The sequence below is a fragment of the Pseudorasbora parva genome, chromosome 17 (genome assembly GCF_024679245.1).
Source record: "Pseudorasbora parva isolate DD20220531a chromosome 17, ASM2467924v1, whole genome shotgun sequence".
NCBI classification, from domain to species: domain Eukaryota; kingdom Metazoa; phylum Chordata; class Actinopteri; order Cypriniformes; family Gobionidae; genus Pseudorasbora; species Pseudorasbora parva.
Genome location: NC_090188.1, coordinates 17,055,061 through 17,174,041, shown reverse-complemented (window position 1 = coordinate 17,174,041; position 118,981 = coordinate 17,055,061). Strand labels below are relative to the sequence as shown.

Here is a 118,981-nt window from a genome sequence, read left to right as displayed (position 1 = left end):
TGGTCAAAAACAGCTCTGCCATTTCAGTGCATACGGCTTTAAATGATAAATGACCTCAGCCCTCTGTTCTGTGGGCCGGCACGAGGTGTTGCCATTGACAACAATGGCAAAAGAATGGCGACGAGAGTCTCTGAGGACAGATCTGTGCAACTTTATCAATTTGAACCGGAGTCGGACCCGGGACAAGATGACAGCACCAACGAAATTTGAGAATTAAGGCTAAACAGGACGTTTCTGAATGGTTGGTTAACGTAATGTCACTTTGATCTGTCTTTATATACTGGCAGGGTAACGTTAGCGTAGTGAAATACAAATGCTAACATAAGTTAACTGATGTGTTTAACGTTACTGATGTAGTTCATTGACAGATTGATGTTATACCTAATGCCAATAAAAACTTTTTTTTCTGTTAATGTCGGTTTGTCAGTGATGCGTAACGTTTTCTATGCATTGTAATAACTGTCACAACACAATTTCTGTTTGACAGTAACAGACACCATTATAAACCATCTAACTTACATAATTAAGCTTAGTGTAACCATGTCCACGTTAACTTTAAAACCAGCGTACAGTTTGTAATAACACAATAACCATAACGTGTTGTTCATTATAAATGTGGGATTATGAATCATATTGAGAATGTCATACACAGGGTTGCCAACTTTTAAGTTCAGGTTGGAGTGAGATTTTTTGAGGGCCGGGGGGGGGGGGGGGGGGGTAAATGCTTTTGATCTTGATTCAGTGTCAGTTTATATCTAGTATATATACTGTACATAATAATATGTTTGTTTTGGCACTAGTTTAAACATTTCTTGGGTCAAATTATATGTGCCATTCCTTAATATTCACTTGTGACTGCTTATATAAGTATCATTATTCATTAAAAAGATTAGGATGCAAGTTATTTAAGTTTTGAAATTTCACATTTAAAGAAATCTAGTGTTTGATCATCATATCTAAATATTTATTAGAATGCAAAGACTGCAATATATTTTTGAGCAACTAGATTAGATACATGTATATTTATTAAAGAGCCATAAGGCACCTAATGGCATTACAAATAAACATTAATATTTTTAGCCACAAAATGACTCTAATTTGCCTCTTTGAATTGGAATTCTCTATTTTAATATTAATTACTACACTAATTGTAATATAAATTTTAGAAGAAATACAAATATTAGAAGAAAAATATTTTAAGTGGTCATTTATTGACAATAATTGTTGCACAAATAGTATTTAGTACCAAAAGATCTCCTCAAAATATTCTATAAATATAATTTAATGAGTATGAGTGTGACCTATTAGTAAGGAATACCTGAGGGCTAAATACAAGAATAGCATTAATGTTAACAATGTTGAATCTCTATCACTCTCCATAATAAAACGATCCTGTAAATATGGCTGACTTAATAATCAATAAACACTAACACTATGCTGTACTGTTTACCAAAACTTGCAGCAAACATCTATATGGTGAAACTGTTGTGTATCCACTTAAGCCATTTAAATTCATTGGCACAGCGCTAGAAGTATTGAGCGCTCATGGGCCACGTGACCAGCGCGCGCCGCAGGGAGACGAGAGCATGCAACTCCGCTTTTCAACGCCTCTGGCTTTAACATTATGCCACATTAGCGCCAAAACGCTATTTATTGTTTGAATTGCATTAAAACACTTTTTAAAAAATTAAAGCTTATAGTTTTGTTTAATATCAAAAGCAGGTTTGGCAATTTGGCGTGAGATTGAGTTGGGCGGAGTGAGAGCGTGAGACAGAGCCTGAAAGCGTGAGTATCACGCCAGATGCGTGAGAGTTGGCAACCCTGCATACATAGAAAGCATGTCGTAATTTAACTTACCCACTTTAGCCGCATTCATCGTGAAGCGTTTCAAACTACACTCACTTCTTCTGGCAGGGCAGCAGGAACATAAAGAGCTGGTACAGATCTTTATTCAGGAGCAGCTTCTTAGCAAAACCTGCTATATAAGTTACTGACCCTCGGTTATAAAGTGGTCTGGTGAGAAATGCTTCGCGGTTCGCGCAAACATAAAAGCATTGATGAAAACAAAACTCAGCCGGATTTAGGAACATCAAAATGACTGTTGTGTTCATTATTACACCCAAGAACAGAATCCCACAATCGCTTAGACGCCATCCTGCTCCAGCAGATCAACAATGGCGGATATGACAACGACAGCTTGAGCTCGCTCAGGGCGGGTCTGTGTTGAAACGCTGCTTGTCAATCAACAGTCGTGGGAGGGGCATCCGACTGTGTGACGTCACACGGTCGAACAGCTCGATTTGAGGCAGCGGAAAACATATAAGGAGATAAAAAAAAAACACTTGGTGGATTTTTATCATTATAGGATGGTTGTGCATAGGCACTGCCAACACACATTTCAATACAATCAGCTTGTAAAAGTGCATGTAACATTATATGACCCCTTTAAACCTGCCAGCAGGGATATCTCACTGATTTAATGGATTATTGTATATTGTAACATCTCATGCTTCCAATTTTTCCAATGTCGTAGTGATGCAAACTGATCACGCTTGTCGCAAAACCCACACAAAATTGTACCAGATAAGTGCCAAAGCTCGGTGCCCTTGACGCACACTATCTCTAATACTGCTTCCACAGATGAGTATGTGTATTTTGTAAAATGTTTGCAACTGATTTTTTTTATTCATTTAAGCACCACAATTAAATTGTGCCGTCTGTTACATGGGGACTACTAATCGGATAATTAGAATATTATTTTTAAGCGCAAAGTATTTTTTTTTAAAGTGTAAATAAAGCTCTGTAAAAACATTACTTGCAATGTGTTCCATTGGTTAATCAAAAGTTTGACACACACCTGATGCCTAGTTTGTGGCAACTTAAACATTTACAATACAGGAAATGCACCATATAAATATGCAAGTGGTCAAGTGCAAAGACCACAAGTATGGGTATTGTGACAGGCCCTGTGCATAAATAATTCAGAATAATTAACCTGTCATATCCGCCAACTCACAGGAAGTAGAAGAAGCCTGCTAGTCTGTGTGTGACATACACTGACCTGTAGGTAGCGCCAGAGTATCTGTAAGAGAGAGAGCAACAGTGGCTGAGGATGAGTTAATGATAAAAATAAAAGAGCTGTGCAGACTGCAGTGATGACATATTTTCTGTAAAATATATTAGTAATACCTATGATTTGGTGTGGTGGTTGTGGTGTTTTTCATATGCTTTAAGACAAACCCTGTGCAAATTCATAAGTCAACGCCTTTGTTGAGTATTTTCCTTTTAAAACTGCAGTGAACCAAAGACAATCTTAAAGGGATAGTTCACCCAAAAATGAAAATTTGATGTGCTTACCCCGAGGGCATCCAAGATGTAGGTGTGTTTGTTTCTAGAACACAAATAAAGATTTTAAACTTTGCACTATGCCAGTAATATAATGCATGTGAATGGGGTGTTTTTTCTATGAGAGGTAAAAAGCACATACACATCCATATTAAACCCTGCGGCTCGTGAAGATACGTTGATGTCTTAAAACACGAAATGAACGGTATTTGTTGACATTCGTTAATGCACTTTGAACTAACATGAGCAAAAATAAACAGCTGAATACTTTTATGAATACTGTCACAAATGTATTGCTCATTATTAGTTCATGTTAGTTAATACATTAACTAATGTTAACAAATGAAACAATTATTTTAAAGTATTACCATGTTATATATCTATATTTAAATTTCTAACATGAACTAATACTTAGTAAGTCACCATGAAATCAAAATGAACTTCTTATTTTTTTTTATGGAATATTGCAGTATGTATCCATGCATGCACAATGCACATACTTTTTTTTTTTTTTTTTTTGCCCTTGTAGCCTAATCTTTAATCAAATGTACTTCCCGTTGCAAAACATACCTTCTCTTCTCTGATGATGCATTTACTGATGCAAGGGCAAGACAAACTGTCACTCACATAAAATAATTTTTAATAAATACTGCAATTGTCCTTTAAAAATAGAATTAATAGAATAGATAGTGAATAGAATTCACTGTGGCTGTGGCTGTGTCTGAAATCACCTCCTACCCTTAAATATGACTATTTGAGGGTATAGCCATTTGTGTATAGTGGTGACAAAAACCATAGTGGACCTTATTGAGTGCACTTATTCTATTCCACAATGCACCGCAATAACGAGTGTAAAACGGATGCTCAACCAGATATACATAATATTATGTATATCTATGCGCTCAACGGCTAGAGAATAAAGCACTGTAAGAGTCACGCTAAATGAATAGACCCACAGACTGTGATGATGTATTTTACTGGTCATTATTATCATAAACCATTTTTAAAATATTTTTTTGTATTATTATGTAGGCTACATTTATAAAAATAATACTTTGTATTATATAACTTTTGCATCAAATTACAAAAAGCAAGTTATCGCTGCTGCAGGGTTGTTACTAATACTATGGGAGTGACGGTAAAATTACCATATTTCTCTCTTTTCACTGCCGTTATTAATCTCACTCTAATTTTTCCTTCTTTTTAAAAGTTGTGAAATCACTATCGTCGAGATTGTCTTTTGCTATTTGAGCAAATGGGTAAACAAAACATATATTTAATATATACTCTCATTCACCGCTATAAAAGTTAACTCAAGTATGACGAATTCTGCTCTGAGAAACCCGGAAATGTGAAAAGGGTCTATTCCCGTGCCTTATTGCCAGAAGATGGCGCCCACAGCTGACTCAATCATCCATCCATTTTCCAAACCACGCTGGTCCAACGTAATATCATACAGGTACACTATAAAAATCTTTGTCGGTTTAACTTAAAAAAGTAAGTAACCTGGTTGCCTTAAAATTTTGAGTTTATTGAAATTAATAATGGTTATAAAGGTTTTCGATTCTCAAAAATGTTAATTGTATTAACTCAAGTTTTAATTTTTAATTTCAATGAACTTACGGTTACAAATTAATTACGGTTCATACATGCTAGTTCCCACCATGGCAGAGTTCAAGTGGACTATATTAGTGGAGTAATGTGGGAATAGTGTATTTTTTATTTTTATTTACTTTATATTATTATTTATTTATTTATTTGATTGGGACAGTGCATGCTAATGAACAAACATGGAATACATGTATGTAAACATGCCGAAACGTAGCCAAGGGCTAATTTCCATCCTTAGTTCCCACCCCACGGGCTAAGGTCACACAGGTCACAAAACATTACAGAAATAAAAACTGACATCTATATAAAGTACATTGTTCATCATTAAGTTATCAAAAGTCCTATAAACATTATTCACATAAGACTCAAAAATTCATTCAGCTTCACAAACACTCATCCATATACACATGACGAAATACAAAAATTAAAGGTAGGATAGGTAGGAAACATTTTTTCCAAATTTGTTTAAACTTTCTTTATATATCAATACAAAATTAAAATGTAAGTACTCTGAAAAAGAAAGTATAAAAAATGAGTGTCTGTAGACCTCTCACGACTGTTTTAAAGACAGCTCATTATTTCCATTCACTCCACCTTCTCCCTTCTGGGCTCTTTCCAAAGCCAAGCCCCCAAAATACATGAACACGCCTCACCGGCTGCTCAGCTGGAAGACTCATTATTGACCTGAGACGAGCAGTGCATGTAGTGGCATCATGTCATAAACGGTTGTCTTTCAAACTCCCTCTGCACGCGATAGGATACGGTACACAACCAACCAGAGCAATGAAGGTGAAGCAGAGCTTGTTGATAGATTAAACATTCGCCATATCCGGTCGGCAAAACTCCGAAAACATCTTCCCTTTTTAAGAATGACTTCAGTGCCGTTCTTTGTTCTTTTCTCAGAGAAAAGCTTAACTGTGCGTTCACACCGCCGGCGGCGAGAGCAGCAAGCTGGCCGGAAGTCATTCATTTCAATGGGAGCTGGGCGGCGAGCTCCGGCGAGAGCGGCGCGGCGCGTCTTGGACAATTTGGGCGTCGAGGAGAGTTGAAATCAGCTCAACTTTATGGTAATGAGCTATGACGCGGTTCGGCGGCAACAGGCGGCAACCAGTCAGAATGTAGAAGTGCTCCGCTTGAAAGAAATCCAGAGAACGCAGGCCTGTAAACTTTGGTTCCGACCACATTAGTTCCCAAGCAAATTGTAGGAGAGGTTGATCATTGCTGTGCAGGTTTCCCTATCATTTATTACGAGATCATTCATAATGATGTGTAATTTGTTAAGAAGTCGCGCAACACTATTTTACAGGCGCTAGAACGCTCGTTGTTCAGCGGGTATGCAATTAATTCTTACTTTCACATTTAAACGATTTCATGAAGTTAATTTATACCCTACTTGTGGTTTGTATATCCATCAACATGCTTGTTTGATTTGCGGCCTCTTTAAATACAGTTTAAAAAAAGAAAAAACATTCAATCTACGTCAGAGCGGCAGCACGTCCACGGAGCTTTCTACAGCGTTGTTGTCAGGGCAGCAAGAGCGAATTTTGACGCTTTCGCCGGCGGCGGTGTGAACGCACGGTACCTCCCAAGTCTTCCAGAGTCGCGGTCAAAGCTGATTCAAAAGACCGCCGTTCGCCAGTTTCTGTGTTTACTAGAAGCACGCAAACGCAACTCGGCCGTCGTCATTATGGCCCCACCCACCAACTCTATACATCATGTGATTGGCCCGGCAAGAGTTAGGGGAATACAGCTCAGAAGGTTATTGAGAGTTGCTAGACGACACTCGCGGGCAGATTAGATTTGCTGCCGCTAGCGTGCGTCTAGATTTCTAGGCTAACATGCTTCATGAAAACATAAACCAAAAAAAGTATAATCAAAATGAAAGATTACCTGTCCAGCAGAAATACAGCCAGCAATGAGGCATTTTTCAGGTCCCTCAGTTCTCACCTTCGTTGAAAAGCGTTTATCCAAAGACTTTCTGTGCATTGCCTTTTCTGGTCCTGTCTTCCTTTTTTGCCTTCGCTGACTGTAAAACCCTGTATTGTGAATTTTGAATGCTCTTTCTCTGCCATTATTTTGCCTAGGTTTCTTGCCTCTTGAACTGCTCAAATCAAACGAGTGCGCGCATGTGGGCAGATCCTGTAGCGAAAGCGGTGGTTGCCATGGTAGCGAGAGAGTGACAGTCGCCCAAGCCAATCATTTGTTTCGTCCCGAACAAAAATAATGAGCGGTGTTTATTGCAGATTAAAAAATCTAGAGTCACTCGATTTTTATACTCTCTTTTTCAGAGTACTACATTTTAATTATGTATTTGGACAAAAGTGTTTTAGATCAGTCCTACCTATCCCACCTTTAAAGGGGGGGTGAAATGCTGTTTCATGCATACTGAGCTTTTTACACCTTTAAAGACTTGGATTCCCATCCTAAACATAGACAAAGTTTCAAAAACTAATGTTGGGCGTTTGATGGAGTATTTCTGTGTTAAAAATACTCCTTCCGGTTTCTCACAAGTTTCGGCGAGTTTTTTTCGAGTATGGCTCGACTTGACGTTAAATAGAGCGGAAGGTCCTTGTATGGGCCGTACGGGCTCTTCTCCCGGTAGGGTGCGCGCGCGCGTAACTAGAGGGAGAGAGAGGAAATGCACGCTGTAAACAGTCTCTCAGGTGCAGATCCAGTCGTCCGTGAACACTTATGATGCGCCGCGCTCCACTTTATTCCTATGGGTGACGTCGAGCGACTTCAACGCTTCAGCACAGCATTCCGGGAAGGCAGCGCTGCATTTGAACCGATTTGAACGCAGAAATGACGGGAAGCTTCAAGGCATCGCTTCAGTCGCGTCGCAAAGTGGATTTCCACGGTCACTGCTGTCACAGGACTTCACCAAATCATACCAAAGAAGTGTGTTTTTGACAGAGCGGTCCTGCTTTGGAAGATGCCGGTGAGTAAATCAACTTTAAATGTCTCTGCTATTGGCTACCGTCGCATGAGTAAACATCAGTAAACGATACGATCGCGTGCTTCGTCATTCAAATGCGCTAACGGTTACTCCATTGTTGTTCTGTATAACGTTACACTATTCTGACTCTGACGTGCAAAACCGTTTTGCTTGCTACCTCTAAGGTCTAGTCACATACAATAGTCCATAAACCGAATCATGTCCTCATAAACTGCACACAAAGGCCCCTAAATACAGTACATACCACAGAGACGGACATCCTGATGTTGCCGTTTCTCCTGTTCAATTTATTTCAGCCTCAGATTTGATTGTGGATAATTATCTGTATTAGCTGAGATAGATGGGTTTCTCCACGCTTGAGGAGGTCACTGCTTTGCACATTCGTCATTCTTTAGCTCCGCCCACACGATACGCCTCCAGGCGCTCGGTTTTTTCCGGAAAGACTCGGTACAGCCCATATTTCTTTTATAAATATGATAAAACTAAAGACTTTTCGGAGATATGAAGGATGCAATACTACTCTATAGGTACTCAAGATTGACATGAGATTGACTGAAACTGAGTGTTTCACCCCCCCTTTAAGATAGCATACAACATACACACTAATGTGTGGACTGTCTGACCGAAGGTGGTATACCTGTGGGGTATTATCAAGTCTCCTCTGGTGGAGGCTTGCGTGGTCTTCTGAGAAATTTCTTTAGTTTTGATAAAATCCCTCAGTGGTGAGGGAGCGAGGGAATGTAAAACCTTCCATAAAGGGAATGTAAATGAATCAAGGTCTATTGTGGATTGTATCTCAGCTGCCAATGCGACCTTCTCCTCCTTCCGCAATCCCAACTCCATCACATCCCGGCAATGAGACGATGTAGAACACAGCAGCATAAGATTTCATGGTGACTTTAATCTGAAAACAACTGCATTTGCGTCGTCACTGACCTCTGCTGGTAAACACTTGTCATAGCTCGGTGAAAACATGGCTGCCAACCAAAGCGCTGAGTGGAGTGCGGTGTGCGAGAAATTTCGCCTGGCCCAAGAACTCTCCGAAATAGAGTCGAAAAAAGACCCTGAGAATAACCCTTTCCGATCGAAATACAAAGCTAGAGATCTGTTGAACGAAATCCACTGTTCTTTGAAAAAAATTCAAAATGAGGAGGAGGGCGAGGCTGACAATGAAGCGGATAGTGAGTCCGGGCAGATGGTGGATGGAGAACCGGAGAATGATTTTGGGAAAGCGTGTGCTGGAGACTCTCCAGCAGGTCTGCAAGCAGCGAGGCTCGCGGTGGTGCAGTACTATCTCGGCGTAAACCACATAGAGACCGAGGAGCTCTCAGCTGGAGAGCAGCATCTGATGAACTGCATGAAACTCATTGACAAGTGCACAACAACACGGGAAAACGTCTCGCTATTTATACAGGCCCGGGTAAATATACACTACATATCTGAGCATGTTCTTCTAAAAGTTCAATTAATTGTGCATGTTAGCTCACTTTCTGACTTCTGCGCCATGGCGTATGCTGTATTGTGTTTTTTGACAGAATCAGCTCGGAATTTTGTGGGCAGGAAGAGATGAAATTGAAAAGGCGCAAGGATTTCTGGAGATTGCTGAATCAATGTATTTGCTCTACATGAGAGAGGTGTGTGTGTATGTACGATTTGGCCCAAGCCGTGTGGGCACTGGGCATCTTGCTAGTTCCGCGTGACGTCACTGTGACGTCGTCCTTTTAGAATAGACAGTTTGCTACATATTAAAGGTGCTTACAATATCCCACATTTTTGGAATTTTTTAGTATGAGCACTACTTGCACTATACTACAAAAGGCATAAAATGATGCAAATTGGGATTTACCTGAGTTGTGTCCCAAATGACACAGTAGACACTATATCAGGGCTGGGTAACTCTGGCCCTTGAGATCTACTTTCCTGCTGAGTTTAGCTGCAACCTTGATCAATCTCGCATGCTTTATCTTTCTTGGAAACCTGAAGACCTTTGCTACATCTGAAAGCAGGCAGCATTAGTGTAAAAAAGGTACCTCACAAAACTAATTTCAGACATGCTTCTGAAGCAGTGTAACGGTTTAATGATATGCAACAAAATAGATAGAGCTTTGGGGATAATTAAGCAAATATTTAATTACTACAATACTAATTTCTCGCTAGAAATCACATCAAAAGTGGAAAAGATTAGTCAGAAAATTTAAGAAAAAAGGAAATCCCGCACAAACTCACTCAGTCTGCTTTACACGGAATGATGCATCACGTCACCTTTCCTCGTATTCTTAATTTTTTTGTTTTTGCAAAAAATGTTTTTACATTTTTTACTTGCAAAAAAATATCAGATTTCTTTTCGGTCCCATGATCTTCATCAGGCATACACACTGAAGGTCAGGGGACTAAAACTTTTTTATTTTTTTATTTTGCTTTGTATCTTTTTATATACAGTCTCTGGGAATAAGGCATTCTGGACACCAATATTTTTTTTTAATTTTTACATTCATAAGCAATCACATTCTAGCCATCTGGGATTTTGGTATGGAGATAACGGTTAGGATTTATCTTCTTTAATAAAAATGTATTAAAGCTGTCCGTCATTTTTTTGTTTAAAGCTACACTGTGTGATATTTTCCCCATCTAGCGGTGTAAAGGTAATTGACAATCCAGTGAATATTAGTTTCTGTTCCTCTCAATTCCGATTTCGTTTTAACTCCTACGGTGGCCGATTTGGTCCAAGATTAACATGGCTTCCAATTAGACCTCATTCATGACTGCCATCGAATGTTAAAATGCGAAAAGCGAAGCTTGAATTTACGGGTATGTCCCCTCTTTGGCTAATGTACTTTCAAGATGGAGAGGCAACATGGCGAATGGCATTCGAACCCCTCACCCGTATGTATTTTCAATGGCATATTATAAACTTACGAGAATACTTTATTACTTGAAAGAAGTAAATATACATTAATGAGCACATATATTTTTGAAAGAACTAAGTGTTTTTAGCTAAGAATAAACTAAAAAAGTTACACAGTGTAGCTTTAAAAATCATCCAAAATCATTTTTTGAGAAGTACATAACCAGCCAGTGTTCAAAACTATCTCCTTAAAGGGTTACTTCAGCGATTAGCATATGGCTTTGTAGAAACCCTGAAGTATATTCAAATGATTGTACTTCCCTCCTCATATCCCCCTGAGACAAGAGATTTATGCATTTTATTTCTGGAAAAATTCCTCCAATGACGCAAATTAACAATATTTGCGTAGTCGGAGGAATTTTTGGCCAAAGACTACAGCCAGCAGAGGGAGCCATGTCTGCATGTTTTTAACCCATGCATGGGGGATGGGAGATCACACTCACAGCTGCAGCCTCCATAGACAGTAAAAGAAATGGACACAGCGACCCCATTGACGTCTACGGCGAAATAATGAAGTCAACCTAGGGGCACTCACTTCCTGATGGCTGAGCGAACTGCGCAGGCTCAGACTGAGCTTGACGACGTAGATGTGACGTGAGCCTCCTGTCTGACAGCTGTAGGTCTTCTAGTAGATGTGGAAAGCGAAAGCTGAATCACGTTGTTTAAATATTTTCTCCCGTTGCTTTTGGCTCACTATGGGCTTCTACCCATTCTTCCCCCTTGACTTTATCAGACTAGTCTCCAGGACATGTCTCCACGTCCCCCCGACTGTCTCATAGACAGTAAAAGATTGCCTGCGAGCGTCTCCTCAGGTCTATACGGTAATTTCTCAACTGTGCGACAGGGTCGCGTTGGTTATGACGCAATCGTTAGCCTATTTTTACAAAAACAGCTTCTGCGGGGCGATAGTGTAAGATACAAGGTAATGGAGCCTTTTATACATTGTCGTGTTTCTTTAGAAATATACAATGGACAAATGGAGTCTTTAAACGCCTCTGATGTAAAGTTATTCACTGTCAAAGTGACTCAAAAATGAATGGGAGTCAATGGGATGCTAACAGCAGGTGATGGCTTGGTTAGCAATGGCAGCCCCTAGGGGTGGAACGCTTTCCGAGCGCTAGATTACCCCCTTGGCAGCCTCAGGCATTCATGTAAACGCAGCTATGATGAGCAATGTAAGTGTTTTAACTTCTCAAATTAATTTCTATGAAAGTTAAGCTTCCAAAGGCATGAACTGAACACGCGCTGTGAATGTATATGTCGCGTGCATGGTTATCGCAGTAATCCAGTAGCGGTGGCTTTGGGAGTGGCCTCACAGGGCAGTGAAGCATTCTGGGAATTGTTGTCCTTCATCCCTATTAGACAAAAATAAATTTCCGTCTTTTCTCAGTCTAAAAGGCACCAAATTCAAAAATGATTTCACATTTCTACTACAATAATGACCCAGTTTAAATACAGATTCATCTTCCCAGTGCTGAAGTACCCCTTTAACTTAGCCTGATTCACAAAGGCAAGCTTGTAATATGTTCCAATTTGAGTGGTACTGGTAGGTTTCTGCTGGAAATACTTTGCGAACGACAACCATCAGTGACAACTGGAAATTCACCCGTAGCCAAAAGCAAAAGATTAGATTGTACAGAAATGTTAGTCTACCGGTAACGATAAAACACACTAAATACACAATCACGCAATGCTGATGCTGTTAACATTAAAAATTGTAGAACAAACTATAATAATAATTAGCTTGGTTGAATGTGATATGAGCTAGCGATTGTTAGATTCAATCACTGATGGTAGTGCAATTTATTGTAATGCCTTTTTTTCTCAGTTGGTCAGAACAAAGTGGCAGACATGTTACTTTTTCAGAAGACCTTTTCTGGTGAAAAATTCTTATTTTGGTCATACTTCCAAGACATAGAATCTGTGATTTCGAAGTACAGTATCCACACCGGTGCTGTGAATGAATGACAGCCACACATATTCCTCAACATTAGATTCATCCGTTCTGAGGAGCCGTGCCAATGCACAACCCACGTAAAGATGATAGTTGATAGTAAGATAATAACATTAGAGTCTGCATGACATGGAAGTTTCAATCTTTTTTTTCTCCTTTATATTTATATCCATATATCCAAATGAAATGGTTTCTCTAACAAGAAAAAGTGTAGGTTTGGACTTGTCAATTAGGGATTGAGTGGATCATCTCATGTAAGTGACCTGGTGTTCTGCTCTTACAACGGAAAAAAAAAACATGTCAAGTGGGAGGGGAAGTTATTTTGATTAAAGGTTATGAGGGCACGTGAATTACAATAAAATTATGTGCACGCCAGATAAATAATGCATAATAAATAAATATATTCCATGAAAGTCAGTTACTAATTTCATGGTGACTTTAATATTCATATTTCGTATTCATATTAATATATTTAATATTTCAGAGGTTTCCATAAATTGAATTTTTGGAAGATTTAGGTCGGTTTACTCATAAATGGCAGTGGTGTAACCGTAACTTTGTGGCTAGCTAAATTTTGTTCAAGTAGACACCTGATCTCTTTTTGCATAATTGTATGATTGATCAATTGCTGCATTCAACAGTTAAATATTGATTAATAATGACTGTTGTCTATGACAACACTGCATAACTGACAATTCGTATGGGAAAATCATTTACTACATAGTTGTACTTGTCTCTCTGCAGTCTCTACAAACTAATACTAATAAATGTGATGATGTTTTGGGCTGACGTTTGTTTCTGTTATGCATTTTAGGATGGTCAGCCTCCACTGGATCTTCAAGACTTTTTTGTGCTAGAGGGGGAAGAATTATCCCAACAAGAGAAGATAAGAAGGTAATACCCCCCACTCCTCACACACACACACCCCAATTCTGAAACCCTAATAATGTTTTAACTCAACTTTATCCCATTGTGCCAACAGATTTGAAATGGCTTATACACACACACTGTATTACTTGGCTCAAGTGTACAAGAATCTGCAGCAGTATGAGAGAGCTGGACAATACTGTCACAGTACACTACAGAGGCAGCTGGAGTACAAGCAGTTTGTGCCACTTGAGTGGGCCATTAATGCAGCTACACTGTCTCAGTACTACGTCACCAAGGTAAAGTAGCTTTTGCAGTAATTAACAAGGTACCAGCACAACACAAGATACACTGTGGTCCATAAAGTTTATGATCAAGCTCAGAGGATTTGTTTTTATTGTATGTTAATCTTTCAACCACAATATATTTTTTTTAAATGTATGTATTATCTTGTCTGTAGTCAAGGCCCAACTATGTCTCTGTTGTCCCTTTATCACAGACAAGGTATATGGAGGCTCGTCACTGTTTGGCTGCAGCTAGTGTCATTGCCACCCTTGCTGGAGAAATCCCCTCAGAGGCAGCTGCCAAAGAAAGTGGGTTTCTGTTCTGTTCAGTTCAATATGGTATACTGTGTATTTCCCTACATTTTTATTTGGGGATACACCGTAGTTTCAGTCCACCGAAAATTATCGGCTTAAAACGGCATTTGTATGTTTTGGACGAATTAAAAAAACGGCCCACTGCCCACACCTGAGTTTTCACTCTCCTTCTAGCAGTTATCACTGCGGTGTGTGCGAGACGTTCTGCTAAATATTCCGCTCTATACACATGCAGATCTCAGTTGCTCACTTGTTTCTATTTGCAATAGCCCTACTGTGCTGCAACATGATGGGGAAAGCTGGTAAAACGGCTCTACCCTCTCATTCACTGATCCGCTCCCTCTACACTCTGCTCAAATGCTCTGATGAATAGCTTTGTAGGGCTATATATTATTTGGATAATTGGTCAAAAATAACTCCTATTTTAGGCCTAGAATTTTCATTTCAGTGCATCTCTATTTCCATTTGTTTTACTGAATGCCATTTTCTGGTTGATTAATGAAAACAAAACTCCCTAATTTTAAGCAGTACACGGGTGGCCCTAGTTTCACTCAAAATACAGCTGAAGCAATGGTATTTAACACAATATGTCTCTTATTGTAACACTCATGCTTTTCGGTTGTTTACATTGCATCAGATCCTGAGGTTGTACAAACCTACACACTGCGACATTTAGCAAGAGAGTCTTAGACCAACTACTCAGAAATTCTAGAGATACCACTTCATTTTGGCTTCACTTCACAAGGTTACTGAACTAAACGCAACTATCTTTGAACGTTGCATAAAAGTGTTAAAAATCCTACATTTCAAGCATGAGGCTAATCGTGTTTACAAACACTGCCAATTCATTATGTCATCTTGGGGACTTTTTTATTTTTTAAGAATTAAATGTTTTTTAGTAAAGATGAAATTGATCAATGTGACAATGAATATATTTATAATGTTACTAAATATTTAAATTTAATCAACTCTGTTCTTTTGAACTTTCTATCCATTAGCTTCATGGTTTCCTCAAAAATTATTAAGAAACACAAGTGTTTTCAACATTTATAATAAGAAATGTATCTTGAGCAGCAAATCAGCATCTTAGAATGATTCCTGGAGGATCATGTGACACTGAAGACTGGAGTAATGATGTTGAACATGCAGCTTTGCATCACAGGATTAAATAACATTTTAAAATATATTAAAAAGTTATTTTAAATTGTAATAATATTTCACTGTACTGCTGCTGCAGAGCAAGTACAGGACTTGCTACTGCCAATACATACATGACAAACTGCTGTGAGCAAGCAAGACATGCTGCTGCTGTACAATATACTGTACTAGTATTACCCGTAGTAGATCTATACAGGTGGAGGTGGGGAAGGTGGAGGGTTTCTAATGCTGACTGAGTATTTGAAGGTTGAGCAGTGAGCTAGTTGGCTACTGATACAGCAGGAACCAGCTGTGCCTTATAGAGAATTAAGTGATTGAATTAGGGACCTATCAGCCTGTGTCATAGAATTGCATGACAGAACTTTGTATTTTATTTCAAATGTATACATGTAGGTCTGAATTAAAGTATATGATAAATTACGATAAATTATCATTAATCTTCCCAAAGGTGAGGCTGAAAGTGAAAAACGTGAAGAGCTGCTGCAGAAGCGAGCTGAAATTGCCAGATGCTGGATCAAATATTGCCTTAATCTGCTGCAAGATGCGAAAAAACTTCTTGAGGTAGCCGTCTTTTTTCTTTTACATTTCAAGAGATGTACACAAATTGACAGTTATTGTTTGACTTATCGGAGCAATTTCCATTGCTGTACAGGATAATGTCGGTGAACTAGACTTAGATCGGCAGGACGAACTAAAAAGAGCACGTCGGAATGAAGAGGAAGAAAAAGAGAAGGGAAGAAAGAGCGCCATCCTTTTTGGTGCAAGCGATACTTTTGACTCAATTTGCAGCCTGGAAGAGAAAGTTAGCAGCATACTTCCACTGGACTTTGAAGAAGCACGCGGCATCTTCCTGGTGGGTCAAGGCTATGTAGCTCAGGCCAAAGAGTATTTTGCTATGGATGGTCACGTGACAGACCACATTGAGATCTTGCAGGACCATAGCGCTCTCTTCAAGGTCCTGGCCTTCTTTGAACAGGATCTGGAACGGCGCTGTAAGATGCACAAACGTCGCGTCGACATGCTGGAGCCAATCTGCAAGGATTTGAATGCTCAGTACTATTTGTTAATCTGCCGGCAGTTGCAGTTTGAACTTGCAGAAACCTATTACGAGATGATGGACCTGAAGTTAGCTGCGGCCGACAAGCAGGATCAGCCAGACGTGCACACCATAAAGAAGTTTAACCACTTGTGTTCCTCGTCCACAATGTATTATCAGATGTTCCTCGACTCTATCCGATCACCAGAGGGCAAGTTTCCTGAAAAGCTCGAGGATGACCTGCTGAGGCCTGCGTTGGTGGCCAAATTCCGTGTCGCCAGATTACAGTCCAAGCTTATTTCCAGTAACCCGGCTTCTCAACTTGAGAATCTCGGCCTATCGCTGGAGTCGTACAAGTTCGTAGTGCAATACTGCGAGGAGAATCCAGAAGCCAAGGCGGCAGTTGAAACCGAGCTAGAGCTGAGTGCGGAGATGGTCTCCCTGCTTCCTCTGAAGATCAACAGAATTAAATCCAAAATGGCCACCTCCAACTAAAACACTGTTGAAAACATTGTATTGTAACGCCTCGCATAAATATGAACAACTGACTACTACACACTACCCCTTGTTTGATGCCACACCTAAATGTATCTAATGAGCCTTCACAGGACCACCATGTAAGAAACTCGTTCAGCCTTTGCAAATGTTGATGTGAACTGATGTAACCGCATGATTTACAGACATTAATTTATTTTTTAAAGTGCAATGTACAATTTTCTTTAATGCAGTGTGACGCTTTTAACATATTATGATGGGTATGTTTAGCAAGCCCAATATAGAAGATATAACTGTACTAATATTTAAGCATTTTATGCCAATAAACAAGCCCAAAAATAGATTTTCGTTTGTCTAATTCAGTCAAAATTGTATTCACAGTATATTGATTTTCAATTTACATCATTTTACACACACACATACACACAAGCTGGTTTGGTTTAGTAGCAGCCAACATTGTCCACTTGTAGCTGGCAAATTATCCGGCTGAATGCGAAGTGGAAAGTACCATAAAGTACAGTGCCGTATTAATAACATTTAATTGAGTTTGTGCAGCAAAACTGGGACAGTGAGACTTTTCTTGCAGTCATGCTTGATGTACATCTAACTTCTTTTCTTTTTTTAACAGTGTGTTCTTAATACATAGTTATAATGGTGATAATCATACTATAGAAGAGTTAATTGTGCAGTTGACAGTTAATTTCAACACAGTTGAACTATATGTAACAAACGGTTGCCCCGCAAAGTATAACCCAAACTTATTGCATTTCCTTCTCTAAATATTTCAGTAATGCCATCCTAGTGCTTCTCTTTTTTTGTATCCTGTATATGGTATATTCCTAACAAATACCAAATAAATACCCAGGAAGTTGCTGGATATGTGCCAAGTTTTACTCTGAGATGCTCTTTTGATATCAACAATTAAAGATGACTGATTCCTGCTGTAAATTATTGAATTCATTTTCCATATTATAAATGGCATATCCAATGTTTTGTGTCTATAATAATCATTTCAGTTGGTGTGATCAACTGAAAGAAAGGTTTGAGTTAAGTTAAATCAAAGAAACTTCCTGTCTGCTTGCTATATGACAATCAAAATGAAGAAATACATGAAATGTTGTCATTGTTTCACCTTGAGTAACCATAAAGAAAAGCAAATGCAGAGAGTGCAGGTTTTTCCCAGAGGCAATAGGATGAAACCATCATCACGTCAAGTCTCTGCAAGGATCAAATATTACACGTTCCGAGAAGGCTCTACCAAGCCAAAATTACACATTCCTTTGTTCTTGAGATACAGAATCTTTTCATTATATTTGAAATATGAAATGTCCTGTGACTGTGTTTGGGAGACACTCTCTCGGTCATCTTCAGTCAGAGACAAACAAACTTCAGATCATGAACTTAGCCAAGTTTAAGTATATAGTTTGACTGACACCAAACTTAATGTGCGTTCCATCTCGAAGCCATTTAAAGTCTGAAACACTTTGCTGTTGTAGAACACTTTTATCTACAACTACGTCTTTGATGTTTTACGTGGGACTGAATTCAATGTCAGGTTATTTCCATATATTAGATTCTATATACACCAACCAGGCATAACATTATGACCACCTTCCTGCATTGTGTTGGTCCCCCTTTTGCTGTTCACTGTTCCTTCCTTGGACCAATTTTGAATACCCCACAAGAGCTGCAGTTTTGGAGATAATCTGACCCTGTCATCTAGCCATCACAATTTGGCCCTTGTCAAACACGCTCAAATCCTTGCCTATTTTTCCAGCTTCTAACACATCAACTTTGAGGACAAAATGTTCCTTTGCTGCCTAATATTTCTCACACTCTAACAAGTGCCTTGATGAAGAGATAATTAGTGTTATTCACAGTGTAATAATGTTATGCCTGACTGCTACGGTATGGCCAAATTAGCCATGTAAACAGAAATTGAACAAACTCCCCAGCAGACAGTACTTTAAATATAGCTACTTTGTAATACAAGACAGAATTTCCCACACTTTCCTTTTGTGTATGCAATGGAAAACTCCTCTCTGTCTTGCCATATTGTGTGCTAATAAAAGGAGAAACCCTTGTCATTTCCTGCGCGAGCAAAACCGCTTCCTGCAAGCTATGACAGGTTTGTATGAACTGTCTTAACACACTCACATGCTGTGCACAACACTGCGCCAACTGTACAGTCTTTTCGCTGTTTCACATAGCTTACGTATTGTATTCAGATGCTTATATTTATAATAACATGTCCATTCCACTCACCTTGTGGATAGCAATACACATCACAAATAAAAACACATTACAATAGAATTCTATCATCCAAAACGTATATGTCTGCATGCAATCGCTCTTAATTTTTTATGTTATTATTGTCTGTTATTAGTATTGTATAATTTAACATTCGTGTCACTTTAATTAATCTATTTGGAATAGCTTCCCCAGCTCACTCCCAGATGAGTTAGGTCTTGGTTGGAAATAAGCTGTCAATTTATGGGTGATTCTGCAGAATTTTACCTTAAACTTGATCATCATAGTATGTGGGTTAATATTGCTCAACATCCCAAACATGTTGCAACAAGAACAAAAAAATAAAATAAAAATTTTTACTATAGAACCTGTCCATGATATGAGGCAGTGACTTACAGGATGTTACAACAGATGATTTTCAGTGATTTATAATGGAGCACAGTTATGTAAAGCCTATTAATTGTATTTTCATTCCTATTTTAGCTCATGTCCCACTTTTGCTGAACACAAATATGGGACCTCAAATTCTTGGCAATTGTCAAAGGAACATGCCCTGACAAATAAAACTTTAAAAACAAATGTTTAAAAAATACATAACATTATAATAATTATCTCTAGTTATCCCTATACCAGACTAGTTTTAGTTCAGTTTTATCCACTTCTATAGCCTATATGTTTTATGGATAATAACAGTTAATAGCACAAAAGTTCAGCTGTAAAACACAAAAACATCTGTAAATCAAAAACAGAGTTTTGTTCTGTCATTGGAACTTTTTCATATTTTTGTTTAGTTTTAATTTGACTTCTTTTGCCATCCCTGTTGTGTACATTTGAAACGACGGTTGAATTCGGTTTGTATATTAGTAATAGCTATTTAAGATTAAGAAACCTTACCAAACTGTTGTGGGCTGAATTCAGGAAACAGTGACGCACGCAGGGGCAGGGTCTTTTACATACTATTGAACTGAGAGAAGTTTTTGTCTGAAGTTCATTTGAAGACATTTTCTTTCACATCATCTGCTTTGCATGAACAATAAGATGGGATTTTACCACAGAATAACTTTGGCACTTGCGATAATATGCCTTTTCGGGCAAAGTGGACAAGGTAAGTTTGTTTTTTTAAGCATTCTGAGATCAGGTTTTGAAGTAGATTATGGTAAATTCGTTTAAAAAACTGCGTTTTAAAAACTGCGTATCTTCAGGAAAACTTCACAAGATATTGTTATAAATAATAATTAATAACTTAACTTGTCTTCCTCGTTTGTTGACTGTCAAATCATACATCGTTATACTGAAAAATATTAATTCATCCTGTTCTTATTTAAGCTGCTAATGTTATTTTAACGCTATTTTTGCGTAACGTTAGGATTTTTTAAAAAATATTTAATTAATTCACTATAAGTAAAGTTTTTTACACTAATGGTGACTTTGCCCATGCTTTAATTAAATAGTAGCCTAAATGTAAAATATTTTAAGCTCGAGGCTAGAAATAATAATTAATCATTTAGCCTACGTATTCTTTGATTCCGGTTTCCGTTAACGATTCTGGCTACTTAACTGTAGCCTAATATAAATGCATCTTTTAGTTTTTAGTAAGAAGTAGGCTATTTGGGGAAAAAACAATCTTGTTGCAAATACAGTCCTCAGCAGTCTGTTGCCGATGAGATCATGTCAGATTTCAACAGGGAAGCCACTAGTTGCCGTATATGGTTTTGATTCACTTAAAAGAACCGGTTCATTCGAATCATTCGTTCGGATAAGTTACCTGGCTAATTGTAAACGCGCAGCTTGGTTTTGATTCAATAAAAATAATAGGAAATAGTTAAATATAGTTAAATATAAATTCCATGGTGTGCGATATTCTTCGGCGGGATTTAATTATTATACACAATCAAAAAATAATAAAGCCATAAAAATAAACATAGGCTACGACAATAGGACATAAAAGATCAAATACCTAAAACACTTTTTAAATTTGTTAATTTTTTTCACAATTTGTTAAATCAAATCAATACAATTTGTGCTCACAAATTAATGACAAAATAAACAATAAAACAAAGAATATATTAGTAATCTGGTCAGTACATTATTAAAATGTCATGCCTGAGGAGTTTGAGATAATCTGTCATGCTGTATTTTTCCTTAACACAGGAGCCCCACCAAAAGGCAGGTATATGTGGGTGAAATGCCACCCGGATGATAAGAACGCAAACTGTCTCACACAGAAGGGCCCCTGGATAGACTTGGCAGGGCAAAGAGCTCGTCTCCATCCTTCTGCTGCAAAACACATGTAAGTTGTCTGTTAATTCCTTCAGTTACTTCTTAATGCCTAGATTAATGAAAAATAGTTCAGTTAAGGAAATGTGTTGTATCGTAACATGATGCATGTCACTACTGCAATCTTATCGCTACATATCACCACTATCCCTGCTGTCATACCTGAATCCCAGGTTATTTTCTTGAAAAAATATGTAAAATAGCATTTCCACAACCAATAATCATTATTAACAATGGGAACACTGGAGTTGTGTTGCAGTGTACTCATCCATCAATAAATTCAATACTATCTGCAAGAGGAAGCTATTACAGTTAGCTCTAAAGCTTTCACAGAAATCCTTCACGGACCATATATAAGGTTGCTGAATACATACAAGCAAGCAAGGTTTTAATATAAAGCATTTAAACAAAGGGTTCTGTAAAACAGAAAGTATTATAAGAGGCCTTTTTTACTACCTACAGGAAGTACTGATGGCTTCCTGAGATAGTATGTATCATATATACGTTATATAAGGGATAAGAAATGAAAGAAATGCAAATAGTTTTACTGAAAAAAATCATTTTCACGAATATATGCTGAAGTTGTTCAACGTCAGGGGCATTTCCAGAGTCATATTGAAAGTGAAGTTTCACCACATGATTCAAATCTGTTATCTTTTTCCTGGCAGTGTAGATTATTTCTGCTGAAAGTAGATTATACGGTCTTTTCACAGAAATATATATATATATATATATATATATATATACATTTTAGTGCTCATTATGCTTGAACGTAATTGTTGTGTGTTTTATAAGTGGAAAAGGCACTAGATAAAGTGTCAAATGTTTTTGTATGTTCTGATTCTGCCAATTAAACAGTATGAGAATATAGTCTTATTGATATCAATGTCTATATATTTAATTACTTAGATCAAACTATCCTTAGATTGTATTTTTTTCTACTCAGCATTTCTCATGCTGAATCACTTCCTTCCACGCATATCAACCATATTGACGTCACGGCATCTCCTTCCAATTTTTCACAATCTTCATAGCCTGAAAACATAGCTTAACAACGAGATAAATAAATGTTGAATAAGTATAGCATATTGTTCAGTAATGCTCCTATTATTCATTCACTGTTAGGTTTAATTGTTATAGTTCACAATATCCTCCTTACACATACTTTAGAAACACAATATCTGTCTTACACACACTAGAAAAAGAAGACAAAAAAGAACATTTTGAGACCCAGTCACCATGGAATAAAAATGGGCATGTGGGCAAAAATGTGTGTGTGTGTGTGTGTGTGTGTGTGTGTGTGTGTGTGTGTGTGTGTGTGTGTGTGTGTGTATTTAAATGATTTATCTGAACACATCATGGTTTTTAAAACATTTATCTACCCCCATAAACTTTAATCAAAAAAATGTCCCCTCCCTCTTGCAACACCATGTCTTCTCTGCTTTGACGGCGTGTACTAGTGCGAGGACGTAACAACCTTTCATTCACATGAGATCACAGCAATAGCAAACCACAGTCTTCCATCCAAAATATTCTCGATGGATAAAATAAAGTCAAAGCGTACATTTTTTCTTGTTTGAGAAGACATTTCACTTGAATATACGTCACAATTGGGAAGACAACTCTATTGCAACTTCTGTTTTATGTTGACTTAAAGGTGCAATGTGTAGTATTTATGAGGATCTATTGACAGAAATCCAATATAATATAATGCATAACTATGTTTTCAGTGGAGTATAAAAACCTTAGATAATGAACCTTTTTGTTTTTATTAACTTAAAATTAAGTTATTTCTATGTAAATACACCATGGGTCTGCTTAAAGTGAAGTCACCATGTTTCTACAGTAGCCCTAAGCGGACAAATGGCCCTACAGAGAGCTCGTTACTCTCTGCTGTCTCAGACGCCAAAATCAATCTTTGTCCTATGTCGGCCACCGTAGCTTCTCTATGTGCTTCGAAAAGGGAGGGGTGAGCGGTGGGTGGTTCGCAACCTTACCGCTTGATGCAGCTAAAATTTACAGTGCAGTACCTCTAGTGGGTAGGTCAGTGGGATGGTTAAAGAGGCTACGTTATGCCCTTTTACAAAGTCTTGATTGTGTTTTTGGGTCTAGAAGAGTTTTATATGCTAGAATGTTGAAAAACCACATCACCTCTTTTCCCAGTCTGTCTGTAATACTCTGTTTAGTTCTGGTCACTATGAAGCCCCTCCTCCTGACAAGCTCAGTGTGCTCTGGGTGTGTTTTTATTGGTTAACCGCTTCATGTGTTATAGAAATGCCACACTTTACCATACCCGCAAGTTTCAACATACTCCTAATGCAACTCAACCAGCCCTCTTCCCCTTTTTTGCATATTTCTTGGGAATCATTAAGATGAGAAAACTGTGATGAAAACTCAAGGCTACAATTGGTCAGAAACCGTGTATACTGATATAGAGAATAACTCCCTTTGGAGTGGACTTTGTACTTTGAACTTTGCTTGGAACCCTTTTTTTTAATGCTCAAACAGCACTAAAGAAAGCTGAAAAGGAAAAAAAGTGTTCATTAAGAAACCAGCCCCTTATGTTCTCAATAAAATTACAGGAAGGGCTTAGAGGATGTTGGAGCGCTCCTGAATTACTTTTGTGTTTTTGTTTTCAACAGAGTTAGCACAGAGGAAGTCACTCCTAATGTTGAGGAGCAGTCAGGAGAGGGTTCAGGTAACTCAGGCTCCCTGGACCCTTGGATGGCGGACGGTCCAGTGCAGGAAGTCTACAATAATGAAGAGGAAGCTTCGACTTGGATGGAGTCAAGTGGAGACGTTGATTACAGTGAATATGTCACACCTCGGAAAACAGCTCAGCTTTCTACACAGGATTTGAAAGACGACTACATTATTGCATAAAGCCCTGCATTATATCTCGTGCTTTTTCTGTTTTCTTTTGTACAATGTGAAACATACAGGATACTGCTTTTTTTTGGTCACAGATGTAATTAATATATATATTCATAAACTGCACCATGCTCTGCAAATAGTAATTGTATTTCAGTTTTCATTGTAAGGATCTATTTTATTTGCTTTTCATCCTTGAAAATTGTATATTATTTTATTTACTCAAAGTGTGACCTATGATCTGGAATTTGGAATGGAAATAGTATTAGATTCAACAGGGGCAATTTAAATAAAGGTTTTGGAGAGCAAGGAGTACATTTTTTAAACATTTATTTTCTTCTTCTTTTTTTGCCATTATTGTATTTGTAAAATATTCTAAACATCTGTTAAAAAAACATATATAAAACTTATATAAAAGACTATTTTAGTGTCTTATTTTGAACACTTCAAACCAGCAAAGGGGATAATGAACTGTATTCAACAAATACTCTAGATATGAGATGAAGTCAGCCATTCAGGCTTCCTGTTTTACCAGAAGTGTATTATCACACTTTGGCTGACTATATCTTGTTGTGTTTCCGGACTAACATCTCATGACCTGTTTCTCAGTGTCAAGTGAAAAAGACATACAATTTATAATAGTTCTGTATTTACAGCAACATTAAAATGATGGAGACAAAGAGGAAAATGGGTCAATGCAAAAGGTGCAAATGTGGTCAAGATGACACACTACCTTCAGAAACTATTTACACCCATTTGTTCCAGTTACAGTTCAACACATTGACACATTTTTTCCAGGTTAAACACTAAATAGTTTTTCAAAAACATCAATGATGCCAAAATGAATTTTTAAAAAATAATTTACTGTAATAATACTGTAATGTGCCTTTTTTAGCAGCAAACTCATTGAATATATGTATGTGAGAATTTTCAGTTTGTTTCGAGGCTTGAATTTTTAAGCTGCACATGGTTTCTATCAAACTCCAGATGTCACAATGTGAAACCTTATCAAAAAGTGGTGGCCACTCTCTCAAGAAGAGATCGATATCTCCACAGTTTCTCCAGTTTCAGCCAAAGAGCTCTTTTAATGTTAGTGCTGGCCTTTTGTTCACCCCTGACCATCACTGAATTTGAATAGACGGCCTATTTGTGTTGTGCCACTTTCATCCGTTGTGTAACAATGGTCTTCAGCTTCCCAGGAAAGTTCAAAACTCACTCAGTTAGGGTAAATCTCTTCAGAATTACTTTCAAATGTTTAGATTTTAGCTAATACAATTCAGAATATATATATATATATATATATATATATATATATATATATATATATATATATATATATATATATATATATATATAACATTTCATTTAAGTTTAAGTATAACTTATAGAAGAAAGAAACTCATGTTTTTAAATATTTCTTTGCAACATAGTCTGAGAAAATAGGTTGCTTAGTGTAGGATTATTTCTGTAAAAAAAAATGACAAACACCTTAAAATTGTGTGACAGGGCATTTCCACAAGGCTATCTCCCACTCGAGTCTATTCGGTAACACTTTACTTGAAGGGGTGTGCATAAGACTGACATGACACCTTTATAATCATGACATGACACGTGTCATGAACATGAAGGAGTTTTTATGCATGTTTATAACAACTGTCATTAAGTGTCATTCGCTTAATTATGTCATTTTTAATGCAATGATGACATTTCGGAGTTGTCTTTGTTATGACAACTTGACATAAACCAATACATCATAACCTGTCAGTGTCTTTGTCATGACAACTTGACATTACCAAGACAACATAAACTGTCATAAACAGACATGAAATGACATAGCAGATTAATTATCAAATTTAAGAAACTACTTAGCTTTTTGGGTTTACATTACATTAGTTGCTAGGCAACGTGGGGGAGAGGACGCTGGCGTTGTCTGTTCGCCGCTTCTCCACCCACAAATCATGTTAACTTTACTATTAAATTTAGATTTGATTTTCTTATGTTTGTGACTAGTCTAACAGTCAGAGCTACAATTGGGACTGTTGCTGATTGCTGGCAGCCACTGAGAGGACGTTGTTTGCCGTTTTTTCACCGCTTCTCTTCTGTTTTTGTTTGAATTTGTGGATGGTTTTGGTTTGAAGGACATTTGATGTTGCTCGCTGCGGCTGCTCTGTCTTCTGGGTGTTGGCTGCTCACTGGTGGTCTCCCTCGGGCTTAAACTGCATGGTGGCTGAAGTTTGCACCAGGCTAGCGTCATCAGCGTCCGGCATGATGTTGAGATGTAATTTTTACTTGTTATTCATGTATTGTTATTTTTTTCCCTTTGTTGCACTTTGAGATTCTTCGGAATGAAAAGTGCGGTATAAATAAAATATATTATTATTAAACTGTCATGTGGTTGGTTTTGACGTTGGCTGTCATTAGGCTATTATAATGTCATGATTTTTTTATAAATTTAATTTGTCATTTACATGTCATTAAGTGTCAATACTCTGTCAAATTATTTTATATCATTGTCATGAATATATTTCTTGACCTAAACTACAGTGGTACAAGTTGAATTTGTCATTAACATGTCATTAAGTGTCAATACTGTGTCAAATTATTTCATAACATTGTCATGAATATATTTCTTGACCTAAACTACAGTGGTACAAGTTGAATTTGTCATTAACATGTCATTAAGTGTCAATACTGTGTCAAATTATTTCATAACATTGTCATGAATATATTTCTTGACCTAAACTACAGTGGTACAAGTTGAATTTGTCATTAACATGTCATTAAGTGTCAATACTCTGTCAAATTATTTTATAACAGTGTCATGAATATTTAGCTTGACCTGAAATATGGCATCATAGAGGAAATCGTACAGTCATTAAAAACTATTAATATAACTCAAAATGATATGGCATAGACATATACACCCATATGATGATGTCTATGGTGGCACCACTGGTAATGTGTAACTTACGCTGTAACAGTTGTTGGCAGAGCCTCAGTCAGGTTAGTTTGTTTAGGTGTTTAATGTCAATTTAGTTTAGTTTTTACTTTAGTAAGTAAAAACAATTCACAACAACGTTATTTTGGGTTTAATATACTTTATTTAAACTTTCGCTCACTCTTTAACGAATAGTTTGAGTTTATTCTTACCATTTCTTTGTTTGTCTGTTTGTTACTATGGTTTGTTATGGCGGAGTCCCGTGTACTGGTGCACCGTCAAAAGGGGTTCGGGCGGAAACGTTGGCCCTATATATAATGTTCCGGCCTAGGCTCTAGTCGCAAAAATTCCTTGTTCAGCCCGGGGTGGGGCTCTAAAGACTATTCCTCTTATTTTTATACATCGGAAGATAATTTATAAAGTGAAGTCATTTGACAAAGTGTTATTTTTTTGTGTTTGTTTATGTGTGTATATGACCAATTAACGCAAAAAGGGGAAAACACGTACACAAATAATGGCCATTACACAAAATAAACACACACACACACAAACACACACACACACACACACACACGTATATATATATATATATATATATATATATATATATATATATATATATATATATATATATATATGTTTATTTTGTGTAATGGCCATTATTTGTGTACGTGTTTTCCCCTTTTTGCGTTAATTGGTGCTGGTCACCTGTGTATAAATTCATGCCTTGTGTTTTTAAGAGTCAGTTCTGTGAGAGGGCAGGTCTTAAAAATTAAATGATTGATTTTATTTCTCAAACTCCTTTTCATATTTTTAAGATATTTGAAATTGTCTAGGCTATTATCTAACCTTCTGTTGAAGCTGGTGGAGGAAACTTAAAAAATAAAATAAAACATTATGAACTGAAAAATATTAATGATGCTGTTATTAAAAATCTTGGTAATGTCACGATATGTCAAGATGTCATAACAAAGACAACTCCGAAATTTCATCATTGCATTAAAAATGACATAATTAAGCGAATGACACTTAATGACAGTTGTCATTAACTCCTTCATATTCATGACACGTGTCATGTCATGATTATGAAGGTGTCATGTAAGTCTTATGCACACCCCTTCAAGTAAAGTGTTACCATATAGGGTAAATATATATATATATATAGAATTGTAGAATTGTATTGATATATATATATATATATAATTGTTAAATATATATATATATATATATATATATATATATATATATATATATATATATATATATATATATATATATATATATATTCATGAATTGTTAATATATATTTTAACAATTCATGAAAAAGGCACAACTGCAAAATATGGCAATCCAAATTGTCACATAATTGTTTTAGCCAGGAGAAAATGTTATTAATTGTTATAAAAAAAATACTTTACACAAATAGGGTACAAAAAAAACCTGAAACCCTTAAAAAAAAAATAAACCAATTTTTATTTTTGTTTGCTTTTAGGCTCAATTTTATAGAATGTTTGCCATTTGTGCAACCTATTACCAAAATTTGAGATTTCAAAAGATATAAACACGATTAATTTTAATATTCTAACAATAAATATCTAAACTAAATTTACAAAGTATGTTAAATTTAATAATGATAATAATCAACTTTGTATTTAAAATCTACCTACCAAAAGCTATTAAACAAATGTGATGACACTTTATATGATCAAAATAAAGTAATCATAAACGTAAATGAATGCATGCATGAATGCATGACAAGAGAAAAATATATATATTATCAACACTGGTTAAAAAAGTAGTTTATAAATTTTAAGGTAAAACTTTTATTTTGAAATTCAGTAGTCGCCTTTCTCTTAAAGTTTCACCGCTCATTCGCTTTGTGTTCCTGTCGGTCCCAGTCCCTTCAGCTCAGAGGAACAGGGATCCAGCGGAAGTTGTACTGAGGAGGACTGTGTTCAAGCTAAAGCTACGGAGCTGAAATGGTGAGCGTTAAATCAGACTGCATTTAATGGGTGAAATTCTTCAACTCACTACACACTTGCATTATTCACTCTGGAATAAAAGCCCCCAATCCTGGCAAACATGTTTGCAGTTTATCCAGCCTTAAGTAGGCCATGGAAGTCGTGAAGGATTGGGCGGGGAGGCTGGTCATTATCAGTCAGCGATTAAACACTTATAAAACACAACAAATGGACTCTTGTATCCTTGCAAATTGGTTCTCGTGGAGAATCGGTACGTGTTGGGCTTGTTTAAGAAACTTAAAACGGCGTATATCCTACAGGACCTTTAAAAACAGCTATACAGCTGAAGGTTGAATTCAATCTAGATACCGAGTTTGTTTTGTTTTCCAGCAAAAGTAAACTGTTTTTATTTTATTTTACACACGCTGTTAAAAGCTTCTTTCTACAGTCCTTTCTTTCTGGATCCGTATGGATATTGAACAACGCACATGATGGTTAAATGTTTCGCACTGCGTCAGCATTTCCTTGCATTGGGAGTGTTGTTTGTCTATCTATAGATGTTTATCTATATCTATAGATGTTATCATATTTGTATTAAACCATTTTTTGTATGATACATTTTTTTTACTTTAATTTTGAACTTTTTTTACTTTGTGTCTTATCTTAATTGACAAACTAGTAGGACTACTTGTCATGTCAAATTGTTCATTCGAGAGATCATAATTTTACTTTTTCTAATCATACTATTACCGATGAACAGTTTCTTCCTGACACAACTCAAATTGGGTAAAAATGTCTGAAATTCCTTATTTTTTGCAACCTGCAAAAATTGGGGCATTTCAAACGGGTTTAAACTTAAAAATAAATAAAATAATAATAATTATGACATTAAACAAAGACTGTGAAAAGTATTAAAGGTGACATGAAATGAAAATTAAATATTCCATAAAATAAAAAAAACCTACAAGATTTGGAAATTGAGTCCCTATCCTACTTTTTGTTCTTCTTCCCTTGGCTCTGATAATTAGTTTTACTCGGATGTTCATCACAATAAAGAATAGATCTGTCACTACCTGGATAACAGTCAATTGAAACAAAATAATGAGATCATATATTTCTTCCAGAGTTTCCTTGGAGGTCTTTTTGGTCCTGTGTGTGAAATCGATGTCATTCTGAACGATGCTGAAAGCAGAAAAACAGCAGAGCTGAAGACTGAGGAGGGGAAATTGGAGAAGCATTATATGTTTTATGATGGGGAATCAGTTTCAGGAAAGGTGAGTGAGTAAATTCTCATTTCTTCAAGTCTCTTTATTTTGCAAGACAAGTGATGCATGTTGTCTTCTGTCACCCCAAGGTAAATATCAATGTGAAACAAACAAGCAAAAGGCTTGAACATCAGGGAATCCGCATTGAGTTTGTTGGACAAATCGGTACGTTTCACACACGCACTGCATTCGGTTATTCTCTTTCTCAAGGCATTCATGCAGTAAACAGTCTTCAGTATGGCTGTTTTAGTATGCTGAGAGCTTAGGAGAGCATGTGGTTGTCACATGGAAAGGGAGCTAGACTGCTCTACACATTTTCTGTGAAGGGGGCAATCTGTTATGGTGCCCTAGTTATTTTATTTGTAGGTATTATTAGTGATACTGATGGTAGCAACGATCAAAAGATTGCTGATGCACTGTACAAAAAAAAGCACACCAGCCACTACATAAGAGCTTGTCATTTTTTCCCCTCATGCAGAGCTCTTCAGTGATAAAAGCAATACTCATGAATTTGTAAACCTTGTGAAGGAGCTTGCTCTGCCTGGGGAGTTGACACAGAACCGCAGCTATGACTTTGAGTTTATGCAGGTGGAAAAGCCATACGAGTCCTATGTTGGAGCGAATGTGCGACTGAGGTTAGTGAACACTGTTGAAGTTTTTTGTGTTTGGGAGCATCGTGACTAGTTTTGGACAAAAACGGGAACAAACACTGAGATGTTAAAAATGACAATACTTGTCTTATGCTGGTTTACCACTAGAAACTACCAAGGCAGTAATTTTGACTGTTTTTAAAATTTTGTGTAATAACTGTTCAAATGAAACCCGTATGGTACCATGCCTTTTCCCAAATGTGTATATTTTCTTCTAATATTGTTGTCTTATTAAAATTACAAAAGAGATTCTACCTAGAATGGCCATAATGGTCAAATTGACCGTACACATTACAGACGGTGTATGCTAGCCTGACAAGCCAGACCCACATCAAGATGTTTGGTCTGGAAACTCCCCATAGACAGGGCTCAATCTGAGGGATGGGATAAACGGTTGTCTTTCAAACTCCCTCTGCAAGGCATGCACGTAATTGGATATCGCTACAACCAACCAGAGCAACGAAGGTGAAGCAGAGCTCGTTGACAGATTAAACTTTTGACGTATCCGGTCGGCAAAACTAGAACACATCTTCCCTTCTTAAGAATGACTTCAGTGCCGTTATTTTCTCAGACAAAAGCTTAACTCCAAGTCGCGGTCAAAGCTGATTCGAAAGACCACCTTTCGCCAGTTTCTGTGTTTACTAGAAGCACGCGCAACTCGGCCGTCATTATATTAAGCCCCGCCCACCGACTCTATACACGATGTAATTGGCGCGACCAGAGTTTGGCGTTTACAGCTCAGAAGTTAATTGAGAATTTCTAGATGACACTCACGGGCAGATTAGATTTGCTGCCGCTAGGGTGCGTCTAGATTTCTAGGCTATGCGTATGCCACATATTTCAGAGTTTTCAAGTTTTCCCCGCCAGTGAAGATGTGGGTCACTGATGCCTAGCAACTTTCTAGTTGTTTTTATATGTTATTGCAAAGATAAAATGTAGCTTTACTGTGGAAATGTCAGCAAGAAAGAGATTGTCTGACGCAGAAGTTTTAGCCTTGCTTCAGAGCCTTGATGGAGGCTGCATATGATGGTTTTCTATTCGTGTGATCCAAACTTTCAAAAAAAGTCCAAAAGTCAAAATGTATTGAAAAAATAAATAGATCTAATAATTAACATAACATTTTTATATAACAAAATATTCTTCTTTAATCCATATTTGTTGGCATTTAGACTTTCAAATACAACATTTTCACTTCTGTGAAAGAGCTGCAAACTGCAGTGCTGTTTGCACTCCGCTTGCCACACACAAAGTGAGGCGCGCACCTTTGGGCACGGTCTAATAGCTATGACAGTGATGCTTTCATAAAATAAGACATATTAAGCTTAATTCTAAAACCTCAGCAGAAGCTTTGAATGTAAATATGACTTGACAAAAAAATACATTTGGTGCAGTCTAGTAGAAATGACTACTATGGCCATTCTAGTAAGACACGTTATACTTTAAACATTTATCTGGCATTTATTTTAACTTAAAAGTCATTTGCTTTTAATGCAGGTATTTCCTTAAAGTTACAATTGTGAGGAGGCTGTCTGATTTGGTAAAGGAGTATGACCTCATTGTCCATCAGCTGGCCACCTACCCTGATGTCAACAACTCTATCAAAATGGAAGTGGGCATTGAAGACTGCTTGCATATAGAGTTTGAATACAATAAGTCCAAGTAAGTGCACTTAACTTTGCCATTGATTCAGTCTTAGTTTCTGAGCTGCTGAGTAATTCTAGGTATTTATGGATTCAGTGGCTTAAATGTACAAGTCAAACTGATTTTGAGCTAACAGAAGTCTTCTTGTCTTTCAGGTATCACCTCAAAGATGTAATTGTGGGTAAAATCTACTTCTTACTTGTACGAATTAAAATCCAACACATGGAGCTTCAGTTGATCAAGAAAGAAATGACAGGAATTGGTAAATCTCTTTTTATGTTCGATTTCATACACGTATATGATTCATGAAGGATTATATTCTTATATGAAAGAATATAATTTTTTATTTATTTAAAAACAGTCATTGATCATTTAAGAACCTTTACTGTAGTCCAGCTTCATTTCCATTTTATTTATTTATTATGAAGTGCGTCATGTGACATGCCTCTCTAGGGCCGAGCACAACTACTGAGACCGAGACTGTGGCCAAATATGAGATTATGGATGGAGCACCAGTCAAGGGTGAGCAGCTTTACTTAATTTTCTGTATACATTTTACACAATAGCCTTCAGGGGGTCAGAGAGTTGGGGGTGGGGGGAGAGAGTTCATCACTGCCACTGTTAGTGGGTGGGATATATTAGGCAGCATGTTAACATTTTGTCCTCAAAGTTGATGCGAGTTTAAGCAAGGGCCAAATTGTGATGGCTAGACAACTGGGTCAAAGCATCTCCAAAACTGCAGCTCTTGTGGGGTGTTCCCAGTCTGCAGTGGTCTGTTTATATAAACAGAGGGTCATGGGCAGCCAAGAGGCTCATTGATGCAAATGTGGAGTAGGGCTGTCAACGAATATTCTAAATTTGAATATATATTCGAATAGTTTTTAAAAAACTAATTTCGAAGGTGAAAATTAATATTCTAATTAAAATTTTAAAAAAGCAGAAAAAAATCCCCCGCCGCCTTAGTAGAAGGCTGTCTGCTTTGAGAGTGAGCACACGCCTGAGGGTTCAGGGACAGGTCACAGGAGTCGCACTGTCACTGCTAAAAGTGGACGCGTCTTGCAGTGAAGATGGCAGGAAGTGCAGAGCCCAACTCGACTGCAGCAGAGAAAGAGATTTTAACACCATAATCTAAAAAGCCATGTCTGGATGTACGTTGGATTTTGGTCGGTAGGAGGTCAAATTGTTGAGCCGCGAGATAGTTATATGCAAGCTAACGTTATGTAAGACAGAGTTAGCATACCATGCCTCATTTTATTTAACGTTAAACAGAAACATTACTAAAGTGTAGGCTACTGTACTGACTGAAGAGATATGAATAAAGGATAAATGCACTGCTTGCACAGGTGTGATTATTTACCTTGTCAAGGAAAAGCTCCGTGTTTAGCACACCACAGCTCGCTCGGAGCGCTCAATATGCTGTAAAACTTCAATTAATATTAATAATATTTGCTTCACTCACTGAATGAAGCCTGCTATATTTGGGACAAGAGTCGTGAGTCTCGCGACCTTAAATTGCTTGCACAAAACTCTTGATCAGCACTCAAAGTTTGTTCATTTAACTTTAAACCGTTATCCGCAGTGAGAGAGAGAGGTCTGCGCTCTGCCGTCTTGGCCATTCGTTAATTTATATGTAATTATATATAATAATAATTATATAATTTATAATAACAATCTACTTGTTTTTGTTGTCAAATATGTTTAAACTTAAATTGACAAACTGTACAAGTAGTTAATGTCTCTTTGTATTAATTTGTCCTGTTATTGACGTAATGCGCATCATTGACAAAATGCGCACCCAGATGTTCGAATAGTTCGAATATTCGTGTTTGTTTTAGAGGGAATATTCGAACGTCATTTTTGAGCAACTTTAACAGCCCTAGTGTGGAGTGAAGGCTGGCCCAAGTGGTCTGATCAAACAGATGAGCTACTGTAGCTCAAAAAATTAATACTGGTCCTGAAAGAAATGTGTCAGAAGAATACACTCTGCATTGCAGTTTGTTGTGTATGGGACTGCATAGCTGCAGACCAGTCAGGGTGCCCATGCTGCCCCGTCCACCGCCAAAAGCACCAACAGTGCAAGCACATGAGCATCAGTACTGGACCTGTTAGTTTTATATGTTAACCTTTATGCACTATGATCTAACATGAATGATTAAGGTAGAATTGTATTGATTGAATATTATTACATGCTGTAAAATGTACATTACATAATGCATTTAGTTCATGTAAGCTAGCTAAATAAACACATCATTGTTAACAAATGGGATTTGCAGTCTGTTACCTGACATTTACATACATGTTTCTAGGTTATAGCTTAAGAAACATTTATTTGTAATATTTAAATGTTAGTTATTTTCTGTAGAATTTTTTTTTTCTGTTAAATTAATTTTAATGTTTTCAAGGTTCAGTACTTTTTTTAATTTCTTGTAATAAAGTTCAGCGCTGCTTTTTTACCTGTTATTTTATATATTATTATTATATTTTAATCTAGTATCTTTTTAAAAACTATCGGTCGATTAATCGGTTATCGGCAAGCGAGGTCCAACCTAGCTATCTGTATTGGTACAATCCAGTATCGGTCGACCTCTACCGTATTCCCTGGAGGATGTGGCCTCTTTCAGCTGGATAATGCGCCCTGCCACAAAGCAAAAAAATAATAGTAGTTTGAGGTGTTGACTTGGCCTCCAAATTCCCCAGATCTCAATCCAGTCAAGATTCTATTGGATGTGTTGAACAAACAGATCCGATCCATGGAGGCCACACCTTGCAACTTACAGGACTTAAAGGATCTGCTGCTAATATCTTGGTGCCAGATACTACAGCACACCTTCAGGGGTTTAGTGGATTCCATACCTCAATGGGTCAGGGCTGTTTTGGCTGCAAAAGGGGACCAAAACAATATTAGGAATGTCATAATGTTATGCCTGATCTCAAAATTTAGATTAACAGCATTAAAGAGGGCAAATGTGATTTAACTGAACTGTGTATATGCATTTTAAATACATTGTTCTTCATCAATGCAATAAATGCATGTTATGAATGAGCATGGTTCAACTGCTCAGGTAATGTAAATGGTATGACCCATTTTGGGGGTAGCCAAAATTCTGATTTTAAATCAGTCAGTGCTAGAAATGTATCTTCCTATTTAGCCCCACCGGCCTCATGCTCTATGATATTTGCATGAAAGGTTAAATGAATGGTTAGAAATTTGTTCTGCTTGTTTCATGACTGAAACAAAAGCAGAACAAATTTCTAACTATTCGTTTAACCTTTCATGCATAAATTGTCACATTCAGTTCAATAACAAGGCTACAGTTTACTTTTGATTTATAAATTATTTGTACAGCCTGCTCACACTTCATTTGATGTGCTATAATTGAAGATAGTATTATGTTGATATTGCCAGTTTCTTTATTCCTAAAACGACTTTTGTTCCCCTACTGGGCTTTACATTAATTTCCAGGTGAATCAATTCCCATTCGCCTTTTTCTGGCTGGTTATGACCTCACACCCACAATGAGAGATGTAAACAAGAAGTTCTCTGTGAGGTACTTTTTGAACTTGGTGCTTGTGGATGAGGAAGATAGGAGATACTTCAAACAGCAGGTATGAAACTGCAGTTGTAACTAAATGTAGCTATAAATAATTGTTCCTTTTGAATGTCCCAAGTGACAATGCTTATTGTATACATTTTTACTTTGTGTCTCATTTGTCATGCAATATATATATCAATAAAGTAAATAAGCAGTGTGACATAATTATTTGTCCTTTTTTGTAGGAAATAGTTTTGTGGAGGAAGGCACCAGAGAAAATGCGGAAACGGAACTTCCACCAGCGCTACGAGTCACCTGAGCCTCGGCCGAGTCTCTCTGCTGAGCAGCCGGAAATGTGAGCGGGGTTTGGAGAGCAACCAGCCGGGGAAACGCGTGCCTCTCAGTGACCAGGCGCAGGAGAGGAGAACAACTTCCACTGAACATACATGCAGTTCGCTGTTCACATGGTCACCCCTCACAGCTTATGGTGAAAAATGGTGCCTGCATTGGCTCTGCCCTCCCTGCTGTCCACAACAAGCAATCTGTTAGTATACAAGGACACTTTGTAGAAAGCACTGGTAACGGTCATTTAAGTAATATAGCACATCTTCAAGGTTGCACGCCTCCCTAGATGGAGAAATGTTTTTAAAAGTGCACTCACTGTACACCTCTATGTTCCAAATAATAGAGCAGAAACATAGACATAAACACATTTTAAAGAGCTTCATCATGCATGCTAGCTGGTGAATCGGAACATTTAATTAAAAAAAAAAGCTATGGGGTCATTTTAAAAAAAAGGTCAAGAAATGGAATGGCACCCAGGCCACACTGTATTTGCAATCCACTTTAGCATTTCTATTTAACTTATTTAGAATCTTCTTTTTTTGTTTCTTTGTTTCTTAAATATTCCTTGAAATAAAAAGTATGTCTATATATAAAATATTTAAAGTGGCTTTGGTCTAGAAGCTTTATAAAACTAGGGCAGTTTGTGTAATTATATTGGGCACATGTATTCATCTTGTTAGCCCTTTTTTGAACACACTGTCTTAGTAGTAAATACTTCCTAATGAGCTTTCTGAGATGATTAATCGCTATACACTGCTAAATATCATCTCTGCTGCAATTACATTTCATATTGTCTAAATTGTTAGACAACCAAGACAAATAATGGGATTGTTTTGCATGTCGTCCTGCTTTAAGGCTTTCTAACAAAAGGATGTTAACACTTTTTTTTTCACTGTCGCAAATGTATTCTTGTATATTTTATGTGGTTTGTGGAGTAAATGTTTATTTGAACTATTATGTCAAAACAGTTTATGATTTCACTTTAAACAAATTAAATGTATTATTTCCCTACTGCTTTGATTTTAAATTTCACACTACATTACAAATGGAAATGTGTACAAAACTATTGAGTGCCCCAAAGTGAAAAACATTAAGATGACTTGAGTGTTTTGAGAACGAAGTCATTTGTACATCTTGAAAAATTGTACATATCCAGCCATAGTTTGTTTATCTGCTATTATGTCAAATAAAAATGCGAGTTTATACTTACAGCTACAATTTATTTATATTTTAATTAAAAAAATATAAGGTATTTTAATGAGTGGGAATTAAAACATATTCCAAACTATGTCTTTACCGAAAAACTTAAATAAACCTTAAACTGGGCATACACTGTGCGATTTCAGCAAGGTTGCCTACTCCCTGTACGAGTAGATCGCATGCGATGTAAAGCCAAAGCGGTTGGGTCCGGCCGTCGAGCGCGGCTTGTCTGCTCGCACACGAGGGGCGAGCAGAATTTCTGACACGCCAGAAATTCATCCGACCATCCGGTTTCCGATCGGGAGAGGTTTGTAGGCTACTTTAAAAATGTACTTAAGTTTGCAAAGGGACCTGAATGAATTATAGCAGAATCCGTTTGCATCAAAACGATCCTATAATCAGAAATGACTGGAATTTCTTATAAATTAATTGTCACAAGTTTGAATAGTATTTGGGACTTTTTTTTCTCATAAGTAAAATTATCACGTTATAATCAAATACAATACCAAACAAGTGCTAAGTGTTTGCTTCCACGTTGTATTCTTAATTCATTGCTGTTAGAGTTATACGAAATTGACCACATTAAAACGAATCAGTTTCGGTAGCACTAATATACAGTAAAGGTAGCACTGCAAGAGTCTTTATAACTGTTTGTACCACGTGCCTACTGCCCCCCCCCCCCCAGTGGTGCCCGTTTGTGCCACATTCCAAAAAAAATGATTATCCTTCAAGGTTGCGTATGTTATAGCGAACGTATTCTCATTATATTTTATCCCATCAATTTCCTTAACATTTTCCAATGTTGATTTTAACACTTGGAATAAATATGGATCGGGGACAAAACAGGCATTACATTGGGCACCACAAATTCTTCGGTCCTTCTGCACGTTGTCACTGAGGGAGCTTGACCTCCTTGTCATCATAGATTCTGGCTCTGTTGCTGTAGCTAAACTTATCAACATTAAGTTTATAATATGAATAGTGCGGCTGGCATTTTATATTATTCTGTTCAGCCAGCTGCACTTGATTAACGGAAGCTAAAAATGTCTGTAAATCGCTGTATTTACTTGTTGTCGCGTTGCAACATCCGATACCGGGTATGTGCTAGCACAAACTTCTCTACAGCTGCAGTAGCAAACAACACTTCACTGCATCCAACAAGAAGGACGTCTGAAAAATTGTCCAAAAGACATTCATCTTCAGACAACTCATCGAGACCCTTGGACACATCACTGTTTATACCGCTCGCCGTCAAAAGTGATGAAGCCTGGGATGGGGCAATCGGCGCGGAGTTGACGCAACCGCTGGACAAAAGTATGTTATGTCAGTGTTATTAGTATATTATATAATCGCGTGAACGGATTACAGATCTATTGAGAATCCATTATGGATTAGTCCATTATCCATCCTGATGTTTTTCTAGACGACTCGCTTAAAGGAATAGATCACCCAAAAATGAAAATTCTATCATTTACTTCTCCTCAAGTTGTTCCAAACCTGTATGAGTTTTTGTGTGTTCTGCTGAACACAATAGAAGGTATTTTGAAGATAGTTTTACCCCCCCTCCTACAATAGAAGTTAATGGGGTGCATCAAATGTTTAGTTACCCATATATCCTCTGTTCAGCAGAAGAAAGAAATTCAAGTTTGGAACACCTTGGGTGAGTAAATGTAGGATTTTCATTTTTTGGTTAAACTTCCCCTTTAAAGATCTGGACATTTTGTGAACTATTGCAAAATAAATGCATCTGATCTTTGTTTATCTATTACAGGTGAAATTCTCAAAGTACTGAACAGATTCTACAAAAGGAAAGAGATGCAAAAACTGGCTGCTGACCAAGGACTTGATGGTAAGAAGCATGGCCCCATAATTATTATTGGGTCATGGGTTTATTAACATTGGTCAACCATAATGGCTCACATCATGTGCATCTAAAAACTATACACACAGCAGTATGCCAGGGATGCTGTTGCATTTTGTTTGGTCTAAAGCAGGGGTGTCCAATCCTGCTCCTGGAGGGCCACTGTCCTGCAGTGTTTAGCTTCAAAACCAATTAAACACACCTGTACTAGCTAATTATGGTCTTATTACGCATATTAGAAACTTTAGCAGCTGTGTTGAGGCGAGCTGGAGCTAAACTCTGCAGGACAGTGGCCCTCCAGGACCGACTTTGGACACCCCTGGTCTAAAGCATTCTTGTTTGTTCCATCATAAAAGTGTCATTGTTTGTTCTTCAACAGCTCGTCTCTTCCATCAAGCGTTTGTCAGTTTTAGGAAATGTGTGTTGGAAATGAACTCACTAAATGCTGACTTGCACATCATTCTTAGTGACATCTGCTGTGGAGCTGGTGAGTATTTGCTTCAGACATTGAATTGACAATATCCAAAAAAATCTGTAATGTCTGTGTGCACAGTGTCATACAAATACAAAACACCATCATGAGCCCCTTTCACACTGCGATTCCGGCAAATACACGGATAATGCGACCCGGCATTTGTTCCCGGGCCGCTAGATTTGGTCCATTCACACTGCCAGCGAAATACCGTAATATGTGCGCTTTTACACACAACCCGTAACGGTCCCGGAATGAGTTGACACGTGACATCCTGATGTGACGTGTAATGGCGAGCGATCTCAGGTTCAGCGCAGATAGTAAGGAGCTCCGTGGTCTCAACTTGTGTCCAGTTTGCGCACATTTCTGCTTGTTTAATTTTAGTTTCTTTTGTATACGAACACTCTCTGTGTTTAAAACATCAACTAGCTCTTCTGGCACTGCAGGGTTGTAATATTGAAAAAACAAGCTCTAGGAGTCGCACGATAACTACGTACACGTTGCGGCATTAGTTTCGGCTTTTGTTCACACAGAGCTCGTCCCGGGTCGAATACCGCAATGTTTCTAGGTCCCCGACCCGGTTCAATTCGGTAATCAATGCCGGGACGTGGTTGCTTTCACACAGAAGGCGACCCGGCAATGTTCCGGGAATATTGCGGGTCCGACGTGCAGTGTGAAAGGGGCTATGGTGACACACAAAATAATTCAATAAACAGCAATTTGACTAAATAAGATAATTAACAGTATATTACTGTAATATTACATAAAATGTCATGGTATTTAATTTTTTACTGTATATAGAAAGTAAACTGACTGTATTTTTCCATATAATTTTCATAGTTTTAAGGGAACCTATCTACATAATCTTCTTTTTCCTCATTTTAGGGCACATAGATGATATTTTCCCTTACTTTATGAGACATGCCAAACAGATTTTTCCCATGTTGGACTGTATGGACGATTTACGCAAGATCAGTGACTTGCGGGTCCCAGCAAACTGGTACTGAGAGTTTCATTCTTTGATTTTTCCCAATAGTTTAAACCTTCTCATCTGCACTTTCTAAAGTTTTCTTACACAATACCGTAAAACAGTCATTACAGTTGTTAGTATTTTTACCAATGCAATCTTTTGATCATGAAAAATGTGTGTTACAGGTATCCAGAGGCCAGAGCTATTCAAAGAAAGATTGTTTTTCACGCTGGACCAACCAACAGCGGCAAGACCTATCATGCCATCCAGAGGTACCTTGCAGCCAAGTCTGGAGTCTACTGTGGACCTCTAAAGCTACTGGCCCATGAAATCTATGAGAAGAGTAATGATGCAGTGAGTTTCATTCCTAAGACTATTTAATTTAATTACACATTAGTCATGAATGTTAGAGCTGCTATGTATGGTTTCCCATTAGGGAGTGCCATGTGATCTGGTGACAGGAGAAGAGAGAATATTTGTTGATCCACAAGGAAGACAGTCTGACCACATTGCGTCTACGATAGAGATGTGCAGTGTCACAACTCCATGTGAGTATGGAGAACATGATTATTTGAATGTGATACTACTTGTTGAGTGTTGATAGTAATCTTAAAGGGGCTATATGTAAAATTCAGAAAGGCTTATTATTAGCCATACCAGTGGCTGTTAAGAGAACAGCAACTTTTGAGAACCAACGTTCAAGAGATTGAACGTGATTCAAGGCCCCAATATACTTGCAGAAAAGTTCTTTTTCATTCTTTGCTTAGAAGTAAAAAAAAACTGTGAAATATTTTTTGCAACAATTTAAACTGTTAACGAACATCCAGATGCCACCCACGCTGCTGAAAGTGACTGTTTAGATGAATGTGCTGTGCTTTCCTCTCAATAACGAAATAAACATACCAAAAAGGTTTGAGAAAACGGCAATTCAGAAAGCATCTGATCATAGCTATGTGGATATGTTTGCACCAGCTCTGCAATTCATCGGTGGCATGTCAACAAAAATAGACAGTTGTGATTTATAAAGTATATGTGAGACTACATAGATCTGTAGATATAGACTATAGTTTGAACTAGCTCCTTTTCTTTGCATGACGGTTCAGTACAGTACGCATTTTTTTGTTTTTTGTTTCCATAGTCAGAAGTTGTGAATGGTATCCTAATTCCAAACCATACCATACCATACCACTTTTTTGGCACCCTTCTGTTGGGGGTACCTAGCACAGTAGTCCAGTACTAAAGGGTGGAGGTAAAACGTTGATTGATTGACAGAGAATTGTTACTTGTGCATGCTTTTTTGGCTTCAGTTTTGCCTGCCTGAAGCCTTGGGTCAAACCAAGCATGTCGTCTTTTTGTGACAAACAGCCACATCCAGATAACCAAAATCAAGATCTGCTGTATGTGGTCCTTTGTTGTTTACTGTGTCGCTTTCTTCTTCGTGCAAGAATGACGTTGATTGCTACACCATGCCTAAGTGTACTGTTGCCAGTGGAAACGCAAGCCAGATCAGGGTTTCATCCCAGATCATACTGTACTGTACTGAACCGCACCACTCGGTGGAAACGAGCCATTATATACAAAGAAATATAAAATATATTTAAAAAATAATTAATTACAAATAAATATATAGGGTTTTTTTTGTGTGTGACTTGGCTGTTCATTAATCATGCATTGACTGTAAAGCTACCTTTAAGCCTTTGGAATGTACTGTATAAAATATTATTGTTTGAATATTTTGTTTAGATGAAGTGGCAGTCATTGATGAGATTCAAATGATCAAAGATCCCTCCAGAGGCTGGGCTTGGACCAGAGCTCTTCTTGGTGGGTTGATTTTTTTTGTTGTTGACAAAAACACTTTTTACACACATTGTGGGGTCTCAAAAGTCTGGAAGCTTATTAATCAATTGGGATTTTATTTAAGCATGGAGAAACAAGTTAAATTAAAATGAGTAAAGAATGCAAATTAAAAGCATTTGGCTTTTTAACCCCACTGTAGACTATTTATCACTATTTTCTCAGTGGATTGTGCTTAATCATTTTAATCTTTAGTTTGCTTTAGTTCGTAATTTTACAAATATTAAACTCATAGACTATGCTAATTTTAAATGTGTGTGGTCAAATCTATGGTAAGATACATGCAGATGCAAATCTGAAGTTTCTCTTTCTGAATAGGTTTGTGTGCTGAGGAGATCCATGTGTGTGGAGAACCTGCAGCAGTTGACTTTATCACTGAGCTCATGTTCACCACTGGTGAAGAGGTTGAGGTGAGTCTGAGAGATTACTTGTTTATTGGAATTATTGGAAAGACTACTGACTGCTTGGTTATTGCAGTCAGTAAGTGCAAGGTAATATTTTTTTGCCTGTGTGAAATTATACAGTATTTAACATGAACGTATTAACTTTTTTTTTGTTATATATATATAGTTGTTGTCTTGAACATAAATATTTTAATGGTTTGCCTGATGTTGTGAGATATTGAGCCCATTGGTGCGGTTTGACATTAATGCTCTTTTTTGTCTCTAAGGTGCATAATTATAAGAGGCTGACCCCCTTTTCAATCGCAAATCATGCAGTGGAATCATTGGATAACCTGAAACCTGGCGACTGCATCGTGTGCTTTAGCAAAAATGACATCTACTCAATCAGCCGACAGATAGAAATCCGTGGTCTGGAGTGTGCCGTCATTTATGGCAGCTTGCCCCCTGGTAAGGTCCACATGGTACATTTATGATCTGATTTTAGTTTATTGAACTGTGTATTAACTCTTACCCGCCAGCGTTTAAAAAAAATAAAATTAAAATAAATTGCCAGCCACTATAATATATTTTTATTAGTAAGTGATTTACATTGTATGTCTCGCTTTAGCTGAGCTTGCCATGAACTTGCATCTGCTTAACAATAGTAAACTCTTCTTTTTGCCTTTAAGACATGCACAATGACACTATAGGTCACACCTTAGCTGAGCTTGCACCTACATAATAGTAATCTCTTCTTCAGGGTATATACAGCAATCCTTAAGTTAAATTTACTACTTTTTAATACCTTTTTTACTACCTTCAGAATATTTTTAAAACCATCACGACACTGAATTGCAAGTGTTAATCTTGACCTTTCTATTATTTACATAGATTTTGACATATATAACATACAAAAAATAATATTTAGAATCGACAGCAGGAGGAAATCTGTATTAAGTTATCATTCAGACACAGTAAAATACATCTCAACATTCACAAAGGTTGGTTAAGGAGAAGCATTACGGATACACATTTGATTTCAATTAATAACTGGTAATTCAGCAATTAAATGATTTAGTGCTTTTTTTCCAACAACAAAACCTGAGCCAAATATTACATTTCTATAACTGTAATAAGTTGTTAAATTTAACAAAATACTAAAAACTAGTGCTGTCAATCGATTAAAAACTTTAACTAGATTAATCACATATTATTAATATTTGTTTAATTAATATGTGATTATTAATCACATAATATTTTTTTTACATAATTTGTTTTTTTTCATAAATTTTTTACATTCATTATTAGGCTTCAAAAATATAACAGTTTTTAATTTAAGTAAACTTAAAACAATGCTAACATAAACCCATAATAAATGTCATGTTTACTCCTGCCCATCCTGTCTGAACAGTTAGGAAATATACAGAAATGTAATAAAGTTATCAAAGTTATATGTAGTCTGCACTGCATAAACTATGAATTAAAGAGTTAATCCTTATTAAAGCTACAAAAGTTATTTAGTCAAGAGCAGCGAGTCATTTTCTCTGTTCCCTTTGTTCTTTAACTTTACTGACAGGAAGCTTTATTGGCTGCTGTCCCTTTAAGAGCAGACAGACACGCGGATCTCACTGTTTATATACTGTCTATGGATCGCGCCTCATTCTCTCACAACTCTTTTTGTTCATTTTAGACTTTATATAAATCATTTAAGATTGCTCTTATGAGGATAAAATAAAGCGTAAGCCAGCCACTTCTGTTGAGCGCGCAGTGTTCTGAGATGATGCCGAATGACCGCTGAATATGACGTCAGCATCAAACATACGTTGAGACGGAGACTTAAGATCTTTGATTATGTGCCCAGATACGCTAAAGCCCATATCTAAACAAACAAACGCGAACGCGAATAGGACATCTGATAGTCTGAAAAAATAATACCTAATTTGGAAAAAATAATACCTCTGAGACTACATTTAACACTTTTAATGGCCTTAAATTTGACAATTTTTATTTATCACTTTTTAATACTTTTTAAAACCCCGCGGACACCCTGTTCTTTGGCCTTAAACATGCAATGAATGTTTTAAAACAAACTATGTCACTGTTAGAGAGTAGCTAGAAGATTTGATGATAACTGTGGATGAGCTAGATAAGAGTTGAAAAGTACCCAACTGTTTGTTTTTGGTCAGACTGTCTGAAGATGAAAAAAGGCAAACACCTGTATATGAAATCATTAATCAGAAACCGTATAAAAATGAGTTACAAGTAGTGGTTTACCGATATCTTAGAGAGCAGGATGGCCAGTATACAGCCTATATATTAAATATATTAAATGTATATTTATATTAATATTGAATAAATTAGAAATAAATATGAAAAGAAATCTGTAAAATAGACATGTTTAGATGGCAATTGATTCCGCTATCCTATTCAAGTATTTTTCTACTCTGGTGTTCTCAGTACAATCCCTCAAATGTCTGGCGCACTATCAAAATATAAGTCTTGCTTCTAACAATCAGAACTAACCAATCAGAAAACGTATCTGCTGATATTTTGAAAATACAAGTGTAATTGTTAGATGTTCTGCAGTCATCTCGGCTTTGTCTCCAGGAAATGGCAGACAAAGAGATGATATCATATTGCTGTCCTGTCATTACATCACAATATTTCACAATAACTGGTGTTTTATTTTATCTGTAAACTAAGATAATATTTTGATTGGTCAACAGGCACCAAGTTGGCTCAAGCAAAAAAGTTTAATGATCCAGATGACCCTTGCAAAATCCTTGTTGCCACAGATGCAATTGGAATGGGTTTGAACTTGTGAGTAACTTCATACTAGTAATCTTATCTTACATTTTGACTATACTATATGTACACTACACACACTATATATATATATACACCCTGAAAATGTAATTGGTGGTTCTCAAACTTTTTGACTCGAAGTACTAATAATGATTCTGTACTTCCTTCAGGAGTATTAGGAGAATCATATTTAACTCTCTGGTAAAACCCAATGTAAATGAAAAGGGGGAGAAGGAGCTAGACACTATTTCCACGTCACAGGCGCTGCAGATTGCTGGTCGTGCCGGACGCTTCAGCTCTGTGTTTAAAGAGGGTGAAGTCACTACTATGCAGAGGGATGACTTAACTGTTTTAAAGGAGATCTTGGGGAAGCCTGTTGACCCCATTGCGGTAAGGCTAGTTTTATCTATTGTAAAAGTAAACTTGTTGTTTGCAAAAAGGTTTAATTATTTTCTCATTTTAGATGGCAGGATTACACCCCACAGCAGAGCAGATAGAGATGTTTGCCTACCATCTTCCCCATGCGACTCTCTCTAACCTCATTGTAGGTCTAAATATTCAATGTTCTTGCATAACAATTTTACTGACTGTTAATCACAATGTAAAACACTCTGTCTAACATGATGTTAATCATCATAATTTAAAACACTCCGTCCAACATGATGTTAATCATCATAATTTAAAACACTCTATGTTTCCGTTCTGCTCCTCTGTACAGGATATATTTGTGAGTCTCTCACAAGTGGATGGAGTTTACTTTGTCTGCAACATAGACGACTTCAAATTCTTGGCAGATATGATTCAGCATATCCCTCTGAATCTGCGCTCCCGCTATGTGTTCTGCACGGCCCCCATCAACAAGAAGCAGCCCTTCGTTTGTACATCCTTTCTAAAGGTGAGCGCACTAATCTGAGCGAACTGCCTAAAAAAGCTCAACCTGAATATTTCACAGTGGAAAACGGATTACTGAGGATTAATATAAAATGTAGTAGTTTGTGCTCGAGTTTTTAGTCAGTTGATTTGGTTTAATTAGAAATTACTTATAATACAGGAGAACAGGCAAGCAAAAAATTGTGCTTGCATTGTCTCTGCAAAGTTTTCAGAAAACGTGGAAATTTTAGGGAATGGTGTTTTGTGTGTGTGTCTGTGTGTGTGTGTGTGTGTGTGTGTGTGTGTGTGTGTGTGTGTGTGTGTGTGTTTCCAAACATGGAAATTCATAAAATAATAAGTTACTTCTATTATGACATTTTATGAATATTTTTTTTTTTAAATCTTTGGAAATCACAAACAACTGAAATTCATAGTTCATAATTCATAATTAATGAAAAATAATTGAAAAATGGTAGGGAACACTGTCACTAAGATGGCTGCTGTTACACTGAAGAAATAGCAACTCTCTTTAACTGGAAGTACATATTATTATTTTTATTTTTATTTTTTTAAGGCATACTTGGTTAAATTTTGATGATATAATAAGGTGGTAAAATAAAATTATATTAGATTAAAGTAGCTAACAGGAAAATAGCAATGAACAATATGTGTATAGCAGTTAATTTCTATTTGTACATGAAGTTTTAGAAATTAAAGGTACCCTAGAATGAAAAATTGAAATAACCTTGCCATAGTGAAATAATAACAGTTCAGTACATGCCAGGACATCAAATACTGTGAGTCTCAAACACCATTGCCTCCTACTTCTTATGTAAATCTCGTAAATCAAAAACTCAACAGAAAAAAAAGTGCTTCTCAACATAAACCCAACCATGACGTCAGTGTTGGGGATCATTTATATGCACGCCCCCTACATTTGCATCTGTCCAAACAAGCCGAATCTACTGGTGGTAAACAAGACACTCGAAGATAGCAAAAACGTCTCTCATGACACATGGTTGAGGTTTATTATAATCGGATACCACAACAAATCCTTCGTTTGTTCTGCCCATTTCAAGCAAGGTTCACGCAGTGTCTAAAACTGAAAGGGGCAACTATTTTCCTGAAGCAGTAAGTAATTTATCCACTTACTGACTAGCTGTTTAAACAATTTCTGAGTAAATTGAAAGTTTCTTAGAGAGACCACATTGTCTAGATGATGCAAGATGCTAGTACAGTAATAATAGGATACTCCAAGTAACATACAAAACTAAATAGTGTGTCTAATGACAGGTTTATATTATTTTGTATTACAAAATACAACCGTAGTAAATACTTTGCACACAATCTTTCTAGCAAACGTCATCTTTTCCACCATATAAGTCAAAACGATAGTCAATTTGAGATTGATAAAATGCAGCTTATTTGTTTATTGCTGTTTTCAGATCACCCGTGCGCGAGAGAGCTTGCGTGCATATGCTTGCCAGATTGGACATGTTTAAGTAAATCACTGGGTATTATACGAGTTCTTTTCACAGAAAAGCTCTGTTTGGGGGATTTAAATTACTGAAATCTGGCAACTGCACAAACGCGCGCTCTTTCTCGTGCGCGGTTGATCTGAAAACACCAATAAACAAGTAAGCTGCATTTTATCAATCTCCGTTTGAGATGTTTTGCTTAAAGTATCATTTAGTCTGTCTGTGTTCTGTCAGGACTCACGAGGCTATAGGGTTGTAAATGGACCTGTAAAACTATATCTGGACAATTTTTGCCCTTAAATAAGCCACATACCCTCTATGTAGATATCAGAGAACAATTTAACATATTGTTTCAAATCATTCTAGGGCACCTTTAAGAAAAGTTATAGGATTAATATAGTAGCATTGTTATTTAGGTATTATGTATGTACTATTATACCATTTAAAATTTGAATTGGCTTTTATTTTTACATTTTCAGGTTTTATTTTAAATAAATTGTATTAGTTTGATTCGTATTTTTGTTATGCTTTTGATGGGGGTTTTGGGTTACACTTTGCAATAAGGTTCAATTAGTTAAGTCTGGTTAATGCATTAACTAACTAATGAGATTAATCTTTGTTAACTTTTGATTTTAAAGGGGTGATGAATTGAGAAATCAACTTTCCCTTGAGCTTTTGAGATATAAAAGGTCATGGTAATAGAAGAATATCTTCTAAGTTTCAGAGCTGAAAACTTCCTTGTTAGTTCAAGAAAAGCTTTTATAGACACCAGGCTCCGCAAACGGTCGTGTGCTTCATTCTTACGTCATTGAGCGACGAAACACCTCCTCTACAGCGTGTCTTATCCAGTAGCCTCGCCCACCGACTCATGGAGCTGAACGGCTCGTGCTAGCTGGTCAACAACAATAAACATGCAGAGGAAGATTAAGATATTGCGCTATTCCTGATTGTGGTAGAACACCGTCGCTGCATAAGCTTCCTTCGGATCCTAATATTAGGAATGTGTGGTTGAACTTCATTAAAAATAAAGTTCCAACTCACGTGGGGAAGACATGTTCACTTTATTTCACTTTGGAATCGGGCTATGTGTAATATAAAATTATAGTCCAATCAATCGAGGGTGGATGAGAAATAAATCATTGTGTTTGTTTCGATAAAGATGTTTACGAGCCCTGTGAATGAGAGAATCATTCTGGCTGACAGGGGAGCTTAAACTCATTAAAAATGCTAATTTTATCCAATCCTAGCCGTGGGCATTTACTTCCAAGTCTCCAATGCGTCGCGTTCAGGAGAGGTACTCAAAACCAGTGTAGAAAATTTGTAGTGTAGGAAAAAAAGAGCCTATTACTTATTGGTTATGATGTTTTTGAATGTAAAAACCACACGAACATCATTAGTTGACCTCAAACAATGGTATAAAACATTTTTAAAAGCCAGTTCATGACACCTTTAATATGTTTTAATAAATGTAAGATTAATAAATGCCTTATAAGTATTGTTCATTGTTAGTTCAGGTTAATACATGGAGCCTTATTGTAAACTGTAACCCTTTGGTTTTAGTATATTTCTATATAGGTTTCAGTTTGTCATTTTAGTACTACAACTTATTCTGCTTAGTTGCCAAGGCAGTATTTCTCATTTAAGTTTTTTATATAATATTTATATTTTATTTTATTTCAGCTTCAATTCAATTACTGTAAATGATTTTGAATAGTTGCAACAATAGCAACACTGAATAATATGAATGGTATAATAGTGTAATTATAAATGTCTAATAAATGCTGTAAAAAAAAATGTGCATGTGCCTTTGTAGTTTGCCAGACAGTTCAGTAGAGATGAGCCTCTGACATTCGACTGGGTGTGTCGACATATGAATTGGCCCCTGGCCCCTCCCAAAAACATCAAGGACTTGGTTCACCTGGAGGCTGTCCATGATGTGCTAGATCTTTACCTTTGGCTCAGGTATAAATGTATTATCTTTTTTTCCCCCTAAAGATGAACCCAAACACCTGTAAATATTTATTTTGAATTCTAGAATTAAATCAGAAAGCAATATATAAAAATGTCTCTATTCCAATGATGTCATCCATAATTTGTATCCTCTTGGACTGCTTTCCACTTGCAGCTATCGCTTCATGGACATGTTCCCAGATGCTAACCTCATCCGTGAGATTCAAAAGGAACTGGATGGAATCATCCAGGTTGGCGTGCGGAACATCACACGGCTTATCCGTGCCACAGAGAATCAATCTGCCTCTGCAGAAACCACGGCCTCCACAAGACTTCCTAATTCAGACACACTGCCACAGAGGAGGGGACGAGTGCTAAAGACCCATAATCAAAGAAAAGAGCTCAGGTCGGCGGATTCTTCACTGAGCTCAAGGTTGTTGCGTGATGGACTACTGACAAAAGAGCTGCTAGAGCAACTGCAGAAAGAATGGGTCAGAGAGCAGAGCCAAAATGGAGATGACGCCGTTTCAACAAATAAAGGGAAAAGAAAGAAAAAGTGAACACTAACACTGTGTAAGACGGACTTTTAGAACATCAAAGAGAACAATATGCCTGTATTGCTGATGTTCTATCTTGCTATAAAACATTGCGATTTTCATAGTAATGCAAAATCAAGTGTGAAAAAGAAGACTGTCCCACAACCCACTTTTAGATGTTACAATAAAATTATTGATATTTTTAATGGCTCTCCGTTGCCTAACCACAGAACATTTTTATTTTTAAAATATAGAAAAAGAAGACTCTAGGTTCCCATGACCCAAAAAAGTAAAGCTGCATATGACCTTGAGTTCCTGTCAGTCCATTGAACCTGTCATTGAAAAACCAATAATTTGTATTTACCCTCTTCTATTTTTAGCATGGTATTGCAGTCTGATGTTATTTTAGGAAAACTACTTGACCAATGAAATACTAAAGCCTGAACATGGAGCGACATTTACCTTACTGTCAGCAGTGTACAGTTGAAGGTTGTGTAAGGGTCAGTTAAAAAAAAAAAAAAAATCAGTGCAAATCAAATTGTCATGTCACCTTAACAAGTTTAATTTAGTAATCCTTCTACCAATAGGGAAAAGTTAAATTGATATTAAATGTATGTTCTTTTCAAATTATTATCTATATTCTTAATTTAATTATGTTCTCAGAAAATTGTTCAGGTCAAGCCAAGAATCATCAATGATGAGATGTATATAATTTTTCTAAATGTTTTGGGGGGTAACACTTTCCTTATTTTGGGACCTGTCTGAATGTGATTTAAATATACAAAATTTGTTTTAATAGCAATAAACATAAAATACAAGCATTAATTACACTAATAATAATAATGAAATTCTAGGTTACAGTTTGTAGCAGAAAAGCACCAGAATGGATAATGGCAGCAGATTTTGTCCATATAAATATACAATTTTGGCTGGTTTAAAACTAGCATTCATGCAATTATAATTTTATATCAGATAATAGTGAATGATAACATATCTAATTGTCCTCCTCCCAAAGAACATTGTATTTGTTTACTATTATTACTTTAAGTAATATAACTACCATTTGTAGGCTGTTTGTGAATTGTATTATGGCAAATATGAATTTTGACTACAAATTGATTTTCTTGTTTTAAGCCATTGTAACCATCCACTAAAATGGAACAGCTAACAGTATGATATTGCAGGTGATTATTTAACTTTTTTAGGATGACTGATTCAGCAAAGAAGTGAAGTGTTCAAAATGTTTGTTTGCTAAAGGCCCCAATTAATCCCAGTCTGTTACTGTGGTAACCGCATTAGCTGAACGCCTGAGCAACATCTTAATCTTTAAATATTTTACTTAGGTTTTAAAGCCTGTAATATTGTTTGCGAATGTGCTATAACATCAGCACATTTAGGTTTTGTTTAATACTTTGCAGTTACAAACCCAGAAGGCCTGATTTCATCTGGGCAGAAATGCCCTCTCATTGATCCCATCAGCTCTGTCCTGGTGACTGCAGATAAGGCATTTAACATGTTTTTCTCACCGTTTCTTTCACCTTCTTATGAAGGATGTTTGCATACTCAACTCAAACCGGACAGAAAGGACTCTTTTTGATCTATTGTTTTGCTCGTGATTGTTTTAAGGTGCTCCTGCAGTTTGGACTGAATCCAAACACATTGCTAGGAGAGACTGGAGAGCAGAGGGGCCGGACGAGGCTTAGCCATTAATTATTTAGCCGTGAAAGGGGAGGGAAAAGCAGGCACACTGCTCTGGATTAGTGAAATAAAAGCTCAGAAGAAAAGTTTCTCAATCATAACTAGAGTTGCTCCTGAGGATTCAGGGGGGTTTTAGATACACCATTTAAATCTGTTAATTCATTTTGATTTTTAATAAGTAAATCACATTTTATCTGAGGTACAGGAAGTCAAGATGTTTGCAGTCCATTTGCTGTCCTTTTACTTCTCAAAGCTCCAGGAGGATCAGATCAAGAAGGTAATTGTTCATAAGCCTCTTGTTAAAATGTGTTTTTAGACAAACTTTCCATCAGAATTTTATATTTTCGCTATCACTATTTACAGTCCTTTTCCCCATGTACATAATGTCCTTATTATAGTAATTGCAATAACTGGGTAATAACTAGGTACTAAACATAACCTGAACCCATGTTACCCAGTACTTTCTTAAGTAAGTGCACATACTTTAAAATAAGGTGCAACCAAATTTTCTACAAAATAATGCCCTGTATGCCTTGATAAAGTTTAGTTTTATTTACTTTAAGCTTTCTGTGATGTTCTGTTTTGTGGTTTTCTGCGCTGACAGTAAGAGTCTAACTCTATCAGTGTATTGTCAGAAGCTGTCTAGTGTTGATGATGAATGTGATTTCACTGAGGCCTGTGGAATCATTAACTCTTCTCACACATGCCACTTGTGGGCAGATAACAGACAGCATGACGAGAAAAAAAGGACCTTGACCTCCTCATCTGCATTTATTGAACTGATTTTCATCTCCATGAAAGTTTACACCTTGTGAGCTGTAATTTAAACAAGGGACTATTTTATTGTAGCTTATTTGTCATTGGCCTCTTCTTTTTATCTATATTTTATGTTTATTTTTTATTTAATACCCATTCTTTAAATAGTTTACTATGAAGTTATCTATTGTACATTTCCAGTTAAAGGTTAGCCACACCTACTCGCTCTTCGTTATTACGCTTTACTAAGTCATTCCAGCGATAAAATGACAAATAGAAGGATGGGAATTATTATAGGGAGCAAAGGTACATCCTATGATGCTTTTTAAGCTGTACTCAATGAGTTCCTTTCCAGCTAAAAAAAAAAAAAAAAAAAAAAAACGTATTCTAAAAACATTTTGTTAATGTTTCCATTAAATAAGGAAAACATTTTTTCTGAATGCTCGATTAACGAAGTATAAATAAAGTTTCTGAGCTAACCTTTTGAGAACATTATTAAAGACCAGATACTTTGAACAAACATTTTAAAATTACTGAGAGAAGAGAGTTTATTCAGAGAAACTTGACAGAACATTAGCCAAAGTTATGAGGATGTTCCCTGTGTGTTAGGGATGCTGGATACTTTTTTGGCTGCTTTTCCTTTGTCCATTCAAATGTCAAAAAAATACATAGAAATATAATTATATGTAATAAAATATGATTATTTAATTGAATACATAATTGTAATAAATGCTGTTCTTTGAACTTTCTATATTCATAAAAGAATCCTGTCCAAAAAGATCACTAATACCACAAAAATATTAAGCAGCACAACTGTTTTCAGTGTTGATAATAATCAGAAATGTTTCTTGAGGACTAAATCAGCATACAAGAATGATTTCTGAAGGATCATGTGACTAAAGACTGGAGTAATGGATGCTGAAAATTCAGCTTTGCATCACAGGAGTACATTCTATTTTAAAATATATCCCAAATTTAAAACAGTTCTTTTAATCTGTAATCATATATTTAATTACATTTTACTGTATTTTTGGTCAAATAAATGTAGTTTGGGTGAGCATATATATTCTACTGTATATATGAATAAAATGTTAGTTTCATGAAGAACAACATGTAGACATCATACTCGTAGGGATAAAATATTTGAAAGCAAAACTTTATGTGCAAGCCTTTGGAAATAAATGTATGTCCACATTTTTCACTGATAGTTGAATCTGTCATTTTACAGCAGTATAATTTTTATCTCAAAAAACACGCCTATATTATCTTTCACTATGTCATATAATTGCATGCATTACTGATAATAATAGTACAATTTTTTGCTTGTTAATGTTTGTCATTTCTTAAAAATGTGTTAAAAACATTTTTAATAAATGTTTTTATTTCTCAGTATCTTATCTTGTTTTTTTATTACCCTTTTATTCATTCAATTATTCCCCAGTATTGTGTTTAATTGAATGCATGTAAGAAGCAAATGTGAAGGAAACATGACGGCAGGCAACAGAAGAGCACTCAAAGCTTGTAGTGTTTGATATAATAGTGTTTTTATCAACAGGTAGACAGATATCTGTATGGCATGCGCCTGTCAGATGAACAGCTGGTGGACATATCATCTCGGTTTCGGCTGGAGATGGAAAAAGGACTGTCAAATGAGAGCAACGCTACGGCTGCAGTTAAGATGCTCCCGACCCACGTTTATTCAATACCCGATGGCTCAGGTGATTGACAAGACGCATGGCCACGTCATGGTTACTATTGAAACCATTTTCACACCAGAAAATTTGTAGAACCACTGAGTAATATTAAATCATTAAAATCTGTTCGTGTTTATGATAGCTTAACATCTGTTCTTTCACGTTTCTCCTGCAGAGAAGGGTGAGTTTCTGGCACTGGATCTGGGGGGTTCAAAATTTAAAGTACTACAGGTGAAAGTTTCAGAAGATGGGAAGGGGAAAGTCCAGATGGAAAGTGAAACGTTTCCCATACCTGAAGAGGTCCTTAATGGCAGAGGAACAGAGGTGATTACTGATTCACAAATCTGAATCATAACAATAAGGAATCCATTGCCGATTATAAGTTGTTTCCAGTATGATTATGATGAAAAAAAATGAATAAACTGTGTCAGTTCTCAGTCTTTTTAGAATTGTTCATGTGTATTACACAATGTCACTGTAGATAATAACATGGATTAGGGGCAGATTATTCTAATGTCTTATTTAAAACCTTTTTATTAAATGTTTTGAAATGCCTGTCCTTTCTTTCAGCTTTTTGACCATGTGGCAGAATCTCTGAAGTCTTTTCTGCAGAAAAATCACATTAATCACAAAAGAAGACCCCTGGGCTTCACCTTCTCTTTTCCATGTGCACAGTCCAAAATAGACGAGGTACAACTGAACCTCATATATAAAATGCAATATTACCATTTTAATTTGATCAAGGTTCTCAAGTCATTGAGATACTGAGTGGATTTTCTTATCAATGAACCAATATTGTTTGTGTTGACAGGGTGTCTTACTGTCATGGTCAAAGAATTTCAAGGTGAGAGGTGTTCAAGGGACCAATGTGGTGCAGTCATTGCGGAAAGCCATCCGTAAGGTTAAGGTATGAATAGCATTTTGCATTTGCAATAAACAAATTGAGAAAGTATAAAAAACTGGTGCTACTCTAAGTAGAAGTCATAACACTTAGTCAGCTGGTATTAGTGAATGGTGTTCATGACAATCAGCAAAAAAAAAAGTTCCATTGTCTATTTTTAATAATGTAGCAATGTATAAAGCACAGCTCACACAGCCACTATAAAACCAAGCAGCTTTCCTTCTGCCGACACTGCTGTGAAATCTGCATGTGGAAATCACCTTCACATTAAATTCCAAAATCGTGTGAATTCCTATTAAAAATAACTGGATTGTCCCTGTGAAAATTTGCAGAGCAGAAGTTCTCCACAGTTTACATTTTCTTGTGTGTGTGTGTGTGTGTGTGTGTGTGTGTGTGTGTGTGTGTGTGTGTGTAGGATGTTGACGTGGATGTCCTGGCTATGGTCAATGATACGGTGGGGGCCATGATGACCTGTGGATATGATGACCAGAACTGTGAGGTGGGGGTTATAATAGGTAAGACCCCACTGGACACTTTCGAACTGGACAATTTTCTCTCAGATGGTTTAAAATTAAATAAAAAGACACAAATTAAGAGTAAGATAAAAGACTACTAAATCTCAATGTCTAAAACACAATGTGTTTGAACTATAAGCATCCGGTAAAAATTTGAAAGGGCGAGGAAGCGCCCTCTTATATAAAGACAATTAAAAGCTTGATTTATTGCCGCAGTCTGTTTCTGCAGGTACTGGCACTAATGCATGTTACATGGAGGAAATGCGACACATTGATCTCGTGGAAGGAGATGAAGGCAGGATGTGTATTAATACGGAATGGGGGGCATTTGGAGATGATGGTGTCCTTGATGATTTCATCACAAGTTTTGACCGTGAAATTGATGCCGCCTCAATTAATCCAGGAAAACAGCTGTAAGTCCTTATTAATGGGTATTGATTCATAATAGTCCTTTAACACAGGGATGCCTAAATTAGGGCCTGTGGGCCAAAGTTTGATTTGGCCTATCATATTATATCACAAGAGGAGGCGCAAAATAATGAAAGACATTTATAGTAAAAAAGTTTGAGAACCCCTGATTTATATCCATTCTTACTAAAGATTATTCCCAAAAGATGAGTCTAAATAACACCATGTTTTATAGTCTATGTAGCTATGTAACTGTGACTTTGTAACCAGTTTTGAAAAGATGGTGAGTGGGATGTACATGGGAGAGCTTGTGAGACTCATCCTGCTAAAAATGGCCAAAAAGGGTCTACTGTTTCGTGGCCAAATCAGTGATGCTCTCAGGACCAAGGGGACATTCCAGACCAACCATATCTGCTTGATTGAACAGTAAGATGACATGCTCTCAAATATAAACTGATATTAGGAAGATTAAAATAAGCAACATATTTTTGTAGTTATGAAGAATCCTAGGCCAACCTATTGTTAATTTTATTTAAAAATCTTCATGTTTAAGTGACTATTTTAGAATATTAGGAATTTTCCCTGCTGAAAAGACTACCCTAATTCACCATGAATGCCGGTTTATTCTAACTGAGGATGTTTTCAGGTATAAAGGGGGTTTGGAGAACACCAAAGAGATCCTGGAAGACCTGGGACTTAATCCCAGTGATGATGACTGCATTGCTGTCCAGCATGTCTGCACCATCGTCTCCTTCAGGTCAGCTAATCTGGTTGCTGCCGCTTTGGCTGCCATCTTGACACGGATCAGAGAAAACAAGAAGCTGAAGATCCTTCGGACCACTGTAGGAGTGGATGGGACGGTCTACCGAACACATCCACAGTATGTCAGCTCTCTTTTGCACTTAAAACCCTGAAGATGCTTTTTTAAACCCACAATGTTTAATACTCATATCTGTATTTTAAAGGTACCCCAAGAGGCTCCACAAGGTGGTCCGCCATCTGGTGTCAGACTGTCATGTCCGTTTTGTGCTGTCTGAAAGTGGCAGCGCAAAAGGTGCCGCCATGGTGACTGCAGTGGCTCAGCGATTGGCTTCCCAACGTAAGGAGATTGATGATACCCTTTCGGCCTTTGCCTTGAACTCCACACAGCTCCAAGAAGTGAAGAAGAAGATGCATGTGGAGTTGGAACGAGGATTAAAGAAAGAGTCGCATCCCAGCGCATCAGTCAAAATGCTGCCCACATATGTTTACAGGACTCCAGATGGGACAGGTAAAAGGAAACTGCCTACTTACAGCAATCATGCTATAAAATCTTTGGGGAATTTAGAATTTATTTATTGTTAGCACTATTATTATTTTTATCACTATATATTGTTATTTTTATCACTATATTATATTATACTTTTTCTTTTCTTTTTTCAAACTGCTTGTCCTATGTAGGGTTGAGGGGAGGATGTAGACCTTTTTTGTGTATATTCAGGAAACAGAATAAATCTGAAGTCTTGTTGATTGACTTTTTATCCATTGAATGTTGTTACTTTCACAGAAAAAGGAAAGTACCTTGCCTTGGATCTTGGTGGAACCAATTTCCGTGTGTTGGTGGTTAAGATTCGTACTGGTATGCGGAATTCAGTCCGGATGTACAACAAGATTTATGCCATCCCACTGGAGATCATGCAGGGTACAGGAGAGGAGGTGAAACACTATAAACAAAAAAAAACAATAATTTTGGTTTTCATTAGTATTACATATTTAAATTCAATGTACTATAGGGTCCAGAAATGTATCAGTACAATGTTCACAAGACATTTTAAGTTGATCATTTTTTTTCCCTCCAGTTGTTTGACCACATAGTCCAGTGCATCTCAGATTTCTTGGACTATATGGGGATGAAGAACACTCGTTTGCCTCTTGGCTTCACCTTCTCTTTCCCATGCAGTCAGACAGGTATTGATAAGGTAAAAAGCATCTACCTTCAATTGTCAGAGGTCACTTCAATTGTCAGCAACAAGGGTTAATTCTGTCATAATTACTTTTCTCTGAACCCATAAGACTTTCTTTCATCTTCGAAACACAAATGAAGACCTTTTTGATGAAATCTGAGAGCTTCCTGTCCCTCCGATGACAGCTACACAACTACCACTGTGACACTTCAAAAAGTTAATAAAGAGATCCTTAAACAAATCCATATGAAGTGGTTTAGTTAAAAAAATTGAAGAGACTTAATTGCTTTATATGATAAACAGATTGAATTTAGGCTTTTATTCACATATAACACTGATCGGCAATCAAACAGAAGCTCAATCGAAACATGCTTGATTCACAAGAACAAACTTCATTGGTTCTCACACGTCAAGCGTCAAATCAAACTGATGTGTGGGTTGATGAATGTTTATGTGAATAAAAGTAAAAAAAAATAATTCATATGGATTCGTTTTACGATCTCTTGGACTTTTTAAGCAATCAAAGTGGTAGATGTGTAGCTGTCAACAGAGGGACAGAAAGCTTTCAGATTACATCAAAAAGATGAATACTACTCTTAATTGATCGTCCTTTCCATTTGCATCATCTACTTGTTTAGGGAGATCTGGTCTGCTGGACAAAAGGCTTCAAAGCAACAGATTGCGAGGGCTATGATGTAGTGGATATGCTGAGAGAGGCCATCAAAAGACGAAATGTGAGGGGAAAGCAAACATCAATAGTTTTTGAAATCACACAATCATCCACTTATAGAGAAGCACCGTCATCAATTTAGGCTTCAATGCTTATATTGTTTCATAAATAACTAGGCCAATAATCCTCTTATTTGAAGGAAACTATTTTGTGCTCCTGTTGTTTTTATTGTGTGGTTATGATTTCATTTGTTTTTTGTAGGAATTTGACCTTGATATCGTTGCTATAGTGAATGACACAGTTGGCACAATGATGACATGTGCATATGAGGACCCTAAATGTCAGATCGGTCTTATTGCTGGTAGGTCTTAATGTATTTCCAAGGTATTTCTGTGGTATTTCATTAAAGCTGTATGGTAACTGACAACCTCACTGTTGATTAATCAACACACATAAAGAAGAAGCATTACAGTATGCAACATGTCAACACATGTATGATTATTAACTCTGCAGGAACGGGCAGCAATGTGTGTTACATGGAGGAGATGAAGAACATCGAGTTTGTGGAGGGTGATGAAGGGCAGATGTGTGTAAACACTGAGTGGGGTGGATTTGGTGAAAATGATAATATTGAGGACATTCGGACCAGATATGACCGAGAAGTGGACGGAGGCTCACTCAATGCAGGAAAACAAAGGTAAAGATTACCATTTTTAGGCAGTGATATTATTTTCCGATGGTTACCTAAACAGCAGGTTTTCTGCATTTGTCCACATGGAGGCAGTATACTATTAAGATTTCCTCAAAGCATAGCAACCTGTTGTAATGAACAGTGCTAAAAGCAAAAATAAGTAGCAATAAGTAAAAATGTTATGCTGTGTTTGTGAAATATTATAGTTTTTTTATATTATATTTGTATAAAAATACATATAAATAATAATGTATTATTTGTATTAATATTATTAATAAGAAGTATTTATATAAAGAAAATAAGCATTGACGACGTGATATTTTCAAAATATTATCTAATGTGTTATCCTCTCATTTACAGGTTTGAAAAGATGACTAGTGGAATGTATTTGGGAGAGATTGTAAGGCAGATTCTCATTGATCTCACAAAACGTGGCCTTCTGTTTCGTGGTCGCATCACAGAGAGACTGAAGACCAAAGGCATCTTTGAGACCAAGTTCCTCTCACAGATTGAGAGGTACATTAACCATTGACATTTCGGTCACATGACTGCCTCACATGACTGAGCTCAGCTTCCCAAATATTTGGTCATCTACTGTCATTTTTAACTTGACCAAAATCTCATAATAAAGGTGCACTCAGTAACTTATTCATATATTCAGTGCTGGGTAGTAAGTGATTACATGTCATCTGAAATAGGTTATAAAATTCCAAAAAATAAGACTACAGTTACTTTTTTATTGATTACATGTTATTTTCACAATGGCAGTAAATTATTTACAATTTATTGATTCTCCCTACTACTTATTATCTTTTATGTTCTTTTATAAAGAAAAAGCGTACAGCTTATATAGCTCATGTTCAGAAGGTCTTCCAGGTTTGTGGAATTGCACACAGACTAGCCACTAGCATCATTTTTTTTTACCCAAATAAGAGCACAGAAGTACTTGCTTTTAAAAGTACTTGAGTATTTAAAGTAATTTTCCTTTTTTATATCAATGCATTATTTTATTATTGTTGCATTGTTGTATGAATGCAAACTGTGCCATCATGGTGGTTTAAGCCAGACAGTGATGCGCCATCCGACAAGCTAGCGTACGACTACTTTATATTAATTTCAATACATGTATAAAAGTTATTAGTCACTATGAGAGTAAAAAAACACAGACACACAAATCCATATTAAACCCTGTGGCTTGTGGCAACACACTGATGTCTTAAGACACGAAACGATCGGTTTCTGCGAGAAACCGAACAGTATTTATTGTATTTTTTACCTTATATCAGACAAATCTCATCCAGTATTCCCAATGCCATTACATCCGCTGAAGGTCAAACTAACGGCGTGATCATAGATAGTTTGGTTTCTCGCAGAAACCGATCAATCTGTGTCTTAAGACATCAATGTGTCACCACAAGCCACAGGGTATAATATGGATTCGTATGTCTATGTGTTTTTTACTTTCATAGTGACTTTCATAGAAAAACACCCCACTGGCATGCATTAGATTGGCCACTGGCATACATCTTGGATGCCCTGGGGGTAAGCAGATAAAAATCAAAATTTCATTTTTGAGTGAACTATCCCTTTAATAGTTAGTAGGCATTTGAAAAAACTAGAAGTTATTGAATAAATGTGACACAATTTACTTTATTTGACTTATGCTGTGGCTTCTTCCATTTACTTAGTGACCGTTTAGCACTACTGCAAGTGAGGAGCATTCTGCAGAGTTTGGGCTTGGACAGCACATGTGATGACAGTATTATTGTGAAGGAAGTGTGTGGAGCCGTTTCCCGCCGAGCAGCTCAGCTCTGTGGTGCAGGAATGGCTGCTATTGTAGACAAAATCCGAGAGAACCGTGGCCTAGATCATTTAGAGATTACTGTGGGAGTGGACGGCACCCTTTACAAGTTACATCCACAGTAAGTAAAGATTAGCAGAATATTTATTTGCATTTGATATGTGTTGAAAACGTATCCTAAACTTGACATGTCACTTTTCATGACAGCTTCTCCACGATCTTAAAGGACACTGTCAGAGAGCTTGCTCCGAATTGTAAGGTGGATTTCATCCTGTCAGAGGATGGCAGTGGGAAAGGGGCAGCCCTGATCACAGCTGTAGCAAGGCAGCATCATAGAGAAACAAGAACCTCGCTAGAAGCTCGGTCTGGGTTTTTCTGAGAGCTGCTTTTGTTGTTTTAAGAGTACAGGGTTTCTGATGATAACGCTCATGAAATAATACTGGTTTGCTGCTTGCATATAAAATCTATATTTTGCATTTCAAAATAAGTACATTCAGGGACATTGCCAGAGAGATGTTCATTTAATGCCTTTGTTGTTGTTGTTATTTTTAATGTATTAATTAGTGCAATAAATATTGCTTTCACTTTCACTGAGTTTAGCATCATTTTACTCTCACTGTACATTGGCTTATTGAAGGCCTTTTTTCTTGTCCTTTTGTTCAAACTCAGTGAGCAGTTTGCATGGGCAGTCAGAGTGAAAGACTCACAGAGGCCAAACTAAAGGGGGCGGTGGCTGTGTGCAATGGAATGTCATTGACATTATGTTGCTCTAGTGCTCTGTGATGCTGTCTGAGAAGCTTGGAGACCAAACACCCATATTAAATCACAAACTGATACTTTGAAAAGCAATGTATTGATTTGACTAGCAAAGACAAGTTACAGTCAAAAGTTTGTTTCTAGATGGTGAATAATACTTTCAATCAGAAATGATGCATGAATTAATCAAAATTGACAAAATGGATGTTGCAAATGATTTCTATTTTAAATAAAGTATTTTTTCTATTAGCCTAATCAAATAATGATTTTTTTTAGCAGTTTCCACGAAAATATTAAGCAAACTGTTGAATTTAATTTGTTTTAATTTGTACAGAGAGTCTGGCCACTTTCCACTGACAATTGTTTACTTCCGGGAAGGCGGGTACTTTGTTGAAGTTTAACCCTGTGGGGTTCTTCGGTCATTTCTGACCCGAATTTTTTTTTGAAAGAAATGTTAAAAATCGTAGCTTCATCTGAATGGTACGAAACTTGGTGAGGGTATTGGTACTTGGTATATGGACAGAAAAAAAAATTGGGGACAGGATTGGAAAAGTCTAAGTGGTCGTAAAAAAAATAGTCACACTCGGGGCCTTCGGGTCAAAAAAGACCCCCATAGGAAATGAATGGGAAATTGGCAAAAATATGAAAATACAGAGTTTTTTGTGCATATAATCTACAAATCAGCCAGGATGCAGAAAAAAAGGACTCAACAGTGAAGGGGTGAATCTCTAAAACATTAAGAGTGCAAAACAGACAAACAAAAACTCACACACACACACACACACACACACACACACACACACACACACACACACACACACACACACACACACACACACACAGGTTCTGTAATGCACTCTAGTGGTAAAAATGTGCTATTGCGTGATAAAAATGCTCACTGTGTCCACCAGATGGCACCAATCAAATAAAAAAAAATGCTTTCATGAGGCCTAGGCTTGACTCTAAAATGAAATACAGCTTTAATAAAAAAAGGAAAAAAAAAAAAAAATTCTATTATATTCAATGGGAAAAAATGGGTCATAATTATTGCATAAATATTATTTATAAATCATAAAATTATCTCAAAACACCAAAAAAGAAAAGAAAAAATATTATTGAACAAAAATATATTTCATTGATTTTACTCAATTTTTTTTTTTTTTATTCCCGACCTCCGGGTCCTTTTAGACCCGAAGGTCCTGAGTGTGACCCATAAATGAAGAACCCCAGAGGGTTAAAACTATTGGATCTGCCCTGAGCTACTCTGGAATTGCCATATCCAATTGCTAACGTTTGGTCGTGACGTATGTCATGTGCCCTTCGACCTGTTTCTCACAAATCCGTCAAAAAAAAAAAAAAATGCAGACCACCTCAGTGATAAAATCATAGGATAAAACCTAAAACTCGTGCCTTTGGATTGTGATTGTGTTATTCATGGTGGACGGGAGAGTTTTGTGATCGGGAACGCACTCCTCACATGGTCCGTAACATGATTGTATGCTGTAAATAAAATGTAATTTGCTTGGTATGATAAGAATAAATGCTGCTTTAAAGGTCCCATGGCATGGATTGTTTTATTATTTTTCTGAATAATAATGTTTCCTCAAGTGTACTTATATTGTTAGTATGGTTTTTACATCAAAAAATGTCATAATTTAGAAATAAAAGGCATTTTTTTCTATACTGATATTACCCCTCTGGCTGGAATGCTCTGTTTCAAGGGGTGTGTCTGCTGTGAGTCTTCAGTGAAAACACCCACTGTTGTAATTGGCTGACATCTGCATTTGAAATGAGATTACTTGCGGAGGGGGCGTGGTTTAGTAAGGCGCGAAGAAAAGGGTCTGACTACAGAGCCACAGTTTTACCACAGCGGTTCTGACCGCGCAATGTGTTGTTATGTCTTCCAGATCTTTTACTGTCTATGTTCGAGATGCATGTTACGGCACTGGAAGGGAATAAAACTACAATTTTATTTATTTATTTATTGTAATTGCACCTGTTTGATTTTATTAATCAAACTTTTCCCGAATTCACAAAGAACCCCAGCAAAGATTGTTCTTGCTCCGGCTTTAACTTCTGGATAATCGGCAGCGTTGCCACAACGGAATGAATGGTTTCGTTCGCATCTTTCTCCGCCGCTATTACTGAACTACAACTCAAACTAGGGCACAGCATCAGCGTCATCGTTCTCAGCCACTCCCTCTGTTCGCTGATTGGACCGGTAAAAATTTGTCCGGAGAAAACCTAAGAATACACCGCAGTCCTAGACTGAAGGAAAATCAAAATTGAGAGGAAGTACGAAGTAGGGGGGCGGAGCCAGGCTAGTTATGGACATTATTAAGAAGAAGAAATGTTTATTGAGCTGCAAATCAGCATATTGCTGAAGGATCATGAGACTGAAGACTGGAGTCTTCACAGGATAGTAAAATAAAAATAAGATAATTTTAAATTGTAATATTTCACAATACTACTGTTTTAGGTTTTTTACTGTACTGGATTTTTAAACAAATAAATATAGTTATTATAAGAGTTTTTCTTTTAAAAACATTAAAAAATAATGACGGCAAACTTTTGAACAGTAGTAAATATTCTTTAAAATTCCTTAAAGGGGTGATGAATTGAGAAATCAACTTTCCCTTGAACTTTTGATATATAAAAGGTCATGGTGATATAAGTTTCAGAGCTGAAAACTTCCTTTTTAGTCAAAGAAAAGCTTTTATAGACACCAGGCCCAGAAAACGATTGTGAGCTCCATTCCTACGTTATCGCGTGACGAAACATCGCCTCTACAGAATGTCTAATTCAGTAGCCCCACCCACCGACTCATGGAGCTGATCGGCTTGCTAGCCAGCAGCAATAAACATGTTGGAAGAAGATTGCAAGATATTGTGGAAGAACAAAGTCGCTGCATAAGCTTCCTTTGGATCATAATATTAGGAATGTGTGATACTTCATTTATTTTTAATAAAGTTCCAGCTCATGTGGGGAAGAACATTTGTGTGTTCACTTCATTTCACTGCGGAATCGTTTCTAAACAAGTCTAAAGTGCTGGATTTGCAGACACAATGTTGTGCCTTCTATATTGGATCCGACAGGAATAGTGCAACAAACTTATGAGTAGAACGTCTTTTTTATATGTAGGCCTAATAGTCCGGGGATGCGTGTTTTCTAGACGGGCTCCCAAAACGTACGCCCGGCGGGAGAAATCCTTTCTTGATCTGGGCGCGCACGTGTGTGTGTGTTTGCACTTATATCAACCGATTGTGCGGGCCATCTAATACAGAAATACAGAAATATTCCAACCAATCGAGGGTGGATGAGAAATAAATCATTGTGTTTGTTTGATAAAGACGTTTACGAGCCCTGTGGCTGTGAGAATCAATGCATTTGCCGCTTTAAATAATCCCTCCCTCATGTGAACTGATTTTGAACTGACAGAGGAATAGATATGACAGTGGAGCTGAAGCTCATTAAATATGCTAATCTTCTCAAATCCTAGCCGTGGGCGTTTACTTCAAAGTCTCCATTTCAGCACGAAAACCCAGCGTTCAGAAGACAGCCTCAAAACCAGTGTAGAAAATAGCCTATTACTTATTAGTTATGATGTTTTTGAATGTAAAAAAACACACAAACATCATTAGTTGACCTCAGACAACAGTATAAAAAAGACAAAATGCCAGTTCATGAAACCTTTAAAGAAAGAAAATTCTATGGGTTTAGAAAATGAGAGTGAAAAACGATCCTTTAAGTAGATAATAAAATATATTGCCAAAAGTTGTGGGACATCTGTCTTTACAATGCTTGTTACAAAACCTGTTGCTTTGAAACAAAATGAACTTTAATGACATCCCATTCTTAATCCGTATGGTTTAATATGGAGTTGGCCCATCCTTTGCAGCTATAACAGATTCAACTCATCTGGGAAGGCTTTCCACAAGGTTAATGTTTTCCTTTTTCTGGAAGCGCATTTGAGGTAAGGCACTGATTTTGGACGAGAAGGCCTGGCTCACAATTTCTGCTCTAATTCATCCAGGTCAATACACCGTGCAGACCAGTCCAGTTTCTCCACACCAAACTCGCTCATCCATGTCTTTATGGGCCTTGCTTTGTACACTGGTCGCAGTCATGTTGGAACAGGAAGGGGCCATCCTCAAAGTTGTGAGCATGAAATTGTCAAAAATGTCTTGGTATGCTGAAGCATTAAGAGTTCCTTTCACTAGAACTAAGGGATTACCCCAAACCCTGAAAAACAACCCCACACTATAATCCCCCCTCCACCAAACTTTACAAATCGGCACAACGTAGTCAGGAAATTGCCATTCTCCTGGCAACTACCAAACCCAGACTTGTCTTTCGGATTGCCAGACAGAGAAGCGTGATCCGTCAGTCCAGAGAACACGTCTCCTCCACTGCTCTAGAGTCCAGTGACGGTGTGCTTTACACCACTGCATCCCGACGCTTTGCATTGCACTTGATGAAGTAAGGCTTGGATGCAGCAGCTCGGCCATGGAAACCCATTCCATTAAGCTCTATACAGGTGATCTGTCTGTAGCTATCTGAAAGTTGACAACTTCTGCGCACTGTGCTCCTCAGCATGCGTTGACCGCCCTCTGTGATTTTATGTGGCCTCGTTCCCAATTGCTTCCACTTTGTTATAATACCACTAACAGCTGACCGTGGAATATTTAGTAGTGAGGAAATTTCACAAATGGACTTATTGGACAGGTGGAACAATTGCAATGCTTGAATTCACTGAGAGCGACCCATTCTTTCACAAATGTTTGTAGAAGCATACTGCATGCATCATAGGTGCTTGATTTTATACACCTGTGGCCATGGAAGTGATTGGAACACCTGAATTCAATGATATTTACATTTACATTTATGCATTTAGCAGATGCTTTTATCCAAAGCAACTTACAACTTACAAAGGAGTACAGGAAGCGATCTGTTAAGAAGAGGCAAAGAAACGCAAAAAGTGCCCTAAATACCAAGATTTGTATACTACTCAGAGTAGCAAAAACCAGAAAAGGGAAGAAGAAAAAGCACAGGAAGATTTGTAGGGGTATCCCAATACTTTTGGCAATATAGTGTATTTTAACAAATTCTGTCTATTGACTGACTACAGAAAAGTTGTTAAAAAAATTGCTACATATCTATACTATATCATTATGTAGATTGGAAATATATTTGACAGATTTTCAAAATGTGAATAGATCCATTTGGGTAACATCACATTTCCCTTTTGTGTTCACTAATTTAATCTTCCAGGGGATTTAACAAAGCAGTTAAACTAGGCCAGCTCCTGCTCACAAATCCTCATGGCGCAGGAAGGGAAAAGTTTACTCATCGTAATCCTTCCCGCTAACTGGCTTCCCTGTTGAACAATAGTACGCTGGAGCTAGTTGCCATACACACCAGCACGTCACCATACCTGCACATACTAGCATGCATGCACACATCTTCACATGTAAGCCTTACAGTCTTGTTAGGGTACACTTCTTAGGTTAGCTAAGTTACCTAACTAGGTGCAATGTCACCTAAGGGAAAATGGTTTTGTTAAGCAAAATAATAATGAAACAGGTTTCTCTGGCAACATTACTTGCAATATTGTTAACATAAGTGTGTGTTGTGTGGCATAATGTCTCTCAAGCTAAATTCATTGACCTCTGTACATTATTGATGCAAGACATTTTTATTTTATTTTATTATTTGTTCCATATCAAAAAGTAAAAATCAAAAGGACATGTTCAAAAACAATCCTTACAACTGGACCCTTCTCAGTGTGGCATTGTTGAGTTATGTAAGAGCACACATTTAATCCGATTTGATCTCAAGAAGCCAACTAGTGCAGATACTCTCTCACACTTCTTAGAGTAACCTACCTGCCTTCAGTTATGGAAAGTGATAAGGTGACTGAAACTGTACATCCAGCATCTGAAAAGGTAAAATAGCTTTGTTTAGAGAACATTTGTACTGTTTGTTTCCCTTAAAAATGTTCTCCCAGGCCCTGTATATTTCAGCAAAAGCCCTATGTTAATATAGTGTTGAGTTGTACATTTTACAAATTGTTTATTTGTCATTCCTGACATGTATGTGTGTATACAGTCAAATCACAAATCATTTAACCAGTTCCACAGAGCAAATTCCTGAAAGACTGATGACCATTATTTTTAGGCTTAATGCATTTATGTTAGTGTAAATCAAGTTAATTTCTTTGACCCTTGGTAGAGGATGAGCTATAAAATAAAATAAAAAGCAGTTAAAACAAGACAGACATTCATTTTATCCTTGTTCAACTACATTTTCTGTTGGGGACATTGTATAAATATAAAAGCATTTTAGAAAACAGCAGATAAGGTGGAATTAACTTTTTTTGTTTGACTAAAATATCACTAATGATGCATCTTACTTCATTATAGTTTCACAGGACTGTCTATCTTCTAAGCAAATCACACTTTATGCTGATTCTTAAATCATTTTTAGCTAATCTCAGCAGTTGATCTTACATCTGTCATATTTTATGTCAAATCATCATCATTATAAACAAAAATGTAATGCATTCTGAAAAGTTACTCGTACATCTTATATTTTGGATGCATTTTTGTATGCAGTACCTTAAAACGAAACAAAAATTATTTTGGAAAATGAAAACTGAATTGAACTGACTTTTTTTTACTGATCTGAATAAACCATTTCCTTCTTTCTAGAAGTATTAAAGAATATACCTAAAAAGTATCTAAAGTTGTTATATTGGTTAAGATCTCTGTTCTTGAACAAATAATAGGCATAAAGGTATCTGCCTTTAATGACTTTGCTCATTCATGCATGAACACTCAGCAGTCAACATTCAGTGGTGTTGTACCTATGGGGTAGGTCATTTGTGAATATGTTAGATATTAATTATTACATGTCATATTTCCGCTGCCTGTAACAGACAGTAAACACAAACTCTCCCAGCCCAGTAACTAAATCTCCCAGGAAGTGATGTAATTTCTCCATAATGCAAAGTAATTAGACTGGACGTTGTTCCATTGTAAATGAATTACAAGGAATTGGAGACATTTGAATGTGTAGTGTACCACACAGTTTTTTTTTTTGTTTTTTGTTTTTTTGCAGCTCTGTTCCAGGAAAACTTATCAGCAAAGCACCTTCAAGCATTATTATCATGAAGGACTTGTCTTTTAGTTGCTGCCAATGTTTCTTTACTGTCACATGAGGACCACCACTGTCACACAAATAATTAAAGGAAATCATAATAATGGTGGAGTAGCAATGTTAATTGAAATGCATGTACTTATGATTGAATACAGTCAATGTGATGTAAAAATTAGCACAAAAAATTATGTATTGCTCTACAATATACTCTATTGCTGCTACAATATAACACATTTCGGTACACTAATGATTATTTGCTCTAATATGTGCTAAAATGTATGAATGTAGCTAAATCTGTAATGTGCGTTGCTCCTGTGACGCATGTCAGTGAAATTCTGTTCTGATTGGCTTTGCTCAGAAAGAGGATGTTGAGCTCTCACATTCACGTGATTCTGAGAGGGGGGAGGATGACGGCGTACGCGCCTTGAAACACGACCCACTGTAAGCTTGCCTGGCCTGTGTTACCACCACTTTATCAGTTCAATTCAATCTTGAATTCCCACCACTGAGATACAGTGAAAGAAACCCTAACTACAAAATGTAACTGCAACAGCTCCACATTTAACACTACTTTCATACATCAGCAACAGCATTTAATGTGTTAAGCACATAAAACAGTATTGATTGTTTTATTTATTTTTAATTGGTTTTTATTTTTACACCAGCATTTAATACATCCAGTTTATATTATAGGGTTTTCACGTTTTATTTATTTTTATATCCAAAAAGTATTATTACAAATACAACATTTATTAGAGTATTTTAATTATTTGAACACATTATTTAATGTCATTATTTTAAGTATAAGCATTTAATATCTAGCACATATAAAAGGGTTTTATTTATTTTAAATTTTTATTTTATTTTGACATGGCCTACTATTTATGTCTAGAGCTTTTTTTTTTTTTTTAGATTTAAGTGTTGGTGTACTTCTTAGATAATTAACAAATGCATGTAACCACAAGAGTTTGTGAGGAATATTCAAAACAGTGTAACAAAATGAGCATTTTAGAGCCTCAGTCATTGTAATAAACATTTTAAATGACAATTAAATCAAATAATGACATGGATATTGTAAGACAAGGAATTCATTTCCTTTGCAATGTGCATTATGTGTAGTTTAACATAAACATGGTATGCAGATCCTCTTTTGTTCTCTAATGTAAATATATTCAGTCCATCCCCAGCTGTTGACACATTTAAGGGCAGGTATTTAGTGTTTGACCTCCTGATGTTTTTTGTTGACATTCATTTGACTGTCCCCCCCTGGCCGACTTCCCCCGAGAATCACAAATCTCCTTATTTCCTCCAGCTTTACACATCCAGTCTGTGTAACGGTCCTGTCACTGAACTGAAGAAGCAGGAACCACGCATGTTTTTGCTGATATGACCTGGGCTATAGCATTACTCAGCATTTTTGTTTCTCCTCCCAAATCCAGTTATTCTGAAGTACTGTGAGGCCTTGGGTATGTGACGCATTGGGGACGTGCTTTACGTGCCTCTTAGGTTAATCCCCTTTTTCTTTCATTCAAAGTGGCTGAGAATGAGGAAGAAGGAAGTCTGAATAGGACTGAACGGTAAGAATGGAAGCGGGAGGTAGGATCTGAAGAACAGAAGCAAAAAGAAAAGCCGGAGGAGGGGGCCAGTTGTCAGCTATGCTCTACATCACAAGCCTGCCCATAAAGCTCAGCCAATAGGCGCAGAGTGAGTGGGCAGGGCTTTAGCCGTTCCCCATCCCAGCCTCTGCTGCATCTCATGCAAACGCATTATATGCAGCTTCACTTCCTAGGCCAAGGAGAGTCAGACATTGCTGTAGTGCTGGGAGGGAACACCCCTACGTGCCGGTCTTCTTCTTTCACGGTTAACCACTGTTGCTTCTAGGCTCATATTGATTTTCCTGCCTCACTGGAAAGGATCGTACGATTTTTTTCTTTTTTCTTCTGTTGCTTTTTCACCAAAGAGGTGCAGCAGAATGATAGCGGCACAGCTTCTGGCCTACTACTTCACTGAACTGAAGGATGATCAGGTCAAAAAGGTGAGTTACATCATTTGTCTTAACCAGCGCTGCTCATATGCATCATCATTTGCCCTTGGAGCGTTTGCGTGCTCTTTGAGGCGCATGACAACAGGTGACACAGGCCTGCGTTTTAGATCAGAGAGTCGTGAGATGCGCCTCGTCTCACGTCTCTCCGGCTGCAGCTTCTACGTCACTCGTCGTGCGACGGAGAGGATGAGAGGACGAGGTATACCCTTGCGAGTGATGACACAAGCCTTCGGGTCTATGCTGCAGTGTCCTTGAACACAGGATGTGGGGCGTCAGGGAGCTGCCATGAGGAAAAGAACAGGGTTTTTTTGTCCCTCTATGTGAACGTGCTGAGAGTATGTCTCTGTGTGGGGGGGGGGAGGTGGTCGTGAGCATCTAACGCCCCCTCCCCCGCAGGAAGAGTGTCGAGTTACAACAGCTGACTGGCGGCATGCCTCTACCAGAGTTTTGACAGTGTGAATGCAGTTGAAGAAGCGGGAGGGAAATATGTGTAAATAGAACAGGACTGCGTGTATGCACATGTCTGTGTCTGACTTGAGGATATGTAGTCTTTATATTCTAACTGTGTCAGCAAAAAAAAAACATGATGTTTTTTAAAATACCGTTTTACATGTGGTTACTGGGTTTAACTTTAACTGAAGGGCTGAAATATTTCAGAAATACTCTAAAACGAGTAATATATTCAGTATTAACATATCCTAATAATCTGATTATGTACTAATATGATCAGATAGTAATATTTTTTTGAAAATAATAAATTCAACATTTTAATTACTAATAAATAACCTACAATAAATAATTATCTTATATTGTGCTGAATTCTTTTGTATGACTGAAATATATGCACAAAATTAATTAAACAGCTCTAAATTTATAGTTTCCTATATGACACTTTCTCTGTCAATGTGCTACAAGGTATGGATACAAGTCCGTTATTTTATAGCAGTGTAATTTATATACTATTATAGTATTTAATAATATATGCTTTTTTATTTTTATTAGGTTTTATTTTCATCTAATATATTATTTTACCTTTATTTCAGCTAATGAAAATGATTTGTAATAGTTTTAGTTAACAATAACACTGTTCTACAGCATGTATAGTTGAGAAAAAGAAGCAACAGTTGTGTGTAACATGGTTACTACAACAACATGTAAGGTTGACAAGCTGAAATGAAATCCATCCCGTGAGCTGTCCACCTGGGTGCTATTGTCTCTGATAAGAGTTTTATGACCACAGATGTCATACATGCAATTTGACTATAACAGAAATTATATTACTAGACGTTTGTGAATATGCAGACAGAAGAAAATGTTAGTGCTATTAAAGCCACTATTCACCTCACCCTCATTTAGATTTTGTGACACCCCGTCACCGCATTTCTGGAAGGTTTGCCACTGCTCTGATGTTTTTACGAGGAAGTTTGTTGTTACTCATGTCATGAGTCATGACAGTTACACAATGACACATTTTGCACACTCTCCTAAGAGTGTGTTTTAACAAGTCAAATTCAAGAATTTAAAAGAGATTGTAGTATCTTCATGTAGAAATGTCATAGACAAATTAATGGCATATGCTGTTCCTTAATTCAATGGATTCATAAAAACGAGCATTTGCCTATATTTTGGAAAACTGTCACGTACACACTGTAGCTAAATTCGGTTGTCAGTTCACCTATTAGTGTTTAATCCTGTTCTGTACACACACAGTTCAGAATTTATAATGACAAACGCATTCTACAACATTTTCTGAACACAAGTCTTTACAGAACAAAACACTTTAGATAACCATTAAAGAACAACAGAAATTATGAATGGCACCATCGACAACTATTTATATGCAAATGTAATAGTTTCAGCAATGCCATCACACGCAGAGGCCAGACGAAATCTCTTATACCCCGTGCTCACACTAGAGTTAAAGACTTAATCATGAATCAGCATAAGAGCAGGGGCTCATGTTTACAGTTTTAATTCACTCTCGTTCCACTAGACTTCAGTGAAACATCTTACACAAGCCATTTTCCTGATGAATATCATCTGTGTTTATAAACTGTATTTCACATAAATTTCTAGCCTATGTCTGCATAGTCTAGGTCTAGGACATAGGACATATAATTCAAGGACACGCTGACCTAACAAGTGACAGGTTTGACCACCATGTTCATCAATATTGATTACTAACACACCTGAGTGCCTTAGGGAAATGAGGGCAAAGGTCATTGTTTAAGGTAGTAATTGCCATTCAAAAAATGAGGGACAGTAAGATGCTCTTGTGCTTACTGCTTACCAATTCTGTACTTATTTGATTTAAAATACAGAATAATAGTAATAATGTATTAATATATTTTAAAATATAATTTATTTGTGTGATGGCAAAGCTGGATTTTCAGCAGTCTTTAGTGTCACACGATCCTTCAGAAATCATTCTACTCATTACACAGGTTAATATTTTTAATATTAAAACCTTTATACATTTTTCAAAAGAAGAATTTATTCTGTAATAAAATTAAAGTAAATTTTTTATCAATGTAATGCAATTTTTCTTTTTATTGTGTGTCCAATTGTGTAGATTGACAAATACTTGTACGCGATGCGGTTCTCTGATGAGACGCTGCGTGACATCATGGCTCGCTTCCGAAGGGAAATGGAGAACGGACTGGGACGAGACACTAACCCAACAGCTACTGTCAAGATGCTGCCCACCTTTGTAAGGTCCATTCCTGATGGTTCAGGTGGGCTTATAATGTTTATGGTTGTAAATCATTATATATATACAAATAAACACTGAAAGCAGACTTTTAAAAAATATAGCATGGAATAAGAATCTGCCTGGGCTTCCCTCACAAGTTAGTGTCAAGCAAACTGTGGTGTCTGCAGTTCTGTATCAGTCACAGCAAATCAGTCATAAAAAAAAACTTCAACTCCCTTCATATACTGCTTTTAAATGCTTTGACTGGAGAAAGAATCATACGTTTTACCAAAATATTGTTTTTAGAATCGAAAATCATTATATTTGAATTAAAGGTAGGGTAGGTAAAAAACTTTTCCAAATTTGTTTAAAAGTTCTTTATATATCTATACATAATTAAAATGAAAATAAAAAAGAAATAATAAAATTTGAGTGTTTGTAAACCTCTCACGACTGTTTTAAAGACAGCTCATTATTTCCATTCACTCCACCTTCTTCCTTCTGGGCTCTTTCCAAAGCCACGCCTCCAAAACACATGAACGCGCCCCACCAACCGCTCAGCTGGAAGAAGAGATTTATTTACCTGAGAGGAGCAGTGCATGTAGTGACATCATGTCAGAATCACATGTAATAAAAAAATCTAACTTTATCAGTATAAATTTAAACAAATAAGATGTCTTTTAGTACTCACTATCAAGCTAGAATACCGATACTGGTAAAGTTTAAAATATATTTTTGTTTAATTCGGTAACGAACTAGTTATATTTATAAGGCAAAGCTAAAAACGGGTAGCATTGATAAAAAAAAATTCCCCAATAACATCAGTTATACTGTGATGAAGATGAATTTCGTGTAAGATTCATAACATATACTGTGTTTTTCATGTAAGAGTTTCCATGATGAAAGCATTGTTGATTAGTAGTAGCTAAAGCTAACTTAGTTTTAAAAAAAAGTTCCTGGATGCGGTGTACTAGCTTTTACACGTTCATTTTGTTATCTAATGTAAAATTTTGCGAAATTCAACATGACAGCGATCAACTTGAACAAAGCATGTTGAGTATTTATCATCTCTACTAATGGCTAAGTGTATAATATTGTAACTTTATGCTAAGTAATGTTATGCTATATTAGGCAGCTACATTTACTAGTGATACATGCTTCATGAAAACATAAACTGAAAAATTTTATAATCAAAATGAAAAATTACCTGTCCAGCAGAAATACAGACAGCAATGAGTCGTTTTTCAGCCCTTGAGGTCCCTCAGTTCTCGACATTGTTTGGAAAGCCAAGCTGATATTTACTTGCACTTGATTTCTTTGTTTATCCAAAGACTTTTTGTGCCTTTACTTGTAGTCTTACTTTTTTTTGCATTGTTTACCTTCGCTGACTACAAAACCTGGCACCGTGCATTTTGAATGTTTTTGCTCTTCCTACTAGGAATGCGCATGTGGGCAGATCCTGTAGAAAGCGGTGGTTGCCATGGTAGCGAGAGAGAGTGACAGTAGCCCAAGCCAATCACTTGTTTCGTCCTTAACGAAAATAATAAGCAGTGTTTATTGCAGATTAAAAAGTCTAGAGTCACTTGATTTTTTTACTCTCTTTTTCAGAGTACTTACATTTTAATTATGTAATGACATATAAAGAAAGTTTAAACAAATTTGGACAAAAGTGTTTTAGATCATTCTTACCTATCCTACCTTTAATGCTTTAATTGAAAAAAGTTCTGCGCCCTGAGATACCATTGCATGTTGAGCCTGTAAAGTGAATTTTGGCCAATTCTCAACCTAGAAAGTATTCAAAACTAGTTTAGCCAGTTTCAAGTGCAGATTTCCCTTACCACAAAAGCTAACTTGGTGTTAGCAAAAACTTGTGGTTAAATGTTAATGTCACAATCAGGTTACATTCTTTTAAATAGCCCTTTTAATTAATATTCTTTACTCCAAATGCTTTACTATGCAAAGTGGTGAATCTACTGAGTGGTTACAATATTGAACCACTTTTCCCTGTGCCAATTCACATTCAGAGCTGCATCGACATGTGCTCCTGCTTTTCTACATGACCTGCAGGCTGCCTGCAGCATCCACTCAAAGCATTGAGTTGCGTCACAGATTATTTGAGCTGTAATCCCAGTCAGATTGAATGTGAAAATTGACTTCAGCTGTCAGTGCAAATTGTTAGCATCACTACAAACAGGCAGGGGCGCGCGGAAAGATGTTTTATGACGGGGTGCTGTTTTTTTTTAATTAAAAACATAACTCCGTGACTCCACGAAGCACAACAAGCCTATCGGTGACGGTGAGAAAACTCGTTAAAAAAAAAATCATAACGTTAACGTTACACACCGGAACGTTTGACTGCGAATCACTTTTTTGACATTACTGATCACTTACTGATACGATACGTGATGCAACCATAGACCGTAAAAAAATATGCAACAGACTGGTCTACGCGGGACATAAATTAAGCCTTTAGTTTAAATAAGTGTTATTGAGCTGTTTACACTGTACATGGGTCTGCACAGCGACAGGAAATAAAACTGAACAAAAAAAAGCTGCCTACCTTACACAACACAACACCGAAGGTGGACAAGAGCGGACGAAACGAATTCTTCCTACGTAGTTAGATTGCAACGGTCACAAAAAGACGTCACTCTCCGCGTATGTAGTAGCCTATAATTTCAGGAACTTTTCAATAGCCCACTTAAAGTGTTTATTACAAATAAATTACTTAATGCCAAAAATGTATACATTTAAATGGTCAAAAATGTGTGCAATGTAATACATAAATATATAATATGTTTTGCAATGCAGATTTCTAGTTAAAATTCACTCTAGTCAAATCCACTCCTCCTGTAGCCCTACCTTAGTAAATTACCTTGTAAATTCCTTTGTTCTGTGCAATTATGACAACATGGACATAAACAAATCGGATCAATTTATGCCTATATTGATTTCCGGTTTTATTTTGTAGAAACCATGGAAACACCAAAGACACTTATATTTTATAAGGGAACAACTGTTTGGAGACATTTATAGACAGGAAACTAATAATTGTACAGTAAAACAGCATTTTTTCTGCCATACAATATGTTTTAAAATTAATTGCATGCCATTTAGTAGCACATGCCATCCAGCATTTATTAATATGATATTCTAATATCGATCTAGCTTATGCAGTGTGCAATAAGTGTGCCATAGCAGCCATAGCTGCGTTACCCCACATACGCTTGAGCGGAAAAGGTGGAAGCAGAGACTGCGGCATAATACATAATAAAAGTTCCATTGCTGTCTAGCTGTGTGTCATGCTCGTCTCTCATTAGCAATTGCTTTAGCAACCTTGTTCAGCTCCCACAGCACTCGGCCCTCTCCTGCTTCATACTACAGTAACATTAATAATCTCATCCATGAACATGATTTCTGAATCCACTGGCTGAGGTGAAGACTACAAATCCCAAGATTCCGCGCTCAATATCGGCATCATCAAGCTATGCCTTTGTTTCGAAATAGGTGACCTCTAGCGGCAGAAACTACAAAGTGTGCCTTTAACATCGCAATGATAAAATACCCGAATGTTTACAGCAAGTCTGTACTGTATGAAAAAGCCCACCAAGCACTCACCTGCCTTTGAAACGATTCTTGTGATTTGATTTTGTGTGGTTTGCTGTAATTTTATATGTTATAAAACAACGTCTGAGATTTATATAGGCCTATAGTTTCGCTTTATTGTACATAACCTTTTATATTTTTACTTGTCAGTCATTTAAACTTTAATGTTTTCCAGGAATGATTAAATAGAGTATGTTGTTTAGCGGCATATTAAATAATAATAATAAAAAAAATACATTTAGTCTGCTGAAACCGTTTTGCTATCCCTTGATTGACATTTTACTGAAGTAACCTGGAACTCTAGTTATCTAAACTTTCCAGATAATGCTTAGTTTACAGAATAAAAAAATCGTCACACTCTCAGACCCCTTATTATTCAGCCTAGAAACAGTAGACAGCGGAGGGAAAAAGAAAGGCATTTGATTTTCAGTGTTGCTTGGCAACAAGCACTGCACATAATATCGACAATCTGGACACGTCGAGGAGCCTCGTAGACCAAGAAAGACAGTTACAGAGAGCATTTTTAACCTAATGCAAACATCTCTTGCCATTGCTCTTTCTCTGTTTAATCTAAGGCATAAACAGACTTATTAACCACTAACCAGTATTTTACCACAGACAATTTGTGAATATTTAAGAATCTTTTACTAAGAATTCAAGGCTAAGTGGGTATCCTTGCTGTGAGAGTGCTGACTGAGTTGATTTGTCTGTCTCTGGCAAGCTCAGTAAAGCATTCTCGATTAAGCCTCCTCGGTCACGACCAAAATAAATGCTGATACACTGTCTCACCATCACAAGAATGATACACTATACCCTGTCAAGTTTCAGCCATGGTGTCATATAGATAACAGCGACAGTAGCTTTATAAAGCAATTTCCAGAAGGGGAACATTCTTGCTAGTTTAATATTACATGTATCAAGTATCATTAAAAAGATGGTTCACCCAAAAATTAAAGCTTTGTCATCATTTACTCACCCTCATGTCGTTTTGGTGGAACTATCCCTTTAAGTTATTAAGTCACTAACATTATATAGGCATAACGCTTTATACAGTACAGATTGTTTCAAAGCAGCTTTACAGTGATAAACATGAAAATAACGATTCAATGATTCAAACATAATTTAATTTTGCTGTAAAGGAGCTCAAAAAATACAATAGTAAACAGTCATTATTCAGTTAAAATCAGTTCCGTGTTGATTCAGTTTGGTTTAATAACTGTGTAAAGTTCATCAATTATGAAATGAGTTAAATAAAGCAGCTTTGCAGAAAACAGTGATGTATCATCCAGCTAAGCTGAGTTCTCATCCAATAGTGTCAGTGCAGTCAAAATGGTAATATTTCTACATATGTGTGAACTCTTGATGGTTTTGAACATTTCTTTAATTCACTTACAGAAAAAGGAGATTTTATTGCCCTGGATCTGGGAGGCTCTAATTTCCGTATTCTGCGGGTGAAAGTGTCTCATGAGAAGAAACAGACAGTGCAGATGGAAAGCCAGATATATGAGACTCCAGAGGACATCATCCACGGCAGTGGGTCTCGGGTATGTGACCACTTCTTCATCCACCTGAAACTATAATCAACCCATTTTTGTGACTAATATAGCAAATATTGAAATCATGTGGGGAATTCAGGAATATTGAACTTCTTTAGTCTCCTTTAACAGTTGATATGTTTGTGTTCTAAGAATTGAAGAATTTTGTGTGTCTGAAATCTTACTTGTCTCCATTCTGTACATCCTCATTATTTTGCGCAGATGTTTGACCATGTTGCAGAATGTCTTGGAGACTTCATGGAGAAACAAAAAATTAAAGACAAGAAGCTTCCTGTGGGTTTCACGTTCTCATTCCCTTGTTTACAAAGCAAGCTGGATGAGGTAACATAGCACTACATTCTATTTAGTTTTTTACAGAGTTACGACATTTACATTTTATACAGTGCTACTACTGTGTATCACAAATCCAATTGTGCAATTTATTGAATCCTGCCTAAAAATTTGAAACCTTAATGTATGAATACAGGCTGTTTTGCTGACATGGACGAAACGCTTCAAGGCCAGTGGGGTGGAAGGAATGGATGTAGTAAAGCTTCTAAATAAAGCCATCAAAAAACGTGGGGTGAGTCTTATTAAGCTTTACTTTTTTACCTTGTGGATATACTAATAAAATGTATATGAATATTAATGTTATACTTTTTATGATGGATTTATTGATGTAATGATTCACATACAGGACTATGATGCAGATATTATGGCTGTTGTGAATGACACTGTTGGAACTATGATGACTTGTGGCTTTGATGACCAGCGCTGTGAAGTCGGTATTATTATCGGTAAAAAAAATATCCTGTTTTATGTGACATTGCCCGCCCCTATAGACTCAAGTTAGATGAGTTTCAAATGTAGGATTGTAGAGTTGTAATGTCTATTTAAATCATTTTTTCCTCTGTAAGATTTTAAAACGAACATCTCTCAGTGTACAGATGTAAAGTGAATACCACAAATATATTTGATATTCTAAATATGCTCAAATAAAGCTTGTGGATTCATGAACATCTGCTGCTGTTATCCCTTCAGGTACTGGCACTAATGCATGTTACATGGAGGAGCTTAGGCACATTGACCTGGTGGAGGGAGATGAAGGCAGGATGTGCATTAATACTGAATGGGGGGCATTTGGAGACGACGGCACATTGGAGGATATCCGAACTGAGTTTGACAGGGAGATCGACCGTGGGTCCCTCAACCCCGGCAAGCAATTGTAAGCCACAGAACTCTCTCTCGGCTCTCAAAAAGCTAATTTTATCGAAGACTTTTGAGGAGGTAAAGGTGAGTGTTGGCTGTTCTCAGGTTTGAGAAGATGGTCAGTGGGATGTACATGGGTGAGCTGGTGAGGCTGATCCTGGTTAAGATGGCTAAAGAAGGCCTGCTGTTTGAGGGCCGCATCACCCCAGAGCTGCTTACAAAAGGAAAAATTGAAACCAAGCATGTTTCTGCAATTGAAAAGTGAGTTGTCATTTGTTTCATTACCAGTTCCCTTTTAATTAATTCCAATGACCATAAATATGACTCTTTATCTTATCAATTGTAAATGTTTATCAAATGTTTTAATGTATATTAAAATAAAATGTATGTAAATGTTTACAAATTTAGCAAACAATTTACTTAATTTAAAACCCCTTAACTGTCACCCCCCTTTTTGAGAATAGTCATGAAAATGCACTATCCAAACTTAAAGGGCTGTAATTCATGAATGCTTCGGACTTAAGTTTGGTTTTGTTTTAAAGATGACAATCAGCAGATTATTGCTGAAGTGAAAGCATTTCAAAATATAAAATAATAGAAATGTTATGGAAGTTTACATTTATTGAAAATGAAAAATACAGCACTAAATATTTTTATTTTATATAAAATAAATGTTTTACTCCAAAATTACTATGAAATCAAAGCCATATGTCTAACCAAATTGTGTTCCAAATTTGAAGTTGATATCACAAAAATTGAAGTCCCTATGATATTTTGTTTAGGCGCTATACCAAAAATAGCCACCGGGTGTCATTCAATTTCCATTGATTGTATATTTGATGTATTTTCCTGTAAATTTCTGTCCAAATGTCACCAAATATGGAACATTGAGACTCTGACCTTTCAAATGATATGTGTTTTGTCAAGAAATTATGTGTTTTGCCAAGATAAGAAAAGATTTTCATTATAAAATAGTTAAAGGTTACAACTGCTGCTATGATGTAGATTTTTTTTTTTTTTTTTTTTGAGGGGCACTCTCGTCATAAATAACTATTTTACTGTCTTCATGTACTTTTTATCATAAAACAATGGACACATATCTCTTCAGGAGTGTTCGACCTTTCCAACAATATATAGTTTGTCATGATTACATTAGGATTTAATAGTAATATAGTGAAGTAAATGTAGAATGCCGGTATACGGGCAGGTGACAGTTAAACTTAACTTTTATTAGTGGACTAAAACTAAAAATGGACTCTGAAAATCATGATATTTCCAACCTTACAACAGTACCACTTTTTCTTTAGGAGCAAAGAGGGACTAACCAAAGCCAAGGAAATTTTGACACGCTTGGGTGTAGAGCCATCTGAAGACGACTGCATTGCCGTACAACATGTTTGCGCTATTGTCTCATTTCGCTCAGCTAATCTAATTGCTGCCACTCTGGGTGCCATCCTCACACGTCTCAAGGACAATAAGAACGCCCCGCGCCTCCGCACCACAGTGGGCATCGATGGCTCCCTATACAAGATGCACCCACAGTGAGTATAACATTCAGATCATCAGGTTAAAATCAGACTTGTCGGTAGTATGTACCCAGCATGCTTAGCAAGTCATCATAGAGGGTCTTAGGAATAAATCTGCAGGTGCATGTGACATTCTGAGTGAGCACTGAACCCTCTTGAGGCTTCCTGAGACAAAAACGAGTTCTATTAATATACGTTGAGTAGGTTTCCATAGGAGCAGCTGTGCCTCTTTTTGTTTGGTCACTCTAGACATACTCATTGACCTTATCTGGGCACTAAATTGGACGTTAAAAGGTCACAGAGAGATTAGTTGAAAGATTAGAACAGTGAATGATTAAATTAAGGCTTATATCACATGGATTTCTATGGCACCTATTCACAACAATTCACAGGCTTCTTTGAATGTCTGAATAGTCTTTAAATAGAAAACCTGACAGATATAGCAGTGTTCTATACTTAGTGAAACTTAAAAGAGGGAGCAAATTAGATATGGCTACAGGACAGTGTGTTGCACAAGAACAATGTCCTTCAACTGCCTTTAACAATAGCGGTCACAGGATGGACATTAGTGAAATTATATTGGATACAAAGGCCTTAAAACATTTAACTGTTAAATATTACTTTGTTTGTTTGAACTAATGGGTTGAGTAACTAATTTATTGACCCCCTCTAATAAAAAAGTCACTTGTTACATTCCTGAATTAATTTGTTTTTTGAATGAATCGGTTGAATCAATAGTACTATAAATATTTCACAAAGACAGTCACAGCTTGCCATCCACTGACAAAATGTAACCTACAGAATGAGTATACCTCGTGTAGAATGTGCAGTGATATCTCATCATTTGAACCCACATTCCTCTGTTTCTGCCAGGTATTCCCGGCGGTTGCACAAAACTGTGCGTCGTCTGGTGCCAGAGTCTGATGTTCGCTTCTTGCTTTCTGAGAGTGGCAGTGGCAAAGGAGCTGCACTGGTAACAGCCTGGGCTTACAGGTTGTCCGATCAGACACGTCAGATTGCCGAGACGCTGGCAGAGTTCCGGTTGACCAAAGACCAACTGCTGGAGGTGAAAAACAGGATGAGAACTGAGATCCAGAATGGACTGAGCAAGAATACTCAAAACATAGCCACTGTCAAGATGCTGCCCACCTATGTGCGGAGTACTCCGGATGGATCAGGTAAGAAATCTACATTTATATGGTGCCTTTTTCAGACAGCTGGAATCCAAGATATGCAGTGATCCCCAGATAGATCTGTATTTTTATATTATATCTGTAGTTTCCTCGCTGAAAAAATGCAATGTCATAATCACATTCAGCAAAATGCATTCATGCATCATCTTTGAAAACCACCTGCTCGCTGCTATGACCAAATTAAATTCTCATTACCCCTGTTGAATAGCATCATAGTATAATCCCTGGATTACTCAATACAGGCAGGCACAGAGATTGTTTTATAGCGATTAAAACTGAAGTTTCCCAGTTAAGAATAGTACATGCAAATGTGTTCAGATATCAATATTGAGCAAATGCACAGAAAATTCACAACCTTCTGAAAGGATGGCACAGGAACTGTCTTTATTCCTCTCATTCTCTCATCTTTTGTCTTCCATCATTATTTTAACACATTTTTGTATGCAGCAAGATTCATGACTTCTCTTTATATCTGTACTCTGTTTTCTCTTTTATCCAGAAAATGGTGACTTTTTGGCTCTGGATCTTGGAGGTACAAACTTCAGAGTGCTTTTGGTAAAGATTCGCAGTGGCAAGAAACGAACTGTGGAGATGCATAATAAAATTTATGCCATTCCCATAGAAGTAATGCAAGGAACTGGAGATGAGGTATGTAGTTACTATAGCATATTTATACCTTAAAAAGCCTAGATTTAAAAAAAAAAGACATGAAAATAAACACTATCGCTCAAATGTGTGGGGTCAAGTTTTTTTTTGTTTTAAAGAAATTAATACTTTTATTCAGATAGGATAAATTAAATTGAACAAAATGACAGTATGGACTTTTAGATTGTTACCAAATATTTTTCAAATAAATTAAACTTTCTTTTCTAATATTAAGTAGCGCAACTGTTTTTAACTCTGATAGTAAATGTTTCTTGAGCACCAAATCAGCTAATTAGAATGATTTTTAAAGGATCATGTGATGCTGAAGACTGGAGTAATGGCTGCTGGATAAATTGCAATAATTGAAAAATACAATAAAACAGAAAAAGGTTATTTTTAATGGTAATGCGATTTTACAAAATTACTGTTTTTTCTGTATTTTTTGTTCAAATAAATGCAGTCTTGGTGAGCATGAGACATGTTTTAATCCCACTGACCCCAAACTTTTGAATGGTATTGTATGTACAGTGCTCTTTACAGTACTTCACACAGATGGGAGAAGTGTTTTAGTGGTTAATGACTATAATTTGCATCTTTAAATAAAGACAATATTGCAACACTAAATGATTTGAATTGCCACCTGCAGCTCTTCGATCACATTGTGTACTGCATATCTGACTTCCTGGACTATATGGGGATGAAGAACGCCCGTCTGCCTCTGGGATTTACCTTTTCCTTCCCCTGCAGACAAACTAGTCTGGATGCGGTAAGTTTGCCTTTTCTGTAAACTTTATTTGCTCATCTGTTGAATGAAATCCTGATGATTTTGTCATGATTTGATGGAAACAGGGAATTCTGGTAAATTGGACAAAGGGTTTTAAAGCCACAGACTGTGAAGGTGAAGATGTTGTGAGCCTCCTGAGAGATGGAATAAAGAGGAGAGAGGTGAGTTACTGTTACAAATGTAGGAAGACGATACATGGTTTGATGGATTCATTCATTTTTAAATATAGATTGGATTTGTTACAGTACTTTGGCTGTGTATTTTTTAGATGTCTGTGTATGTGATTAATGTTTTTTGTATGCTATATTGTGCACAGGAGTTTGATTTGGACGTTGTAGCTATAGTGAATGACACAGTGGGTACAATGATGACATGTGCATATGAGGAGCCCACATGTGAGGTTGGGCTAATCGCAGGTAAATTCAGTATTGTAATCTAAAAGAGTGTAATAAACAAATTTGACTTGGCATGCTTGGGATGCTAAGATATTTTCATTTGTGATTTTAGGAACGGGCAGCAATGCCTGCTACATGGAGGAAATGCGGAACATTGAGACGGTTGATGGATTGGACGGCAGGATGTGTGTGAACATGGAGTGGGGAGCATTTGGAGACAATGGCTGCCTGGATGACATCAGGACTCAGTATGATAATGCTGTGGATGATCTCTCCCTCAATGCCGGGAAACAAAAGTAAGCAGTTTTACCCAGTCAAGTTTTAGGAAAAGAAAAAAGTTATGAAAATAAATTGATGCATTGAGGAGACGAGGTGCTTATGGTTTGTATTGCTACCGTAATATAAGAATGAAAATGCAGATACTATGAATACCCACAGTTTTAGTGGACTAAAGAGAGTTGAAATTTGAGATTCACCATAAACCCATGAAATCTTGAGAAGAGGATGTGATATAGTAAAAGTGACAATAAAGTCTTCTAGGTTGTAAAAACAGATTTTCATATTCTACTAAATACTGTTGTTTTGAACAGTTTTATCAAAGAATCCTCAAAAATGTATCATGGTTTCCACAAATCAAAAAACAACAACAATGATGATGATAATAATAAACGTTTCCAAATCTGCATTGGGCTTATTAGAATGATTTCTATAGAATCATGTGACACTATTTCCCATCACATGAATTCATAGAACTTTAAAATACTGGTTATAATATTTCTGTATCAAATAAATGCAGACTTGGTGAACATTAGAAACTTCTTTTAAAAAAATATCTAAATATTTAATGTTTGTTTTTACACTTTTAGATATGAGAAGATGTGCAGTGGCATGTACCTGGGTGAGATCGTACGGAACATCTTGATTGACTTGACGAAACGTGGCTTCCTCTTCAGAGGACAGATCTCTGAGACCCTGAAGACCAGAGGAATCTTCGAAACCAAGTTCCTTTCCCAAATTGAGAGGTACTGCAGCATTTTTTTAGATTATTTTGCCACGTTTCATCGTGGAAACCAGACATACTGGAATTTAGATACATTACTGTTTTGTTTAGGCTACTTCAGCTTGTTTATGTAATGGCCTAAAATGCTATTTCTTCCCTCTAGTGACCGCTTGGCGCTACTGCAGGTCAGGTCCATTCTGCAGCATCTGGGTTTGGACAGCACATGTGACGACAGTATTATCGTCAAGGAAGTGTGTGGAGCCGTTTCCCGCCGGGCTGCCCAGCTCTGTGGAGCGGGAATGGCTGCTGTCGTGGACAAAATCCGGGAGAATCGTGACCTGGACCATTTGGACATTACAGTTGGGGTGGATGGTACCCTGTATAAGCTCCATCCACAGTAAGTAATACCTGTGGAAAGGATGTTATGATTACTATTGTGATTTCAGTACAGTACATATTCCTTGTGAAATCTAACCTCTCCTCTCCTTCTCTTCAGTTTCTCAAGGATAATGCACCAGACTGTGAAGGAGCTCGCCCCCAAATGCAACGTCACCTTCCTTCTCTCGGAAGATGGAAGCGGGAAAGGTGCCGCCTTGATCACCGCCGTTGGGTGCCGCCTCCGCCAGCAGGAACAAAAGAGCTGAACCCTTCATGGAACAAACCCTAAATCCATTCTCTAGCTCTCTCGGAGCATAGGCTATACATTTCCACTCGCAGCTGTGACTCAGCTCTCATTCACTACAAAACAGCACATCCTTTTACTCATTCCCAGAACTGTGACCCCTTTGCTTTGTAGTTCAAGTCTACATGTTCTTGTCAGGCTTTCTCTGTGTATGTCTATGTGCGTTATTAGGGGTTGGTCTATCTGTGTCCACCCAAGCTATATAAAGATGTTCTCTATAAGATGTTAAACCGTTGTTAAAGTATTTATGGATGTATATTTGGAAAAAGGGAAGAAATGTAAACTCATTGCAAACATTAAAGTTAAGATATTTGACCAAGTATATGAAGATATTATTTATTTTATTTTTATATTTGATGGAAGATGCAACAGGAATGGATACCTGAGGGAAATCAGGTATTTTGTTGCAAATATGCCAAGCTAATTCCAAACCTCTGCGTATTGTCATTTGTCTGTGTGGCAGTTTTTTGTGTTGTAAATATTACGAAACATTTAAGAAACGACAAGTGAATAAGACATACAAGTTCAGTCTCGCAGTCACAGCTGCCTTCCTGCATAATTCAAGCCCCTTATACTAGCCATCATACAAACAAACGACAGAAAGAACCTATTGCCTTTGCATATCCACCCCTTCTGAAATAGTCTTATCCTCTCATACTCGAAGACTTTAGCAGATTGTATCATGCGTGCTTTGTCAGCTTTTTGCTGTGTGTGTGAGTGTGTGTGTGTGTGTGTGTGCGTGCAGAGTAAATGTCTTTCTGTGTGCCCTGGCTGGTTATTTGTGAGTGATCCTGTGTAGTACATGTGAGTGAATCTGTGTAGAGGCTCAAATCTTCTGATGAATGCATGCCTTATTTGGTAACTGAGGTCTAGCATCCACTGATTTTGTACTATTTCATAGTTGCACTATATAAATAGATGTTCCTGGATAATCCTATAGGAGAAAACCATAAAATATTTTGATCAACTGAATTTGTGTTCTGTGGTTTATTTCAAGTTTGCCCAAGCAATGTAGTGTTGTTTATCATTTTGCAACCTGTGTGATAATTGTATGTGCAATAAAAGAAATTCCTTTGATTGGTAGATAGATAGACAGACTTTCTCAAATGGATGTACTGGCGATTAATTTGCCAGATGATGTGTAAAAAAGCACACCTGAACAAAATGGTTAAATATTGAAGATATTCTCCAAACACAGGCTTAATATTTCCTTTCTGAAATGTCTTTCAGTGTTCTGGCTTTAAGCTTTAAGGGAGCCAAATTTGAAACTTCTTCAATAGAAAGCTGCGAGGTTTAGTAAAGAATTTCAAGTCAGATTATTTTACTTCAATTTCAACACAGAACACACTTACATACATACAAATGAAAAACTAACAAACTGAGATTTTACCAACAAAAATATAAATTGTGTATTACCACTGCCATTATACTGTGACAGCATTACAAACACACCAAATCCATTTTAAATAGATTTTTACTATATTTCAGAATGTATACATTTGTAATTGGTTGAATGCTGTATCAGAAATAAAACAGAATACATATTATTGGCATTGAAATAAAAATAAATATATCTTTGTCTCAGGGCTAAAACCAAGGCAAATTGTCTTTAATCAGTCAAGCATATTGGTGTACATGCAGTATATTAAAGATAATACATGCTGAAACATTGAGTATCACTGAATGTGAGCTAGCTTTTTCATGTACAGTATTACATCATGGGAATTTGGTTTTATACTGTATAGGTTAGGCTGTCAATAAATATATACATGTCTTCAACTACTAAGTATACTACTGCAACAATTTTTCCCTCCTAGTTTTTTCTCTCTTTTTCCACCGCTGTCAATATAACAGAACAGTCATCATCCTTTTTACACTTGCTGGCATATTATCTCAAACAATCCAGTCTTGAACTAAAAGTACAGATGCAATGACTAATGTAATGTTGATTTGTTGTTTTTTTTAGATCTGAATTATTATAATTTAATTTCTTTAAACTTCTACAGCCGCCTTGACATTTAACTAATAATTACAGTCTGAAACAATAATTTCTCTATAGAGTGGTCTATGAAACAACAAGGCACACAACCGTTCAAAATGTTTGGTTCAGTAATATTTTTAGAGAAACAAAGTTCTGATAAGAATCAAGACTGCATTTGATCAAAATACATTGAAATAGTTCTATTTTCATGTTCTATTTTCATATATTATGAAATTGTATTTATTCCTATGACAAAACAGATTTTTTTCAGCATCATTACCCCACTCAAAAAACATCTCAACAATTGTGCTGCTTTATATTTATTTGGAAACCAGGATACATAGGATTCTTTTCTAACATTTTATATCTGTATTGTTAGTTTTTTAGAATCCTTTCTTAATAACAATATTAATTACTTTTAATTGTACTAACCCCAAACTTTTGAGCAGTAGTGTAGCCTATACAGTATTTACAGAACTAATTTATATGTTGTAGTACTTTAAGCAGCAACATTTAAACAAATAAGGCTTGGTGCTTATGCCATAGGAGTAGATGAATACTCCGCCTGTAAAGCCCACTGAATCCACAATAGAGCACAATGTGAGGTATTAAGTGCAAAGTGTGGGCGTGCTTGATTTTAAGAATAGCCAACAAGAGTGTTTTTCACCCTCTCTGTTTACCCACCACTGACATATTGTAGACTCAGGCTTTGATTAGTTTGGATGTGGTGTCTTCTGGTTCGTTGGCATGATTTCGGACCACCACGCTGGTGGTCTCGGTGCGATAACTGCGTCTCATGTGGAAGGTCCTCATGTGCTGCAGTTCCATGTTGTCCTCCTCAGAAATCTTGACGAAGGGGCACCACTGGAACGCTTTGCGAAAACCTGAGCGGAATCTACAGAAAGACAGCAGGTGTTAGCAGGTGGCAAACTTCTTGTGCATTAAATATGGACAAGGTAAATACTGATTAAATATCAATGATAGCAGTAAAACTCTAGGAATCACACCAAGACTAGTCCTAGTTTAACTGACATTAATGCAAACTCGGTACTAAATATCGACATAAATGTGTTTACATCAAATGTCTGTCCTACATTAGATGTAATGTGCATTTACCTTTGGTTTAGACAGCAGTAGATGATAGGGTTGTACATATTGGAACTCATGGCCAACCAGAAGATGGCCAAATAGACCTGCTGGATGTAGTGCTGCTTGTATATGTCCCTGTTGAAGCTTCCCAGAATGAAGTAGATGTGGTAGGGGAGCCAACATATTGCAAAGGTTGCCACCACCACTATCATCATCTTCACAACCTTTATTAAATTGCAAAAATGGCATGAATCTTTTTTTGCTTTCTACACAAAGAACTATAATCCAAAACCATAAATTGCTGCTGTCATCAATGAAAAGTCTCACTGAACTGGCCTATTATTTTTGACAAATGAAAGAAAAATGTGAAAGCACATTTTATGTTCTGACGAAAAAATGTCTGCATCCAGGAAAAGTTTTTAACATTGATTCTTTGAGACTTTATGGAACTACAATTAAAAACATAACATAATAAAATAAAACACTTGAGAATAAAATAAATGCAAATTTTTTTTTAATGAAATGTAGCACACGTGCAATTTGTATTATTCTTATTATTTACCTAATGCTAGAAATGAATACAAGCCTAAACTTAATAAATTATTAAAATGTATAATATTATTGCTGTCGGGCATACGCTTGTATTGCCATATGTCATTTTTATATTTTTTTGTCATAAATAATTACACTGTAAAAATAAAATAAAAATCAGGTCTCCAATTGAAAATTTTCAAGTGACTGATCACATCTAACTTTTTCAGTTGGCCAAATTGAGTTTCTCTGAATTAAATTGCATCAATTCACAGAATTTCAATTTGGCAAACTGAAAAATTTAGATGTGATCAGTCACTAGATAATTTTCATTTGGGGCCATTTTTTTACAATGTACTATTGGTTACCCTTTACATCTGTCTGTGGGTTTTGCAAATATTTAACCTCATAACTCCACCTAGCCTCTATCGTGAATGAAGTGCCACACCCTCCCGCACGCAGTTTGGACAACCCATGCTTATTTGCAAGGGTAAATAAAGAACTGGTTTTTTGAACCAGTAAAGTTTTCTTTACTCAAAAAAACAACAACAACACAAAAAACACTATAAATAAAGGCTAATGTTTTAAGGGTTTGAGGAGCAGAGAAGAGTGTCCTAGTCTAGCTTTCGTTGTGGAGTCATAATCGGTACTGTCTTAAAGGAGAAGCTTTTTTCCAAAACAGTTCCAATATCCAAAACGTCATAAAGTAATATATTTAGCTTCCGGCAGACCACCTTCCATATTCAACTTATGCAGAAAGTGTAACACCTTTCACAGTTCAAAAAACGTATGTTACGTTCTAGTGAAATGTTGCATCAGTTACGCGTTTACAAAACCCCACCGATTTACTTCAGAAGGCCTTTATTAACTCCTCTGAGTTTATGATGGATAGATGTTCTTTTTTGAGCTTCAATCTCGATTGACTCCATAACTATAATGTTTGGAAGCATCAAGATATTTATTATTATAACTCAGATTGTTCCTCAGAAAGAAGAAAGTCATATACACCTATCATGGCTTGAGGGTGAGTCAACCATGGGGTAATTTTTATTTTAAAGTGAACTAAAGCCCATAGATTTATTTAGCCACATTATGTCACTGGCACTGTGTATGTGTAGGTTAGTTAGGTGACAGTGCAGAATAACTGGATTAAATATCATAGTATATATAGTAAATACACTGTTGACCTTCCGTTTTGCCTGCATCTGGTTCTGGTAGTGGTCTGAGGCTTCTCCAGGGATCTCACTGCCCCACAGCCTCCGTCCCACCAGGCTGTAGGTCACCAACATCACCAGAAGAGGGAGCAAGTAGATCAGGATAATCACAGCAATCTGATACCTAGTGAGATTAAGCAACACTTCATAAATCAAATCTGTTTCTGAAATATCCTATATAGATATTGTGATAAATCAATTGAAATGTATTAAGAACATTTTTTTTTGTCAGTAAAAATTCAACGATTTATATTTTACATCTACTTTTCTTACGAGAGCTGATGTTTCCCTCCATAATCATCAGGCCATTCCAGCATACAAACAGTCCGAGGGAAGTAGAACTTGGTGCTGGCATAATAACACTGAGGGAAGGCCAGTGAAAAAGCCACAGTCCAGATGACCCCGATCAGAAGTTTAGTAGAAGTGGAGGAGAGCCTGGGCTTCAGGGGATGGATTATAGCCATGTATCTGTGGATTTCAGCCAACATCTTAATCAGTATGTACCTTTAAATGCTACTATTTTGAAAGGGCTGCTAAAACCACTTTTTTGACTCACCCTTCTATCGACATTCAATGTTTTACAGGGTTTTTTGGACAGAATTTACAGCATGCATAATGGTTCACTGGGGCTCTTCCTCAAAGAGAGAATTGATTGGTTGTGTTTGTTTAGTTATTATATTCTACTTGTTAGTCTTTAAATCAGACTCTTATGCATGTCATCAGAACACAATGTGGGAAAGTGACGGACCACACACAGAACAGAGTCTTGCTTATTGAGCATGAGTAACCAGAAACGATTATTCAGGAATATCACAAATTCATAAACTGCGCACAGTAAAATGTACCTTCTTAAGCAGCTGGGAGATCAAGTCTAAGTGCAGGCAAATTATGTATCTGACATTACGCTCAAGGTTTTTTTTTGACCAATTATTGAAGCCTGAAATGTCAGTACTGACCACTTCTCCATTTTGTGTGAGCTTGCTCTATTCACTAACAATTGCAAAAAAAAAAAAAAAAAAAAAAAAAAAACACAATTACTATTTGACATTTAAAAAATAGTTATTTTATTAGCATAAGCTAAAATAAATATTAATCTGGGATAGGCTATCTTTTCATAACAAATATTATTAACTAATTTTGACCATTTGTGGTAGATTAGTGATGGAGCACAGATAAAAGGGTATACTCTCCGCCTTTGAATTGATTCATTTAGAGCTATTTAAGTGGCAAAACCTCAATTTTGGTTGAAAAATACCTGCTTCATCAAGTATACAGGTGAATGTCAGTCCATCTGAGCCATTATCTAGATCAGTGCTTCTCAAATGGATACCCCACCACTGCACATTCTGTAGGCATGTCTCCCTCATCTAACACACCTGACTTCAACATCGGCTAGAGACTGCTAGGCTTTTGAAGAGATCCAAAATGTGCAAAGATAGGAGGTCCCCATGGCATGCAGGACAGGCTTGAGAAGAACTGATAGATCAGTTTGTTTGGGCAAGCTCTTAACCATTTTTGAACACATAAAAACAGGCTATATAATATAATATATATTATATATATATATATATACACACACACACACATACATACATACATACATACATACATACATACATACATACATGCATACATACATGCATACATACATGCATAGGCTACATAAAACTGTACAATTAAGCTCTCATGAACTTGCAGGCTGTAAATCTTGTATAAAATGGTTAATGGTTATTTTATATGGTGATTAATTATCATAATCCAATAGAACATGTTAAGGTTTACTAAAATTTACTGAAACACACACACACACACACACACACAGACACACACACACACACACACACACACACACACACACACACACACACACACACACACACACACACACACTCATACATATATTTGTTGTCCACTTACCTGTCAACAGCAATAGCCGCCATTGAATAAATGCTTGAGAACATTGCTGTTATTGGGAAGAAGTTTTGAAATTTACAGTATCCTAAACCAAAATACCAGTCATTGTGCAAAGCATATACAAAATTGAAGACAGTGTTAAAAGTTGCCATAGATGCATCAGAAAAGGCGAGGTTTACAATGAAGTAGTTGGTCACTGTCCTCATACGTTTATGTGCCAGAATTATCCAAATAACAGTGACATTGCCAATAATGGACACGATTACGATTAAAGAGTATGCAATTGCCCATAGTGCCACCTGCCAGTCCGGCTGCTCGAACTGATTGGTGGAGGTTTCGTTTCCATCTTCCTCGTCGTAAAGAACAGATGTTGAAAGTGGGTCCACAGTGATATCCATTGTAGTTGTCCGTAAGGGCATAAGTAAGTCTATATATGCTTATTCCAGTGGCAGTAAGGGACTCACTCTTCTGTCGCTATATGACATGGTAAACCTATGTAATTTGTACATTTGCTGCAGTTCATTTTCCAAACAGCGAGCGGTCAGTGCGCCTCGTGCCGACTCATGTCCAAACTGCCTACTGAAGTGCGTTCTGTGCCTGCAGATATCTTAGCACTGGAAAACTGAAGAAATGTGTGCCAAGTGTTGGAGGTGTGTCAGTGTAGATGTAGTGACGTTGACTGAAACACATTGTTGCCAACGCTCAGGGCACAGCACTCTGCGCTCCTTCACCCTAAATGCAATACCAATAGTAGATGATAATTAGCATGCATGCCTGCAGTTCACGCGTTTACAGCGGACAGCTTGCTGTCATTAATAATTGCAACCCCCCTACAGCTAACACTAATGAAAATGTGTGAGGTCTGCTCTACTTGTTCTGCTGAGGTGTTGCTTAGATACCCCTTATTTCTCCAATTGTGTGAGGTGATATTTGTTTATGTCTGAGGAGTGAAAGATGTGTCTGGGCAGCAGGTGGAGGATGTGAATAAAGAATAGTGCACATTATTCTTTTTTTCAGGATGGTTTTCGCCCATCTGACTCATTTAGTGTGCGCATAGGCTACCTTTCGGAATTTCTTCTTGGGTTTTGTTTTTTCAAAAAAAAAAAAAAAACCTAAATTGTTCTGCGATGTGTAAATCTATAATAGAATTACAATAATTCTGTTTTGTTTACATATTATATTTTGTGATTGTATATCCTAATTATTAGAGCTAATATAATAGTGACTTTAATATATTTATTTTTCTTTATTTTTATTGCTTTTTGCATGTTAACTGTAGTATTAAAAAGCAAGCATCTCTTTCAGAACTCTAAAAAAATAAACTGTCCTGAAATAACAGTGAACAAGCTATGTGAAATCCCGCTCTCTCATTGGACAAAACACCCATCAATCAAAATATTGTAATTCATGTCAGCTTGAGAGATAGCCTAATGGAGCGCGTGCTCTGCGCGCTCAGGCTCAGGTAGACGATACAAACAAACCAGGAAGTGTTTACGCACGGGAACGTATTTCTGGACATTTTTACGTTTTTAACATGTCAAATGAAGTCCGATATTGCGATAGGTGCTCGTACATCTTTCTCAAGTTCTCGTTAATTGTATATGCAACAATTTTCTGGGTGAGTTTTATTGTTTTTCCTCTCTCCTATGTAATATATCGGTCTGATACATGAGGCTACATCAGCAAATGTGCACAAATACGATTTAAAAACTGGGAAAGAACAGAGAGCAAAGGAAATCTTATAGTTAATCTTTAACTATAATCATAAAAGTAAAATTTGAGTATGTTTATATATTTTTTAAATTATGTTAAGATGTCTCCCATTAACCTGTTCCAACTTCCAGTGCTCTTGACCACACCCTCCTGCTACTGTCCTACTACTGTAGGATTAAGTTTGTTAACGAATTATTATCGAACCATAGAGTAAATCCTCTGTTGAAAACGTCAAATGTTTTTACGTCTATGCATGTGTATATCGATTGATTTATTAATAAATATACAACGTCGCTGTGGAAATATTGTGGAAATATTACAATTAGGTAGCTTATGACTAGGTAAACACTTAAATTGTTAAATTGTTAAATTGATGTGTTCATTTGGGCACAAAACAATAAGTAAATAGCATTTCCATTTGAGAGACGTAGATAGAAACTGAAACGGACACATTTTAGTGGTTATCTTACTTCTGTTATTGGTTGCATTATTAGGATCAGATGACCAAATACTGTGTGAATGTGCAGTCATACAGTGAAATCTGTGAACAAAACAACAACAACGAAACCGATGGGCTCTGACCCATCAAAGTCCATTAAAGCCATCATTAATATTTCATATAATTTAACACATAATTATTCGGCTCAAGATAAGCAACAATGTTGAATTTGATTTTAAGAATTTGCCACTTTCCCACCTTTTTGAGCAATCATTTTTGTTGTCTTTTAGTATGAAGTGTGTTTTCTATCTGAAAGACCTTTTATTCTTATGGTTTTAAAGCCTGTTTTGTACCCAGGATTATAATACTGTAAATTCATGAGACAGAAAGCATTCTTTTTCATCATAAGACTGAATACTAGGATAAAACCTCTGGGTATGCTTTATGGGATTATAATATTATACTCATACATTTGATAAACAATATAACATAGCTAGATAAAGTATTTTTCTTCTTATAATTTTTTGATTACCTTTTAAATCCGCTGAAAGTTGAAACATAGTTTACATGTGTCCTGAATGCTTGATCCTTTAATATATTGTCTATCTGTCTATACATATGCATATAGTTGTACAGTACATATATTTAAAATCCATTTTAATCTAGTACTTTTAATGCAAAACATTATCAAGCTTGTCTTTCTTTATTTTAGTTCTCAAGTCATCTGATACTCTTATACTGTTGTCAAACTGTGACTGACTAAAAATAAACTAGTCATTTGGGGTTACATAAGCCCTGATATTTTTACATTTTAAAATGATTCAGACTCTTAATCAGATACAGATCTGATTAAAATTCTAAGCATAAATTCATTTAAAAAAGTATAGTTATTTTCATGCAATGTTTGTTCCAATTGTCACATTGGATGTTCTTGATTTTTTTTTTTTAGCATCATATTGTTTTGTGTCTCCATTTGTGGCATGTTTTCATAAACTGATATAATAATCTCATTTGGCATTTGTGGCATTGATGTGCCATTTATGCTTTGATAATACTGTTTTATTTACTGCAAATAACGCTTTTCATTGTAGTGTTTTTCAAGTTTGAGCCAATGTCATGTGTAGGGGCTATGACATTTTGTTACCGGTATATCTTTATTCTCATCCGTTATTGGTATTAAAATAGATTATTGCGAGAAAAAGACTGGTGTAAAATACACTCTTTGTGGCAGCAGAGGTTTGAAATGCTGTGGGCTGCACCATTGTACTTCTCTCATAGCTTTCTGTCAAGAGCAGGGCTGCACATGTTGAACCCATCACACTGACAGAATAAACAATGGGCCCCACAGGACGCTATTTCAGACCATTATGCCACCAACCGAGGCTCTTGGTGGCCCATTGGCAGCAGTATTACAGTGCTGGCTGACCTAGCGCACACTTTGTTCTGCTTTCATCAGGGCTTTCACAAGAGACCGGGTGCAGGTGCTTCACACAAGGCTGCAAGGCCGTAAGGGTTAATTATTATGTGTGGATGGCTGTTCTCACAAAGGCACCGGCGTACATCCTTAGTTTTTCTCCTTAGATTTATGTGCACTCATGTTGAGAAAAGTCATTCTAAAGTGCACTGTCTTTTATTTTTTTGTGCGTACAACTTGCAGAGGTTAAAGACTTGAAGAGGTTGAAGATGCTAACTTTATTGGCTCAAGGTAGTTCTGGATTTTTAGAGCATATATCTGTAGATTTAACCCTGTTGGGCACCCACTGCCCTGCAGAGTTTAGGCCAGGGTATATTTACATGACAACGTGTGCTAAAAATGGAACGTTTTTTTCATTGCGTTCTTCGCACAGACGACACCACAAAAATGATTAAAATGCTTTATGCTTGCCAGGTGAGTAGTTGGCGATGGTGCATTCAAGTCCTTCTGGGTTGCTCGTATTTACAAAGTGAGAAATCGTGTTTACGACATTGTGTGTGTTCAAGGCTCTTTGGTCGGAACAAGATGGCGGTGTACCTTCTTTTAATGAATTTCATGAAAATACAGCAAGGCTTGTTAACTCTGCTAATAGAAAATGAAGAACAAAAAATGTGTATCAGGTGAGTTCTTTTACATTTTTAATTCATCTGTGAAGCCACTGTAAATGGTATCATTACATATTAGGCTAATTGCTGTATTACAATGCTAGCACTTTGTAAATGACAAAGCCTGACAATGTCACTGCTAAATACCTGTTATATTTAACTGCAGATGTTGCATCCAATGATTCCACCATGTTTCTCACTGACACGCCCCAACTTGTACAAATCAGGGCTTAAAGAAAAACCCCAACTTCCCACTGATTTACGACTTCATGTGCGTTCAACTCGTATATACGATCTTTACAACATGACTTTGAACGCACCAATAGACTGAATGTTGCTCATACTCAATATTGCGTCATTTAATTAATTCAAGGGTAGGTTTAAGGTTGGGGTAGGTGCATTAATAAAACACAATCTGGTATGTAGCTAATTTATTTATTATTTATTTATTGAGATTTTGCCTCATTTCCTAACCATAGGGTTCCTACTATTGCTTGTCTGTTGCCTATAGACTAAATATGGTGTCCATAGTGTCCATGACGTCACCCATAGGATTCTGAGGAGCAGTTTTGAAGCGTAGAGTAGAGACTAGTGTTGTCACGATATCAAAATGATGACTTTGATAAGATACCAGACTAAAATACATCGATACCAATACTAAATCGATACCACGGTAAAAAAATAATAATATGAATAATATGACAACAGAACTTATTATTCATTGTTTTATTTTTTTACAATAAACTCCCGTGGCCAGCATGTTCCTTAGGCATTGTTTTGATTTGAACGATTCTGATTCCAATTCTTACTTTCGATTTCAGTTCTTTTCGATTCCGATTCTTTTCTGGAGTCAAAACATGTCACATCCATATTCAATGCTATTTTGGATACCACAGGGGGAAAAAACGCTGCATATACTGTCAAATAGATATTTTTAATATAATAATTAATATTAATATTAATAAATAATATAAATATTAAAATTCTAAATTCTAAAAATTTCTTCTGAAGAGATCACTTCATATCAGTGTTTCTAAAACTTTTTCAGCCCAAGGACCACTATATCTTCCAATTTTTTTCTGAGGACCACCTACAGAATTCCACTCTAACACGCCCCCAAAAACCAACAAAATAGGAAGGATAAGCTAAATTTAAGTTTAATATGCAACTGTTTCAAGTCAAAAACTAATTATTCAAACACAAATGCAATGATATGATCAGAAATTATTATATACGTTTTTATTTAATTTGAAAAAGTAAACGTGAAATAAGTTGCAGCTTAGTATGAACAACAAACTGCACATGTGGAAGAAAAAAACCTGCAATTAAACATAGGCTACTGTAACAGCCTAGGTCCCGCTTAATGCCATTCCAAAGAGCCATTAGATTAAAACTGAGGTGCTGGGTATAGGAAGTCTATGGTTGTAACTATGGTAACAATAAAATGCTGAAAAGAATGTTCCCCTTAATGTCCAATATCACTGAAATTACTGGGATTTTACACATGAAACAAAAACTAGTACATTACAAAACTAAAAGATCTGTGGATTTTAGATCCATTTTTACACTATTAAAACAGAATGGCAAGAACTGTTTCGCAAGTACATTAAAAATCTACTTAAATAAGTGACGATTTTATAAACACTTGCCTAGTTTAGGTCATCTTTTCGCGGACCACTAGTGAAAAAGTATATAGTGATATAGTGGTCCATGGCTACACTTTAAGAATTACTGCTTTATATGATAAAGCTTTAACGCTTTTTCTCAGATATAAACATTGATCAATTACTATTAAAATTATCTCATAAATATTTGCTAACTCAATGTATTTTTTTTTACAATGGGGTAATTGTGTTGCAATAGATTACACACAGCACAAGGAAGCCTGATTTCGAATGGTAAATTTTATTTAAAAAGATGAGTAAACAGTAATACAATGAGAACAAATAAACAGATTACAAACAATAGCACAAATAAAATAAATGCAATAGAATAAAAGATACAAATGAAATAGATTTGCTAACATTCAGGTAAGAAACTGAATAAAAATGCAAAGTAATTAAATTTAAAACAACATTGGATAATGTTCTTTGTAAAAACTGAAATAGCCAACAGATGAAACGAAACCATTAAAATTACACAAGTTGATCAGTCAAGAGCAGTGTGATCGTTTGTCTTTTTGTAGTTTGAATAACAAATAACTGCTGTCCCTTTAAGACCTAACGCACACATGGATCCTAAACACTGTTCCTGAACTGTTTATGACTGTGTTTACGTTAATACACTTCAAGATGTGCACTGAGAATTTGTTTGAGTGTATTTGACCAATAATAAGCTTGAAAATGAAGCAATTGTTTGCACTTGTATGTCAGAGGTTGTTTTATTACGGTATGTGTGTGTGTGCGCGCTTCAGATGTGAGCGCGAAAACTGCGGGGATTAGTAGAATTATGCGCAATCCCGTATGAAATTCAGACTGATCACACACTGGGCGGAGCTGAGGTGGTGCAATGACTAACAGACAGTGGATAAATGGCTATCCACCTGTCACTCAAGTGGCCATGTGCTTAATTATGCAGAACTTTAAGGTTTTTTATAATGTAAATGAATGAGTCTGTCCCTAGTAGCCAGTCAGTGAATTGCAGTATGTTACTTCCGTATTGGCTTCAAGAGAAACTAGGGTGGTTGCCGCTTGCTTGCACCCCCTTCTAGCCATAACTCTTTTTCTCCAGTTTCAGTTTGTTTTGTGTATTTCTGTGGCAGAAGTACAGCACCACACACTGGCCTGGCATATAAACTACATAGTTTTGTGTCATTTTCAGCAGTTTTGTGTGTATGCAGATATTTCTAGAGACGAGGGAAAAAAAGATCAGATAGGGAAAGCTCTGGCTTTGTGTGAATGTGGCCTTAAAAATAGTGTCATGTAAACTTCCCCTTTGTTCCAACCCTAATAAAACACCTGAATTGGTTGTTCAGGATCACTTGAAAAGTACTTTGCATGGTTGAAGATCTCTAGATGTTTTGTAAATTGCTATCAGCTTCACAAGCTAACTGGTTTTGTTCAAACGGAGTGGACTAAAAAAGGATTTCTTGCAGACCATTTTGTGTTTCAAGTTCATTTTAATTTGAACGATTCTAAAATTGGCCTGAGTGGGTGAGTCATTTACTCTGTAATTAGTCCATACATTTACACAGTTTGACCTGTTTACACCCCCTCACATTCACCATACCATTTACCTGCCGCCCTCTGAAATTTGACCCGCTGTACTTTTTAACAATTAGTTTCGTACTTTTTAAAATGAAATCAGTTTCATTTTAGAACAATTAGTGATTTACACTTGTCTGGTTATCACCAGACCAAGCTCAATTTAAGATTGAACATTGGTCTGGGGATTCTGCTCTGTATTTTCTACTGCACAAGAGGCGTGATCAACGAGCCTTATTCAAACAACTCTGTGCAATTGGATAGTCCTTCAACCAATCAGACCACAAGAGGTGTGATCAACAGGAAATGACGCATTGCTTCTCTATCCGTCATGATGTTAAACCCGCCGATAGTGCGCCAGGTGGATAAGCCAGTCTGTGATTGGTTCCCGGAAAAAGGGGCAACAGCAACAGCAGCCGTAGAAGTGAAGTTGCTTGGCAAAATCAAATCAACGGCAAATCAGTCTGGGTCTATTACACACTATTTATAATATTATTAATTCACTGGCAATGATTTTTGCCCTTGGTACATATCAATTATGCCTTTATTTAAGAAAAAAATATTATGACAACTTATCCATACAGACTAGTGTGATGTTGAATGATAACAGAAGTTCAGGAACAGAAGGAATGCATTAGCACAACAAATTAGTTGTAAACCCATATGCAGACAGACACACACACAAAATGAGTTAACAGACGTGAAGTGGTTTTGCTGCAATTACCAGGCCACCATTTTAATGGTTATTATTTGATTATGCCATTAAGCCATGTCACTGGAGCTCAGTGTTTATTTCTCTGGGTTACAGAAGTGCTTTTGCTGTTCTGTCACTTTTGCACAACTTCATCTGATGTCTGGTTCTCCTACATCTATTTTCTGCTACTCTTTTTTTTTTTCTGACTCAGAAATGCTTTGGGGTTAACACCACATACATTCATTCTTTAATTAGTCATCTACAGCTCTGATCAGTAGAGTATGATTATTATTTAGAATATTTCCAAATGGAAATCACACTGCACATCAGGGAACCCATTAAGATTCAAGTTTAGAATACATTTACTCAGGAGATCACAGTTCCCCATAGCTCTACTTTGCTCTAAAATGCGTTTAAATATGAAAAATCTAGACTTTTTGAGGACCTGACTAAATATCACTAAAATAGTGTCGATCATCCTATCTGTAATCTAATTTTGCATTAAATCCAAATGTTCTGATCTGATTTGTGTGATTTGTTTTAGTTGATAGGGGGCTTTATTTTGGCCATCGGCGTCTATGCGGAGGTGGAGAGGCAGCGGTACAAAACGCTGGATGGAGTGTTCCTGGCTCCCGCCATTATCCTAATTGTGCTCGGTGTGATCATGTTCATCGTCTCCTTCATCGGGGTTCTGGCGTCTCTCCGAGACAACTTGTCCCTTCTCAAAGTGGTAAGTTTTCATTTTTCCATCAGACACTTGCATATAGTATTGTCATCCACTACATATCAAACACTGTACTTCAGCATATCCCTTATGTAAACCATAAAGTGATTTTTGTGCACAAAGAATGATGTATTCTTTATAATGATGCTTTTTGAATGAAGCAAACAGAAAAATTATATTATAAGCTTAAAGGGATACCTAAAAATGGAAATCCAGTTCAATTCACCCTCATGACATTCCAAATCTGTATGACACAAAAGAACATGCTTTGTTTTTGTCCATACTCCATACAGTGAAAGTCAGTGTCTAGTGTTGTCATGGACAACATTTTTTTCCAAAATATATTTTGCATTCCACAGAAGAAAGAAAGGTTGTAAAGTGGTTCATGATAGCAAGTAAACAAGCTGATGAGCATTAAATCAGATTTTGAGCTATTTGTATTCACTGGTTCATCTGCCTTCACTGAGTGCTGTGCATGTGGACTCACTGCTCAAGTAGGACAGAAATTGAGATGTGCGACTGTTGTTTCATTTGATTCTGAGTAATTTTCCCGTGTCTCTGTTTCACTGTTTACTTTTTCCTTGCAGTTTCTTTACATGCTGGCTCTTTGTCTAATTTTGGAGCTTGTTGGAGGGATTATTGCTCTGTTTTTTAGGACCCAGGTACAAACTTTTTTATCACTGATTGTATTATGCTCTTGAGAAATGTTTTTCAGAATATGTGTTTCTTCTGTGTCATTTAATGACAGATTGTGAGATTGGCCATAAAAAGTTTTTTAAAATGTACAGAATCTCAGTGTTTTAATGCAATGTGACCGTAATTGTTGGCAGTTTCTTTGTTATTGATTTCTATATGTTTTCTTTAGCTAATGTGAAGAGGATAATTGCGAGTACTGTCACATGGTTGCTTGGTCATGATTGTTTTCTGATGAGCTGAAGTTGTATTTCATCGTCTGCTGGAAGTTTAAATTTGTTTGGTTTCTTGACACTTCAGCAATCAGTAATAATTTTGATGCCAGAGCATAATTACCATCATTGTGAACTTAATTTCAATCATATTTCTTAAGAACCTAATTGTACCTTTCTTTGTCCAATAGACAGTGGACCTTCTGAACAAAAACATTCGTAAAGGCATGGTGAATTACTATGATGACCTTGATTTCAAAAACATAATGGACTTTGTTCAGAATACGGTAAGAGAAATCTGTGGTGTTGTTTCTGCCCGAATTCCATTGTATTTTTGTGTTTAAAATTTTTTATGTTTTGTTTTTAATTTTATACAAATTTACCATAATACCTAAAAATGTTAAAAAATGTAATAAAATGTAAATGCAACATTTCCTTTTTACAACAAACATTGCAACTGTTTTTTTAATTATTTATTTAAAATAAATTCTGTCAGAATTTCTTAAAGTTAAATGGAACTTTTATTTTGGTGGTTTTATAGTGAATATGTTTGCAAAAAAAAAGGGGGAGTTGATTATGAATTTATTAAGTGTATAGTACTAATTTTGACTTTTTTAAACCAAAAATGTCAAAATTCCATGACATTCGCCTTTAGTATATCAGTTTTAATGTCTGGATTCTGCAATTTTGTCTGCGTTTTCTGCATCGTGGAGGTCATAGGGCCATTTAATCCAACTCAGATGTAGTGAAAATTCAGATGTCCTTTATACAGCAGCAGTTAAAGGTGCAATGTGTAGTATTTATGAGGTCTATTGACAGAAATGCAATATAATATACATAACTGTTTTCAGTTGTGTAAAAACAACAAAGACCAGAGACCTGAGAGGTGGGTTTTTATTGCCAAAAATTAGGTAACAGCAACCCCTAAGTGCACAGCTAACACATTGAGATCAACAATCTGCATCAAATTCCTGTTTATTTACTTTTATGTGTGAAAAATTATATAAGGTCCTTTAGTAAAGAAGACATTCCTCCACATACAAAGATCAAGCCCTGCCAATTATGAGAATTTAGACTTTCTAGGAGTCGGCCATTAAAAGAGCTCCACTTGTAATTTTAAGCACACAGCAGACACATCTACAAAGCATTCAATGCATAGGCATAGGCACAGTCAAAGAGCCCAGTGGTTCTGAGGTGCATTCAAATGCACGAGAATGTCTGCCAGTCCTTTAAATACACAACCTCACCCAGAGCATCTGCTTGCAACTGTTTAATATAATTAATTACAGAGAGCTGTTGAGAACAGTGCTCAATTATGTGCAAATATATTACAGCAAATGTATTTATTTTTTAAAAAATTATTTTACTAGCTCTTTTTAACATGGAATAAATAAACTGAAGCTGCAGCTCTAAAACCAGTCAGTTCCAGGTATTCATTCCTCACAGTGTGATGGTTGAAAGGAAAAGGATTTAGTCTATTGTAAAGATGAAGGGATTATTTTCTGTTCATAAACCACCTTCAGTCTCTTTCATAGCAGCATTTCACACTTGTGTTTTTCATTTTTTGTTTAATTCTTCATTATTGTGGTATTCATTTTTTTTTTTTTTTTTTGTGCAAAGGCTGCTGTCTGGAGGAATTTTGGCATACTCTTCTTAATGTCGTTGCTTGTTCATTGATGTTTGTGAGCATCTGTTTATGCACAGCTCTCTTAATGTCCTGCCACAGCATTTCAATCGTGTTGAGGTCTGGACTTTGACTGGGTTGTTGCAACATCTTGATTATTTGCTTTTTCAGCCATTCTGTTGTAGATTTGCTGGTATGCTTGGGATCATTGTCCTGATCATTGCATGACCCAGTATTAGTTGCGAGACCGATGGCCTCACATCTGACTCAAAAATTCTTTGGTATACAGAGAAGTTCATGGCTGACTCAACAACTGCAAGGTGCCCAAGACCCGTGGCTGGAAAACAAGCCCAAATCATCACTCCTCCTCAAATGTGCTTGACAGTTGGTATGAAGTGTTTGGGCTGATATGCTGTGTTTGGTTTTCGCCAAGTTTGGTCTCGTCTGTCCAAAGGATATTGTTCCAGAAGTCTCTGTTGTTGGTTTTAAACCTAAGCCATGCTGCCAAGGATTTTTTGTTGTTGTTGGTTTTTTAGACAGAGAGAGAAGAGGCTTTCAAAATTCAACAACAACTGCTAATCTGTGTGGCTCAAGTGTTGTCTGTATTAGACAACATTGGAATGCATTCCAAATTAGCGATTTTTGTCAAATGAAGTGAATTTTTACAGATCTCCCATTCGTAGAATTGTAGAGAGCATTGAACACAGGAGCCTGTGAATCGGAGCGCAGTCAGTGTTTTCTGTCAGGCTCATGTAGAGAGTGGCTCATTCCTGAACGTGGTCATTTCTCATTTATTTGTTTTTTGCCCCGCTGCATTCATTTGACCACATAATTATGCTCTTATAATTCTTGTGCATCAGTGAAGATGGGTTTCTTTTGAGGGAATCAACCAATTGCTTAAGTAATTTCCTCATATGTTATTCACTGCCATTTAAATGAGCTAAGGGGCTAGAATATGATTTGTGCTATTCAGTGAGGGAAGACAATAACCTAATATTTATTCATGATTGTTCTCTGAAAGTTGTAGGCTTAATAATTTCAAAATACAAAGCAGCTCAGATTATTCATTCACCTCTCATGTTTATGCACTGTCAACCTAGGTGCAATTTAGCAGATGACATGCTAGCAAATTTAACCCATATCCAACCATTTGCACAAATATTGTTTTTAAAAATGTAATGTACAAATATTATTCCAGTCGTCTGGTATATCACTGTTGAACCGCATAGCCTCAACAGATCATCAGTAGTGCTAGTTAAGAAAACAAGCAGTTTTACCAAAAATATGGCGCTCCTCTGAAGTTATATTGATATTTCCATTGTACTGATTTGACACTTGTTTTATTTTTTTTCAGTTCAAATGTTGTGGTGGGAAGGAGTACATGGACTGGCAGGTAAACATGTATCATAATTGCTCTGCTCCTGGTCCGCTAGCGTGTGGCGTGCCATACACCTGCTGTTTTGTCAAGGTTTGTCTATTAATATTTTTTTAATTCCTTAAATATTTAAAACAGTGTGAATCAATACAGATCACTCATTATGTTATGTTTGCCATTTAACACAACGCTTGCAAGCAGAGTCCTGTCATGAAGCACATTCCTCTTTAAAAGTTTGGTATTTTAAATTGTTACAAAAGATTTATATTTTAAATAAATACTGTTCTTTTGAACTTTCTATTCATTAAAGAATCCTTAAAAAATGAATGGTTTTCACAAAAATATTCTATACCTCTTTTTGATGATGATGATCATAATAATAATAAGAAATGTTTCGTTAGTGCCAAATCAACATATTTGAATGATTTCTGATGGATACTGAGTAACGTAAGCTTTTTATAATCCTGGGGTAAAAATTAATTTCATGTTCCTTTATCAATTGAATTAAATCGTAAATTTAGACCAGCACTGGTTTAATTGGTGAAAAACCAAAAGCATGTATTGCTTTTATAATTGAGTCTTTCATGAAGCTACTGTTTGCTTAGCTGAAAGGAGACATAAAGGGCGAAGATGAAACATAAAAGAAAAAATGGTGACTTTGTGTTTGCGCATACCTTGTCTAGTTTTGTTCTGTCCCATTTAAGCTGTGCTCAGTTTTACAGGTACAAAAATAATGCCTCTGCATATATTGAATTAGGAAGGAATTTTGTCCATGTCAAATTTTCGAAAGTTTTCTGCTCAGTTTCCATAACAGTCAGTTGCTTTGCTTTACATTTGTTCATTTATGGAAGCGTTGAGCTCATAATGATCGTGCGTTATCTGGGTCATTCCTGTTTTGTGTACCTTTTGAAATCTGTAACTACTAAAAGTGAATTCTTGTGTTGTATTTCTATAAAAGGGTAAAAGACTTTCGAAAATATGCTCTGATGAAGCACTGATTTGATAGCTTGATTATTTACACAATGGCAATAACATGAACAGACTGTCTAAAAAGATGGAAATAAAGAGCTAGAGTTTGCCGTAGTTCCATAAGGGATTGAGAGTTTGCTTACATGAGTGTCAATTTAGGGTGGAATGTTTGGGTTGCTATTGTTGTGCCAAAAAAATGATGTCACTTCCTGATGGAAGGGACCTGACTTTTGTTAATTAAAGAGGTGGTTCACATGGTTCTAATAATGTGGATAATGCTGTCATAATTTACACCCTAATGTTGTTTCAAAAGTAGCCTATGACTTTCTTTCTTCTGTGTAGAATGATAAAAGAAGATCATTTGACGATGACAGTTTTCAAACACAATTAGATTCACTTTGAATCTAATCTTTTGTTGTATTATAGGAAAAAAAGTTTTTTTTTGTGTGTGGAATATATCTTATAAAGTGCATTATATGACATATGACGGGGACATGGAAATGTACTGCATAACAGGAATGACCCATATGCAAGTCTTTTAGTCAGGAAAATGTTATTACACCATGTGACAATAAAGATGGCAGCTATTTTTGTTAGTTTGTTTCTTGCATATTCATTTTCTTGTCAAACATTCTTAACATAAGCCAGAAAGTTAGTAACATGAGTCAGCATCTTAATATTAGATTCACCTGAATATTAAAAGAGCTCTTTTTAAAAATAAGTTGTATAGGACAGTTGAAAAATAGGTCATTTGAACTGCAATACTAAAGCAGTCAAAAGCACATACATTTTTCATTAGTTTTGGAACAAGCACAGAGTTTGTTTGCCAACATCCAGCTGTGTGCAGATTACCTGTGGACAAGCATTACCTCATCATTACTTTAGTCAAAGCGAATTTAGACAAAGCAATGTACAAAGATACTCTTTTCTCTCTTTATCTGAAAATTGCATCAGAATGTTTTGTCTAATATTGAATATCAGGATTTAATCTTATTTTACCTTCAATACCAATGAAATGATCTTTAATCCCACTTCATTAAGACAGATGGATATTTGTTCATTGTTGGTTCTTTCTTACCCAGAATACAATGTAAGAAAACATTATTACTTAACTAGCTCAATAATGTATGGTAAAACTATAAAACAATAATTTGGCTGATGTATTTTCCAAAATACAAAAATGCAATGCAAATATTGAAAACAATGTAAGGTGACATCAATGATGATTCTCACCTCTAATATATGGATGTACTGTTAACCATCTAACAAACTGAATAAAACAAAGCAATATCTAATTTGCAATATTTTCTATATCATTTTGCTATATACTTCTATAGTGGTTAAGTTTATTATTATAATGCGTGGTGCCTACAAGGTCTTGATAGACAGGTCACAGACAAGTCATTTTGGTTGAATTTCTTCAAGGCACCATAGTTGCAAGTGTGTGCTTATCTTAAATAGACTGTTGTTACAAAATTAAACAAGATGTTGATAACTTATGTCTTTTTGTTTGTTATCCTCATATTAATAAAACTCATAAACTTACAGTTTAATTACTTGCTCTAAGGATGTATGTTAATTTTTCAATCAATTTATCAGTTTATTTTTTTGGGTTGTCTCCTGACCTGGTGTGCTTGTCATTTTAAATGTAAGTTGGTCTTGTCATCAACTCTTTCTGTAAACACACTCGCACAGGCAAACAAACTACATTTTGATGCAGTCTGGAAAATCTATATAAGAGAACCATTTTTTATTTTAATGATGTCTTGTCACACTGATTTAAAAGTCATTTACTCACCATCATGTTGTTCCAAAACCGAGAGTTTTGTTCATCTTCAAAACACAAATGAAGATATTTTTGAATGAAATCTGAGATATTTAGGCCCCTCCATTGAAATTCTATACAATCATAACTTTGACTCTTTCCAAAGTTCATAAGGAGTTTGTAAATTAAATATTATTATTCAAGTGGGTAAATCAACATCTTCTGAAGAGACTCTACCCTTTATATGATGAAAATTTGATTAAAGGTTACTTGAACTTTCAATAGAGGAACAGAGGTCTCTCAGATTTCATTAAAAGATCTGCATTGATGATTCAAAGATGAACCAAAGTCTTGTGGATTTAGCATGACATTTGTGTGAATAATTAATGACTGGATATTCATTCTTGGCTGAACTATTCATTTAAATGGGATCAGAATGTGTGCAGTTACTCACAGAATGATTTTGGCTTCATTTATAAAGCTTGGTATTCTGAGCATTACATCAATTACACAATGTGTAATTTCATATCTTTGATCTTACTTTTTCTCCCATTATTTTCTTACCAGATGTTTTGAAATCTTACTTTTTAAGGGAGATTTTTTTACTACTTCTATGCAAATTGTAAGACTGCATTTGCTTGTGTATTACAGCCTTCTGAAGTTATTAATACAATGTGTGGATACAATACCCTGCATAAAGAGGTATGTTCAACTCTATTTCTATGCCTGACAATGTTTTGGTTAGATCTGCTTTTGCGAACAAAGAAGAAAGTTAGAGTAGAAAGTTAGAGTAAATTATAAATCCATTCTGAATTTCTGACATTTGAACAGTGCTCTGTGTCCAGTGTCGATCCACTTGGTTTAAATACAGTCATTTGGAGGGGTCAAAGCTCTCTGAATTTTAACAGGCTGTGAAAATACGCAGCATGCACAGATGAATGATGATCTGCCTTATAGCAGCATCCAGTTATCTCTCAATACATTTGAATTTGCATCTATCAACACATCAATTACTTTGCAACATTGGTTGTTCATAAGAGATGTGAAAGGGGCAGTTTTTTGACTTTTAGAATTGAATAATGAAAAGATGACCTTTTGAATATGACCTCTGTTTCTCTGGCCTGACCTTTGCCCACAGAGGCTAGAAAATATAGATACCATCTATACCCGTGGTTGCATTGATGCGGTCTTTATTTGGTTAATTGACAACTATACCATCATGGCTGGCCTTCTTCTGGGGATCCTACTACCTCAGGTAAGACTGCTTATCAGAGAAAAAGGTTCAGATTACCTGTAAGTCATTGTAGTATTTCAAATTATGCACTTTTCTTAAATGTTCTTAAATGACATTTTTCTTTGATTGTAAGAACCTTTCAAAGTTTTAAGATTTTAAGTTTGTGACCGCAATTATTACAGTTTTAAATGATTTTCATAATGGTGTTGGTAGTGGGGGGGAGGAAAAACCTATCAAATATTTCTGGAATTGAATGTATGTGATCCTGTTCTCTTTCTTTTTTGCATGTTTCATTTTGAAAAACTACAGTGCTCATTGTCAACATGCTGTATTGTAGGCCATAATTTTGGCATTTCTAGCAAACCGTTCCTCATTCGCATTTTAAAAATGACACGCCAACAGTGTATTAATGGCCCAACCTGTTTTTTTAAATATTTAAATAGACCTATTCATGTTTATCACAGCACAGCCCAGCTTTGATAGCTCCTCTTCATCCAGCAGCCATTCTAAACCTGTAATCATGGCAGACAAATTTCATCCTTTCATCTGGTCAGTACTTCTGAGATTGAAATAGGATGAAAGGGTTACGCATAATATTCCTATTTTTCAGATTCAGATTTACTTTGACAAAACTTGCCATAACAAAATGTGCCAATGATTTTTTTTTTTCATCTCAAAAGGCCAAGAATTTGGCTTTGAGATATTTCAAACTCGTCTTTCTTCATCATTATCTGTGCCAACTCATAAGCTGAGTGTAGTTAAATACCCCCTTTACATAATATCCCCTCATTAAATATTTTCCGCACTGATGAAGAGGTGGTTGGTGAGAGAGACGTGGTTTGAATGAATTTAAACTTTTCTCAAAAGAGCACCATGAGTAGACCAGTTTTCAACAAATTAGCAATCTGGACTTCTAAAAGGTGTCCTCTAATGTGCAGCTGTTGCTGTGTGTCTCCCATTTTAACCAGTTTTAAAGAGGTGCCTTGCTGCACCGAAAAACCTCATAATCACAGATGTGAATTATTATAAACACATACATTTTAAATCCATTATGTAGTCATCTCAGTAATGCTACAACTTCAATAACCAACTCACAGAAAAACACAAAACCGTAATCTCAGTCTTTACTCTTATAAGGGCTCTAAGGACATTAGAGGTGCTGGGAACAACGCTAAGTTTCTGTTAGGTCAGACAGTCCCTATCTGTAGTTTCACAGGAAATGATGCCAGAGTGTTATCTGTGATAACACGGGTATTGTTGAGAAGGGCATAGATACTGTAGAATTTTTAGCAGTGACATTAATATTGGATTACAATGTTTCCATCAGAACATTTGTCAGTCTTATGTGTGCAGGGATGTTTATGTATATTGGAGTAGGTGGCAGGATTTAGTTTTTTTTACAAGAAAACCGAGAAGCTTTTATAATTAGTTGCATTGTATTTTCTTCGTAAATGGTGATTCACAGTGGATGCAGTCATTAGTCGGCCTCCTCACACTTTGAATCCTCCTAGTTGTTTATTAAAAGATTTATACCATTGCACAAATAGCATAGCTATTTAGTATAGCTGCAGCATGAAGTGTGCAGATTAACACATCGCTGTGAAAAATGTTAGTGCATACCAATAAAAGATATCGGTTTGGCATGTCAATGAATAAAAGGTGATATGACTGAACAAACAATGTAGATTTAATGTTTTGTACTGCTTTAATAAACAGAAATGCTCTGTGGGGAAAAAGTTGATCGCTGTTTATCGCTGCACGCTATGAAAAAAATGGTATAAAAATGATGGTACTAATACAGTATATTGCTTAAAGTTTTGGGACCCTAATCCATAGGGTTTAATATGGAGTTAGCACTGCCATAACAGCTTTTCCACACGGTTTAGGAGAGTGTTTATGGGAATTTTTGACCATTTTTCTAGAAGGGCATTTGTGGGGTTAGGCACTGATGTTGGAAGAGAAGGCCTGGCTCACAGTCTCTGGTCTAATTCATCCCAAATGTGTTTTATCAGGTTGAGGTCAGGACCAGTCAAGTTCCTCCACACCTAAACAAGCTCACCATGACTTTATGGGCCTTGCTTTGCACACTGGTGCGCAGTCGTGTTGGAACATGAAGGGGCCATCCCCAAACTGTTGCCACAAAGTTGGGAGCATGAAATTGTCCAAAATGTCTTGGTATGCTGAAGCATTAAGAGTTCCTTTCACTGGAACTAAGGGGCCAAGCCCAACCCCTGAAAAACAACCCCACACCATAATCCCCACTCCACCTAACTTTACACTTGGCACAATGCAGTCAGGCAAGTACCATTCTCCTGGCAACCGGCAACCCAGACTTGTCCATCGGATTGCTTGACAGAGAATTGCGATTCATCACTTCAGAGAACACATCTCCACTGCTCTAGAGTCCAGTGGCATCGTGCTTTACACCACTGCATTTGAAGCTTTGCATTGCACTTGGTGATGTAAGGCTTGGATGCAGCTGCTCAGCCATGGAAACTCATTCCTTGAAGCTCTGGAACAAACTGTTCTTAAGGCCACATGAAGTTTGGAGGTCTGTAGCTATTGACTCTGCAGAAAGTTAGAAAGACTTCTGCCCACTGTGCTCCTGACCGCCTTGTTTTGTAAATTTCTTTACGTGACCTGGCACTTTTGGCTGAGTTGCTGTTGTTCCCAATTGCTTTCACTTTGTTATAATACCACTAACAGTTTACTGTAGAATATTTAGTAGTGAGGAAATTCCACGAATGGAGTATTGCACCATGATTCGCGATTCGCTTTTAAAGATGTTTTCTTCTGTTCTTTGAGTAAATATGAAAACCCATGTTCTTTGAATTGAAGGTCTCAGCTATATTGGAATATTTCCTTCTGCTTATAAAGTTAAAGTTTTATGCATCAGGTGCACAACCTATCATGGTGCCACGTTTGAATTCACTAAGCTCCTAAAAGCGACCCATTCTTTCACAAATGTTTGTAGAAGCGTCTGCATGCCTAGAAGATGGTTGATTTTATACACCTGTGGCCATGGAAGTGATTGGAACTCCTGAATTTAATGATTTGGAGGGGTGTCTCAATACTTTTGGAAATGTAGTGTATGTACCATTAGGGTAATGTGCATTGTAAAGGTACTATTATGCACCTTTTAAGAGTAAATAAGGTACAAAAAGTGTACCATTTGAAAGAAGCTTTTACCATCTTTTTGTTCTATCATAAGCGTTGAAGTACATGCCGAGACCAAAAGAGCCACTTGATACCTTAAAGAACCTCAGGGTCCCGATTTGCAGTTAATGAGTTTGCATCAGACAACCTTCCTAATATCACATAGTAAAATATTATTTTTCTATTTATGTTGAACAAAAGTTTTGCTCTCTTTTTTTTTAGTTTTTTGGAGTGATCTTTACCTGGCTTTATATCACCCGTGTGGAAGAAGCCATCGAGCAGTATGGTCACTATAGGGATGGTCTGCTGGATGGCAAACCCCAGGGGATCAAGAGCCAAAGCAAGCTGGCCAAATGCTGCAGATGCATGCCTTTGGTTGACTGAGTGACAAATCCTAAAAGAAAGCCTTATACATGGATACTACATAAATGATTTATGCAGGTACTGTCACCTGCTGTGGATGAAAATAACCATTTGTAGCTCTCTGCAAAACACAAATGTACTGTTATTGTCGTAATAGCCACAGATACACTGATGCAAGCAAGTCATTTTTGCACTGTCAATATTGTTTTCACAGTTACACTCAGGATTTATTATTATATCTATCAGCTGAAAATGGGTAGTTTGTGTGTCAAAATGAACTGATGCTTGGACTGACCTTTTGTCTCAGTTTCTTTCTAAATCACACCTGAATCGTACCGAAGATGCCATATATTTGAGTCAGAATGCCTTTTAACTTTTACACAGTTTAGCTTTGTTTAACAGGGAAACTGATTTGACAATCGGTTCCCTGTCAGTCTCAGGTGATAAAGTGCAATGTTTCTTTTTTCCAGTGCTAACAGCTAACACTTCACTTAAGATAACGTCTATAAAAACTACAGCTACATTCGTCATAATAAGAGTGCTGCCTCTTTTGTTTGTACACTGTAAGGTATAAATTCTGACTATAAAATATTCCCACACTGAATATATTTGTAAATTCAGTGCATTAGTTGCCATCATACCACTGTTTTTTATTTATTATATTATTATTATTTTGATCTCATTATTTTAGATTGAGCCTTTACCTGAAACCGCATTTGTTCCTCTTCATTTTTATAAAGTTACTCATTATGAGCTGATTATCTACAAATCTGGGCATCTTAATGACAATCGTTTATATGTTGCGCCTCTCATAATATATATTTTTTTCTTTTTTAAGTTCAGCATATTCAGTCAGAGCTGCCTGTGTATATCTTTGGGTATATCTTTATATCTTAATAAGGGTGGTAGCTTTTATATTCTCTATTCTATCTTTTTTTGTATAAACTTTAAAAACATGTTTTCATACATAAGATGGTTGTTTCTTGTCATTTAAATAACAGGAGAGTCATTGGATGGCATATTTAAAGTTTCTACAGCTTTATGTAAATTGTACTAAATTATGCATTTGTGTCGGTGTCATTATTGAAAAATAATTGCAAACAGGTTGATGTGAATATTAATATTAAGCCTTAACCTTACTCAAGCCTTAACAGCTAATCTTTTTAAAATTTGTTTTGCTTGATTTTTTGGGGGGGCTTTTCTAATGTCTCTTGTGTGATTTCTCTGTCTATGTATTGACTTCACTGTTAAAGCTCGAGTATTGCCCTGAACACAGTGAGTGTCCTGCTGAATGAATGAATAAATGATGTTTACAGAGCTGTGTTCTGCTGCTTCAGTGGATGTTCTTATCTGTTTTCTGCCATGCTGGTTTGACTTTGCAAGGGGACTGCGTCACTCTGAATATTGCACTTTAAACATGGACTAATATCTAACCCTTTTACCAACTTATTTGTCATTTTATTCTTTTTTTAAACTACATTTATCTTATTCAAAAAGTGGAGCATTAGGAGAAAGATTTAAAAGATTAGATTAAAAAAACATCACAGTTTTGTAACAACTACAGTAGTTCACAGATATGAACAAGTGTTTGAGTTTCTGATTAATGCATGTTAAGTATCATGATAGGCTACATCATGATTCATATAATAAATATCAGAGAACATGGAGCTCATACTCGAGGAGGGAAAAAAGTATGAGCTCTTTTATTCAGAACCAAACTGCAAAATAGGCAACTTTGGTGCAGATGGTATTTATATGGCCACCAAGATAAAACATAGTAGAATGCCATTTTGAATGCAATGCAATTTATTTTTTATTTATTTCTTTTACATGTTTATAACTATTAAAAGGCCTTTTACTTGCTAAAAAGTATAAACTATCAATCAGATGACAGAAGGCATGTAAGATTCTGTACATCAGGTTGGATGCATTCAAAATGTATCCATAGATACAGTAGACTTTATAAGGTGAAAGGCAGTTCAGTACTCATACATAGTAGTCTTTTTATATTTTGTAGAATGTGTATATTAAAATATATACTGTTTTATGTTCCCATTCATATTGTAATTTAGATTACAGCTTCCTCGTTAATTTCCTCCCTATAATTTGCTTAATGGGTTAGAAAATCAAATCTTTTTTTACCATTAAAAATATATTTCTGAATTTCTGTTGTAAAAAATGAAATGGCTCATTTCCCTGCAGTGAGCTCAACACAGTACATTATCAAATGTAACTCTTGATTGTGGGTTTATCAAAAAAAAAAAAAAAAAAAGGAGGCGCCATGACCACGGCCGTTGCTGTAATCACAAGCCATTGTAGGAGAAGGCCTGATCTGAACAATAAGAGGAGGTATGTTAAAATCAGCCAGACTTGCCTGTTTCATCAAACAAGTGCCTTTTTGATAGGCTTCTTCTGTTGCATGTGAATAAAACTGAAGTTAACATTTTTACAATCCAAGATCACAATACAAGATCACAAAACTCTGGGCTTGGTAGAACCGAGAATATATCTAAGTCAACTACAGGAGGAAGAACGTTTTCACATTTGTCTCCTAAACTCTGGAATAGCCTTCCTGATAATGTTTGGTGGTCAGACACTCTCTCCCAGTCTGTAAACTTGCTTTGAAACGATATGCACTGTGAAAATCGCTATACAAATAAATGTGAATTTAATTGAATTTTTAGCACCGCTTTAGTGATAGAGACAACAAAAATGTCCACATTTTATATGCTCTGATATTTCTCTCTTTAATTGGGTATTCAGGTAAACAAAATACAGCACAGGACTTGATTATATTTGGAATTGTTTGGAGGGCTAAAGGGGTATGTAACATAATTAGATCAAATGTGGTTTGAAACTATTTTTATGAAATATTTTGACTAAAGATTACAAAGACAACATTTTTCTTCAGTGAAAAAGCATGCACTTCAACGTGTTCACAATAAGATCAGGAACATGCATTATAAAGTCATTAGGGTCAGTTTTGATTTAGTGTTTTATGTAGCGGAAAAGCCTTTGGGAAAAGGGTAGTTGAAAACTTGACCACAGCTTGGGACTTGTTTCATATTTCATACCGTGAGGGCTGAAAGAGAATTCCTTTTAAAAAAATCTACTTAAAAAAGGAAAGGAATGACAGAAATACGACCAGTCCATGTAAGTGCCGGTAACCACTTCCAGAAGAGCTTTTCACCACTATTTAATAATAACCTCACTTTTTTTAAAGATGGTCTTATCACATTCTACACTGTGCAATTGCTATGTTTATTGGGGCTTTGTGTTGTTGTTGTTTTTCTCACTGTGCTTTTAGATATCAGTTGATGCTTATTAAAAAAATAAAATAATGAACTTCTCATCTACATGTCGACTCATACACTCAAAAAAAAGAACTTGCACTTTTGTTAGCTGCACTCAAATCATACTTGTTCACATTACTTAAAATACTCATGTAACTAATTAAACTTAAGTTTACTGAGTTGTACTAAAAAATGAGTATTGTCAGCTTTTCTGAATAAGTGTTTGTTCAGTCAACTTAACATTGTTAATATTGGATCTGTAGTTCCCAGCAAGCTTTGCAAGGGACTGCAGAGTAAATTTAGGGATTAAAGTGTTATTTATGTGTTTTTCAGTAAAAGCAAAAATGTTTTTAGTTTATGTAAGTGTTTTAATGTTCAGTTATGTTGGACATTTAGAGGAGTTTCTGTAATTATGGTTACCATTAGAAGAGGGGTGCCTGTTTAGGCTGTGGGCACTCATATAAATATTGGATGGACGTCCTGCCCTCAATTAAGTTATTTTTGCATTTTGTTTTTAAACATTCACTTGTAGAAGAAGTAGTTAATTTAATATGGTAAATTTAATCGATTAAAATGTTTATCTAACATAATATATTTTATAAATGTAACATAACATTATTAGGTAAACTACACATATAAATATTATGTAACAGTGACAAATTCAAATGGTTTGTATTACTTAAAGACATTTTGTCAGCTTTACTTGACATTCTTTCGTTTATATAACAAAATTTTTATTTGTAAAACTTACTCAATATAGTTGTGTAGAACCACTTGATGCTGCTTTTTTAAGTAAAGTCAACAAATTGTTTTGAGTGTATTAGGACTGTCAACCCACCATCAAAATTCACATAATCATTAATAGATTGAAGTCAGGTTCCCATTCCTACAAGGAGCTCATCCATCTTCAGCTCTGCTCCACTGTTTAGTATATAATTAAGTTGCCTCTCCATGATGGAGGAAATTTGAATCAACCCCCCAGAGTTTAATGGTGCTACCTCTATACATATCAAGCAGTTGTTTGCCTGCCAAGCCTGAGGTGTTCTGCAGCCGGTCTTTGGTGGAAACTTTCGTAATGTGATCCTGCCTTTTAGTCGCAGAGGTCCTGATTTACCTCTGTATGTGTCTGTGGTCCTCAGGAATTTGTTACCTTCATTAGGCCAGTAAATAAAGGCCATTTTGTGCCTTCTATAATGCAATGCTGCGCCCCAGGAAGTCCAAAAGCAAGGTGCCTACCTTTGCACTCTATTAATGATCCTGAAACAAAAATAACTTTACCAGCTTAAATGAAATATTGTGCTGGTAGTTTTTAAACATAAACCAACAACAGACATTATAGTGGAATTGTGAATGACATTGCAATGGGAGAGACTCTCAT

The 118,981-nt window shown here is 36.4% G+C and overlaps 8 protein-coding genes across 8 annotated transcripts; 7 read left to right on the top strand and 1 right to left on the bottom strand.

Annotated features, from left to right (window-relative positions):
* Positions 1–8,842: 8,842 nt before the first annotated feature.
* kifbp (kinesin family binding protein) lies at positions 8,843–17,269 on the top strand. The gene is made up of 7 exons (XM_067421842.1): positions 8,843–9,332; positions 9,448–9,546; positions 13,586–13,665; positions 13,754–13,937; positions 14,138–14,231; positions 15,844–15,956; positions 16,048–17,269. Exons 1-7 carry the CDS (start codon positions 8,886–8,888, stop codon positions 16,924–16,926), a joined length of 1,896 nt encoding a protein of 631 aa, XP_067277943.1. The 5' UTR covers positions 8,843–8,885; the 3' UTR covers positions 16,927–17,269.
* A 2,857-nt stretch (positions 17,270–20,126) lies between these two features.
* Positions 20,127–24,746, top strand: srgn (serglycin). Its single transcript, XM_067421985.1, has 3 exons — positions 20,127–20,281; positions 21,328–21,466; positions 24,096–24,746. Exons 1-3 carry the CDS (start codon positions 20,203–20,205, stop codon positions 24,334–24,336), a joined length of 459 nt encoding a protein of 152 aa, XP_067278086.1. The 5' UTR covers positions 20,127–20,202; the 3' UTR covers positions 24,337–24,746.
* A 4,381-nt stretch (positions 24,747–29,127) lies between these two features.
* Positions 29,128–37,868, top strand: vps26a (VPS26, retromer complex component A). The gene is made up of 9 exons (XM_067421724.1): positions 29,128–29,244; positions 30,348–30,497; positions 30,578–30,653; positions 30,967–31,123; positions 32,633–32,797; positions 32,935–33,041; positions 33,233–33,301; positions 36,243–36,385; positions 36,558–37,868. The coding sequence occupies exons 1-9, from the start codon at positions 29,242–29,244 to the stop codon at positions 36,669–36,671; spliced, it is 984 nt and encodes a 327-aa protein (XP_067277825.1). The 5' UTR covers positions 29,128–29,241; the 3' UTR covers positions 36,672–37,868.
* A 715-nt stretch (positions 37,869–38,583) lies between these two features.
* supv3l1 (SUV3-like helicase) lies at positions 38,584–51,242 on the top strand. The gene is made up of 15 exons (XM_067421841.1): positions 38,584–39,171; positions 39,629–39,706; positions 40,098–40,205; positions 41,076–41,190; positions 41,346–41,514; positions 41,597–41,708; positions 42,904–42,981; positions 43,333–43,424; positions 43,685–43,865; positions 46,124–46,217; positions 46,373–46,592; positions 46,666–46,746; positions 46,921–47,097; positions 50,364–50,512; positions 50,676–51,242. Exons 1-15 carry the CDS (start codon positions 38,901–38,903, stop codon positions 51,058–51,060), a joined length of 2,310 nt encoding a protein of 769 aa, XP_067277942.1. The 5' UTR covers positions 38,584–38,900; the 3' UTR covers positions 51,061–51,242.
* Positions 51,243–52,812: 1,570 nt separating this feature from the next.
* On the top strand, positions 52,813–62,703 carry hkdc1 (hexokinase domain containing 1). The gene is made up of 18 exons (XM_067421828.1): positions 52,813–53,011; positions 55,046–55,208; positions 55,360–55,508; positions 55,755–55,874; positions 55,996–56,091; positions 56,501–56,600; positions 56,830–57,013; positions 57,279–57,434; positions 57,655–57,888; positions 57,974–58,278; positions 58,555–58,703; positions 58,847–58,966; positions 59,590–59,685; positions 59,883–59,982; positions 60,135–60,318; positions 60,673–60,828; positions 62,001–62,234; positions 62,321–62,703. The coding sequence occupies exons 1-18, from the start codon at positions 52,949–52,951 to the stop codon at positions 62,490–62,492; spliced, it is 2,781 nt and encodes a 926-aa protein (XP_067277929.1). The 5' UTR covers positions 52,813–52,948; the 3' UTR covers positions 62,493–62,703.
* A 9,064-nt stretch (positions 62,704–71,767) lies between these two features.
* hk1 (hexokinase 1) lies at positions 71,768–88,310 on the top strand. The gene is made up of 18 exons (XM_067421829.1): positions 71,768–72,062; positions 74,644–74,806; positions 79,765–79,913; positions 80,127–80,246; positions 80,392–80,487; positions 80,602–80,701; positions 80,946–81,129; positions 81,219–81,374; positions 82,421–82,654; positions 83,513–83,817; positions 84,332–84,480; positions 85,124–85,243; positions 85,327–85,422; positions 85,578–85,677; positions 85,769–85,952; positions 86,523–86,678; positions 86,820–87,053; positions 87,153–88,310. The coding sequence occupies exons 1-18, from the start codon at positions 72,000–72,002 to the stop codon at positions 87,298–87,300; spliced, it is 2,757 nt and encodes a 918-aa protein (XP_067277930.1). The 5' UTR covers positions 71,768–71,999; the 3' UTR covers positions 87,301–88,310.
* Positions 88,311–88,425: 115 nt separating this feature from the next.
* tacr2 (tachykinin receptor 2) lies at positions 88,426–94,761 on the bottom strand. Its single transcript, XM_067421844.1, has 5 exons — positions 94,071–94,761; positions 92,427–92,621; positions 92,127–92,277; positions 90,436–90,632; positions 88,426–90,214 (listed from the first exon to the last, which is right to left on the bottom strand). Exons 1-5 carry the CDS (start codon positions 94,484–94,486, stop codon positions 90,022–90,024), a joined length of 1,152 nt encoding a protein of 383 aa, XP_067277945.1. The 5' UTR covers positions 94,487–94,761; the 3' UTR covers positions 88,426–90,021.
* Positions 94,762–95,507: 746 nt separating this feature from the next.
* tspan15 (tetraspanin 15) lies at positions 95,508–115,501 on the top strand. The gene is made up of 8 exons (XM_067421846.1): positions 95,508–95,685; positions 102,740–102,925; positions 103,507–103,581; positions 104,016–104,111; positions 106,803–106,916; positions 110,209–110,259; positions 110,696–110,812; positions 114,170–115,501. The coding sequence occupies exons 1-8, from the start codon at positions 95,602–95,604 to the stop codon at positions 114,329–114,331; spliced, it is 885 nt and encodes a 294-aa protein (XP_067277947.1). The 5' UTR covers positions 95,508–95,601; the 3' UTR covers positions 114,332–115,501.
* Positions 115,502–118,981: the final 3,480 nt, after the last annotated feature.

Coding starts and splice junctions, on each gene's coding strand:
- kifbp (XM_067421842.1), top strand. CDS start 8,886: ATGGCTGCCAACCAAAGCGCTGAGTGGAGTGCGGTGTGCGAGAAATTT. Junction 14,232..15,843: donor AGAGGCAGCTGCCAAAGAAA/GTGGGTTTCTGT, acceptor ATCTTCCCAAAG/GTGAGGCTGAAAGTGAAAAA. Junction 15,957..16,047: donor ATGCGAAAAAACTTCTTGAG/GTAGCCGTCTTT, acceptor ATTGCTGTACAG/GATAATGTCGGTGAACTAGA.
- srgn (XM_067421985.1), top strand. CDS start 20,203: ATGAACAATAAGATGGGATTTTACCACAGAATAACTTTGGCACTTGCG. Junction 20,282..21,327: donor TTTCGGGCAAAGTGGACAAG/GTAAGTTTGTTT, acceptor TCCTTAACACAG/GAGCCCCACCAAAAGGCAGG. Junction 21,467..24,095: donor CCTTCTGCTGCAAAACACAT/GTAAGTTGTCTG, acceptor TGTTTTCAACAG/AGTTAGCACAGAGGAAGTCA.
- vps26a (XM_067421724.1), top strand. Junction 30,498..30,577: donor GGGAATCAGTTTCAGGAAAG/GTGAGTGAGTAA, acceptor TGTCACCCCAAG/GTAAATATCAATGTGAAACA. Junction 33,302..36,242: donor GGATGGAGCACCAGTCAAGG/GTGAGCAGCTTT, acceptor ATTAATTTCCAG/GTGAATCAATTCCCATTCGC.
- supv3l1 (XM_067421841.1), top strand. CDS start 38,901: ATGTCTGTAAATCGCTGTATTTACTTGTTGTCGCGTTGCAACATCCGA. Junction 46,218..46,372: donor ATTGGAATGGGTTTGAACTT/GTGAGTAACTTC, acceptor TACTTCCTTCAG/GAGTATTAGGAGAATCATAT. Junction 47,098..50,363: donor TTTGTACATCCTTTCTAAAG/GTGAGCGCACTA, acceptor GTGCCTTTGTAG/TTTGCCAGACAGTTCAGTAG.
- hkdc1 (XM_067421828.1), top strand. CDS start 52,949: ATGTTTGCAGTCCATTTGCTGTCCTTTTACTTCTCAAAGCTCCAGGAG. Junction 56,092..56,500: donor AAGCCATCCGTAAGGTTAAG/GTATGAATAGCA, acceptor GTGTGTGTGTAG/GATGTTGACGTGGATGTCCT. Junction 60,829..62,000: donor TTCCTCTCACAGATTGAGAG/GTACATTAACCA, acceptor CCATTTACTTAG/TGACCGTTTAGCACTACTGC.
- hk1 (XM_067421829.1), top strand. CDS start 72,000: ATGATAGCGGCACAGCTTCTGGCCTACTACTTCACTGAACTGAAGGAT. Junction 72,063..74,643: donor AGGATGATCAGGTCAAAAAG/GTGAGTTACATC, acceptor CCAATTGTGTAG/ATTGACAAATACTTGTACGC. Junction 80,247..80,391: donor TACAAAGCAAGCTGGATGAG/GTAACATAGCAC, acceptor GTATGAATACAG/GCTGTTTTGCTGACATGGAC.
- tacr2 (XM_067421844.1), bottom strand. CDS start 94,486: ATGCCCTTACGGACAACTACAATGGATATCACTGTGGACCCACTTTCA. Junction 92,278..92,426: donor GGAGGGAAACATCAGCTCTC/GTAAGAAAAGTA, acceptor TAATCTCACTAG/GTATCAGATTGCTGTGATTA. Junction 90,633..92,126: donor AGATGCAGGCAAAACGGAAG/GTCAACAGTGTA, acceptor AATTTAATAAAG/GTTGTGAAGATGATGATAGT.
- tspan15 (XM_067421846.1), top strand. CDS start 95,602: ATGTCAAATGAAGTCCGATATTGCGATAGGTGCTCGTACATCTTTCTC. Junction 104,112..106,802: donor TGGACTTTGTTCAGAATACG/GTAAGAGAAATC, acceptor ATTTTTTTTCAG/TTCAAATGTTGTGGTGGGAA. Junction 110,813..114,169: donor TGGGGATCCTACTACCTCAG/GTAAGACTGCTT, acceptor CTTTTTTTTTAG/TTTTTTGGAGTGATCTTTAC.